Raw genomic sequence first — 143,101 nt, forward strand, 5'->3', positions numbered from 1 at the left:
TCTTTTTTTTTTTTTGAGATGGAGTTTCGCTCTTGTTACCCTGGCTGGAGGGCAATGGCTCGATCTTGGCTCACTGCAACCTCCACCACCAGGGTCGAGGCAATTCTCCTGCCTCAGCCTCCCTAGTAGCTGGGATTAAAGGCACGTGTCACTGTGCCCAGCTAACTTTTTTTTGTATTTTTTATAGAGACGAGGTTTCACCATGTTGACCAGGATGGTCTATGATCTCTTGACCTCATGATCTACCTGCTTCGGCCTCCCAACATGCTGGGATTACAGGCGTGAGCCACCGTGCCCGGCCGGCAGTTTGTTCTTCATTTGGCTCTCTTCAAGTCTGTTATTGGTGTATAGGAATGCTTGTGATCTTTTCACATGTATTTTGTATCCTGAGACTTTGCTAAAGTTGCTTATTAGTTTCAGGAGTTTTTGGGCTGAGGCGATGAGGTCTTCTAGGTATACTATCATGTCATCTGCGAATGGAGACAATTTGGCCTCCACCTTTCCTATTTGAATACCCTTTATTTCTTTTTCTTGCCTGACTGCTCTAGCTAGAACTTCCATTACTATATTGAATAGGAGTGGTGAGAGAGGGCATCCTTGTCTAGTGCCGGATTTCAAAGGGAATGTTTCCAGTTTTTGCTCATTCAGTATGATATTGGCTGTTGGTTTGTCATAAATAGCTTTTATTATTTTGAGATAGGTTTCATCAATACCAAGTTTATTAAGGATTTTTAACATAAAGGCCTCTTGAATTCTGTCAAAGTCTTCTCTGCATCAATTGGGATAATCATGTGGTGTTTGTTTTGGGTTCTGTTTATGTGGTAAATTATGTTTATAGACTTGCATATGTTGAACTGGCCTTTCATCCCCAGGATCAATCCTACTTGCTCATGATGGATAAGTTTTTTGATTTGCTATTGCAATCGGCTTGCCAATATTTTTTTAAAGATTTGTTTCATATATGTTCTTCATGGATATTGGCCTGAAGTTTTCTTTTCTTCCTGTCGGGTTTGAGTCTCTGTCGGGTTTTGGTATCAGGATGATGTTGGTCTCATAAAATGATTTGGGAAGGACTTCCTCTTTTTGGATAATTAGGAATAGTTTTAAAAGGAATGGTAACAGTTCCGCTTTGTGTGTCTGGTAGAATTTGGCTGTGAATTCATCTGGACCTGGGCATTTTTTGTGTGGTAGGCTCTTAATGGCTGTCTCAACTTCAGGCCCTGTCATTGGTCGATTCAAAGTTTTGACTTCTTTCTGGTTTATGCTTGGGGGGACAAAAGTGTGCAGGAATCTATCCATTTCTTCCAGGTTCACTAGTTTATGTGTATAGAGTTGTTTGTAATATTCCCTTATGATGGTTTGAATTTTTATGAAATCTGTAGTGATTTCCTCTTGAACGTTTTTTATTGCATCTATTTGGTTTTCTCTTTTCTTTTTTATTAATCTGGCTAGTGGTTTGTCTATTTTGTGGATCTTTTCAAAAAACCAGCTCTTGGATTTATTGATGATTTGAAGGCTTTTTTGTGCCTCTATCTTTTTTAGTTCTGCTTTGATCTTAGTTATTTTTTGTCTTCTGCTGGGTTTTGAGTTTTTTTGATCTTGCTCCTATTGTTCTTTCAATTTTGACAATAGGGTGTCAATTTTGGATCTCTCCACTTTTCCCATGTGAGCACTTATTGCTTTTTTTTTTTTTTTTTAGAGACTGCTTTAAATGTGTCCCAGAGATTCTGGTATGTTGTGTCTTCATTCTCATTGGTTTCGAATAACTTTTTTATTTCTGACTTCATTTCGTTGTTTATCTAGTCAACATTCAAGAGCCAGTTGTTCAGTTTCCATGAAGCTGTGTGGTTCTCAGTTAGTTTCTGAATTCTGAGTTCTAACTTTATGGCACTATGGTCGGAGAGACTGTTTGTTATGATTTCAGTTGTTTTGCATTTGCTGAGGAGTGCTTTACTTCCAATTATGTGGTCAATTTTAGAGTAGGTGTGATGTGGTGCTGAGAAGAATGTATATTTATTGGATTTGGGGTGGAGAGTTCTGTAAATGTCTATCAGGTTTGCTTGCTCCAGGTCTGAGTTCAAGCCCTGGATATCCTTGTTAATTTTCTATCTGGTGGATCTGTCTAATATTGACAGTGAAGTGTTAAAGTCTCCCACTATTATTGTGTGAAAGTCTAAGTCTCTTTTTAAGTAATTAAAAACTTGCCTTATATATCTGGGTGCTCCTGTATTGGGTCAATGTAAATTAAGGATCATTAGCTCTTCTTGTTGTATCGATCCTTTTACCATTAAGTAATGACTTTCTTTGTTGCTTAAAAGTCTATTTTATCAGAGACTCCTGGTTGTTTTTTTTTTTCTTCTCTCCATTTGCTTGGCAAATCTTCCTCCATCCCTTTGTTTTAGCCTTTGTGTATTCTTGCATGTGAGATGCGTTTCCTGGATACAGCACATTGATGGTGTTTGGCTTTTTATCCAATTTGTCAGTCTGTGTCTTTTGATTGCTGCATTTAGCCCATTTACATTTAGGGTTAATATTGTTTTGTGTGCATTTTATACTGCCATTTTGAAGCTAGCTGGCTGTTATGCTCATTAGTTGATGCAGATTCTTCATTTTGTTGAAGCTCTTTAGCATTTATTATGTTTTTGGAGTGGCTGGTACTGTTTTTTTTTTTTTTTCTATGTGTAGTGTCTTTTTTCGAAGCTCTTGTACAGCAGGCCTGGTGGTGACAAAACCTCTTAGTATTTGCTTGTTCGCAAAGGATTTTATTTTTTCTTCACTTATAAAGCTTAGTTTGGCTAGATATGAAATTCTGTATTGAAAGTTCTTTTCTTTAAGGATGTTGAATATTGGCCCCCACTGTCTTCTGCCTTGTAGGGTTTCTGCCAAGAGATCTGCTGTGTCTGATGGGCTTCCATTTGTGGGTCACCCAACCTTTCTCTCTGGGTGCCCTTAGCATTTTCTCCTTCATTTCAACCCTGGTGAATCTGACAATTATGTCCCTTGGGGTTGCTCTTCTTGAAGAATATCTTTGCGGTGTTCTCTGTATTTCCTGGACTTGAATATTGGGCTGCCTTGTTATGTTGGGGTTTTTTTTTTTTTTTTGGATAATATTCTGAAGAGCGTTTTCCAGATTGGATTCATCTCTTCATCATTTTCAGGTACACCTATCAAAGGTTGATTAGGACTCTTCACATAGTCCCACATTTCTTGGAAACTTTGTTCATTTTTTGTGTGTGTGTGCTTTTTTCTCTAATCTTGCCTTCTCATTTTATTTCATTGAGTTGATCTTTAACCTCTGATGTTTCTTTTTTCTGCTTGGTCAACTTGGCTTTTGAGACTTGTGCATGCTTCACAAATTTTTCGTGTTGTGTTTTTCAACTCCATTAATTCACACATATTCCTCTCTAAGTTGTCGATTATTATTATTTCCTCAAATTTTTTTCAAGGTTCTTAGTTTCTTTGCATTGAGTTAGAACATGTTCCTTTAGCTCACAGAAGCTTCTCATTACCCACCTTCTGAATTCTGATTTTGTCATTTTATCACACTCATTCTTTGTCCCACTTTGTTTCTTTCCTGGTGAGGAGTTGTGATCTCTTGTAGGAGGTGAGGTGTTTCAGTTTCGTGTGTTTTCCTCCTTTTTGCGCTGGTGTCTTCCTACCTTTGTGGATTACCCGCTTGTCATCTGTGTAGTTGCTGATTTTCAGATTGGGTCTCTGAGTGGATGTCCGTATTGTTGATGATGAAGTGATTTCTGTTTCTTAGTTTTTTTTTTCTACCAGTCTGGCCCCTCTGCTTTATGACTGCTGAGGTCCACTATAGGCCCATCTTGCCTGGGGAACACCTGTAGCAGCTGTGGAACTGTGAGGGTTGCTACCAGTTTCTTCTTCTGCTGTCTTTGTCCCAGAATGATGCCCACCAAATGTCAGTCTGATCAGTCTTTTGTGAGGTGACTCTTTGGATATACAGGGGTCAGGGTGCTGTTTGAGGAGGCAGTCTGTACTTTATAGGAGTTCACGTGTTGAGCTGTGAGCTCCATTGTTCATTCAGAGCTGCTAGGCAGGAATGTTTAAGTCTGCTGCAGTAGAACTTAGAAAACCTTAATTTTTTCCCAGGTGTTCTGTCCCGGGGAGGTAGGGCTTTATTTATGAGTATTCATTGCACTGTCCTGCCCAGAAAAGAGGTAGCTTTGTCACTGCCTGCCTACAGAGGCTTTACTGAGCTGTTTGGGGGTCCACCCTGCTGCCCAGGCTTCATGGTATTGCCATGGGCTCCACCATGCTGCCATGTGTATTTCCCTCCCCTCCTGTTTATATGGGTGTGGTTAGAACTGCCGTGGAGATGGTGGCTCACCTCTCTAATGGTGAACTCTCTCTGTTTTGGCAGGTTGTTTCAGCAATGACAGGCTGCATCAGCAATGGCAGACTACCTTTGTAGGGGTTGATTGCCTTGGTAATTGCAGACACCCCTATCCCACATATCTGCACCATTTTGGGTTCAGCTATGTTTGCCGTGGAACTCTTAACCTGGAGCCTTTCCAGTTGCAGTGGTTTTTGTTTGTTTGTGTTTGGGGGGGTGGGACCCGCTGAGCCCACTCACCTGGCTCCCTGCCTCAGAGCTTTTTTTTTTTAATAAGTTGTAGTTTGACTCTCTCCTAGCCAGTCACCCCCTGAAATGGTGCTGGGATCTCTGTGAATTTTTGTGTGGCGACCCACTGCACCAGCCAAAACAATGTCAATGCCCAGGAATCTCCTGACCTGGCTTTATGTTTCAGTCCTATTTAATAAGATGAATATGCTAATCTGCCTTCCTGGATCTCTAATTGCCAGTTTAATAGGGCAGCCAGACCAGTGCATTTTGCACAAAGAGCTGCCGTGCTGTGGCACTAGTCAAAACAGCGGCACTGGCCCAAACAGCTGTGCTGGTCAAAATAGCTGCGCTGGTGACCCGTCGGGCTCCTCCTCCTGGACTCTGTGCAGTAAAGATCCATCTGGAAATGCGTCATCCACTCACCCTCTGTGCTTTCACTGGGAGCTGCAACCCTGAGCTGGTCCTATGCTGCCATCTTCTGGTCTTGACTCTTTATTCAAATTGCCACTTTGTGTCTTTTGATTGGGGTATTAGCCTCTTAGGTTAATTTTGTTATGTCTGTATTTGATCCTGCCATTTGGATACTAGTGGGTTGTTTTGCCCATTAGTTGATGTGGTTTCTCTATTGTATCAATGGTCGTTACTATTTGGTTTGTTTTTGCACTAGTTGGTATTGGTTGTTCCTTTCCATGTTTTGTGCTTCCTTTAGGAGCTTTTCGTTGGTGACAAAATCAATTAGCAATTGCTTGTCCTTAAAGGATTTTATTTCTCCTTCACTTATAAACCTTAGTGTGCCTGATTATGAAATTCAGGGTTAAAAGTTCTTCTCTTTAAGGATTTTGAATATTGGCCCCCAATCTATTCTGACTTGTGGGGTTTCTGCCTAAAGATCTGCTGTGATGGTTTTCTCAATTGATGCAGAGAAGGCCTTTGACAAAATTCAACAGCTCTTTATGCTGAAAGCCCTCAATAAACTCGGTATTGACGGAACGTATCTCAAAATAATAAAAGCTATTTATGACAAACCAACAGCCAATATCATACTGAATGGGCAAAAACTGGAAGCATTCCCTTTGAACTCTGGCACTAGACAAGGATTCCCTCTCTCACCACTCCTATTCAATATAGTACTGGAAGTTCTAGCCAGAGCAATCATTCAAGAAAAAGAAATAAAGGGTATTCAAATATGAAAGAAGGAAGCCAAATAGTCTCTATTTGCAGACGACATGATAGTATACCTAGAAGACCCCATCATCTCAGCGCAAAAACTCCTGAAACTGATAAGCAACCTCAGCAAAGTCTCAGGATATAAAATCAATGTGCATAAATCACAAGCATTCCTATAAACCAATAGCAGACTTAAAGAGAGCCAAATCAAGAACGACCTGCCATTCACAATTGCTACAAAGAGAATAAAATACCTAGGAATACAACTAACAAGGAACGCAAGGTCCTCTTCAAGAAGAACTACAAACCCACTGCTCAACGAAATAAGGGAGGACACAAACAGATGGAGGAACATTTCTTGTTCATGGTTAGGAAAAATCAGTATTGTGAAAATGGCCATACTGCCCAAAGTAATTTACAGATTCAACGCTATCCCCATCAAGCTACCAATGACCTTCTTCACAGAACTGGAAAAACCCAACTTAAACTTCATATGGAACCAAAAGAGAGCCCACATAACCACGTCAATTCTAAGCAAAAAGAACAAATCAGGACGCATCATACTGCCAAACTCCAAACTATACTACAAGGCTACAGTAATCAAAACAGCATGGTACTGGTATCAAAATAGAGATATAGACCAATGGAAGAGAACAGAGGGAACACAACATATCTACAACCATACAACCTTGGATAAACCTGACAAAAACCAGCAATGGGGAAAGGATTCCCTGTTTAATAAATGGTGTTGGGAAAAGTGGCTAGCCATGTGCAGAAAGCAGAAACTGGACCCCTTCCTGACACATTACACTAAAATTAACTCCATATGGATTAAAGACTTAAACATAAGACCTGGCACCATAAAAACCCTAAAAGAAAATCTAGGCAAACCATCCAGGACATAGGAGTAGGCAAGGACTTCATGACCAAAAGCACTGGCAACAAAAGCCAAAATAGACAAATGGGACCTAATGGAACTCCACAGCTTCTGCAGGGCAAAAGAAACAGTCACTAAAGTGAATCGGCAACCAACAGAATGGGAAAAAATTTTTTGCAATTTACGCATCTGACAAAGGGCTGATATCCAGAATTTACAAAGAACTCAAACAGATTTACAGGAAAAAAAGCCCATTTAAAAAGTGGCATAGGATATGAACAGACACTTTACAAAAGAAGACATATATGAGGCCAACAATCATATGAAAAAATGCTCATCGTCACTGGTCATCAGAGAGACGCAAATCAAAACCACATTGAGATACCATCTCACGCCAGTTAGAATGGCGATCATTAAAAAAATCTGGAGACAACAGATGCTGGAGAGGATGTGGAGAAAAGGAACACTTTTACATTGTTGGTGGGAGTGTAAATTAGTTCAACCATTGTGGAAGACAGTGTGGCGATTCCTCAAGGCCTTAGAAATAGAAATTCCATTTGACCCAGCAATCCCAAAAGACTATAAATCGTTCTACTATAAGGACACATGCACACGTATGTTCATTGCAGCACTGTTTACAATAGCAAAGACCTGGAATCAACCCAAATGCCCATTGATAATAGACTGGATTGGGAAAATGAGGCACATATACACCATGGAATATTATGCAGCAATCAGAAATGATGAGTTCGTGTCGTTTATAGGGACATGGATGAATCTGGAGAACATCATTCTCAGCAAACTGACACAAGAACAGAAAATGAAACACCGCATATTCTCACTCATAGGCGGGTGATGAAAAATGAGAACACATGGACACAGAGAGGGGAGTACTAAACACTGGGGTCTATAGGGGGAAAAGGGGAGGGCCAGTGGGAGGGGGAGTTGGGGAGGGATTGCCAGGGGAGAAATACCAAATGTGGGTGAAGGGGAGAAAGCAAACAAAACACACTGCCCTGTGTGTACCTATGCAACTGTATTGCATGTTCTGCACATGTACCCCATAACCTAAAATGCAATTAAAAAAAAAAAGAAAATAGGGAAACAATATAATCAACAAAACCAAATTTATTATTTGAAAAGATTTACAAGAGTAACAAACCTTTAGCCAGTGTGAGGACAAATACAAATTAAAAATAATATAATAAATAATTCCCTCAGTGGCTCTCCCTTTTCTCAGAACATTTGCTTTAGAAAATTGTAATTGCTTTTCCTTTCTTTTTTTTTTTTTTTTTTTTTTTGAGATGGAGTTTTGCTCTTGTTACCCAGGCTGGAGTGCAGTAGCGCGATCTCGGCTCCCCGCAACCTCCGCCTCCTGGGTTCAGGCAATTCTCCTGCCTCAGCCTCCTGAGTAGCTGGGATTACAGGCACGCACCACCGTGCCCAGCTAATTTTTTGTATTTTTAGTAGAGACGGGGTTTCACCATGTTGACCAGGGTGGTCTCGATCTCTTGACCTCGTGATCCACCCGCCTGGGCCTCCCAAAGTGCTGGGATTACAGGCTTGAGCCACCGCGCCCGGCCTGCTCTTCCTTTCTTTAAAAGTATGTAAATCTTTCTGAAAACTAGATAAGCCTTTTGTCAGCTTTATAACTGCATTAGTCTGTTCTCACAGTGTTATAAATATACTACCTCAGATTAAGTAATTTACAAAGAAAAGGGTTTTAATTGACTCACAGTTTTGCATGACTGAGGAGGACTCAGGTAACTTACAATTATGCTGTAAGATGTAGGGGAGGCAAGGCACATCCTACATGGTGGTAGGAAAGAAGCAAAGGAAGAAATCCAAACGCTTTTAAAACTATCATCTCTCATGAGTACTACCTCAGTATCATGAGAACATCACAGGACAAACTGCCCCCATGACCGTATCACCCTCAATCTGGTCCCTCTCTCAAAACGTGGGGATTAAAATTGGAGATGATATTTTAGTGGGAACACAGAGCCAAACTATATCTCCTAATTCCTCCTATTTCTCATGTCTTTATCATATTTGAAAACCAGTAATGCCTTCCCAACAGTCACCCAAAGCCTTAACTCAGTTTGACATTGATGCAGAAGTCCAAGTGTAAAGTTTCATCTGAGAAAGGGGAAGTTCCTTTCGCCTATGAGCCTGGAAAATTAAAAGCAAGTTAGTTACTTTCAAAATACAATAGTAATACAGGCATTGGGTAAATGTTACCATTTAAAATAAAAGAAATCGGCCAAGCAAAGAGGACACAAGCCTCAGGCAAGTATGAAACGTGGCCAGGCAGTCATTAAATCATAAAGCTCCAAAACCTCATTTGACTCTATGCTTACACCCAGGGCATACTCATGATACTAAGGGTGAGCTCCCACAGATTTGGCCAACTCTGCCCCTGGGGCTTTGTAGTGAACAACCCCTGTGGCTACTTTCATAGACTGGTTTTGAGTGCCTGATAATTGGAGTACTGTGACTTATCTTGCACAATGAAAGAAACAAAAGGATTAAGAGGCTACTATACTATCTATATTATGGCCAAGTATACGCCCAACAAGTTAGATAATTTAGAATAAATGAAGAAATTCCTGATACAAACTACCAAAACTGACTTAGGAATAAATACATTATAAATTAATAATCAAAATTAAATCCTACCACCATTTAAATAACTTACCTCAATACTCAAATTTGTGCAAAAACACAGGGAAAAAGGGACACTATGTAATTAATTCTATGAAGCCAGGATTTTATTTATCCTAGACCCAGTCATCACAAGAAACTACAAACTGATATATCTTAACACAGATGCCAACATTCTAAACATAATAGTAGTACAACAAATACAGTTAACTAAATGATCGAATACCATAACCCAGTGGAATTTTTCCTGAAATAATTTGACCACCACAGCCAGTCCATTTGAGACATTTGGTTAAGTCATGATATACTGCAAAATTCAGAGGCTTAGGCAACAGATCTGGTGTCTGTACTGATATGGTTTATGGTGAGATAGAGAAGACAGAGATAGAGAAAAGTAGGCCGCGGGTGGTGGCTCATGCTATAATCCCAGCACTTTGGGAGGCCCCGGCAGATCACGAGGTCAGGAGTTCGAGACCAGCCTGGCCAATATGGTGAAAACCCATTTTGTCTACTAAATACACAAAAATTAGCCGGGCGTGGTGACCAGCGTCTGTAATCCCAGTTACTGTGGAGGCTGAGGTAAGAGAATCGCTTGAAACCAAAAGAAGGATCTTCCAGCGAACCGAGATCTGGCCACTGCACTCCAGCCTGGGCAAACAGAGCAAAACTGTCTCAAGAAAAAAAAAAAAAAAAAAAAAAAAAAAGATGGAGAAAAGTAATAATCATTCGGAACATAGGGGTCCTTGTCCTTCACCAGTCCTCCAATCTCATTGTATAAGAGCAAGGACTTGTTTTAGGAGGTTATAGGTAAATGCCACAGTAAGTTGTGAAACTGGAAGACTGTTGTTTGTTTGTTTGACACGGACACGGAGTCTTTCACTGTCACGCATAATGTAGGGCAGAGGGGCGATCTCGGTTTACGGCAAACTCCGCCTCCTGGGTTCAAGCTATTCTCCTGCCTCAGCCTCCTGAGTAGCTGGGAATACAGGCATGTGCCATCACGCCCAGGTAATTTTTTTTTTTTAATTTAGTAGAGACCGGGTTTCACTACGTTGGCTACGATGATCTCCATCTCCTGACCTCGTGATCCGCTAGCCTCGGCCTCCCAAAGTGCTGGGATTATGGCAGTGAGCCACAGCTCCAGACCCGGAAAGATGGTTGTTTTTTTTTATTATTTATTTATTTATTTTTGAGACAGCGTTTTGCTGTTTCGCCAGGCTGGAGTGCAGTGGCGCGATCTCGGCTCACTGCAACCTCTGCCTCCCAGGTTCAAGCAATTCTCCTGCCTCAGCCTCCCGAGTAGCTGGGACTACAGGCGCGCGCCACCACACCAAGATAATTTTGTATTTTTTAGTAGAGACGGAGTTTCACCATGGTCTTGATCTCTTGACCTCGTGATCCACCCGTCTAGGCCTCCCAAAGTGCTGGGATTACAGGCGTCAGCCACCGCAGCCAGCCCGAAGACGGTTTTTTTTACAAAGCGGTAGACCCCACCACCCCGCTCCTTCCGTTCCTGACTCCGCCTTCTCCATGCTGAGTCTAGTCCCGCCCCGCCCCGAGTTTTTTCGTGGACCAAACTCTTTCTTATTGACTTGATCTACTACGTCAGTCATTTGGCCACGCCTCCGACATAGAGAAGCGGTTGGGGGCGGGGGAAGTATCGTAATTAGTTTCGTCGCCTTTTGCTGGCGTCATAAAGTGCCCGTCTGAAGTGTGTTACAGAGCTCAGTAGCCAGTCTCTTCGACGCGCCCGTCTGCGACATCTTAGTTCAGGCTGCTGTGGAGTAGTAACCGCCAGAAAGGAGTCGGAAGAGGTCACACGAGGCCCTTAACACCAGCATGCCCAAGAATAAAGGTAATCCTGCAGGCCTCTGGGACTGTACCTCTGCCTGCTCTGCCATTAATCTCGACGTCTGTTCCAGGTCGCAGTGACGGTTCTTCCCGCGGGTATTGGGCGCCGCGCCCCTTCTTATGTGTTAGGGAAAGACGCTGGGAACACTCAGTTTGGTCACATTGGGGTGGGACAGCCGCCATGTTTATGAGGCCTTCGGAGGATCGTGGGCTTTTGAGACTGATTCATACCAGACTTACCGTGTATAGGAAGAGACGATTGAGGGACCTTATCCGGAAGGCCTGGCCTTCAAGTATAGGTTCCTACCAACTTCCCTGCTACTTTCCTGAAGCAGTTATTCATTTTGAAGACTATCCGGACAGTTAAAAGTGTTGTTAAGGATATTCCCTTTTTTGTGTTAAACGGTGAGGAAACCTTGAAACATGTTTAGGTTCATTTCTGGCGTTTTACTCTGCCCCAGCTCTTTAAAAAAGTTGATCATTCTTTTGCAGAAGATGTGTTACATATTTAGGCAAGTTTTCAACTTCCTTATCAAATAAATATTGTGGGAATAAAGACATAAAGGTTACCTTCATTCTGCGGCTAAATTTTCACACCAAGCTTAGACTTGAATGTAAGTTTACTTACAATTATAAAGTGGGAGGCCTAAGGAGAGGTTAGGCCTCCCACTTTTTAAGTTGTAAGTGAACTTATTTTTCAGATAGCACTGAACAACTTCAGTAGTTATCTTGTTTCCACCTTTATTTCTGTTGATGAGATTCACAGTTCTCTTAAATAAGCTATCAACTAAAGATCACAGTATCCCTTGCAAAGTGTCCAATAAATCTTTGTTGATGTTACTGTACCTGTACCTGACACCATTCCTTAAATAGTAAGGCTTGCTTTGTTCTTGTAGGGTAGAACTTTTACACTGAATGATGCCTAAGAATATTCTCATTAGAAAGAGTATCTCCAAAACACATCTAAATTGTTTAAGTAGGAGGTGTGGATTTTTTGTTCTTAGAAAGGAAGATTAAAAAAGAATATTAAACGACTTTAATTGTGGTATGTGCATGCCTAGTCTCATTCTCTTAAAAGATAGTGAATTCTATTGCACGACATTACAATAAAAGGAGAATCATAAGGGTTTGGTTAATTATGGTAGACTGAGAACAGTTTTTTTTTTTTAAATCATATGTGAGGCACTTAAAAGAAAGATATGTCTAAGAATTACAGCACAGATTCATAAAGTCCTCTGCCACCACTCGCCATTTTTTCTTCTTGAGATAATCCCCATCCTAAATGGAATGTTTTTGTTATTATGTAAAATCGGTGTTATCTGCTGGGCTTATTCGTTGAAGGATACTGCGGAAGACCCGTATTTTATTAGACTTACTAATGTAGAAATAAAACTTGCTAATTTGGTTTTCTTGTTGTTGTTGTTTTTTATCTGAAAATCCAGATGCCTGTTAATATTGTGATGAGGTTTATCCAAGTAAACATGTAAATGAGCATGGGCCATATGTAGTGTGACTTTTTCTTTGCACTCATTCAGCTGGTTTTCTTCCGAAGTCTTAGAAACCAATCCTCACATCGGGAAACGGGCAGCCTTTGGCCTACTCCTGGAGAGATAGACCAAGGTGCCTCCACCTTTGAGATTGCGATATGCAATTTAAAAGTTGCCATTCTTTTAGAACTTGAACTAATCATTATTTAGTCATTTGAAAAGCTGCCAAACTTTTGTAAAACTCAGTAAGCAAAGCAGGTATGATCCTTGTCCTGACACCGCTAAGTTCAGGCAAGATTAATGACTCAAAATATAGAATGTGTTTTTCTTTTAGAAATTTAGTTTTGGTGTGTCCTAAGAATGGATCAAAATGTAGACGAGTCACTTTGTTTTATAGTGGCACACAGTACTGTAACTGCCCCTGAGGTATTGGATGCATTCAAGAATTAGATGTCTGAGTTTACAGTGGTCAAGTATGTAAATTTTATTCTATTTGCAGTGTTATCTTTTTTATTCAGATTCTTCCATCGATCCTTTAATATTACTTGATTTGCGGTCTTTAACTCTCCTTTTGGAAACCACTGCTATTTTCATTAACATTCGGTAATGGGGACAAAATGTTACGGAAAATTACCCCAATTCCTTGGTGATTCAATAGAAAATCCTTTCGCTTATGTGTCTAGCAATAAGCGAAAATATAAAAATGGAAAGAAATGTGATGGCAGTTGAAATAGTTGATCTAAAGAGTAAGGAAGTGAATTTGTAAACTTTTAACTCAGAAATTCTACTTGTGTTCATTTATCTTATGAAGGTTGTTTGCAGACAACCTTCAATGCAGCATTGTGTAATAATAGTGAAACATTGAAGAAATCAAGATACAGCATTAATATACTTTAACAGTTAAAATGTTGGCCCAGGTCTGCAGCTATTGTAATGAAAAGATACTCAGGACTAATTATTGACTAGTGTTAAAATATGTTATAGAGGAAAATGAATAGAGTCCTGTTTTTATTTGGAAAGCATGAACAACATCTTCACAATAGTTATTTGAGTAATAAAATTTTTCTTTTATACAGTTTTACATAAGATGTACATTTATCTCAGCAGTATCCAAACAAATGTCCAAGAGGAAAGTATTGATATATACCTGGTAAAAGACTTAAAGAGAACTCTGAAAAGTCCTGTTAATTCTGTAATGTTAATGTTGTAGTGTACATTAAACCTCTTTTAATGTACATTAAACAGATAATAAATCTGTTTAAATGACACATTTTCAATTTTCCTGCAAGTGGTTTCAAAAGCAAACTTCAAAAGTCTTCTTTTGTATTATAATGTATATAATATGTAGATTTTTACAGTGAATTTTTTTATCTTCTTTTTAAATTAATTAGGTAAAGGAGGTAAAACCAGGCGCAGGGGTAAGAATGAGAAGGAATCTGAAAAAAGAGAGTTGGTGTTTAAAGAGGATGGACAAGGTAAGACTTTAAGTTAGGCTTCTTTTATTAACATGTTTCATTGTTGCCATGAGTATAATTTTCTGTCTTTTTCTTAAAGGAGTCTTAGTCATTATGCTAAGCAGTTGTACTATGTTTCCATTTTTCCTTTTGTCATTTCTCATCATCCACATTTATCTAGAATTTGTTTATTAAATAATAATTTCTAGGATATATTAAGTCTGGATATAGGATTCATTGAGAGCATTTTTGTAAACACAGTTTCATTGTTTAGCGTGGAGGAATACAATCTAACTGATTGCTGTAATCCCAGCCCTTTGGGAAGTGAAGTGTTTCGCTTGCTTAAAGCTGGGGGCAATAGGGCAGAACCCTGTTTCTACAATAATAGTAATAATAATAATGAGGCATAGTAGTACATGACTGGAGTCCGAGGTACTCCGCGGGATTAGGGGAGAGGAGGGCTTAAACCCAGGAGGTTAAGGGTGCAGGGAGCTGTGAGGGCATGACCGTATTCAGCCTGGGTGACAGACCAAGACCCTGCTCGAAGCAAAAAAAAAAAAAAAGTTTAGAGCAAATTAAGCATAGACTGTGATCATTAAATATTTCATATGTTGTTAATGCATAATGTCATACACTATTAGTAGACCATGGGAATTTTTTAGGATAAAAATCATAAAACCTTTTTGAACCCCAAGTGCTTCACTGCCACTAGTACTTAATCATAAAATGTAATACTATATATATATATATATATATATATATATATATATATATATAATTATTTTTTTAATGGTCTTGTTTTGTCACCAGGTGCCAGGCTGGAGTGCAGTGGCAGAATCTTGTCCCCCTGCAACCTCCACCTTCTGGGTTCAAGCAGTTCTCCTGCCTCCGCCTCTCAGTATTTGGCACTAGAGGTGTGAGCCACCACACCCAGCCAATTTTTGTATTTTAGTAGAGTTGGGGTTTCACTGTGTTGGCTAGGTTGGTCTTGATCTCTTGACCTCGTGATCTACCCGTCTTTGCCTCCCAAAGTGCTGGGATTACAGTGTGAGCCACCATGCCCAGCCTGTAATACAGTTTTAATAATTGACTAACCCCACTGGATTGATAAAAGGAGATACAAAAGAACAAAATAAATTCATTGGTGCATTTGCTTTTGTCTTCATTTTTTCTTTTTAAAATAATGAACATAGGAAAAATTTGAAATATTAGTACACAACAAAATTGTAAATATTCCTCACCTGAATTTACTAGTTTTTAACCTTTACATCATTTATTTCTCTCTTTGCGTTTCTGCATGTTTACACATTTTTCTGACCATTTTGATTTTCTATACAGATAACTAGTAACATGAATTTACAGGCCTCAGACCTAAATACTTCAACGTATGTCTTCTAAGATGAAGCACTTTTCTTTCTCTAACTACAGTAGAATTATTGCAACAAATTTAACTTTAATGTTATATTGTTTTTAACTTTTATACTATGCTGTTTCAAATAGGTACCACTAACTACATATAACTGTTTAGATTAGCTTACAGTTTAATAGTTCCCTAACAGGACATTTTGTGAAGAGTCCTAATCTCTTAGATAATCTATATTCAAATTTCTCTACGTTTAATTATTTTCAACATAAATACATTATTTAATATTTACGACAAAAACTATGTATGTTTCTATGTTGAATTTTTGTTAGTCTTTTATATTCTAGATAGAAGCCACTAAAAAGTTAACATGTTTTAATTATATGAAACTTATTTTCTGGCAAAAGACACCTATTTAGCTATCATCTTTCATTTCTAATAGACATTGACTGTACTTTCAGGACCAGTTTTTTAATTTCCATTTGTTCTTATTTTATTGTTATTTTTATCCATGTTGCAGAAGTGCTTAATGATAATCTGGGCTCACCAACTTCTGTAAAATGAACTCAGTTGCCACATATATAACAACCTCTCAATGTAGCTTTATAAATTTATCTCTTAAATGTAATTATGTGTTAGTCGATATTCTCTTGGATAGTTCTTTCTTTTTTTTTTTTTTTTTTTTGAGACGAAGTTCTGCTCCTTACCCTGGCTGGAGTGCAATGGCGTGATCTCAGCTCACCGCAACCTCTGCCACCTGATTCAGGCAATTCTCCTGCCTCGGCCTTCTGAGTAGCTGGGATTACAGGCATGCACCACCATGCCCAGCTAAGTTTTTGTATTTTTAGAGTAGAGACGGGGTTTCACCATGTTGTCCAGGATGGTCTCGATCTCTTGACCTCGTCATCTACCCACCTCGGTCTCCCAAAGTGCTGGGATTACAGGCGTGAGCCACCACGCCCGACCTTCTCTTGGATAGTTCTAAGAAGAAACCTTATTAGTGTGAAAATTTTGGAATTGTCTGTTTCCCTCTATTTCCTTTGTTTGTTTTTTTCTCTTTCCTGCCTCTTAGAAGAGAATGGCTGTACTGGCTAATGCTCATATTCTTATAGGAGTACTTTCTAGTAGCAGTGGAGTCAGGGCACTTTTGAAAGTATTTCCCATAAACATGTTATATTTTACTTAGGAATGTCACTCCCATTTTTCAAGAACTTAAGAATAATCACTGAGATAGTCTAAAGTAAATGGGAATTTTTAATAGTTAGGCTATAATTTGTCTCAGTCATTTCTGAGATTAAGGATGGTGAAGATTGAGTTAAGGCTCATGTGGGGAGACTGATGAAGTGTTATAGTGTATATTATGAAATGAGCCACTTCGATGTTCAAAACTAAAGTGTACAATCGTGAAAAACAACTGTTGACATATTCAGAATGGGTAGGTAATTAAAATGCCTCTACTAACGGATATAGCTTGTCATGGAAATGGCGTTTGTAACACTAAACAAGTTACTTGACTTAGGCTTTTATTTATTCTAAAAATAAAGGTGTTAAAGTAAATATGCATAGCTGGGACTCCGGTTTCCCTGCCATAATATGTGACATTTTGAAATAGGACTGTCTGAATGAATTTCTTAAACTTTTTGCTGTTTGTTTTATTCTGTTTTTCTTTGTAGTTTGATCTGATTTAGCAGTTAGTGGAGGTTTTATTAACAGATAATTTTCTTTTGTTTTTTGTTTTAGTTTTGTTTTGAGGTGGTGTTTTGCTGTTGTCACCCAGGCTGGCATACAGTGGCATAATCTCAGCCCCACTGAAACCTCTGCCTCCTGTGTTCAAGCCATTCTCCTACGTGAGCCTCCTGAGTACCTGGGATTACAGGCACCAACTACCACAGCCAACTGATTAAAGTTTAGTAGAGATGGGGTTTCCCCATGTTAGCTAAACTAGTCTTGAACTCCTGACCTCAGGAGATTCACCAGCCTTGGCTGCCCCCCAAATTGCTGGGTTTACGAGTGTGAGCCACCATGCCCAACCAAACAGCTAAATTTCACTCATTACATTTTAACAAATGTTGAATAGGATCTCACCCTTGTTTTACTCTCCTCTTCTCAGAGTATGCTCAGGTAATTAAAATGCTGGGGAATGGACGATTGGAAGCATTGTGTTTTGATGGTGTAAAGAGGTTATGCCATATCCGAGGAAAATTGAGAAAAAAGGTAGGTGTGTAGATTTCTTTTACTTCAATTTAAAAAAGTCTCTGCTTTAAATACATGGTCTAAGCAATTTGAGTTCTCAAAATAATTTATACAACCGTGACTCATGACAATAAGAATAAACAGAAAAGGTCTTTGATAACTTTTAGATTTACTTTTAAAGAATAATTCCTTTGTTTGACTTCTGTTGTATTCCTGCCAGAAGTGTTTACTCTGATGTTAGTATTGACTACATCACATGTTTTAATATATAATACAAATCGTCTTGACTCAAATGTTAATACTTTGAAACAATAAAAAATGTGGGAATTTACATTAAAAGAGACTAATTGCTGCATATTCCTTCATTAGGTTTTGTCTTGGTTGAAATAGTTGTAGGTGGTATGAGGAAAATTGGAATATGAAATGGTAGACAGCAGATTTATTACAATACCATATCAGGTAGTTTTATAAATCAAATTGATTAAAAGTCTGTGGTACTTAAATTTTATAATAAAAACTTTATTTTGGCTGAGCTCTCTACAAGTATTAGCCAGCATATACCTATAGTTCCATCTCCTCAGGAGGCTTAAGGCAGGATGATTGCTTGAACCCCGGAGCGCAAGGTTGCCATGAGCTAAGAATTCTGCTAATGCACTTCAGTTTGGGTGACAGAGTGAGATTTTCTATCTCAAAAAGAAGAAAATAGAATCTATTTGGTGTGTTAACATGCTTTCATTTCCAAATTAGTGGCACTTTTATGGGTTCTCTTAGTCCGTTTGGGCTGCCATCACAAAGTACCTTTGACTGGGTAGATTATAAACAACAGAAATTTTATTTCTCATAGCTCTGGAGAAAGAGAAATCCATTTAATATTGGTGATGACCCATTTTCTCATTCATATGTGGTGCCTTCTGCATTCTCCACATATTTTAGAAGAGATGAATGAGCTCCCTTGGGCCTCTTTTATAAGGGCAAAAATCCCATTCATCAGGGATCAGCCCTCATTACATAATCACCTCCCAAAGGCCCAACCTCCTAGTACCATGGGATTCAAATTTCGACATAAATCTGGAGGAATACAAACGTTAAGACAATAGCAGAGGCTATATTTATGTAGATTGGTTGCTTTAGAATCATTTTGTTTAGATACATCTTGTTTGTTGTTTAGATACAATTGCATGTCTGAATTTCTACCACAAAGGATTATCTGGAATTCTAAATTCTTGGTAATTGGAATAAAATTGTTATGATTTTTAACATTCTAAGAAAGAAAATTTTAACAAACTCAATTGGTACTGTAATTTTTTCCATGCCAGACCTTAACTATGTGCTACATACCACTATACTATGTATATATGTTACAGGTTTTTTTCCCAATTTTATGAGACAGGATCTCTGTGCTCTAGGCTGGAGTACAGTGGCATAGTCATCACTCAACTGCAGCCTCCACCTCAAGTAGTTCTCCCATATCAGCCTTCTAAAGTAACTGCAGGCATGTGCTACTACACCCAACTTTTTGAAATTTTTTGACTCTTTGTACAGTCTAGGCATCTCTATGTTTTCCAGTTTTGGTGTCAAACTCCTGTGCTCAGGTGATCTTCCTGCCTTAGCGTCCCAAAGTGCTGGGATTATAGGCATGAGACACCTGGCCTGGCATCAAAGTCTTAATTTTATTTTATTTTTCACATTAGGTGAATAGCGTATCCATTTTATGGGAAGATTCACTAAACATTCTCCTTCTTATTTGCTTTTATTTTTAAAATAATCTGCATAAATTTCTTACAGGTTTGGATAAATACTTCAGACATTATATTGGTTGGTCTACGAGACTATCAGGTAAAAATAACATCTAAGTATGTGTTGTGTCTTTAAAAATAGTCGTTGATGTTTAGAAGATACCAACTAGCATCTTTAACTTGTTCCAGCCCCGTATACTTTCTCAGGGTTCTGCCAGCATCATTATTTAGGGCCAGTTGTGTTTAAGACTGTAAAATTTTTCAAATTCAGAATAATTTGAACAGATAGTTAATGGTACATGTATTTTGTGGAAAGACATAATTTGTTTTAATTCTTTGATTTTATTATTAATACCGTGTGTAGTAAATATTTTCTTGCAGGTTCGGACAAGTAGACCATTCTGTCGTCATCCATTTAAACGCTAGTGGTGTTTGAGGCATTCAGCTAGGCATTTCAGACATGAAATAGTATTGAGTAGGATGAATTTCAGTGCTTTGAAGTCATATTAGAAGATATGTAGTTTTTCATGGAACACAATTTTTTGTTTTTAAATATGTTTTTAATATTTTTAAAAATGAGAATGATAGTATATAGGTAGTAATTTTTTATTAGTATCCTGATATGTCAAAGCAAAATTTAATAATTTGGGAGACTCATGTTCTTAATATTATTTTAATATTTTGAAACTTAGTTGGGAAACCGCAAGTCTAGATGATGCTGTTGAATAAGTCAGTTCTCCTCTAAGAGTTTTTTGGTTTTGTAGTATAGTTACGCATGCACACAAGTAGTTACAGTACAGACTGTTGTATATGCTTTAATTTTAAGAGGAGCAGTAGAGAACAAAGACAGGAGTAGCCATTTATCTCTAACCTTGAAACTATTTACATGTCATAGGTCTATAAAATCCATTTGATTACTGCCCATGGAACTTATTACCATTGCTTAACCACATTAAAATTACTGCTATGTCTGGATTCTTATTGTCTTGCTACTGGTTGGAGTTTCGTGTAGTCATCTGTTAAGTCTAGTTGCTTGCTAGTGTTAAAGTCTTCTGTCCACCTTTTTAGGTATCTTAATTTATTTCTTAAAAACTGAACATCTTATTTTATTTTATTTTTTTTTTCTTATTTTTTTCTTTTTTTATTGCATTTTAGGTTTGGGGGTACATGTGCAGAACATGCAATATAGTTGCATAGGTACACACATGGCAGTGTGTTCTGTTTGCTTTCACCCCTTCACCCACATTTGGCGTTTCTCCCCAGGCTATCCTTCCCCCCCTCCCCCTCCCACTGGCCCTCCCCTTTTCCCCGCAATAGACCCCAGTGTTTAGTACTCCCGTCTCTGTGTCCATGTGTTCTCATTTTTCATCACCCGCCTATGAGTGAGAATAGGCGGTGTTTCATTTTCTGTTCTTGTGTCAGTTTGCTGAGAATGATGTTCTCCAGATTCATCCATGTCCCTGCAAACGACACGAACTCATCATTTCTGATTGCTGCATAATACTCCATGGTGTATATGTGCCACATTTTCCCAATCCAGTCTCATCAATGGGCATTTGGGTTGATTCCACATCTTTGCTATTGTAAACAGTGCAGCAATACACATTCGTGTGCATGTGTCCTTATAGTAGAATGATTTATAGTCCTTTGGGTATATACCCAGTAATGGGATTGCTGGGTCAAATGAAATTTCTATTTCTAAGGCCTTGAGGAATCGCCACACTGTCTTCCACAATGGTTGAACTAATTTACACTTTCACCAACAGTGTAAAAGTGTTCATTTTTCTCCACATCCTCTCCAGCATCTGCCATCTCCGATTTTTTAATGATCGCCATTGTAACTGGCATGAGATGGTATCTCAATGTGGTTTTGATTTGCATCTCTCTGATGACCAGTGACGATGAGCATTTTTTCATATGATTGTTGGCCTCATATATGTCTTCTTTCATAAAATGTCTGTTCATATCCTTTGCCCACTTTTGAATGGGCTTGTTTGTTTTTTTCTTGTAAATCTGTTTGAGTTCTTTGTAAATTCAAAAGGATATCAGCCCTTTGTCAGATGGGTAAACTGCAAAATTTTTTTCCCATTCTGTTGGTTGCCGATTCACTCTAGTGACTGTTTCTTTTGCTATGCAGAAGCTGTGGAGTTTGATTAGGTCCCATTTGTCTATTTTGGCTTTTGTTGCCAATGCTTTTGGTGTTTTGCTCATGAGGTCCTTGCCTACTCCTATGTCCTGGATAGTTTTGCCTAGATTTCCTTCTAGGGTTTTTATCATGCCAGGTCGTATGTTTAAGTCTTTAATCCATCTGGAGTTAATTTTAGTGTAAAGTGTCAAGAAGGGGTCCAGTTTCTGCTTTCTGCACATGGCTAGCCAGTTTTCCCAACACCATTTGTTAAACAGGGAATCCTTTCCTCATTGCTTGTTTTTGTCAGGTTTATCAAAGATTGTATAGTTGTAGATATGTTGTGTTTCCTCCAGTGCCTCTGTTTTGTTCCATTGGTCTATATCTCTGTTTTGGTACCAGTACCATGCTGTTTTGATGACTGTAGCCTTGTAGTATTGTTTGAAATCCGGTAGTGTGATGCCCCCCGCTGTGTTCTATTTGCTTAGAATTGACTTGGCTCTGCGGGCTCTCTTTTGGTTCCATATGAAGTTTATGGTGGTTTTTTCCAGTTCTGTGAAGAAAGTCAATGGTAGCTTGATGGCGATAGCGTTGATTCTGTAAATTACTTTGGGCAGTATAGCCATTTTCACGATATTAATTCTTCCTAACCATGAACATGGACTGTTTCTCCATCTGTTTGTGTCCTCTCTTATTTCGTTGAGCAGTGGCTTGTAGTTCTCCTTAAAGAGGTCTCTTATGTTCCTTGTGAGTTGTATTCCAAGGTATTTTATTTTTTTTGTAGCAATTGTGAATGGCAGTTCGTTCTTGATTTGGCTTTCTTTAAGTCTGTTATTGGGGAAGACGAATGCTTGTGATTTTTGCACAGTGATTGTATATCCTGAGACTTTGCTGAAGTTGCTTATCAGTTTCAGGAGTGTTTGGGCTGAGGCGATGGGGTCTTCTAGGTATACTATCATGTCGTCTGCAAACAGAGACAATTTGGCTTCCACCTTTCCTATTTGAATACCCTTTATTTCTTTTTCTTGCCTGATTGCTCTGGCTAGAACTTCCAGTACCATATTGAATAGGAGTGGTGAGAGAGGGCATCCTTGTCTAGTGCCGGATTTCAAAGGGAATGCTTCCAGTTTCTGCCCATTCAGTATGATATTGGCTGTTGGTTTGTCATAAATAGCTTTTATTACTTTGAGATACTTTCCATCGATACCGAGTTTATTGAGGTTTTTTAGCATAAAGGGCTGTTGTATTTTGTCAAATGCCTTCTCTGCGTCAATTGAGATAATCATGTGGTTTTTGTTTTTGGTTCTGTTTATGTGGTGAATTAGGTTTATACACTTGCGTATGTTGAACCAGCCTTTCATCCCTGGGATGAATCCTACTTGATCGTGATGAATAAGTTTTTTGATTTGCTGTGGCAATCGGCTTGCCAATATTTTATTGCAGATTTTTGCATCTATGTCCATCATGAATATTGGCCTGCAGTTTTCTTTTCTTGTTGGGTTTCTGCCGGGTTTTGGTATCAGGATGATGTTTGTCTCATAAAATGATTTGGGAAGATTCTCTCTTGTTGGATTATTTGGAATAGTTTTAGAAGGAATGGTACGAGCTCCTCTTTGTGTGTCTGGTAGAATTCGGCTTTGAACCCGTCTGGACCTGTGCTTTTTTGAGCCGTAGGCTCTTAATTCCTGCCTCGACTTCTGACCTTGTTATTGGTCTATTCATAGTTTCAGCTTCCTCCTTGTTTAGGCTTGGGAGGACACAGGATTCCAGGAATTTATTTATTTCTTCCAGGTTTACTAGTTTATGTGCATAGAGTTATTTGTAATATTCTCTGATGATGGTTTGAATTTCTGTGGACTCTGTCGTGATTTCCTCTTTATCATTTTTTATTGCATCTATTTGTTTGTTCTCTGTTTTATTTTTAATCAATCTGGCTAGTGGTATGTCTATCTTGATGATCTTTTCAGAAAACCAGCTCTTGGATTTATTGATTTTTTGAGGGGTTTTTCGTGTCTCAATCTCCTTCAGTTCAGCTCTGATCTTAGTTATTTCTTGTCTTCTGCTGGGTTTAGAGTTCTTTTGATCTTGCTCCTCTAGCTCTTTCAATTTTGACGATAGGGTGTCCATTTTGGATCTCTCCATTCTCCTCATATGGGCACTTATTGCTATATACTTTCCTCTAGAGACTGCTTTAAATGTGTCCCAGAGGTTCTGGCATGTTGTGTCTTCGTTGTCATTGGTTTCGAAGAACTTCTTTATTTCTGCCTTCATTTCATTGTTTTCCCAGTCAACATTCAAGAGCCAGTTGTTCAGTTTCCGTGAAGCTGTGCGGTTCTGGGTTGGTTTCTGAATTCTGAGTTCTGACTTGATTGCACTATGGTCTGAGAGGCTGTTTGTTATGATTTGAGTTGTTTTGCATTTGCTGAGCAGTGCTTTACTTTCAATTGTGTGGTAAATTTTAGAGTAGGTGTGATGTGGTGCTCAGAAAAATGTATATTCTGTGGATTTGGGGTGGAGAGTTCCGTAAATGTCTATCAGGTTTGCTTGCTCCAGGTCTGAGTTCAAGCCCTGGATATCCTTGTTGATTTTCTGTCCGGTTGATCTGTCTAATATTGACAGTGGAGTGTTAAAGTCTCCCACTATTATTGTGTGGGAATCTAAATCTCTTTTTAAGTCATTAAGAACTTGCCTTATGTATCTGGGTTCTCTTGTATTGAGTCCATATATATTTAGGATCGATAGCTCTTGTTGTATTGATCCTTTTACCATTATGTAATGGCCTTCTCTGTCTCTTTTGATCTTTGTCGCTTTAAAGTCTATTTTATCAGAGATGAGAATTGCAACTCCTGCTTTTTTTTGCTCTTCATTTGCTAGGTCAATCTTCCTCCATCCCTTTATTTTGAGTCTTTGTGTATCCTTGCATGTGAGATGGGTTTCCTGAATAGAGCACACTGATGGGTTTTGGATTTTTATTCCAATTTTCCAGTCTGTGTCTTTTGATTGGTGCATTTTGTCCATTTACATTTAGGGTTAATATTGTTATGTGTGAATTTGATACTGCCATTTTGATATTTAGTGGCTGTTTTGCCCGTTAGTTGTTGTAGATTCTTCATTATGTTGATGCTCTTTAGCATTTAGTGTGATTTTGGTATGGCTGGTACTGGTTGTTCCTTTGTATGTGTAGTGCCTCTTTCAGGAGCTCTTGTAAAGCAGGCCCGGTGGTGACAAAATCTCTGAGTACTTCCTTGTTCGTAAACGATTTTATTTTTCCTTCACTTATGAAGCTCAGTTTGGCTGGATATGAAATTCTGGGTTGAAAGTTGTTTTCTTTAAGAATGTTGAATATTGGCCCCCACTCTCTTCTGGCTTGTAGTGTTTCCGCCGAGAGATCTGCTGTGAGTCTGATGAGCTTCCCTTTGTGGGTGACCCGACCTTTCTCTCTGGCTGCCCTTAGTATTTTCTCCTTCCTTTCAACCTTTTTTAATCTGACGATTCTGTGCCTTGGGGTTGCTCTTCTTGTGGAATATCTTTGTTGTGTTCTCTGTATTTCCAGCATTTGAATGTTCATCTGTCTTGCTAGGTGGGGGAAATTTTCCTGGATGATGTCCTGAAGAGTATTTTCCAGTTTGGATTCATTCTCTTCTTCCCCTTCTGGTACACCTATCAAACGTAGGTTAGGTCTTTTCACATAGTCCCACGTTTCTTGGAGACTTTGTTCATTCCTTTTTGCGCTTTTTTCTCTGATCTTGGTTTCTCGTTTTATTTCATTGAGTTGATCTTCGACTTCAGATATTCTTTCTTCTGCTTGGTCAATTCGGCTATTGAAACTTGTGCATGCTTCGTGAAGTTCTTGTATTGTGTTTTTCAGCTCCTTTAGTTCATTCATATTCCTCTCTAAGTTATCCATTCTTGTCATCATTTCCTCAAATCTTTTTTCAAGGTTCTTAGTTTCTTTGCATTGATTTAGAACGTGTTCTTTTAGCTCATGGAAGTTTCTCGTTATGCATGTTCTGAAGTCTAATTCCGTCATTTGATCAAAGTCATTCTCTGTTCAGCTTTGTTCCCTTGCTGGTGAGGAGTTTTAGTTCTTTCTAGGAGATGAGGTGTTCTGGTTTTGGGTGTTTTCCTCCTTTTTGCGCTGGTTTCTTCCCATCTTTGTGGATTTATCCACTTGTCGTCTGCGTAGCGGCTGACTTTTCGATTGGGTCTCTTGGTGGACACCCAGATTGTTGGTGATGAAGTATTTCTGTTACTTGGTTTTCCTTCTACCAGTCTAGCCCCTTCGCTGTACGACTGCTGAGGTCCACTGCAGGCCCTGCTTGTCTGGAGTACACCTATAGTAGCTGCGGAACTGTGTGGGATGCTACCCGTTTCTTTTTCTGCTATCCTTGTCCCAGTTGATGCCTGCCAAATGTCAGTCTTTTGGATATAGAGGGGTCAGGGAGCTGCTTGAGGAGACAGTCTGTACTTTATAGGAGCTCAGTTGCTGAGCTGTGAGCTCTGTTGTTCATTCAGGGCTGTTAGGCTGCTATGTTTGATTCTGCTGTAACAGAGTTCATTTAAAAAACCTTTTTTTCTCAAATGCTCTGTCTTGGGGCATTGGGGCTTTGTTTTTGGATGTCTGTTGAGGTGTCCTGCCCAGCTAGGAGGCAGTCTAATCACTATTTGACTCCTGAGGCTCCGCCCTGCTGTTGTGAGGCTTGCCCTGTTGCTGCAGGCTCTTGCTGTTCTGCTGCGTTCTCCACCATGGGCTACACCCTGCAGTGGAGTCTCTCTGTTGTAGTGGGTTGCCTCGGCAATGGCAGGCTGCGTCAGCAGATGGCGTGTATCTCAGTAGGGGCGGGTTGCCTGGGCAACTGCAGGCTTCATCAGCAGTGGGTGTGTGTCTCAGTCAGGGCAGGTTGCCTTGGTAAAGGTGGACACCCCTCCCCCAGGGAGCACCTCAGGGATAGTCTCCACGGTGGGAATCGCCATTTTTTCTGTCCCACTGCGCTATCCCACACGCTGTGTCCCTGCAATCCTCTGGGCTGGCCCACTGCCCATGTCACTTTCAGTCTCGAGTTCAGCCCTCTCAAGTCTCAGGTTGCCATTTCAACAGGGTGCCCGGACAAGCGCACCCTGTGGGGATCGCTGTGTAGGGCCAGCCGACGCTTCCCCGGCAGCTGGCTTTTCCAGGCAGAGCCTCTGCCTGGCTTCCCGTGTCTCCTTTATACTTGGGAATTTCCCTGTTCTGTGGGCAACAAAGATCAGTCTGAAAATGCAGCTTTGACTCACCTCTCCGCGGATTAACAGAGAGCTGAAATCCTGGGTTGTTGTCACAGCGCCATCTTGAGTTCCTCCCAAAAGCTGAACATTTTAACTACCACATAGCTGTTCTGGAACTCAGATTCCTACTTCTCAGGGCTCTTGTTACTACTCCTTGTTTGGTGACTTTTCAGAACTAATTCTTCGGCCATTGAATGGTTGGTTGGTTTAACAGGCAGTTCATGTTGAATTTAGATTTCATTAAAACCACTAAGGAATTGAGCATTCAAAGAGAAATCTTGAACATGTGGAGTAATACTTTCAACATTCAACCAGTGTCAGTCAACTGACACCTCTTCCTTAGTCTTGATCTCATGCTGTGCAGGATGTTAACTTCAGAGGGGTAAGATTAGGTCTTTCATATCTGTGTCTTTATCATGTGCATTGCCATGAACCTGTATTTGGCCTTTTAGATTTGCAGAAGTATTTTGGACTTTACACATTTCCTATGCATATCTCTTACATAGCTTTTTCTTCCAAGTTTTTGGTTAGTTTTCTTTTTTATCCAGACTGTTATTGCCACTTAAAACATGTTAAAAAGTTGCCACAGATTATTTTTTCTACAAAAGTCTTGGGAGGTAAGCATTCAAAGTGAGTAAGTTCTGAATCAGTTATGTGAAAGAAAAACTCTTAAAATGGGAGTTTCCAGGAACTGGCAGTCTGTTATCTATAGAATAGAGTTAACAAGAAACTTCAGACTTGTTCTGTGTTTTTCAGTAGCTGAGAGGCTTTTGGTGTTTATGAAACTGAGATGAGACATGGGAATGGGGAAACTTAAAAAGCCACTTTTTCTTAGTGAGATTCACCCATTTTTTTGAATAAACACTCCTTAGTGTTTATTGCTTCATTTGGTTAATTTTCAGATTACTGATTTATGGACTTTTACCAATTTTGTCAGTATTCTCATTTCTTTCATGAAGAAACAAATTTTAGTAAATCCTTGTGCTGCCATGTGTACAATTGCTGCAAGGAGGCATTTATTTTCATAGACTTAATTACACATTGATGTGTGTGTGTGTGTGTGTGCGTGTATGAATATATATTAAATATATATTTGATTGCACATTGACTATATTTTTTTTTGTGTGTGTATACATATATATAAATTGTACTGTGCTTTTAAAGTTATTTTTATGTCCATTATATTATTTGAGTCACCAGTTTAACAAAATCTTGTTTGCACATGATGGTTTGGAAAGTTTTGGTTTTACTGCCATTGTGACAGATCACTTTAGTTTTTAGATCTAGATTGCAAATTGTAAGCAATCACAATTCCTCTCCTCCCAAGTTGGATAAAATAATTTTAAATGGGGAAGTGTTTTCACATCTTAGGAGAGTGTTTTTCAATGGTTGCATTAGAAACACCCACCCAGAAGAGCTTTTAAAAATGTACATTTATGTACCACATCCTGGGCAGGTCTTCTTTCAGTCTTAAGGAAGTAGGTATCTATTCTTAAACTCTAGCTGTCTGTTTTTCAAGTTCCATAGATAATTCTGATAGATAATTCTGATACTAAGCACTACTGATTCATAGAAAACTATATTACTTTTTTAACATTATTCCTTAATGCATTTAAGTTTTAAATTGTAATCTTTGACCTAAGAGTTTTACACTGCAATTTTTTAAAATTCATCTTCCATTTTTTTTCAAAGAGACTTCTAATTAAAAGGTAATAGTATATAAAAGACCGGGCTTGCCACTTATGCTTTATTAAAATGAAATCTGTATGTATCTTTCCAAATCTATTAATTATTGTTTACCAATGAATACAAACCACTTCCTAATTATTCAGACTCAACAATTTTTTCTAGAAGGTATTCGGGTAGGCAAAGAAAAGCAGGACCACTTGTAACAAACATTATGTGGCCTTTCTTTAGATGTCTTTAATTTGAAAGTAAATTGTGAAACAACTGGTGATACTTTGGTATAAGCAGTTTTGAACATTATTTGTTTATTTCTCAGGATAGCAAAGCTGATGTAATTTTCAAGTACAATGCAGATGAAGCTAGAAGTCTGAAGGCATATGGCGAGCTTCCAGAACATGGTAATATCAAAATTATTATATCTACTTGTTCTTTCATATTAATGTTTGTGGAATTTAGGTGAAGGAATTTTAGTAGAATTCTGTTTTACATACTATTTTAGTGTATACGTACAAAATTTGTGGTAAGTAGTCTTGCCTATACTTCAGTATACTTCTAAGACTTTCGAAAAGATATTAATAAGTGGAAATCTCAAATAAAGCCAGTGTGAACTTAAAAATAGAAGCCTCTAATAAAGAGATTTTGAATTATGAAATTTCCTTTGATGATGAGTTTTTTAATTCATAAGCTCTGGATTTGTATATAATCTCTCAAAGGAATATATTTTGTATAGACTTTTTCTAAACAATTCTTAAAAGATTGGCAGTTTTCATTTAAGGAAAGGCAACAATTATAATAGTAATGTTTGAATCTTACAGAAAAAAGTATTCAGTTTCTCTTACCAAAGTTGTAACTGTGGGATTATTTTTAACAAACAATTGTGTTTTCTTTTTCTTAAAGGTAGACATCATGCATGCTTACTGCACAAAACTTGACAAGATTAAAATAAGTCCCTCATAACACCATCAAAGAGAATATGCACTGTTTTAAAGCCTACGTATTTTACTAGGCAGCTGTTTTTATTGTTTATCACATTGCAACTTATGAAAATAAGATTTTTACATAAACATGAACATCCTGATGAAATTATTGGCATTTCAGGAACTGCTGAAATAATTGGGAATTTAGCTAGCACCTCCTTTTTTCACCTTTATTGCTTAGTGATAACCATGATTACGATTTAACCAAGTATTTTTCACTGATTTGATAAATCTGTTTAATAATTGGTGAAGTAGCTGTTGTAATTTCAAGATAACTATATATTTTGAGGATAAGTTGTTAACCTGAGCTCAAATCATTTTTGAAGGCTACATGGAAATGTTTAGCTGTTTAGTTAGTATAATTAGAGTCTGCTTGCCATATTTAAAATACCTTTTGTATGTGTGCTACGTGAACATTATAATTATCTTTTTAAAATGAAAGAAAAAATACAGCACATATGTTCTTTGTTTTCTTTTTTTTAAACAGAGTCTCATTCTGTCACCCAGGATGGAGTGCAGTGGCATAATCTCAGCTCACTGCAAACCTCACCTCCCAGGTTTAAGCTATTCCCTGGCTCAGACTCCCAAGTAGCTGGTATTGCAGGTGTGCACCACCAAGCCAGGAATTTTTTTTTTTTTTTAGTAGAGATGGGATTTCACCATGTTGGCCAGGCAGGTCTCAAAACTCTTGACCTCAGGTTATCTCCCCACCTCAGCCTCCCAGAGTGCTGAGATTGCAGGCAAAATCTTGATTATATAATCAGTATATTATTTTATCTTTAGCTGAAATCAATGAAACAGACACATTTGGTCCTGGAGATGATGATGAAATCCAGTTTGTTGATGCTGAAGATGATGATGAAGACATTGACAATGTAAGTAGATAAACCTAATTGGTGTTTTATCTGTGCATTATCTGTAAACTTTGCAATCCTTTGGAATATTCTTTTCTTCAAAAATCAATTTTAGCTTTGGCAGTCGGCAATCATAATTAAAGTAGAGTTTCTAAACACATAGTTCTGAGAATATGTCCTCTCAAGAGAAATGCTTAGTCTGTTAAAAGAAGAATCTTGGCCGGGCACGGTGGCTCATGCCTGTAATCCCAGCACTTCGGGAGGCCAAGGCGGGTGGATCACGAGGTCAAGAGATCGAGACCATCCCGGTCAATATGATGAAAACCCGTCTCTACTAAAAATACAAAAAAATTAGCTGGGCATGGTGGCGCATCCCTGTAATCCCAGCTACTCGGGAGGCTGAGGCAGGAGAATTGCCTGAACCCAGGAGGTGGAGGTTGCGGTGAGCCGAGATCACACCATTGCACTCCAGCCTGGGTAACAAGCGAAACCCCGTCTCAAAAAAAAAAAGGAATCTTGTTTGAACCAGTTGGATGCAGCACTGAAATTTACAATATACTTGAAAGGCTTGTTAAAATGTTGGGCCTGTTGCCATGGTACGTAATAGAATTACGTTGTTGAACATCAGTTTGTATTGGCCAGACTTCAGATTTGGTTTGCACCTATTTTATGGAAATGATTGTTTTTCCTAGTAACAAAGCAGTAGAATTCACAAAGCAGTAAATGCCTCATCTTACTTTTTAAGTTAACTGTATTCAAATAAAATTTACTTTGATTTCTTCCCTTTATGAGAGTGACTGTGTGTGTGTGTGTGTGTGTGTGTGTTAAATATGGAATTGGTGGTGTAGCTTAACTTCATTTGGGTGTAGGCTTTTTTGATCAATATCCCTATAATAAAAATATGATTCAAAAAGTATCTGTATATGGAAACCCCAAAATTATGATTGACTGGATATTAATAAGTAGTCATCCTTAACATAACTGCGCAAATACTAGAGCTCTCAAAATTACAAAGGCCAGTTGGGCACAGTGGCTCACACCTGTAATCCCAGCTATCAGGAAGCTGAGGGAGGAGAATGGCTTGAACCTGGGAGACAGAGATCTTGCCACTGCACGCCAGCCTGGGCAACAGATTGAGACTCTGTCTCAAAAAAAAAATTACTAAGGCAAGTCTCTGGAAAGTCTAAGACAGGCACAAGTGATACTGATGCTCTCACTCCATTGGGAACCATTATTTTACATCAGGGATCTCTACAGCTTTTGTTTGACCCAAACATTCATTAAAGTTGTTTTCCAGCTGTTCAGAGGAATAGAAGGATTTTTAACTTCCTCTGTAAACATTCATATGCTCACCAACAGGATTCTACAGTTTACAGTTTTTCTTCTTCATCTATCACACCCATCCTTCTCTTCTTCTGATATTATAGCTTATATTTTGGCACATTTCCAAACTATTTAGATTACCTACACTTTGAATTAAAGAAAATAAACAGGACATAATTCTGTTGTACATATGCATTTATACATTTTTAAAATACTCTAAAATTTATAAATTTTTTTTCTTCAGGAAATATTTCTGAGTCATAAATCTGCCTTCATGTAATATAAATTTTAAGGTACAACCAAAAGGAGAAAATGAAAAAGGCTGAAAAACCTGTTGTTCTTGTGAATGAGGAAATCTTAGACAGGTGTCAGGTTAATTTAGAAACTTGATTTTTGCCAGGATTGAGGATGCACCCATGACATTCTCAGGAAGTTGTGAGGACATGCACCCAAGGTGGTCAGGCACCGCTTGGTTTTGTACATCTTAGGGAGACATGAGACGTCAGTCAATATATATGAGAAGCACATTGGTTCAGTTCAGAAAGGGAAGGTGTCTTTGTTAGCCTTTGTAAAGTAGGCGGTCAGTTATGCTTCTAACTCAGTGAGCTGAAGGACCACTTTGAATAGAATGGGAGGCAGGTTTGCCGCACTTTCCACCTTGAGTTTTTCTTAGCAATTTTGGGGGCCCAAGATATTTTCCTTTCATATTCTGATTTCTTTATATACCTCCTTTTGGGGACCCTGAGTCAGAGATGTTTTTGGAATTAAACAGAAAAGACATTTACTTCATGTTGCAGTAACCACAAGCATAAACATTGTGTTGTAGATTAACGGCAAATGTGAACATTTCCACAGCCAATGGGCTTGAAGGCGTCTGGAAAATTAAAAGAACCTACCTAGACTGCATACAGAAACACAAAGCTACATACACAGATATTAGAGTTAGGATCTAGGAATGTTAAGACTTTTCTCAGGAAGTGGGTCAGGAAAAGTACTTAGATTGATGCCAGTGTTTCCTTTGGAACTAGACCCAGTAGGGTAATCAGGAAAGGAATATAAAGACAATGGCTATGAGAGGAAGTTTAGTTTATAAGAGTTTGTTTTGCTTATCTTGAGAGAGCATTGTAGAAGATTTATAGGTGTTTTAGTTTTACTTTGACTAAATGAACTCTGAATTTGATTAGGACAATATTTGTCCCATTCTTAAAAGAATTACATTCTATTTTGTCTGTGCCCACCGTCAGAATATAAGATGTATAATCACTACCACAAAGGAAATCAAGAGATGCAAAACTTCAAAGATGTTTTGATAATATGTTACATAGTAACATTCTGAAAGACCATAAAGATTTACTGGTAACACAAAGGATATGAGAAAAATCTAGTATACAGAATACCCAGGTCAAAAGGATTTACTTCTCAGATTGCTACCCGGAGTCTTTGTATGCATTAGAATGTTGCAATTAGATATATTGATCTGATGTTCTTTTCAATTACAGATCTAAATTGAACTGAGCGATTTTACATTTGAAGTTTTCTGAGGATTGCTCTCCAGTTGGGATTTTGACTATCACCAGTTAAGAGAAATTCGTTTAGTTTATAGTTTGTTAAAGCAAACTGATCTGTCTTCATCGTTTTAAAGTATTTATTTCTGTAAAAGCTGATGACACCGAATTATCTTAAATGTTAATACTTTATTGTTTTGATGTAAACTTACAGATAAAAGATCATAATATTTGCTATAAAAACAAATAAATGCCTTTGCTACTGTGATAACTTTACTTCAAGTAATTTGATATTTTGCATAATTTTCTGCTTTGTAATCATTGTAAGTTATAATAAGTCCTACTTCCCGTTAATCTATTTACTCTACAGTCTTTGTGTATGTTTCAGCTACTCAGATATTCTCCTAAAGTTTCTGACAGAATTTAAATAAAAGCTAAATCTACATTTGGAATCAGAAAAAAGTGGACATCATTTTTATATTTAGCCATATGTATTTTTATACTAACATTGAGGCCTTATAAATTATTTTTGTCATGTGTGCCTCCTGTTAAGGGAAAAAAGAAGCATTTCCAACGTGCAGTTTTTAAATTGTAGCAACTTTGAGTAGCAATTTAAAATGTGTAACCGTTGCAGAAATTGAACCCTAGGTGGCAACCAATTGTCTTAACACTGGAAATACTGCTATGCCATTTTGTTTTCAAAAGTAATTCATTGCAACCCACAGTCTTTGTCTTCATGAACAAGAAAATTGCAATGTATAAATGAAAAACTGATTTTATAGTACATTGTATAAACAGCTTTTCTCACATTGTCCCTAAACTGCCAGAGGAGGAGGCAACAATACTGTTAGGGGAAGATAATTTCAGGCTGAGTGTGGTAGCTCACACCTGTAATCCTAGCACTGTGTAAGGCCAAGGTGGGCAGATCCCCTAAGTTCAGGTGTTCAACACCAGCCTAATCAACATGGCGAAACCCTATCTTTACTAAAAATACAAAAAGTAGTGGGTCATCTTTGTGCATGCCAGTATCCCAGCTACTCGGGAGGCTAAGGCAGCAGAATTGCTTGAACCTGGAAGGTGGAGGATGCAGTGAACCGAGATCTTGCCACTGAACTCCAACCTGGGTGACAGAGCAGGACTTCCTCTCAAAATCTGAATGGAAGAGCTACATCAATTAACGTAATAAGAAAGAGTAATGATCATTGTATTTTGACATAACTGTGGTGTTAGTGTATTTCATTGTGGGTACTGATTTTTTTTAAATACATACTAGTAAGATTTTATATTATAATTTTCCCTTTTTAAGTTTTGTTCTTAAAGCTATAAAGTGAAAATAAAGGCTGGACTAGTTAGAGTTCTCTGGGTACTGTCTTACATAACTTTAATAGAGTTGTGGAATATATTTTTTCTCGATAATTCATAAGTAATGAAAATATAAAGGGAATATGAAATCACATGGTTTCACTAATACAAATGTATATGAGAGAGTAAAACTTCATTGGTCAGGCAAGATGGCTCTCACCTGTAATCCCAGCAGTTTGGGAGGCTGAGGTGGGCTGATTCATGAGGTTGAGATTGAGACCATCCTGGCCAACATTATGAAACCCCATCTCTACTAAAATACAAAAATTAGCTGGGCATGGTGGTTCATGCCTGTAGTCCAAGCTACTCAGGTGGCTGAGGCAGGAGAATTGTTTGAACCCAGGAGGTGGAGGTTATAGTGAGCCGAGATCACACCGCTGCACTCCAGCCTGGTGACGGAGCAAGACTGTCAAAAAAAAAAAAAAGAAAAAGGTCATTTTAGTTCTTTCATGTGAAAACTCTGGAGTCAAAATTAAGGCCAGAATGTTGGTACATTATTAAATCTAAGAAATAAAAGCTTACAGTTTTGGTTTATGATTCTTATTCTGTGTCACTCGTAAACATTTACCTAGGTGAAATGTATCTGAAGACTATTTTTTAATATTTTTGAAGAGTTGACTTAACTTGTGTTCACTGATTATCAAAACTTCCTGACATTTTTAGCCTAATGTACATAAAAGTATATGGCTTAATTTATAGTACTTAATCTACTCGGCACATTTTGGTAAAAACGTTGGAACTCTGCATAAGTGATACAATTCTTAATGGGAGTAAAACCACTCAAACACTTTTTTCTTTTTCTTATCAGCTTGCTGTAACAACTGTGGCTTATTTTGTGGTACTTAATCCACTTTGCACGTTTTGGTAAAAATATTGGAACTGCATAAGTGTTACAATTTTTTTTTTTTTGAGATGGAGTTTCGCTCTTGTTACCCAGGCTGGAGTGCAATGGTGCAATCTCGGCTCACCGCAACCTCCACCTCCTGGGTTCAAGCAGTTCTGCCTCAGCCTCCTGAGTAGCTGGGACTACAGGCGCACACCCCCATGCCTAGCTAATTTTTGTGTTTTTAGTAGAGACTGGGTTTCACCTTGTTGACCAGGATGGTCTCGATTTCTTGACCTCCTGATCCACCTGCCTCGGCCTCCCCAAAGTGCTGGGATTATAGGCGTGAACCACTGCGCCCTGCCAACATTTTCATATTGAGCCTAAAAAGTTCTTCGGGAGCTTATGAATTATGAGTGATGGAAAGTCTTGCATTTTAAGAAATGCCCCCCACTCCTTTTTTTCCCATATGTTAGTACCCGTAGTTACTAATACATTTGCTTACAAAACCTGTGCTTGGTAGTTTACTCAAGCATGTAAAGTAAATACTAATTAGGTATATGCTGTCATCATTCACACATAAGTAAACACATTTTGAATAAAATGCCTGGCTAGATATATTGGTGATACTTTTATTTGTATTTTATATAGTTTTAAGCACATTTCAGCCTGGTGTGGTGGCTCATGCCTGTAATCCCAGCACTTTAGCAGGCAATGCAGGAGGGCCACTTGACTCCAGAAGTTGACTTCAGGAGTTTGAGACCAGCCTGGCCAACATAGTGAAACCTCAGCAACTCGAGAGGCTGAGTCAAGAGAATCACTTGAACCTGAGAGCTGGAGGTTGCAATGAGTCGGGATCACCACCACTGCACTCCAGCCTGGGTGACAAAGTAAACTTTGTCTCAAAAAATTTTTTTAATTATATTTAACATTGTTTGACTTGACATACAAAATATTAAAATGGAGGCTTTTTAATAAGCTTATATGACAAACATTTGATGACTTTTACCCTTCCCAAAATTGGATAAGCTTAATTTATACTGTTTTGGGTGATAGATTTGGCTGTGACCCCACAGAAATCTCATCTCGAATCTGGAAGCGACCAGGAGGTAATTGTATCATGGGGTCAGTTCTTTCCCATGCTATTTTTGTGATGGTCTCATGAGACCTGATGGATTTGTAAATGGGAGTACCCATACTTCTCTTATCTGCCCCCACGCAAGTTTTGACTCTGCTCCTCATTTGCTTTCTGCCTTCCCAGCCTTTTTCAAATGTGCATTTTGGCCAGGCATAGTGGCACACACCCGTAATCCCAGCACTTCGCGAGGCTGAGACAGGCAGATCACTTGACATGAGAAGTTTGGGACCAATTTAGACAACATGGTGAGACTCTGTTTCTACTAAAAATACAAAAGATAGCCAGCTGCGGTGCTGGTGCATGTTAGTAATTCCAGCTATTCAGGAGTCTGAGGGATGATAATCACTTGAGCCCAGCAGGTGAATGTTGTAGTGAGCCATTATTGCACCACTGTAGTCCAGCCTGGGCAACAGAATAAGATGCTTTCTCATAAAGAAAAAGTGTATCCATTTTATTCTTGTTTTTTCTTTATATTCAAGACAGGAATAAGTCTAAATTATGTTCTATTACAAATTTGACAGGACTGGAGACTATCAGGTGTGGAATAAACAGGCATTTTGAAACTTAATTGGATTTTATATGTTCCTCTGAATCCTCACCACACCGAATGCAAGCTAATGCAATAAGGAAGTATACAGCCACATGTTCTGGAGTTAAACTGCCTGCATCCAAATTCCACCTCCACCCTCTGGCACGGTGGCCATGTGTAAGCGGTCTCAACAATCTGTAAACTAGTATTGATAATGCAGACTGGTCTTGCTTTGCATGGTAGTACAAAACCACAAAAAGCACAAATTGGTACATGATTACCAAGATGACCACAAGGTAAAACTGAAGACAGCGCTAGATAATGAGAAAAATTACAGCTGCTCTATGATTGTTACAATTTCTTGTTAAAAAAAAAACATTATAAATTAATCACAATTTATAGAGAAATGAAAACAGTATTTTATATAGTACATTAACACAAAATATTAAAAGCATTGAGTATTAAATGTTTTGTTTCAAAAAATTATACTAATAGTAGGCCAAACAGTGCTTGCATTTTGCCATGCAGCTCCCAAAAGTTAATTATCTTCCTTAACTTGTCAAAATGTCACACATACTTGGCAAATATCAATGCTTCATCAGTTCACTTTTAATGTCATGAAATAAATCCAGGATTTCTACATGAGTTTTATTCCTGATATCATATTCTCTGCAATATTTCTACCTTTTTTAGGAACAGCCATTTTTTCTCGTTTATTTTAATTAAGTTTACTAAGTTTCTTTGGCTGCATATCTAGCCGGGATGTTGGGAATATTATATCCCTACAATCACTTGTTGTTTCTACAACTCCCATTTATATTTCCTTCAGATTTTACTACCTGTGTTGCACTTTAGTTTGTTTTTCTGCTATACTTGAGGCAATTAGCCAATTGCCTCTTTCAGTTATTTGTTTTTGTGAAATATCACCTGGGCTTGTCAAATGGTACAAAGGAAGAAATGAAACCATGCTCTTTGATATTTATGAAGTGAATAATAGATGTGCAATGACAATTAGTGATGGACTGAATAAAATGTGGTTGTCATTGATCATGATATACAAATGTTTGAGTTTAAAATGATTACAGCTGCAGAACTTAAAAGTATAAAAAATTTAAAAATTAAAAACTTTTAAAGTACAATCATTACAGTTAATTATTATTATTATTATTTTTTTTTTTTTGAGATGGAGTTTCGCTCTTGTTACCCAGGCTGGAGTGCAGTGGCACAATCTCGGCTCACCGCAACCTCTGCCTCCTGGGTTCATGCAATTCTCCTTCCTCAGCCTCCTGAGTATCTGGGATTACAGGCACGCTGCCACCGTGTCCCGCTAATTTTTCGTATTTTTAGTAGAGACGGGGTTTCACCATGTTGACGAGGATGGTCTTGATCTCTTGACCGCGTGATCCACCCGCCTCGGGCCCCCAAAGTGCTGGGCTTACAGTTAATTATTCTTAACTGAAATTTCAGTTATATTGTTTAGAGAGTGAAATGGACATCACTGTAATAAAGGAGTGTGCATCAATACTATCCAAAACAATAATTTAATATTTCCTCAGAAGTGTTGGAAGATCTATGTGTGTACATTCATTTACAGTGGGTAGAGTGATATCTAACACCTCATAGTGGATATCAGAGGTATGGGGTATTAGATATCTATGTATTTTATATTCTGTATTTCACATACATCTACAGTTCTTAATGCCTGTCATAGACTATGTGGACTAGACATCTGTATATTCTTATTAACAGGGTATTTAAAATAATTGTAGTCAATATCATTTAACTCCAGACAAGATAGAGTTCTATAAGTTGCTTGAACCTACTTTGCCAAAAGGAAGGATATGCCACTACTATATATTCCTACAAAAAAGTTTATAGTTTTAATATTGATACCACTGATATTTTATTCTCAAGTCCTTAATCAGGAATTTGACAATAATTTGTAACTAATTTGTACCAACTTCATATAAAATTGTGTTTGTCTTATTTGGAACAATGTAAAGGAAGTGTCTGCCTCTTCTTTATTGATCTGAATGAAGGCTGTTGGCCAAATTCTAAATATGGGATTGCATTTTTTGAGTGATGTACAGTAGTCCTGCCAAACCATGATCTAAATCATATTTGACAAATTAACATTTTAAAATATTCTATATGGAAATATATGAAATACATATTTTTACTTTTTAATAACATCATAACTCTTAAAAGGCAAACCTTGGGCTGGACAATGTGACTCACAACTGTAATCCCAGCACTTTGTGAACCCAATGCAGGTTGATCGCCTGAGTTCAGGAGTTCTAGATAAGCCAGAACAACATGGTGAAACCCCACTTCGACTGAAAATACAAAAATTAGCCAGGTGTGGTGGTGGGCATCTGTAATCCTAGCTATTCAGGAGGCCGAGGTGGAAAACCACTTAAACCTGGGACGCAGAGGTTGCAGTGAGCCCAGATCACGCCACTGCATTCAGCTTGGTGACAGAGCGAGACTCCATCTCAAAATAAATAAAGAGTAGGCTCGTCTTTTTCATTATGTGTTGTGTTCACTTCAGTTTAGTAAGTAATAAAGGATTCAAAATGTAGAACAAAATATAAAATGTCATTGCTAATTTAAGATACTCTTTTGTTAGGTATATAAAAAGATAAAGAGTATTAGTGGATATTTTATTTCAGAAGTTCACTGCCTACTCGTATAATTTGTTTTTGAAGGGATATGTTAATTTCACATACTCTTATTAGGTTTTTTAATAATTCATATCTCAAATGCATCTTTAATTTTTATGAATATTTGGGTCTTGTTTAAAAAAGTTGCTAGTAATCTGCATAAGTTACCTCATTAAAATGCTTCTACAGATCTTAAGGAACAAAACCTACCAACTTTAGAAATTTCAATAGGGCTAAAAACAAAGTTCTAGTTGCCATTGTAAGTAAAAAGGAAACCTTTCTTTAATTTGCCTTTTTCTGATTCTACAAGGTACGGCCTCAGCCAGCTAAGGGATAGTGCAGCAACCCTTATTTGCCATGTGACTTCAAATCCAACTAACCTTTTTTACTATTTTTCAATTTCCCCACCCCTCACCTATCACACTCAACCACATTTGCCATGGTCACTTATACACCCCTTTAGGTCTTGGATACAGCCATTACAAGCAAAAGTGACATCATACCTTGAACTCCCATAATGTGGAAGTTTGTGTAATTTAACAGAGTCCCTTCTAGTCAGCTGCCTTCATACGTTTTCATTCTTATTTTTCACTTTCTGATTGAGTAATTTTATGCAGCCTGTCTTCAGAGTCTTCCTTTTGCTTGTTCCAGTCTGCAGTTAAAAGTATTGTTATTTGTAAAAATTAATTTATTTAATTCAGAGTCAAATTTCATTTTTTAAATGATACCTATCTCTGTTAACTTTCTGATTAAGAAGAATTAATTTTTCTGATTGTGTTAAATGTCTCTATCTTTTAGGTCTCATTTTCTTTATTTTGAATTATTTTTTCAGTAATTTCTGTATTTTGTTTTTCCTGAGATATTTTACAGGGGAGAGTTACTGTGTTTTTTTCCTTTCAGGATGTCTGTTTTATTCTCCCCTTTAATGTAATTTGTATCCCTGCATCCATTTCTTTTCTTTTCTATTATATTTTATCATTTAAATGAGGCTGAGGTGGGCAGGTTGCTTAAAGTCAGGAGTTTGAGACCAGCCTGGCCAACATGATGAAACCCTGTCTCTACTACAAATATAAAAATTAGCCAGTCATGGTGGCAGGTGCCTGTATTTCCAGCTACTGGGGTGTCTGAGGCAGGAGTACTACGAGATGCTGCTGAAACCCGGGTGGTGGAGGTTTCAGTGAGCTGAGATCATGCCATTGCATTTCAGCCTGGGAGACAAGAGAAAAACTCCATCTTAAAAAAAAAAAAAGGAAAACGAAAAGGAATTGCTGCTATTTATATATTACATAAAAGAAACTGTAAACCACTAATAAGAAAAATAATAAACGGCATGAAGTAACGATACCATCCTAATGTATATTCACTCAATATTGAATCACCCAGATTTAGTAAACAACTACAAATTATAATAAAAGATGTCAACATCCCCAGTGAGATTCTTATACAGAAAGCAACCCTTGACCAGTTAAATCTAATTGATATCTACAGACCACTCCATCTAACAGGCACAGTACATACATTCCTCTCATTTGCACACAGCTTATATCCTAAGATTAACCACATGCTTGGTCACTAAACACACCACAATAAAATTTAAAAAACATACCAGTCACACTCATGAACCACACTGTAATAAAAATAGAAAACAACACCCACTAAACTACATGGAAATTAGCAAATTCCTCTTTAATAGAGAAGTCAAGTGTGACTTCTCTGGCCCTTTCCCGGACCATACAACTTCTCCCGGGAGCTGAATAAATTGGCTTTTCATTTTCTCGGTAATAGACCTTACGGGGTGAAAGAGGCAAAAGGGAGTTACAGGACTGAAGTAATCTATCAGCTTGCAATAAGCACAGAGATAGTTTCTCAACTTGTGACAGACTTACAATACATTATGAAACTTTGTGGCAGCATTTAAAAACACAAAAACAAAAACGGATTTTACAGGTAAGTGTCAAACAGGAATTTACAAGTATGGATAAACATTTGTTTTCCCTGTCCTCCCCCAAGCTGCCTGGGATGGCTGTAATCAAGTTTTGCTTCATTGTAGTACTTCAGGCAGCCTTGATGTGGTGCCCACATAGGACTTCAGGAATGCTGCTGCAGAGCAATCAGAATGGAGGGAATGGGTCAACCTGCATGGAGTGGGTTTTCTGAGGCAGCTTGTTCCTAACATTCCAGCCTTTTAATAGATTATAGAGGAGGAGTGCCTTTGTCATCTGTCTGCTTCTGGCTGGACAGAGGTGACTTTTGGGCAGTGACTAGATTATAGGGACTGACTTTCCTGGAACTATTCGTATTCTTGGATCAGCAACATAGCTTATATTGTTTCAAGGGCAAGTAGCTTATATTGTTTCATATTGTTTAAATATAAACAAGAGCTTATATTGTTTAATAAAGCCCTGGGTGAGGAGTTGTAAAAGGTAGGGCTCAACTGCTAGGAGAAGGATAGAAACAAGGTCTGGGCCAGGCGCCGTGGCTCACACCTGTAATCCCAGCACTTTGGGAGGCCGAGGCCGGTGGATCACGAGGTCAAGAAATCGAGACCATCCTGGCCAACATGGTGAAACCCCGTCTCTACTAAAAATACGAAAAATTACCTGGGCATGGTGGCGTGTACCTGTAATCCCAGCTACTCAGGAGGCTGAGGCAGGAGAATTGCCTGAACCCAGGAGGCGGAGGTTGCAGTGAGCCGAGATCATGCCATTGCACTCCAGCCTGGGTAAAAAGAGCAAAACTCCATCTCAAAAAAAAAAAAACACACACACAAACAAGAGGTCCAGCTATTGGGAGGAGCCAGACTGCCCCAGAGATTAGCCCAGGAGTCCTAGAAGAACTTTCTGATGTCAGAAGCTTTTTCATTTTACTGTCGTGCAGCATCTTGTACTATCTTGACTGGTTAGTACAGAAACAGGATTCTTCCACTAAAAAGGTACACAGTTCTCCTTTTTCATCAGTGAGGAGGTCTAAACCTTGATGTTTTTTGAGCGTAACTGCTGCTAGAGAATCTATTTGGCATTGAAGAGTAAGAATGGATTCTACTATATGTTGCAGATTGTCTGGGAGATCTTTGGAGAGGGTGTGAAGTAGGACAGGGAGGTGGACAGCCCTACTATTCCTATTCCTGGGCCACAGTAATTCCAAGTCCTGTTAGTAGAGTTATTAGCTGTACAGCTCAGAGCTGGCAGACTTGAGCTTTGATGGGGACTGGTAAGCTTCGGTTCCCTTGAGCAATGTCTATTTTGGGACTTAAAGTGAACAGGGTACTGAAGCCAGTCCAATTGGTGGAGAAGCAAGGTGAGTTGAGGCTTCACACATGAAAAATATGGCTTGGTTCAGCAGACAGAACTGCTTATGTGTGTTAAAAAAAACTGTGTGAGTTTACTGTTCTCATTTTCCCATGTGCCTAGGGTGCTAGCTAGGGCAGCTCTAGGAAGTGGCTAAAAAGGGGTTAGTGGGGAAGAATGAGTGGCTCTGTGTGTTTTGTTTTCTGATTGGAGAAAGAATTATTTTTTATCTACTATGATCCATTTAGAAGAGTGGTAAAATGTGGGTATAAGGAGGCATTCTTCAGGGGTGGGGGATAGGCTGCAAGGAGTCCATGGGTGTATAGTCATGCAACAAGTATGCCTCCCATTGCAAAATCCTCACTGTTTATAAGTAGAGTATTGCAAAATACTCTACTTATAAAAGCGGACAGGCCAATTAAATAGAACAGCTTGGAAGACTTGAAAGTTTTAATACTTGTGGCCTGAAACTGTAAGGTACAGTGTTATTAATGGGACAGTAGATGCCCCAGAGATAGACATGAAGACAGATTGTGTTGAAAGCAAATTAGGGCTTAGAGAGTTAAATCTGTGTTCATTGTTATGGGCCTTATATTGGTTTGTTAATATTGTCTGTATATTGGGTGAGATTAGAAATACAGAAATGCAGAAGTTGTACTGCCTGTCCTGTTAAAGTATTTTTGGTTGTTTCAGAGACGGGAAACCTGGCTAATCGTTGCCTGTTTAAGGGCTGAGAGAGGATTTTACTTTCTTATTGAGGATGATAGGTTAAGTTTGTAAAAACCCAAGTTTTTGCAGGGGTAGGAGTAGCAGTTTACATAGTAACTGTCAGGGAGAGGAATACCTAGTAGTCCTTTTCTAGGTTCGAGTTGGATTGGTTCAGCAGAGAGTGGGTTAAGCTGAGGGTTTTGTAGAGGGAGGTAGGCACGATAGGTAGCCAGGGTGCAGTGGTGCAGGGCAGCCAAGGGAGTAGGAGGGACAGATGGGAAAACAGTGAGTAAAAAGCATAAACAGCTGCATTTAATCTGGGGAAAGTCACACAGAGTGTCTTGGAAAAATAGGTCATTCATCCACTCCCAAAGAGAGTAAAGAGTGGGATCTTGGCAGAAAAACCAGCTGTCTTTACCGACAGAGTAGAGGAAGAGGGCAAAGTGGCAGGATAGTCAGGGGCAGGGCATTTAAGTTACTTTAAGGATTTGGGAAGTACTTGGGGCTTTTAAGAGGAGGGAGGAGACAGCAGTGGGTCTTCCTCAGGCATAGATGTGAGGAACAGTTTTGTTGGGCTGAAAAGAATACTGCAGAGTTGGTGGAGGATGGCAGCTGGTGGGTCACTGGGTGCTTCAGGAGCTCTGTTTAATCTGGAAAGATGATATCAAGAGATATGTCCTGAGAGTTTAACTGCAGTGGGGTTTGTGGGAACAACTTGAAAAGGACCTTCATACTTTTGTTTAAGGATTGCTGGGTTAAGAGTTTTAGGAAGACTTTTTCTCATAGTAGGAGAATCTGTTGGTGGTGCCTTCATGGGGCTTTGGGATGGCCAGTCTCCTTGTTCACAGAGGGGATGGCAGATAAGGAAAAGTGTTGAGAGGTATTCTCCTAGCTGAGAGTTAGAAGGGGGTATGTTTTGTAAGAGGAAGGGGTGGTCATACTTCACTCAAATGGACTGAGGAAGGAGGGTGCTGATTCTGATGCAAGCTAGGGCTATGGACAGAAGAGAGGTCCAGGGTTTCTGGACATCAAGCATGAATTTGGTTAACTGAGCTTTTGAAGTTTTTTTTTTTTCTTGTAGATTTATTTTAGTTTTTTGAAATTCTGGATATTAGCCCTTTGTCAGATGGATACATGGCAAAAAATTTTTCCCATTCTCTTGACTGCCAGTTCACTCTAATGATTGTTTCATTTGCTGTGCAGAAGCTCTGAAGTTTAATTAAATACCATTTGTCCATTTTGGCTTTTGTTGCCATTGTTTTGGTATTTCAGCCATGAAGTTCTTGCCTATGCCTATGTCCTGATTAGTATTATGGTATTGTCTACATTTATATATCATATATCATATATACACACACACACACACACACACACACACATAGGATCTTTTTTGGTTCCACGTGGAGCTTAAGATTTTTTTTTTCCATTTCTGCGAAAAAGGTCAACGGTAGCTTGATGGAGATATTATTGAACCTATAAATTACTTTGGGCAGTATGGCCATTTTCATAATATTGATTCTTACTAACCATGAGCATGAGATGCTTTTCCATCTGTGTCCTCTCTTATTTCCTTGAGCAGTGGTTTGTAGTTCTTCTTGAAGAGGTCCTTCATATACCTTGTTTGTTGTATTCCTAGGTATTTTATTGTCTTTGAAGCAGTTGTGAATTGGAGTTTCCTCATGATTTGGCTCTCTGTTTGTCTCATTTGTATATGGAAATGCTTGTGATTTATCTACATTGATTTTGTATCCTGACACTTTGCTGAAGTTGCTTATCAGGTTAAGGAGATTTTGGCCTAAGATGATGGGGTCTTCTAAATATCTAATTATGTCATCTGAAAATAGAGACAATTTGACTTCCTCTTTTCCTAATTGAATATGCTTTATTTCTTGTTCTTACCTTATTGCTCTGGCCAGAACTTTCAATAATATGCTGTATAGGAGTGGTGATAGAGGGCATCCTTTTCTTGTGCCTGTTTTCAAAGGGAAGGCTTCCAGTTTTTGCCTATTCAGTATGATATTGGCTCTGGGTGTGTCATAAATAGCTCTTACTACTTTGAGATGATACATCCCATCAATACCTAGTTTATTGAGAGTTTTTAGCATAAAGGCTGATGAATTTTGTTGAAGGTCTTTCATTCTGTCTATGTGATGGATTACATTTACAGAGTTGTGTATGTTGAACCACCCTTGCATCCATGGGATGTAGCCTACCTGATCATGATGGATAAGTTTTTGATGTGCTACTGGACTTGGTTTTCCAGTATTTTATTAAGGACTTTTGCATCAACATTCATCATGGATATTGGCCTGAAATCTGTTAATTTGAGGTTGAACAGTCTCATCCCAAATCCAACCCCTTTCCCATTCCCTGTCCACTGTCTGTGGAAAGCTGCCTTCCATGAAACCACCAGGAAACTAGACCTTGCTACCAAAAACATTTTGGACTGCTGCTGTAGGGGAAGCTGGACTGTGACCACAATAAAATTTTCAGATGGATGGAATCTTCATTGCAGTGATTCTTAAAAATACTTTCCCAGCAAGGCATGGTAACTCACTCCTATTACCTTGGGAGACCAAGGAGGGTGAATCATGAGGTCAGAAGTTCAAGACCAGCCTGGCCAAAATGGTGAAACCTTGTCTCTACTAAATTACAAAAATTGGCTGGGTGTAGTGGCATGAACTTGTAGTTCTGGTTGCTGGGGAGGCTGAAGTAGGAGAATGGCTTGAACCCAGGAGGCAGAGGTTCTAGTGAGCTGAGATGGTGCCACTGCACTCTAGCCTGTGTGACAGAAAACACACAAACAAAAACATTTTTCCTTGTGTACTTAAGCTCCCACTTTATTTTATTTAAGAATCTAAGCTGTAGCTCACTAAACAGTTGGTTCCCTTTAAAAATAAAATTAAAAATAAAGACATTTTGTCACTGTTGTTGTTGAGACTGAGTCTTACTATGTCACCCAGGCTAGAGAGCAATGGTGCAATCTGGGCTCACTGCAACCTTCACCTCCCAGGTTTAACCAATTCTCCTTTCTCAGCCTCCCAAGTTGCTGGGACTACAGGCATCTGCCAGGTCAAATGGGTACTTTGTGTATTTTTAGAGACAGTGTTTCCATATTCATCAGGCTGGTCTGGAACTCCTGACCTCAGGTCATGCCCTTGACTTGGCCTCCTAAGTGCTGAGATTATAGGAGTGAGCCACAAGGAGAGGTTATTGTTGCCCTCTGGAGAATAACAGAGAGAGGTGAAGAATATTTATAGGTAGAACGTGAGGTGAATGTTCTGCAGAACAAAGTTTTGTTAGGAACAGTTATCCTCATGTAAAAGATACTTAGAGAAACTCTGCAGGAAGTAAACAGGTGGAAGTATGCACCCTTCTGTAATGATACCTATCTATGATGATGATAATATCTCACTTTGAAATGAATAAAATGAGTAGACTATTACAAAGATTTTTTTTCTTTTTTTAACCTAGACAACATAGTGCAATCAGATCTTTACAAAAAGAAAATTAGTTGGGTATGGTGTTGAGTGCCTGTGGTCTCAGTTATTTGTGAGGCTAAGGCAGGAGGATCTTTAAGCCCAGGAAATTGAGGTTGCCTTCAGGGACCCATGCAAGGGTGTCACTACCCCTCTATCCTGAGTGAGTGTGAGAGTCTGCCAAACAAACCAAAAGATATCTTTTTTTAATGGTGAGACTCCATGCACTAAAATCAAATACAATCTGTCTGATGGGAACAGTCTCCTCTTTCTATTCAGCCCTCACTCCAAGCTACACCTCTGTTGTCACCTCATTCTCACAGGGCAACCCAAACTCCTGGCTTTACATCTTAATTTCCTCACACCTGTTCAAGAACTTTGCTCCAATTATCACCATCACTTTGTCTCAACTCCATCATTCCTGTAGCACCCCCAAGATACCAGGGACCTGTTATTTTAAAACAGCAAAACAAGCCACATTTTCTGCAGCAACAAGCCTTATAGGGAAGTCACTCAGAACCAAGGCTAGCCATCATCTCATTTCTTCATGCATTTGCCCAATTGTCTCATCATTTCTGAGGTTGGCCCAGTATACATACTGACGGTCATTTTTCTGTCCCCAGTACCTAGGCCTGGCCCAGTGCCTGTCAGTCACCATGAGAAAGCATCTACTCACTATCTCACTTGGCTCCACTAGCCAATAATCTGGTTTTGCTTGGTGTCCCATCTGGGAGTCATCATCTTGGCTATATAATTGGATCTCAGGGTTCTTGTTTAAGAGCTTCAGAAGCTGACTCTAGCTAGGATAAGCCCAAAGAAATAGATAAGCCAGATAGTGGGAATATGGACAAAGCCATAATTTCCAATGGCTTCCTTCCTCCTCAGAAGCCAAGGAAACAGGAACTGCCAAGAGTAGGCTGCAGCACGGGGCTCATGAAGATAACAGAGATGGTAGTGGATGGTGACCACACCTGGAAGGCTGGACTGGCTCTGAAGGCACACTCAACACTGCCTCCCAAATTTCCTTTGCCTGCTGCCAGGGACTCTTCAGAAGTGCTTGTGCTTGTCTGCAGCTCATTCCCTTTGGCATGAGCTGCTAACTGAAGAGATGACTAGTTGGCTCTGCCAGGTCACATGTCTAGCTCTCGCCACACAGTAGTGCTTAAAAAGTCTCTTTGCTTTTGAACTGTAGTTGGAGTGGAGGGAGTGAGGCTGTGCCTCATCAGGTAGGCTTTTATCTCCAAACATAGGAAGGGCTTCTAATGTTCTGAGGTTATGGAAGTGATGACAGAATGGAAATGAAGGATGCACATTTCCTTAGAAATCTAAAACTTCTTCACATCTCCTTGGTACCTTTGATGAAGCTGTGTGAGGTCTAGCCCAGGTTCACCCTTAGTAAGGTGAAGACACAGTTATCTGGAGTTGGGCCAGCTCTGGGAAGGCACTACCTCATGGTGTGCTCAGAATCCTTATGCAGCCCTGAGACTCCCGAAGTATACATGTGGAATCTTCCTGCACTCTTGATAATTCTGATACAAGGGAGGTGTCACATGGCAATGCTGCCTGTGGTGTCCTAAGAAAATATTGTGTCTTGCTTTTCTGTACACATACTCATGGCTGGTAATCCCAGTGTGTATTGCAAACTTTTTGGAAAATGTAAAGCAATAATAATGCACATGCAAAGGGAGTTTCAGAAGTTCAAGGAAATACACATTATTTAAAAGCTGTGGATTTCAAAACATTTTTTTCAGCAAAATACTTCATCCTAATTTGTTGTAACATGTTCAAATAGCATCTAGTTTGAAGCATGAGAAGTGTGAGATATCAGTTTTAATGAAGCAGAGCAACATAAATTGTTAAAACTGAAACAATAAAAAATAACAAACATGAAATTTATTGTGAAGTCTGGGAGTAAGAATGGTGAGATTATTAATGTTTTACAAAAAGTGTAAGACAACAGTGTCCCAAAGAAATCAGCAGTTTATAAATGGATGACTTGTTTTAAGAAGGAATGAGAAGATATTGAAGATAAAGACTGTAGCTGCAGGTCAATCACATTAATTCTGAGACAAAAAATCCTGTTCAGTCCCAAATTGGTGAGAATCAGTGATTAATAACAGAAATTTTAAACAAATGGGATGAAGATCCTGAGGTCTTTCTTTGAAGAACTTTAACAGGAGGCAAAAGACAGCTTTACCAAAACAATCCTGAAGGCAAAGTACAATCAAAACAATGGCTACCAAGGGGTCCAGTGAATGTGAAAGTAAAAGCAGACTTGTCAATCATGACAATGACAACAGGTGTTTTTTGTTTTCTTTTCTTTTTTTGTTTTTAACTTTTTGTAATGCTCAAAGCATTTATTATCCTTGCTGGAGGGCCAAGGAATGAAAATATCTGCTTATTATGATGAGAGTGGTTTTGAGAAAGTTGAAGTTTTAGCAGAAAAAATGCCCAGGAGAATTTGATCACAGAGTTCTTTTCCACCATGACAACATTTCTGCTCATTCATCTCATCAAACACGGGCAATTTTGCAAGTGTTTCCATGGGAAATCAGTGGGTATTCATTTTAAAGTCCTTGTTTGGGTCTTTCTGATTTCTTTCTTAATATTTAATGGGAATCTTTTTTTACTTATTTCTTTTCAGTTGAAAGTGTATAAAAGACTGCATTGATGTGGTTAAATGTGCAGAACCTTCAATTCTTTAGGGTTGGATTAAATGGCTGGTGTCATTGTTTACAAAATGTGTGGAATATGATGGCACTTATGCATAGAAATGAAGTTTCCATTTTTGATTTCCATTTTTTAATTCTAATTTGTCATAGACTTTTGGAAGTCTCCTCACAAATCTTAACTGATGGAAAGATGGGAACACAGGCAATTTTCTGGCATTAGTCAGGGTCCAAGTATTCCTTAGACTATGTCATTAATAAGGACAACATGAGAACCAAAAGGCTAAATTCGTGATCAAAGCCACACTCCCTTATCTGTCCCTAGTAGGTGTTAGGAGGCCAGGCTGTACTTTTGCTCCACAGGGGCCCTGTTTCCCCATTCATCCTGTTGCTTGTCTTCTTCGCTGCTATTTGGCATCATCAATAAGCTTAGTCACGAGCATTTGCTCTAGAAAACATATCTTTACTGAAGCTTTTCTGTGTTTAGATAAACACCATCGTGTTAACTACAATATTTGGTACAGTAACATGTGGTTCAGGTTTGCAGCCTAGGAACGATAGGCAGTACCATCTGTTTTAGGTGTGCTGCGGTCTATGCTGTCTAGATTTGTGTATGTACACTCTGTATTTACACAACATTGATATCACATAATGACATACTTCTTAGAGAGCTCATCCCTGTCATTGAGTGATGCATATAATTTCTTTGCTAGAAAGATTGTTACGAGAGCATTCAAGTCAGCCTGAGATCTCAGTCACAAGTATCTTATTTTGTTTAACTACATTCCCAAGGATGTAGATTTTGAACTTATTTTACAGCTAGCCTCAGAAAACTTTCTAGTGGCAACTAAGAGACTAAGGGCAGAGACGTCCAGAGGAGGGCTCCTCTATTCTCACATGCATGTGCATAAATAATTTCTCCAATCCTAAAGGCTCTTCAGGAAGAAGCTCTAACTGATGATGAGATCAAGATGTGGGGACTCATGCCACATCCTACTACTTTCATGGAATAACATGTCATTATTTGTGTTTTTCATTGTCTTTGCCATTACAGCAGAGACTCTCAATAGACAGGGACTCTATCTTAGTCCCCATATTCTGCCTAATGCCGCACATAATACCTGGCATGTATAGGGTGCCCAATAAACATGGTGAATTGCTCAGTACAGTTACATAAGAGCCTTGACAGCAATTGCACGCAGCACTAGTCCCTTAGACCACTCATTAAGACATGAGTACAAAGAAAGGCAGGAACAAGCACAGTTTTAAAAGAAATACATGCAGAGCTCGGGAGAACACTTGAGGTGAAAAAAGAACATGAGAGTTATATGAAAAAGAGGCAGTCAACAATTGTTGCATTTAGAGATACGTGGTTGGGAAGGACTAGGGAAGCCTGAGCTACACCAAGAGGTGACATATTGCCTTTTACCTAAAAGGCAAGTGTGGCTTACACTTGTAACTTTAGTGCTTTAGGAGGCTGAGACAGGAGGATTGCTTCAGTCTAGAAATACAAGACCTGCCTGGGCAATATATAAATACCCCATCTCTATAAAAACAAGTTTCAAACCAGCCCGATGAACCAGGATTCACCTGTAGTTCCAGCATCTTGGCACACTGACATGGAAAAAGGACTTGAACATAGGTGTTCAAGACTGCAATGAGGCAGGATTATACCAGTGCACTCCAGCCTGGGCAAGAAAGTGAGATCCTGCCTCAAAAAGAAATAACCAAAAAAGCAAGTGCAATACTGTGATGATTTTCTGACTCTCAAACATGCACCCATGCATAACCCACAATGGGCACTGAGGTGGTGGAGAGGTCCTGGCTGACAGTATGGCAGCAGCTGTGGGAGGCCTGTTGCCAGGCATAGCTGCCACTGTTAAGGAACAGCATGTGGGAGGCAGGTGGTTAGCTCATAACAAACTGCCTGGCTGCCTCCCAATGGGGCAGCAGAAGGTCTCCAGGGTTTGGGATGCCACTACATGCTCAAGGATGCAGCTCTGCAACTGCCCAACAGGTTCACCATGCCTAGACAGAGCTGATTTATCAAGACAGGGGAATTGCAATGAAGAAAGAATAATCCATGCAGAGCCAGCTGTGCAGAAGTCTTATTACTCAAGTCAGTCTCCTCTAGCATTCAGGGATCAGAGTTTAATAAGGATAATTTGGCTGATAAGGGCTCTCCCCAATGCTCACATATGTGCTTGACTAAGAATCTTCTGAATTGATCCAATCAAAAATTCCATTTTAGTCAGAAAGCAGTATTCTCCCCTGTTCTATCTGGAATGAAAGGTTTTTCATGGGGAGAGAACAATACAAAAGGAAAATGATGGGAAAGACTAGAAAAGTGAGTTGTCTGCCACCACGAAAAGAAGGACACAGCCCAATTAAGGCTAAGGGTTCTTCTAGGGCTGTCCAGGAATGGAACAGAAATTGATATAGCTCTGATGAGTGTAGGAACACCAGGGCTCTTGTTTCACATTGAATTAGATAAAACAATAGAATCCATGTGGAGTGGATTTAAAAAGTGGAGATTTTAATAGGCAAGAAATTAGGAAGAAGAAGAAGAAAGAAGAAGCTCCCTGTTAGGTCCCCCAAATATGGCAGCACTGTTGTCAAGCCATTATGAACTCTGTAACCTGCATGTACACCTCCTGATGGCTATGCGGAGCCTGAAAATCTGAAAAAATAAGATTACAAAGAGGAAGGACAACATGTTCCTGTTTTAGCTGACTGATCAATCCACTGAGTCAGCAACAACCAACCCTGAACTGTAACTTTCCACTCATTGCCCTGGCCTATAAAGCCTGCTCTGCCCTTACCACCACACTGACTCCATTTTCGGACTCAGCCCACTCACACCTTTGTTAATATACAGCCTTATTGCTCACACAAACCCTGTATGGGATGCCTCCTTCTGACCAGTCTTCAGTGCTTAACAACACTCCCCTGTACAGAGACAGAGTGATCTTCAGCACTTAACAACACGACCTTGTATAGAGGGAGGTAGTCTCCTTTTAAGTGTGCTCTGAATGAAGAGACCACCTTAACAGGCTTTGTGTGAGCAACAAGGCTGTTTAGTCACTCAGGAGTGAGCATGCTGAGTCTGAGAAGAGAGAAGAGGGTGCTGGGTTAGGAGCTGGTTTTATAGGCTGGGGATAAGTAATGGAAAATTACAGTTTATGGCAGTTTTTTGCAAGCTGGTAGGGGGTGTGTGTCACAGGGTCCAATGTGACAAGGTTGACCCATCAGCTAAGGCAGGAACAGCAGTAGAATGTCACAAGTTTGGTTAATCAGGCACTGGAGGAGGTAGTCATTCTCCTTTTGTGGTTTTTCTGTTACTCCAGACGTTCTGGCTCTGGGAGGCTATGTGGAGGTGTACTTGTGGGTCACAGGGGTCACCATGGCTTGACTATGGTACAGGTCATGATGCAGTCAGTTCAAAGAACCTTGCAGCTCCAATGCTAAGAAAGGGAACTCCAAGTTGGGAGAAAACCAGTGAGGCATATGTAGAGGCTGGAGGAGATGGTGTCTGATTTGCATAGGTCATAAGGGATTGGTTTGAACAGGTATGTAATTCATATAGCTGGTAATAAAGCTGGGCCTTCCACCCTAGCCTTTTAGTATGGAAATGCAGGGGCCTATCTTCTACAGACTGGAGATACATGGGGGTGGCCATGTTGCCAGGAACATGTGGGACAAGGGTAAGATCCATGTTTTGGTGAACCCAGTTTCTAATGGCCTGCACTGCATATCAAAGGTTGCCAGCTCAGCCCTAAGAGCCCAGGCTTTCCTTCTAGAAAGAAGCATGTCTGGAGCAGCTTTAAAATAAACAAACTTTTCTTCTCTATGTGCCTTTTTGGGGGGTGGGGGTGGGGACGGAGTCTTTCTCCGTCCCCTGGTTAGAGTACATTGGCATGATCTTGGCTCACTGCAGCCTCCACCTCCAGGTTCAAGCAATTCTCCAGTGTCAGTCTCCTGAGTAATTGGGATTATAGGTGTGCAACCTCCACACTCAGCTATTTTTTTCTTTTTTGTATTTTTAGTAGAGATGGGGTTTCACCATGTTAGTCAGGCTGGTCTTGAACTCCTGATCTTGTAATCCACCCACTTTGGCCCCGCAAAGTACTGAGATTACAGGCCTATGCCACTGTGCCCCATGTAAAATTATTTCTTAGTAACTCCTACCACAATATCAGCAACAGGATCTGAGAATTGGCAAAATGGATCTAGGAATCTCAGAACAGAAGAGACGAATACTGGTATAGTGCAAAAAATGTGGAGTTCCGATCTGTTCAGCCTATTGTATTGCCAGTTGGCACATACACCGCCTGTAGCCTCCAGTCAAGGAATTGAATGCAAAACTATAATAAGAAAATGCTTCAGGCGCCTCTTTTCGTTTACAAATAGTAAAGACAGTGGACCTTACTATGTATGTTCTATCAACAGTTATAAAAGAAAGTGGTGAGAGGTGCCTGTGGTTCCAGCACTGAGGGAAGCTGAGGGAACCACCGCACCTAGGGGGGACTCACTCAAGCCCCGGGGAAGTGGAGACTGCTGGGAGCTCAAATGGCGCTCCTGCCCTCCAGCCAGGGTGACAGAGCCAGAGCTTGCTTCATCAAAAAACACAAGTACAGAAAGAAAAGAAAAAGGAGAAGAAACGCCCAGAAAAGAACACAAGGAAATTTTTCTGAGGTGATGCATATTTATTATTTTGATTGTGATTGAGGTACCCTGAGTTTACTCCCATAAGCAAACTTGTCAAACTGTACACATTAAGGAAGTGAAGCTTCATTTGGCTTGCTGTATTTTATACAGATATTCCACCTCAATAAAGCTGTGACATCACACACACGCGCGCACACACGTCACAACTTACGTGGCCGAATTCACCCACTTAAAAGTGAGCTGTTTTGGAGGTTTTACGAAATGCACATATCTGTGCAACCATCACCAGAAGCTATTTCAAAACAAGCTATTCAACTTACAATTCATGTGCCATAAAACGTACCCTTTCAAAATTTACAATACAGAGGATTTTAACACATTCCCAAACTTGTGACATTGGCTCCAATCCAGAACAACGAATAATTTGTTTCTTAAATTATGATTTTACAATCACAGCATGTAACAGTCACAAGGAATCACATGGCTATTTCTTAACACTGGCTTTTTCCTTGCTCCTAAATCGTGTTCCTTCAGAACTTCCGTTAAATATTTTGAAAGTCGGCAAAAGATAATTTTAAGAGTGTAAATTGCATCCTTCCAGCTCAGTCGACCGGAAAGGAGGAAGCACAAAACAAGTTCCGCGGCATAACTGACACCTGTGAATCAGTATTTAAAAAATTCAGTTCCGTGCTGTGACCTCTGCATCAGAAGAATAACACCTGATTACTTACTAGAGGCGGAATCCGGAACTAAAGTTCTCCCTCTACCTACTTCCCGCGAGTTATGACCACAGAGTACGGGTGCACCGGAAAAGGAGAGGATCTCTTCCGGCAGGATTTCGCCACGATAATATGGCTGCGTCCTAGCTTCGGAGGTATATGCCTCTCTCCTTTGAAAAAGGGCTGTTCCAGCTTGGCTATCTTTCTCTTTCTGGGCACTCCTAACTTGACAGGTGGGAATACTGCTAGTGCTGCTTTAGGAAACCCGATTAGTAGAGCAGAAGTCTAAGAGTGTAGCTAGGGGATTCTGGGCTGGCCCTCGTTGTGCTCAGCTAGGGGGTCGTTGGAGCTGGCGCGTTGTGTACTTCCTTGACTACGCAGCCCAGTACTGGTTTTTTAATCCAGATAAGCTTATTTCTGCATCTTGAAGCTGTCTCAGATTCGTTTTGAGAGCACTGTGGATGCTCTCTTGAAGAAAGCTAGGGACACCCGCGACGTTTTCAAAGGTCTGTGAATTTTGCCGGTGTCTGTTCTGGGATCTGGCAGGTAGTAGTATTTCCTCAAAACTGGGCGTGAGTAAATAGTCTGGACGATCATTTTCCTTGGATCAGGAATTACAGATGAAGATTAGCAGTTCTTACAGATGAGGATTAGGACATTTTACTGTCAACTGGGACGAATTTCTCTGAAAAATTTTGGTGCCCTTTTCAGGCCCGGAGCCCCAAGAAGCACTTGAAGTGTGTTGCAACGCCGAAGCACTGGATGCACGATAAACTAATGGGTGTATTTGTGAGTATGACTTTATGTTCTTTGAAGTCAAGAGTACATGCTTGTATATCTGTGACTTGGTATTTCGTGGGAGCACTGTTTGCTTGTGGGATTTTCATTGGTGAAGACATGCTGCACACAGAACTTGACCTTGCAATCTTCTGAAAAGGAACTTGAAAAAAAAGTTATAACATGCTGTTTGGAAACTACGGGTAGAAGGGCGCTTCTCCCTCAACTTTGAGCACTGGTGTAATCTATAATGTCGCCGAGAACTTGGGCATGCCATTTTTATTAATTAATGAGAGCATAATACGCACAGGTGTTGTTATACGGGCCCACTCGTGGGGATATGTCCCGATAAAATGTGGTTATAGGCAACAAAATCTATCCCTCTCTCCTATTGAAGCCTACATCCTATTGGGAGGAGAGGGAAGTTTACAGTATGCTCACAGGTGCTAAAAGCTGGGGGTAAAAAGAGTAGGGCCGTTGGAACGGGGAATTGGGTATTGGAGTGGCTAGTTTTGAAGAGGGTGAAATGACAAAGCCTCCTCCAGAAGATAAGAAAGATGTAAGGGAATGGACTGTTGGAAATGTTCAGGGTTCATTTTAATTTTAATTTCATTAATTAATTTAATTTATTTTCTCAGACAAAATCTTGCTCTGTTGCCAGCCTGGAGTTCAGTGGCCCGATCTTGGTTCACCACAACCTCTGCTTCCTGAGTTGAGGTGATTCTCCTGCCTCAGCCTCCCTAGTAGCTGGGATTACAGACATGCACCACCACCATGCCAGCTAATTTTTGTGTTTTTAGTACAGACAGGGTTTCGTCATGTTAGCCAGGGTGGTCTCGATCTCCTGACCTTGTGATCCACCTGCCTCGCCCTCCCAAAATTCTGGGATTACAGGCATTAGACACAATGCTAGGCAGAGGGGTTAATATTTTCAAAAGAGCTGTTAGGCTACTGTGTTGTGATTCATTCAAATTATGTTTTATCACAAACACGTTTCTTAAAGCTTGTGCTCTTATATACATACAGGGTTAAAAATGCCAACAACAAGGCCGGGTGTGGTGGCTCACGCCTGTAATCCCAGCACTGTGGGAGGCCGAGGCGGGTGGATCACGGGGTCAAGAGATCGAGACCATCCTGGTCAACATGGTGAAACTCTGTCTCTACTAAAAATACAAAAAATTAGCTGGGCATGGTGGCACATGCCTGTAATCCCAGCTACTCAGGAGGCTGAGGCAGGAGAATCACCTGAACCCAGGAGGCGGAGGTTGCGGTGAGCCGAGATTGCACCGTTGCACTCCAGCCTGGGTAACAAGAATGAAACTCCGTCTCAAAAAAAAAAAAAAAATGCCAACAACATCAAAACACCAGGATGTCACATCCTGGTGGTCTCCTTTACAATTTGAGTTCCCCTCTTCAGAGGGCACTTCCTGAGCCCAGAACGGTGGGGATTAATGAATGTACTGAATTGTACATAAGAAAGGACTTCAATGACAGTGCACTGAGTCACCAATAATAGCCAAGTGCATTTAATTTGAAGTTACCCTTTGTTTTAGAGGGTAGAATAGCTGCTTTTTACCTTGAGCCTAAGATACTAGTTTAGTAGTAAAGGCTACAGAAGCCTATGAAACAAGGGCAAGAAATTGTGTGAGAAATGCTGGAGTCTCTTGAACTGAACCTTGAAGACCTGGCAGGATGAGGACAGTATATCCAGAGGCACAGGAAGCAAGCATCTGACAAGAAGGAGACTAGGCAGTGCCTTCCTGGCATATTTCCACTTTGGTGGTGTGGTGACACTGGGTGAGAGTGGTAAGAAAGTCTTGGTCTTCTGAGACAGAGAGGGAGCCAGTGTGAAGAAGACAGAAGTGAGGTGCTTAAGTTGCCAAAGATTCTTTTGAGCAGGGATAAACATGGGGCAATCCTGAGGGTCCACATCCATATAGGAGAAGCTTGGTAACTAATTTGATAATTTATATAGACTCTTCTTGGGACAGTTTGAACTCTGACTACTGAGTAGTAGAAATTTGTCTTCCTTGTCCTGGTATTTTGAGAGCAAACATGGGCTGTGTGTTGGCTGGGGACCTGGGTTTGGAACCAGTCAGTTTCTGCTTCCAAGTGCTACCTTTGCTGTTGCCACCTAGTATCTGACTCCCTGGATGTGCCACTGTTTTCTCTGTTGTTAAGTGGATGAGCAAGGCACTCATTCTGAAGACTTGCTAGGAACTTGGTCCTCAGTCTTGTATGCTCCAACCCTTATCCCCATGGTTTTGTGTGGTTAGTAATCGTTAGTCCATTTTAAGAGGGACAAAACTAAAGAGAGATCTGTAGAAACAGCTTTGGGAACAATCTCCATTAGAAAGGATTCCTGTGTGGTCTGAGCTTAAGAAATCATTGAGGAGTGGAGTTCAAGAACAGCCCTAGACCTTCAGACGTTTGTAGATACAGGGAGCAAATAGCCACAGGGCAGGATGGTGTAACATCAAAACTGCAAGATTATAGGTTACAGGATTTGTTGCAGTGTGAATTTGATGACACTTGAACTGGCAAGCAGCCAGCAAAGGAATAATGCACAGGGGGTTACAGGGTGGTTACAGGGTGGTCCAGCATCGTTGACAGGGCTTGTGTGGGACTTAGAACCCTGGAATGGTGAGAGAGTAGTAGAATATGTCACGTAGTAAGTTGTGACTAAATCATAAAGTACACCTGAGGTACATGGGATGTAGTGTGTTCAAGGAAGGTTTAAGTAGGCAGTACCAGTGGCTATGGTGCTTGGGGCAGGGCAAAATGGGAAGATAGTTGTGAGGCTACATTTGGAGAAGGAAGGGGGCACAAAATGGGATTTCCATATTTGGGGGTATGACCTTCATAACACAGACGTCTCAAATTGATGAATTAATTGCCCTCTTGTATTCCTTTTACCTACAAGTTAAGTTCAGCTAATGCTGAACTAAGGCAAGTAATCTGCTCAATCAGGCTACATAAGCAGTGGATCTTGAGAGATCAGGTTGCCTTTCCTTGTCTTCTACAGGCACCTGTTCCATTGACAGGTCCCCACAAGCTAAGGGAATGTCTTCCTCTGATTGTCTTTCTCAGGAATAGCCTCAAATATGCATTGACTGGACATGAGGTAAAGAAGATATGTATGCCCATCTTCATTAACGCTTCATTAAAATTGATGGCAGGGTTGGAGTGGATATCACATACCCTGCTGGATTCATGGGTAAGGAAAGAGTTCTTTGTTTTGAAGAAGGAACAGATTGAGAGAAAGTTCCCACCGATAAACAGAACTGGACACTGAACTTTGATTTATGCAGAAGTTAGTGCTGGTCCTTTCAGAAGGAGAAAGAGGGATAGGGAGAGAGTGGCAAGGCTCAAGTGAAAAGCTCTAAAGGGGTTGGTCACTGTAAATAAGATGAGGCCAGCAGTGGCTGCTAGCTGACAGTTATCAACGTTTGGCTCCTACCCCTTCCCCATTAGAGACTGGGAGACAGACAGAGGAGCAGTCCTCAAATGTTGGCTGGAACAAATAGTAAATTCTTTTGGCAGCCTTGACTTTTCTCAGGCAGACACTTTGAGGGGACTGGGTAATCTTGATCTTTTAGAAGCCATTTTAGTGTTCAGATCTTTGTAGGCCACAGGTGAAGCTCAGTGAAGAAGAGGGCTCAGGAATCTGGCAAACGATTGGCCAAGGAGAGGATCTTTGTCAGTGAACAGGGTTTGGTTCTGTCTTCCCACTTTGCCTATTGGTGACTTAACCATACTGGGTCTCCAAGGATGTATTTGTAGCATGGTGGGAGAGGATGGTAGAAGAGGGAGGCAAGGTCACGCTTCTCTAGGGAAAATGGGTACTGAGAGAGATAGTAGAGATAAGGACTGAGGAATTGTGACCTAGTCCTTTTTTCACTCTTTGTTTTCATGGTGATAGGTTCAGTACATTGTGTGTGTGTGTGTGTGTATGTGATGAAGTCTCAGCTCTGTTGTCAGGGTGGAGTGCATTAGCGAAATCTTGGCTTAATGCAACATCCAACTCTTGGGTTCAAGTGATTCTCCTGCCTCAGCTTTACCAGTAGCCAGATATACAGGCACACACCACCAGGCCCAGATAATTTTTAAATCTTTAGTAGAGATGAGCTTTCACCATGTTAGACAGGATGGTCTCAATCTTTTGACATTGTGATCCACCCACCTCAGACTTCCAAAGTGTTGAAATTACAGGGGTGAGCCTGGATGCTCAGTACTTTTAACAGCCATTTAGTCTATTATTGTCTAGAAAACTGGGTAATATTTGGTTTATCAGGTGGTGTGTAGAAGCTACAGAACTGATTGGGTTCCAGACTAGACTTTCCTGAGATGCATCCACTGAGTTAGGAAAACCAGACCATCGTTTCTACTTGCTTTCCTTTTTGTATTTTTTTTTTTTCTTTGTCATTTTTCTTTTTTCTCGAAACCCCAAATCTCAAGTGAGGCAGTATTCCTGGTAGGGGAAGTCATAGAAGGAGTAGAGGGGACCAAGCCATTGGCTGGGCAGTATGCTGAGCCTTGAGACTTGGTTCCTTAAATGTGAGGAGTGCTCACTGATTTAGTTTCCTGGTGTGTATGGGTGTGCTCATGTGTGTTTTCTCCTCAGCATCTTGAGTGCATTTAATCCAGAACACAATCTCAAGCAGCCATTGCACAAGAACATACAAATTGGTAGACTATGGATAAATATAGTTACTTCCTTTTGTTGAATGACATTTATTGGGATAGAACCAGGTTTAGTTGGTTTTATTCAAGCACCCCAATTAAGCGTTGGGGATCCCCAGGCTGCTAAAACATTCTCACATTCAACCTAGCATAGAGTGCTCCTGCTGTGCGGACCAAAGAAAGTTTGCATTAATTATGTTCCTTATACTTGTTTGTGATAGATGTCATCAGCATCGAGAAGACAGATGTGCATTTCTGCCTGGTTTATGACGCCAAGGGTTGTTTTTTCGCTCACCACATCACAATGGAAAAGGCAAAAGTATGTTGCCAAGACAAGCTTTGTAATTTCCAGACAGATAGGTCTGTTGTTAAAATTGTCAGAGCACATTTGGGCCAGATTCTGGAAATATTTTCTACCTCTGTTTGTTTGTCTGGTTAATTCAGGCGCTTAGGTACAACAAGACTGATACAAAGTAATGGATTTTCTACATGAGGCTATTTTAGAAGCATACAGATTAAGCAGTCCTCTGAGGGTCAAGATGTTTCTGTACAGGAAAAGTTAGGAGAAGTGTGTGGTATTGGAACCAGGAAGACCTGGGTAAAAATCCAGACTCTGTCATTCATTATTATGTAACCACAGACAACAGTATGTAGAACCTTTTGAGCCTTTGTTTTCTCTGTAAATGGTGATATGCTTTCTTGCCAGATTTCTGTGACTGTGTGAGCAGTGGTGCTGCCTCGCACTTACTAGACATAGAAGATTGTTGACTTCCTTATGTCTGCCTCAGCCTTTAATCCTCCACCCTCTTGAAATTTAATGGCCAAAGTCAGTACCTTCAGGGAGTTTCTGGGTGGGGAACACCTCTTTGGAAAACAAGATCACCCCTTAGTCATCCATTTCTCTTTTCCTTCGATTTAAGGTCATGAGTGACTTCTTCATTATTTCTCACATCACCCAATCACCTTTACAGGATCAGATGTCATGTAAATAAGAAACATATTCTTAGATAAATCTCAACATGTTTCATCAGTCATTGTTTCCAATTTGTTTAACCAGCTTGCCTTTTTCTCAGTTATTTCTTTGGGGGAAACACTGAAATCCCTAAAAGGATTCACAAGTATTCTTTTCATGTCTTAGTAGTTACTTAATTGACTAGTTGTTTGATTGTTTTTAAATTCTTTAGTAATATCCCTTGATGCAGTGTCTCTTATGTTTTTGTGATTTGTTCCCACAATGCGCTTTGTTTTAGGTGGTAGGAACTAAATCTAGCATCCCGCAGGGTGTGTTCTTAAAGGGTGTTTGATCGCCCAGGATATTGGGTTCTCTTATCCCTAAAAACTAAAAAGCACAGGAGAAATCTCAAATTTAATTACTGGTTTTGTAAGGAATTAGGATATCAAAAAACAATGCAGATTGGTAGTCCCTGTGAATTTTTTTTTTTTTTTGAGTGTCGCTCTTGTCTTCCAGGCTGGAGTGCAGTGGTGGAATCCTGGCCCACTGCAACATCCATATACTGGGTTCAAGTGATTCTTCCACCTCAACCTCCCAAGTAGGTGGGACTACACATGCACTCCACCACACCTGCCTCATTTTTGTTATATTAGTAAAGTCGGGGTTTCACCATACTAGCCAGGCTAAACTCAGACTCCTGACCTCATGATCTGACTGCCTCAGCCTCCCAGTGTGCTGGGAATACAGACATAAGCCACCGTGCTCAGCTGTCCCTGTGAAATTTTAAGTGTGAGGAGAAGATACTGGAGTGTTGTTAATACGTAGTACTAGCCCAACTCAGTTGGCCAGCCACCATGTAAGAAACTTGTGTCCAGGAGAGTATCACATAGTAGCAGGAAGTGCCAAATGGCTACCCTGGGTTAGGGTAGGGACCTTATCCTTGTGCAAGAGGTGAGACATTTAGGGAGGTTTTGGTTGAACTTGTTTGCTTGTTGTTTCTTTGGGCAGCTGGGAAGGGAGCATTCTCTGGGTCACACCCTACCATCTCAGCTTGGCTTCAGCAACAGGTTGAAGGGCACAGTGATTTTAAAGTGGAGAATCACAGGCTCATGAGACTTCATTGGTGTCAGGGAAACACCAGGGAGCCTTTTCATACAAGTTATTAATCCACCAGGTAGCATAAGTTAGTGAAGAGACAGAACATCCAAATGGCCCTCCACCCTGGAAAATAACAGTGGAAAAGGGGTATTTTGTGAGTCTTCAGAAAACAATGTGGTGGATTTCCGACATAATTTTCCCCCTAATGACTTAGTATTAGTTGAAGACCAAGTAGAAGTCACTGGATTTAAGAATTGGAGATTAGATCTTGTGTGTGTGTGTGTGTGTGTGTGTGTGTCTGTGTGTGTGTGTGTGTGTGTTTGCTACTGCACTTTGGATGGGGGAAAAGGTATGATTTTGGGAGAGCCCATCATAAGCCTGGACAAGAGTAATTGGAACTAAGACAGTGCCTGTTCCCATTGGGGGTGGGGGCAGAGGAGCACAAGTATCACCTGGAGAAGACAAGGGGTTTAGAGTATACATCCTCTGCTGTGATGGGGGGAAGCACACGTGGGACACAGTGATTGAATATTTGGTAGTATGGTAAGGAGATGGCAACTCAGATCTTAATAAAGTGGATGCTTGAGAGAGTTCTGGAAGCACAGTACCCTAATGTTTGTGTTCAGCTTGTGATGAAACTTGCAAGTAGATGGTAAGAATATAAAACCTAGATAGCTATTTAAACACTCTGTGTACATTTGGTTTGTCACAAGTGGAGAACTTTGTTTCAAATGTGATTAACTTCAGGTGTGTTCCTGAGGTGAAGGGCTGAAGTTGTTCAGATAACCCTAAACTAGTGATGAGGAAAAGATAATGTCTGCAGATTTGTTTCTCTTGCCTAAACCCCAGGCTCTGACTCCTGACAGGTTTCACACCCAAGTGCTAATATCTGATGTGCTAAGAAAGTAAAATATTTTGCCCTACTTGTTTTAATAGAAATTTCTAGATATGCAGAAACAGTGAAAGACTAGGACAGGGACAAAAAAAATGGCAACGCTTTTTTCCTACCTTCAATGACCTTGCACTTTGTTCCTGTTTCCTGTTGCTTATGTGCCCTATGTGTTTACCTGCCTGTGTCACTCCCATTCTCCCCACTTGGACCCTGATTTAAGACCCAGCTAATGTACTCAGTTGCCTGCTGTTTAAAGAACCCTGGCTGGCTGTCTTGAATTTAGTATTCACAGGCTGGGATTTTCTGATTTTTGTTTGGTCACTGTAACCTTGCACCTGTGCTGCCTGCACTCCTGGTATTTACTTTTGACAAGGAAATTTTAGGCAAGAATGGTTGGCTGTGAAAGTTGAAAGGCCTTCCCATTAGGGGAAAACATTGAAAGAGGTGATATGAAGCTGGATGTGTCATCATTCTTTTGTTGCATAAACTTGTTGTTTGATATCAGTATGACCACAATAGAGATAACCACACATCAGGCACCACCCAGTAGTAACAGTGTACAGTACTGTTCAGGAAATATTCTTGTGTAAGAATCAAGACAAACTTGGATAAAGAAAGAAAAGAAAGCATGTGTATATTGGAAGACATTTAAGACACCTAGCAATCATTTGCAGTGCTCTTAGCGTTTTGATAGGCTTGCAAAAATATTTCAGGTTCAAATGCTTTGGTATTGGTCATTTGTTTCTAAGTGTTCTAGTACAGGACTGCATACTAAGGCTGGCCATGAGTTTAAAAATGTTTGGAAGCTGGAGAGTGGATAGGTAGGAGGATATTATGCTTGTCTCTCAACGTTTAAATATCTAAGAGAATAATTTTTAAAATTGACGTGGACTTTCTGACTTCCATTAAGTGTAATGTTTATTGTTTGTTTACTAAATCAAATTTCCTGATAAAATTCACCAGATTTTTTTTCTCCCCCACCTAACATTATTTGAAATATGTATCCCTTTGTTGTACACAGAAATGCTTGGTATTATTTTGCTTATTACCTGCTTATGAGTTTACTTAGTTTACTTCTTCTACTTTACATGAAATAATCTCAGAATTCAAAGTCGATATTCTGGTAAAAAGAAACTCACTGAGTGAGGGCAAATATTTCTTTGTAATTCTTGGTTTGTTAGGTTTTAAATGCTTAAATAATTTTTAATTGTGGTTTTATAAAAAAAAGAAGATATATCATAAATTTACCATCTTAAACATTTTTAATTATATGGTTCATTAGTGTTGTTAATTATATTTACATGTGTTGTGTGGCAGATCTCCAGAACACCTTCATCTTCTAACACTGAAACTATGCCCATTAAACAAAATTGCCACTTGCTTCTCCCCACATCTTCTGACAGTTGCCATTCCACTCTTTGCTTCTATGAATTTGGCTTATTTGGGTGTGTCTTAATGAGTGGAAATTGTAGTATTTGTCCTTTTTTGATGAGTTTACTTTGCTTGGCGTAATGTCCTCAAGGTTTATCCATGTTGTGACAGTATTTCCTTTTTCTGACATACAATAATACTGGATTGCATGTAATTGTGTGTATACCACATTTTGTTTATCCATTCCTCTGTGGTTGGATATTTTGGTTGCTTTCACCTCTTTGACTATTCTAAATAATACTGCTAGAGACACAACTGTGCAGATAACTCTCCCAGATCCTGTTGGATGGTTTTGTGTACATACTCAGAAGTGGGATTGCTGTATGATACGTGATCATTGTATAATTTTTAAGTTACCTTTGTGCTGCTTTTCATAGCAGTCTCACTGTTTTCAATTCTCACCAATAGTGCCCAAGGGTTTCAATTTCTTCACATTCCTGCCTACGCTTTGCTCTTGTTTGCTATGTATACACACACACACACACACACACACACACATGTTTTCCTCCTGACAATTCTTATAGGCATAAGGGCATATCTCATTAGTTTTTATTTTGTTTTTTTAGTTTGGATTTTGAACATCTTTTTGCATGCTTGTATTGAGATAGTGAGCATCTTTTTGTGTGCTTGTATGTCTTTGGAGAAAGGTCTCATTCAAGTCCACTGCTCAGTATTTAGCTAAATTGTTTATTGGTATTATTGAGTTTTAGTAGTTCTTTAGCTATTATCAGATGTAAGATTTGCAGGTATTTTCTCCCAGCCCTTAAATTGTCTCTTCATTCTTACTGATTGTTTCTTTTGTTTGCTTGGCATTTTTGAATTTGTCTATTTTTTTTTTTTTTGGTGTTATATCGAAGAAATCAGGTATGTAATATCATGAAGCTTTTGGTTCTCTGTTTTAGTCTGTGGAGTTTTACCTTTGAGGCCTTATGTTTAATCCATTTAGAGCTGATTTTTATATATGGTATAAGGTAAGATCTTACTGATACTGTTCTTTTACATGGGAACCTAGTTTTACCAACACCATTTGTTGAAGTGACTGGTCCTTTCTCCATTGCGGGGTCTGGGCCCGGTTGTTGAAGATCACTTGGCCATATATGCTTAGGTTAATTCCTGGGCTCTATTTTCTTCCTTTTGTTGTTTTCATTTATGCTAATAGCACACTGTTGGATTACTGTCATTTTCTATTGTGTGTCTAATCAGGAAGTGTGAGTTAACCAACATTGTATTTATTTTTTTCTTCCTTTTTTTTTTTGTTTGTTTTGAGACATGGAGTCTTGTTGTGTCTCCCAGGCTGGAGTGCCAGTGACACAATTGTGACTCTCTGCAACCTCTGCCTTCTGGATTCAAACTGCTCTCCTGACTCAGCTTCCCAAGTAGCTGGGACCACAAACTTCAGCCACCACTCCTGGCTGGTTTTTGTATTTTTAGTAGAGATGGGGTTTCACCATGTTGGCCAGGCTGGTCTCAAACACCTGACTTCAGGTGATATTCCCACCTCAGCCTTTCAAAGTGCTGGGATTATAGGTATGAGCCACCTCATCTAGCCGGTGTTTATTTTTCAAAATTGTTTTTGCTATCTTTGGTGCTCAGAGAATAGAAGTGTTTGTGTTTCTTAGTTTCCATGTGAATTTTAGGGTGGATTTTCTTTTTCCACACACAAAAAATTGCAATTGGTATTTTGATGGGGATTGCAGTGAATCTATCTATAGGTTGCTTTTGGTTTTATGGACATCTGAATGGTACTAATTCATCAGTTCCTGAACACCAGATGCCTTGTCTTTAATTTTTTTTAGTGATGTTTGCGGTTTTCATTATATAGCTCTCCCTTAGAACACCTGGGGGATTGAATGTTATTATACTTGGTGGCCTTTTGTTTATAAACCTTTTCTTGTGTAAATGCCCTGGCCAGGGCTTCCAGTCATGTGTTGAATAGAAATGGTGATAGAGTAGGAAACCTTGCCATGTTCCTGATCTTAGAGGAAAGGATTTCATTCCTTCACCCATGAGTATACTGTTAGCTGTCGACTTCTTATATACTATATAGCCTTTCTTACGTTTGGGCCACTTCTTGTGTTCCTAGTTTGTTGATTGCTTTTATTAGTGAAGGGTGTTGAATCATGTCTAATGCAGTTTCTGAATCAGTGGAGATGACTACATTGTTTTTTGTCTTTAATTCTGTTAATGTAAATAACACTGATGTTCCATCTTTCGTTATTTTTTATGTTCCAAGAGTAAGTACTTTTTGACTGTGGTGTATGATCCTTTTAGTGGTCTATTAATTTCATTGGCCAAGATTTTGGTCAGGATTTTGCACCATATTTATTAGGGATAGTAGCATGCAGTTTTCATTCCTGGTAATGTCTTTGTCTTGGTTTTATATCTGGATGATGCTGGCCTCACAGAATGAACTTGAAATGTTTCCTCCTCTCCAGCTTTCAAGAGGATTAGTGGTAATTATTTTCTTAATGTTCTTACGTTCTGTACTTTTATTTGTAGGCTTTTTGGTCAGTGATTTGAACTCCACGTCTGTTTGGAATTTTTTTTTTTTCTTCACAAGTCAATCTTGTTCCATTTTATGTCTTTCAGGAATTTATCAATGTCTTCTAGGTTCTGCAATTTGTTGGCATATACTTGTTCATATTATTCTTTTTTTAAATTTTTTATTGCGTTTTAGGTTTTGGGGTACATGTGCAGAGCATGCAATACAGTTGCATAGGTACACACCTGGCAGTGTGTTCTGTTTGCTTTCACCCCTTCACCCACATTTGGCGTTTCTCCCCAGGCTATCCCTCCCCAACTCCCCCTCCCACTGGTCCTCCCCTTTTCCCCTCAACAGACCCCAGTGTTTAGTACTACCCTACCTGTGTTCATCTGTTCAAATTTTTCATCACCTGCCTATGAGTGAGAATATGTGGTATTTCATTTTCTGTTCTAGTGCCAGTTTGCTGAGAATGATGTTCTCCAGATTCATCCATGTCCCTACAAATGACACAAACTCATCATTTCTGATTGCTGCACAATATTCCATGGTGTATACGTGCCACATTTTCCCAATCCAGTCTGTAATCAGTGGGCATTTGGGTAGATTCCAGGTCTTTGCTATTGTAAACAGTGCCACAGTGAACATTCGTATGCATGTGTCCTTATAGTAGAACGATTTATAGTCCTTTGGATATATACCCAGTATTGGGATTGCTGGGTCAAATGGAATTTCTATTTCTAAGGCCTTGAGGAATCGCCACACTGTCTTCCACAATGGTTGAACTAATTTACATTCCCACCAGCAGTGTAAAAATGTTCCTTTTTCTCCACATCCTCTCCAGCATCTGTTGTCTCCAGATTTTTTAATGATTCCAGTCTAACTGGCGTGAGATGGTATCTCAATGTGGTTTTGATGTGCATCTCTCTGATGACCAGTGACGATGAGCATTTTTTCATATGATTGTTGGCCTCATATATGTCTTCTTTTGTAAAGTTTCTGTTCATATCCTTTGCCCAATTTTGAATGGGCTTGTTTGTTTTCTTCCTGTAAATCTGTTTGAGTTCTTTGTAAATTCTGGGTATCAGCCCTATGTCAGATGGGTAAACTGCAAAAATTTTTTCCCATTCTGTTGGTTGCCGATTCACTCTAGTGACTGTTTCTTTTGCCGGGCAGAAGCTGTGAAGTTAGATTAGGTCCCATTTGTCTATTTTGGCTTTTGTTGCCAATGCTTTTGGTGTTTTTTTCATGAAGTCCTTGCCTACTCTAATGTCCTGGGTAGTTTTGCCTAGATTTCCTTCTTTGGTTTTTATTGTGCCAGGTCTTATGTGTAAGTTTTTAATCCATCTGGAGTTAATTTAGTGTAAGGTGTCAGGAAGGGGTCCAGTTTCTGCTTTCTGCACAGGCTAGCCAGTTTTACCAACACCATTTGTTAAACAGGGAATCCTTTCCCCATTGCTTGTTTTTGTCAGGTTTATCAAAGATTGTATGGTTGTAGATATGTTGTGTTGCCTCCGATGCCTCTGTTCTGTTCCATTGGTCTATGTCTCCGTTTTGTTACCAGTACCATGCTGTTTTGGTTACTGTAGCCTTGTATTATAGTTTGAAATTCGGTAGTGTGATGCCCCCCGCTGTGTTCTTTTTGCTTAGAATTGAGTTGGCTATGTGGGCTCTCTTTTGTTTCCATATGAAGTTCATGGAGGTTTTTTCCAGTTCTGTGAAGAAAGTCAATGGTAGCTTGATGGGGATAGCGTTGATTCTGTAAATTACTTTGGGCCATATAGATATTTTCATAATATTAATTCCTCCTACCCATTAACATGGAATGTTGCTCCGTCTGTTTGTGTCCTCTCTTATTTCGTTGAGCAGTGGTTTGTAGTTTTTTTTGAAGAGGTCCCTTACGTTCATTATGAATTGTATTTCTAGGTATTTTATTCTTTTTGTAGCAATTGTGAATGGCAGTTCATTCTTGATTTGGCTATCTTTAAGTCTGTTATTGGTGTATAGGAGTGCTTGTGATTTTTGCACATTGATTTTATATCCTGAGACTTTGCTGAAGTTGCTTATCAGTTTCAGGAGTTTTTGGGCTGAGGCTATGGGGTTTTCTAGGTATAATATTATGTCTGCAAATAGAGACAATTTGGCTTCCACTTTTCCTATTTGAATACCCTTTATTTCTTTTTCGTGCCTGATTGCTCTGGCTAGAACTTCCAGTACTATATTGAATAGGAGTGGTGAATGAGGGCATCCTTGTCTAGTGCCGGATTTCAAAGGGAATGCTTCCAGTTTTTACCCATTCAGTATGATATTGGCTGTTGGTTTGTCATAAATAGCTTTTATTACTTTGATATACATTCCATCAATACCGAGTTTATTGAGGGTTTTTAGCATAAAGGGCTGTTGAATTTTGTCGAATGCCTTCTCTGTGTCGATTGAGATAATCATGTGGTTTTTGTTTTTGGTTCTGTTTATGTGGTGAATTACATTTATAGACTTGCGTATGTTAAATCAGATTTACATCCCCGGGATGAATCCTACTTGATCATGATGGATAAGTTTTTTGAATTGCTGTTGCAATCGGCTTGCCAATATTTTATTGAAGATTTTTGTGACTATGTTCATCATGGATATTGCCCTGAAGTTTTCTTTTGTTGTTGGGTCTCTGCCGGGTTTCGTTATCAGGATGATATTGGTCTTACAAAATGATTTGGAAAGGATTCCCTCTTTTTGGATTATTTGGAATATTTTCAGAAGGAATGGTACCAGTTTCTCATCATGTGTCTGGTAGAATTCGGCTGTGAACCCATCTGTACCTGGGCTTTTTTTTTATGTAGTAGGCTCTTAATTGCTGCCTCGACTTCTGACATTTTTATTGGTCTATTCAGAGTTTCAGCTTGCTTCGGGTTTAGGCTTGGGAGGACACAGGAGTCCAGGAGTTTAACTATCATTTCCAGGTTTACTAGTTTATGTAGATAGAGTTGTTTGTAATATTCTCTGATGGTGGTTTGTATTTCTGTGGAATCTGTGGTGATTTCCCCTTTATCATTTTTTATTGCATCTATTTGGTTGTTCTCATTTTTCTTTTTAATCAATCTGGCTAGTGGTCTGTCTATTGTGTTGATCTTTTCAAAAAACCAGCCCTTGAATTTATTAATTTTTGAAGGGTTTTTCCTGTCTCAATCTCCTTCATTTCAGCTCTGATCTTAGTTATTTCTTGTCTTCTGCTGGGTTTTGAGTTTTTTTGATCTTGCTCCTCTAGCTCTTTCAATTTTGACGATAGTGTGTCAGTTTTGGATCTCTCCATTCTCCTCATATGGGCACTTATTGCTATATATTTTCCTCTAGAGACTACTTTAAATGTGTCCCAGAGATTCTGGCACGTTTTGTCTTCATTCTCATTGGTTTTGAAGAACTTCTTTATTTCTGCCTTCATTTTATTGTTTATCCCATCAACATTCAAGAGCCAGTTGTTCCGTTTCCATGAAGTTGTGCGGTTCTGGTGGGTTTCTGAATTCTGAGTTCTAACTTGATTGCACTATGGTCTGAGAGACAGTTTGTTATGATTTCAGTTGTTTTGCATTTGCTGAGGAGTGCTTTACTTCCAATTATGTGGTCATTTTTAGCGTAGGTGTGATGTGGTGCTGAAAAGAATGTGTATTCTGTGGATTTGGGGTGGAGAGTTCTGTAAATGTCTATCAGGTTTGCTTGCTCCAGGTCTGAGTTCAAGCCCTAGATATCCTTGTTGATTTTCTGTCTTGTTGATCTGTCTAATATTGACAGTGGAGGGTTAAAGTCTCCCAATATTATTGTGTGGGAGTCTAAGTTTTTTGTAAGTGATTAAGAACTTGCCTTATATATCTGGGTGCTCCTGTATTGGGCCCATATGTGTTTAGGATTGTTAGCTCTTCTTGTATCAATTTTTTAACCATTATGTAATGGCCTTCTTTGTCTCTTATAATCTTCGTTGCTTTAAATTCTGTTTTATCAGAGACGAGAATTGCAACTCCTGCTTTTTTTTTTTTTTCTCTCAATTTGCGTGGTAAATTTTTTTCCATTTCTTTATTTTGAGCCTTTGTGTATCCTTGCATGTTAGATGGGTTTCCTGGATACAGCACACTGATGGGTTTTGGATTTTTATCCAATTTGCCGGTCTGTGTCTTTTGATTGGTGCATTTAGTCCATTTACATTTAGGGTGAATATTGTTATGTGTGAATTTGATACTGCCATTTTGATGCTAGCTGGCTGTTTTGCCTGTTAGTTGTTGTAGAATCTTCATGTTGATGCTCTTTAGCATTTAGTGTGATTTTGGAATGGCTGGTACTGGTTGTTCCTTTCTATGTGTAGTGCCTCTTTCAGCAGCTCTTGTAAAGAAGGCCTGGTGGTGACAAAATCTCTGAGTACTTGCTTGTTCACAAACGATTTTATTTTTCCTTCACTTCTGAAGCACAGTTAGGCTGGAGATGAAATTCTGGGTTGAAAGTTCTTTTCTTTAAGGATGTTGAATATTGGTTCCCACTCTTTTGGCTTATAGTGTTTCTGTTGAGAGATCTGCTGTGAATCTGATGGGCCTCCCTTTGTGGGTGACCCGACCTTTCTCTCTGGCTGCCCTTAGTATTTTCTCCTTCATTTCGACCTTGTTAAATCTGGCGATTATGTGCCTTGAAGTTGCTCTTCTTGCGGAATATCTTTGTGGTGTTCTCTGTATTTCCTGCATTTGAGTGTTTACCTGTCTCGCTAGGTGGGGGAAATTTTTCTGGATAATGTCCTGAAGAGTATTTTCCAGCTTGGATTCATTTTCGTCGTCACATTCTGGTACACCTATCAAATTTAGGTGAGGTCTCTTCACATAGTCCCACATTTCTTGGAGACTTTGTTCATTCCTTTTTGCTCTTTGTTTCTCTGATCTTGGTTTCTCATTTTATTTCATTGAGTTGATCTTCGACTTCTGATATTCTTTCTTTTGCTTGGTCTATTTGGCTGTTGAAACTTGTGAATGCTTAGCGAAGTTGTTGTATTGGGTTATTCAGCTTGTTTAATTGATTCATAGTCCTCTCTAAGGTATCCATTCTTGTTATCATTTCCTCGAATCTTTTTTTAAATATTTTTTCAAGGTTCTTAGTTTCTTTGCATTGATTTAAAACATGTTCTTTTAGATCACAAGTTTCTCATTATCCACCTTCTGAAGTCTAATTTCGTCATTTCCTCACAGTCATTCTCCATCCAGCTTTGTTCTCTTGCTGGTGAGTAGTTTTGGTTGTTTTTAGGAGGCGAGGTGTTCTGATTTCTGGTGTTTTCCTCCTTTTTGCACTGGTTTCTTCCCATCTTATGGATTTATCCACCTGTCATCTGTGTAGTTGCTGACTTTTCGATTGGGTCTCTGAGTGGACACCCGGATTGTTGATGATGAAGTATTTCTGTTACTTCATTTTTCTTCCACCAGTCTAGCCCCTCGACTGTATGACTGCTGAGGTCCACTTCAGGCCCTGCTTGCAGGGGTGCACCTATAGCAGCTGCGAAACAGTGAGCAGTGCTACCAGTTTCTTTGTCTGCTATCTTTGTCCCAGGATGATGCCTGCCAAATGTCAGTCTTCTGGATATAGAGGGGTCAGGAAGCTGCCTGAGGAGACAGTCTATACTTATAGGAGCTCAAGTGCTGAGATGTGGCTCTGTTGTTCATTCAGAGCTGTTAGGCTGCTACGTTTAATTCTGCTGCAACAGAACTCATTAAGAAACCAATTTTTTCTCAGTTGCTCTTTCTCAGGGGGGAGTTGGTGCTTTCTTTGTGAGTGTCCGTTGTGCTGTCCTGCCCAGCTAGGAGGCAGCCTAGTCACTATTTGCCTGCCGAGGCTCTGCACTGTTGGTGTGAGGTTCACCCTGTTGCTGCAGGCTCTGCCATTTTTCTGCGGTCTCTGGCCTGCTTCCATGGGCTACGCCCAGCGGCGGAGTCTTTCTGTTGTGACGGGTTGCCTCGGTAATGGCAGGCTGTGTTAGCAATGGGTGTGTACCTCAGTAGGGGCGGATTCCCTCAGTAATGGCCGAGGCCTTTCCCCAACGGAGCTGCACCGTACTTGGTTCAGCTGTGCCCTAAGGAAACCTCTCCACCAGGAGCGTTTGGAATCACCGTTTTGTTTGTCCCACTGCACTACCCCAAACGCTGTTTCCCTGGAATGTCCTGGGCTGGCTCACTGTTCAAGTCTTTTTCAGTCTCAAGTTCAGCGCTCTCAAGTCTCAGATTGCCAGTTCAACAGGGCACCTGGACCAGTGCGCAATCTGCAGAGCGCTGTGCAGCACCACTGCGCTATAGCACTGGCCAAAACTTCTGCCTGGGATCCCACGTCTCTTTTATGCCTGGGAATTTCCCCGTTCTGTGAGCAACAAAGATCCATCTGGAAAAGTGGCCCTGACCACCCTCTTTGTGCATTCAACGAGAACTTCAATCCTGGATTGTTCTCACTGCACCGTCTTGAGTCCTCTCACATGGAATAATTGTTTCGAGACTCCTTCATTTTGTTGTATGTATCAGTAGTTTATCACTTTTTATTGCCTAGTATTTGCATATCCCTATACAACATTTTGCGTATCCATTCACCTGTGGATAGACATTTGGGTTGTTCCCAGTTTTTAGCTATTATAAATAAAGCAGCTATGAACATTCATGTACATGTCTTTTTAGGGACATGTGCCTCAATTTTTCTTGGGTAAATATCAAGGAGTGGAACTATGGAATCATAAGATTAATGTATGTTAAACTTTTTTTGATAACAGCCAAACTGTTTTCCGCAGAGGTTGGTGCCATTTTACATTTCGAGTAGAAAAGCGTGAAAGCTCAGACTTTCTCATATCCGAGCCAACAGTTGGTGTTGTCAATCTTTGAAATTTTCATTATTCTAATTGTTGTGCAATCATAGCTCATTGCAGTCTTTAATTTGCATAATCACGAAAGATATTGAACATAATCTTATGTGCTTCTTAACCAATTATATATCTTTTTTTTTTGTTTTGGAAGTTATGGATATGTTTATTATCTTTTTCTTTGCATTTTAGGTTTTAGGGTACATGTGCAGAACATGCAAGATAGTTGCATAGGTACACACGTGACAGTGTGATTTGATGCCTTCCTCCCCTTCACCCACATTCTGGCATTTCACCCCATGCTATCTCTCCCCAGCTCCCGCTGCTTTTTTTTGTTTCCCCCAGTAGACCCCAGTGTGTAACGCTCCCCTCCCTGTGTCCATGTGTTCTCATTGTTCATCACCCGGCTATGAGTGATAATATGCGGTATTTCACTTTCTGTTCTTATGTCTATTTGCTGACAATAATGTTCTCCAGATTCATCCATGTCCCTACAAAGGACAGGAACTCATCGTTTTTGATGGCTGCATAATATTCCATGGTGTATATATGCCACATTTTTCCAATCCAGTTTATCATCGTTGGGCATTTGGGTTGGTTCCAGGTCTCTGCTATTGTAAACAGTGCTGCAGTGAACATTCGTGTGCATGTGTCCTTATAGTAGAACGATTTATAGTCCATTGGATATATACCCAGTAATGGGATTGCTGGGTCAAATGGAATTTCTATTTCTAGGTCCTTGAGCAATCGCCACACTGTCTTTCACAATGGTTGAACTAATTTACACTCCCACCAGAAGTGTAAAAGTGCTCCTGTTTCTCTACATCCTCTCCAGAATCTGTTGTCTCCAGATTTTTTAATGATCGCCGTTCTAACTGGCATGAGATGGTATCTCAATGTGGTTTTGATTTGCATTTCTGTAATGACCAGTGATGAACAGCATTTTTTAATATGTTTGTTGGCCTCCTGTATGTCTTCTTTTATAAATTGTCTGTTCATATCCCTTGTCCATTTTGGAATGGGCTTATTTGTTTTTTTCTTCTGAATCTGTTTGATTTCTTTGTAAATTGTGGATATCAGCCCTTTGTTAGATGGCTGCACTACAAAATATTTTCCCATTCTGTTGGTTGCCGATTCACTTTACTGACTGTTTATTTTGCTGTGCAGAAGCTGTGGAGTTTGATTAGGTCCCATTTGTCTATTTTGGCTTTTGTAGCCAATGCTTTTGTTGTTTTCTTCATGAAGTCCTTGCCTACTCCTATGACCTGAATGGTTTTGCCTGGATTTTCTTTTAGGGCTTTTGTGGTGCCAGGTCTTATGTTTAAGTCTTTAATTCATCTGGAGTTACTTTTAATTTAAGGTGTCAGGGAGGGGTCCAGTTTCTGCCTTCTACACATGGCTAGGCAGTTTTCCTAACACCATTTATTAAACAGAAAATCCTTTCTCCATTGCTTGTTTTGTTCAGATTTATCAAAGATTGTATGGTTGTAGATATGTTGTTTTGCCTCCGATGCCTCTGTTTTTTTCCATTGGTCTATATCTCTGTTTTGGTAACAGTGCCATGCTGTTTTGACTACTGTAGCCTTGTATTATAGTTTGAAATTCGGTAGTTTAATGCCCCCCGCTCTGTTCTTTTTTCTTAGAATTGACTTGTCTATTCGGGCTCTTTTTTTGTTCCCTATGAAGTTCATGGTGATTTTTTTTCCAGTTCTGTGAAGAAAATCAATGGTAGCTTGATGGGGATAGCATTGATTCTGTAAATTACTTTGGGCAGTAGAGCCATTTTCAAGATATTCTTCCTAACCATGTACATGGAGTATTTCTCCATCTGTTTGTGTCCTCTCTTATTTCGTTGAACAGTGGTTTGCAGTTTTTCTTGAAGAGGTCTCTTATTTTTTCTGTAAGTTGTATTCCTAGGTGTTTTATTATCTTTGTAGCAATGATCAATGGCAGTTTGTTCTTGATTTGGCTCTTTTTAAGTCTGTTATTGGTGTAGAGGAATGCTGTGATTTTTGCCCATTGATTTTTATATTCTGAGACTTTCCTGAAGTTGCTTATCAGTTTCAGGAGTGTTTGGGCTGAGGCGATGGGGTCTTCTAGGTATACTATCATGTCATCTACAAATGTTGACAATTTAGCTTCTACCTTTCCTATTTGAACACCCTGTATTTCTTTTCTTCCCTGATTGCTCTGGCTAGAACTTCCAGTACTATATTGAATAGGAGTGGTGAGAGAGGGCATCCTTGTCTAGTGCCAGATTTCAAAGGGAATGCTTCCAGTTTTTGCCTATTCAGTATGATATCGGCTGCTGGTTTGCCGTAAATAGCTTTTATTACTTTGAGATACATTCCAGCACACTTTTATTTCACACCATGGCTAACTCATGTCTTGAAATCAGTCCTTAGGTAATTAGAAATCAACTAATCATTCAAAAAGGGTAAATCTGTTTGCCATGATGATGGTGGTCTGTTTTAATTTTATTGGAAAAGGAATTAGGAACAAAAATTAAGATGATAAAATGAAAAGACCTTTGGTATTACCAAAACCCGGCAGAGACTGTACAAGGAAACAAAACTTCATTTTTTATGGTCATTTTTTATGATCAACATAGACGCAAACATCTTCAATAAAATACTGACAAGCCGATTGCAACAGCACATCAAAAGACTTATCCATCAAGACTAAGTAGGATTCATCCCAGGGATGCAAGGCTGGTTCAACATACGCAAATCTATAAACATAATTCACCACATAAACAGAACCAAAATTAAAAACCACATGATTATCTCAAGTGATGCAGAAGGCCTTTGTCAAAATTTATTAACCCATTATGCTAAAAACCCTTATTAAACTCGGTATTGAAGGAACATATCTCAAAATATTAAAAGCTATTTATGACAAACCAACAGCCGATATCATACTGAATGGGCAAAAACTGGAAGCATTCCCTTTGAAATCTGGCACTAGACAAGGATGCCCTCTGTCACCACTCCTATTCAATATAGGAAGTTCTAGCCAGAGCAGTTAGGCAAGACATAAAAATAAAAGGTATTCAAATATGAAAGGCAGAAGCCAAATTGTCTCTATTTGCAGATAACATGATAGTATATCTAGAAGACCCCATCGTCTCAGTCCAAAACCTCCTGAAACTGATAACAAATTTCAGCAAAGACTCAAGATATGAAACCAATGTGCAAAAATTACAGTCATTCCTATACACCAATAACAGACTTAAAGAGAGCCAAATCAAGAACTAACTGCCATTCACAATTGCTACAAAGAGAATAAAATACCTAGGAATACAACTTACCACAAACATAAGGGGCTTTTTCACGGAAAACTACAAACCACTTCTCAACAAAATAAGAGAGGACACAAACAGACAGAGAAACATTCCCTGTTCATGGTTAGGAAGAATCAATATCATAAAAATGGCCATACTGCCCAACGTAATTTACACACACAATGGTATCCCCATCAAGCTACCATTGACTTTCTTCGCAGAACTAAAATAAACCACTGTGAACTTCGTATGAAACCAAAAGAGGGCCCACATTGCCATGTCAATTCTAAGCGAAAACACAACAGGAGGCATCACACTATTGAACGTCAAACTATACTACAAGGCTACGGTAATAAAAATAGCATGGTACTCATGCAGAAACAGATATAGACCAAGGGAACAGATTAGATGCATCGGAGGCAACACAACATATATACAACCACACAATCTTTGATAAACCTGACAAAAACAATGGGGAAAGGATTTTCTGTTTAATCAATGGTGTTGGGAAAACTGGCTAGCCATCTTCAGAAAGCAGAAACTAGACCCCTTCCTGACACCTTACACTAAAATTTACTCCAGATGGATTAAAGAGTTAAACATAAGACCTGGCACCATAAAAACCCTAGAAGAAAATCTAGACAAAACCATTAAGCATATAGGATTACACATGGACCTCATGACCAAAACTCTAAAATCATTGGCAACAAAAGCCAAAATAGACAAATGGGACCTAATCAAACTCCACACCTTCTACACGGCAAAAGAGACAGCCACTAGAGTTAATCAGCAACCAACAGAAGGGGAAAAAATTTTCAGTTTACGTATCTGACAAAGGGCTGATATCCAGAGTTTATGAAGAACTCAAACAGATTTACAAGAAAAAAACAAGCTCATTCAAAAATGGGCAAAGGATATGAACAGACATTTTTCAAAAGAAGACGTACATGAGGCCAACAACCATATGAAGAAATGTTCATTATCAGTTGTCATTAGAGATGCAATTCAAAACCGCATTGAGATAACATCTCACGCCTGTTAGAATGGCGATCATTAAAAAATCTGGAGACAACAGATGCTGGAGAGGATGTGGAGAAATAGGAACACTTTTACACTGTTGGTGGGAGTGTAAATTAGTTCAAGCATTGTGGAAGACAGTGTGGCAATGCCTCAAGGACCTAGAAATAGAAATTCTATTTGACCCAGCAATTTCATTACTGGGTATATATCCAGAGGATTATAAATTGTTCTACTATAAGGACACATGCACACGAATGTTCATTGCAGCACTGTTTACAATAGCAAAGACCTGGAATCAACCCAAATGCCCATCGATGATAGGCTGGATTGGGAAAATGTGGCACATATACACTATGGAATATTATGCAGCAATCAAAAACAATGAGTTCCTTTTCTTTGTAGGGGCATGGAGGAATCTGGAGAACATCATTGTTAGCAAACTGACACAAGAACAGAAAATATAATACATATTTTTACTCATACGTGGGTGATGAACAATGAGAACACATGGAAACAGGGAAGGAAGCACTACCCACTGGGGTCAATTGGGGGGAATAGGGGAGAGACAGGGGGTGAGATCAGGGGGATAGCATTGGGAGAAATGCCAAATGTGGTTGAAAGCGAGGAAGGCAGAAAAACACACTGCCACGTCTGTACCTAGGCTACTGTCTTTCATGTTTTGCACATGTATTCCAAAGCCTTAAATACAATTAAAAGGAAAGACAATTAATCGCAGACTCAACACCTACAATTCTTACTTGAAAAAAAACAATTCTGAGACTCGCTCCTGCAAATGTCAATAAGGACCCCTATTCAGTTTCATCCAATGAGTTTCTACAAGAAATATAGAAATCCAGGCTGACTCCAGCACACGAATTGCAACTGATCTTTAAACGAGAATCCTAAGTAGAGAAAAGACACATAAGTTTAAGGACACAACTGCAATCCTTCAAGGGTCCTGAGGACGGGACAGCTAGGGTTTCTCCAGCCTAAGATTTGCCACAATACCAAGGGCTCCTGGAGGAAATTGATTGTATCTATGTTGCACACGTCTTGTTTTTCCAGGAGTTAGCCTCTGGATGAGCAGGTGATTATGACACCTGCAGGTGGGAGCAGACCTTACTACACTGCGGCTTTGGAAAGCACCAGGAATACAAAGAATGCAGGGAACTGCCATGCCCTTTATGAACCAAACACTGGCAGCAGAAGGTAGGTGGACTACAGAGAAACCACGCTGGAGTGCACTGACCACACTCAACTGCAGCATGCCCCATTCACACACACGCACACACTCGTTGACACACTCAAAAAAATATATGCATACACACACTTAACATACACACGGAAAGACTCATGGAGAAATCCAAGAGTCGCACGGAAACACACCCTGACAGGCATACCCTTAGGCTGCGGGGTTCTGTTTTCTGCTGGGAATCCCCTTAGGGACAGAGCAGCCCCACCACAGGCAGTCCAGCTGTACCTGGAAATACCAGTCGGGGGCTTTCAATGAGAGGCGCCTTCACACTGTCTTGGATGGCCTGAAGCGTCATGGGGATACTTGTGGAACACCATAGCCATCCCTGAAGCCCAGCCAGATCATTTCTCGGCCTGGGTTGTCCTGCCAGATTCCTAAAATTGCAGGAGTTGGCCATGATCGTGGGGAGTAAGGGTTCGTTGTGCAACTGTACGTCACAGCCACGGAGGGCACCTGCTTGGCTAAGCCACTAAGATTATTCTCCAGGCAACCGTGGCTGTCACTGTGACGTGAGCCAACACTCAGCATAGGGGCTGGAAACAGGTGACATGCACAGGCGCTTTCCCATGCACAGCTGGGGAGCTGAAATGTTGGCTCTGTCCAGCTGCTTCTGCCCAGGTTCAACGTGGATTCGTTTGCAGGGGAGGCCCTGGAATGAGGGTGCGTTTCCATAACCAGTGCTGGCTCCTGACAGTCTTGACTTCAGTACCTCCTTTGTCCGACTCTTCTGGTCTTGTGAAGAATGAGGGCGTTTCCGACATGGAAGCATTTACTCTGGGGGTCACCAGTACATTTTCCAGCCCCATGAGCTGCAATATTTTGACATGGGCAGCCCACCAAGAGGCCCTGCCTTGATTTCCAAGCCCAGGGATTCCTACTTCGCAGCACTACCGTCTGGATATGAAGGGAACAATTACAAAAAGGCAAGGCCAGTGTGCGCTAGAGGCGGCGACACCTGGTCACCTGTACTTCTGATCGGCTTTCCATGGCAGCCGATCAGGGGTAGAGCATGTCTCCAGAGTTCTGTGTGCTGAATCCAAAGATTGAGACAGACATCCAGGCATGCTGCTGAGAACTCCCGAGAAAGCCAAGCACAAGATCAGATTTGCAATCTGAAGAGGGCCTGTGCCCGTCCAAGCCTTTTTTAGGATTTATTTCCAGAGAAGTCAGGAGACACCGGCAAAAGATCAAAGCACCCAAAGCCCCTCACCAGGATTACTATTAGCCACCTGGCATGCACCCAGCAAACCGCAGTGTCCTTAGCTCTATGAAATTTCTGGCATACAGGTTCAATGTTGATATGATCTGTAGGTCCTACAGCAAAAAAGATTTCAATCAAACTTATCTCTCTCTCTCTCACACACACACACACACGTACACACACACACACACACACACACAAATTGGTAATTGGGATAAATACGAATAGGTTTAGTCCTACAGAAAAAGGACTTCAGTCAATCTGGTAATTCATGGAAAATTAGGAAGACAGAACAGATACTAATGTATTATTTAATAATTAATAAAAGTCTCACCAGATCTCTATGTTTGTAATTGCTGTTTTTAATTTAACCTCAACTGCATCTTCAACCTCCCCAAAATATTTTTGAATTAAATTCTTTTTCATTATAAAAGATTGTTATTGTCTTTTGTTTTGTTATTTTTCTTGTCATTTACACTATTTTTTTAGACTCACGTTTGGGATGTCATTTTTTCCATATTGCAAAAGATACACTGCCTTTGGAATTATTCGTGTGGATCTTTTCAGTATGGAACTACTCAGTTTATTATTTTATATTCTTGGAAACTTAACCTTCAGGATAGCCCCCAAATATTCTACATGAACTACCTCAAACATATTAGTTAATTATTTTTAACTTTTTTAGATTGTTTGAAGGATATTCTGGTTCCCTACTATTATTTTTACTCGACTTTTCTCACTTGTGGTATAAAATCTCATAAAATTTAAGACTTCATGCCATTCTTTGAGAAATTAAGACAAGTGACATTCTCAATAATGAAAAGAGATGACATAATTTGGAATTAAATATTAAAAAACATAAGTAATATATTTGTTTTACAAAAATATGTTTATTATTTTGAAATCAATATAAAATTTATGAGGTAGAAATTTAATTTTTGAAGTAAATATTCAAAGAAAAATGACCACACGAATATTTTTGTTTTATCAGTGTTTATTTCAGAAAGATTTAATATGTATGTTCTCAATAAATTTGACAGATTTACCAGAAGACAATTTTTTAAAGAAATTAGAGGAGGGGACTCAAGATGGCGCTGTGAGAACAACCCAGGATTGGAGCCCGCGTTGAATTCGCAAACGGTGAGTCAGTGCTGCATTTCCAGACTGATCTTTGTTGCCCACAGAATGGGGAAACTCCCAAGTATAAAAAGACACGGGACGCCAGGCAGTAGGTCTGCCTGGCGAAGCCGGCAGCCGGGGCGGCGGCGGCCGGCCCTAACCAGCAATCCCCACAGGGCGCGCTTGTCCAGGTGACTTGTTGAACCGGCAACCTGAGACTTGAGAGGGCTGGACTTGAGACTGAACGAGACTTGCACAGTAGCCCAGCCCAGGGGATTGCAGGGACAGATCGTTTGGGATACCCAGTGGGACGAACAAAACCGAGATTTCAAACTATTCCGGGCAGACGGTCCGAGACGCTCTGTGGGGGAGGGGCGTCCAACACTACGGAGGCAACCTGCCCCAACTGATATACACGCCCACTGCTGAGGCAGCCAGCCGTTGCCGAGGCAACCCGCCCCAACTGAGATACACGCCCACTGCTGACGCAGCCAGCCGTTGCCGAGGCAACCCGTCCCTACTGAGATACACGCCCACTGCTGACGCAGCCTGCCGTTGCTGAGGCAACACGCTACAAAGAAGAGACTCCGCCGCAGGGCGTGGCAGAGACCACAGCAGAGCCGGCAGGAACAGCGTGAATCACACAACAGCAGGGCGGAGCCTCGGCAGCCAAACAGTGGCTAGTCTGCCTTTGAGCTGGGCAGGACACCTGATCGGACATCCAAAAATAAAGCCCAAACCCCTCAACACAGAGCATTTGAGAAAAAAAAGGGTTGTTTAATGAGCTGTGTTGCAGCAGAATCAAACATAGCAGCCTAACAGCCCTGAATGAACAACAGAGTGCACAGCTCAGCAATTAAACCCCTATAAAGTACAAACTGTCTCCTCAAGCAGCTCCCTGACCCCTCTATATCCAAAGGACTGTCATTAGGCAGGCATCATCCTGGGACAAAGAGAGCAGAAAAAGAAACTGGTAGCATCCCTCGCTGTGCCACGGCTACTAGAGGTGCACCCAAGACAAGCAGGGTCTGGAGCGGACCTCAACAGTCATACAGCGAAGGGGCTAGACGGGTAGAAGGAAAACCAAGCAACAGAAATACTTCATCATCAACATTCTGGGTGTCCACTCAGAGACCCAAACGAAAAGTCAGCCACTACGCAGACGACCAGCGGACAAATCCACAAAGATGGGAAGAAACCAGCGCAAAAAGGAGGAAAACACCCGATACCAGAACACCACCTCCTAGAAAGGACCAAGACTCCTCACCAGCAAGGGAACAAAGCTGGACAGAGAATGACTGTGACGAAATGACGGAATTAGACTTCAGAAGATGGATAATGAGAAACTTTTGTGAGCTAAATATCATGTATTAAATCAATGCAAAGAAACTAAGAACCTTGAAAAAAGATTTGAAAAAAGATTCGCGGAAATGATAACAAGAATGGATACCTTAGAGAGGAATATGAATGAATTAAAGGAGCTGAAAAACACAATACGAGAACTTCGCGAAGCAAACGCAAGTTTCAATAGCCGAATTGACCAAGCAGCAGAAAGAATATCTGAAGTCGAAGACCAACTCAATGAAATAAAATGAGAAACCAAGATCAGAGAAAAAAGCGCAAAAAAAAATGAACAAAGTCTCCAAGAAATGTGGGACTATGTAAAAAGACCTAACCTACGTTTGATAGGTGTACCAGAAGGGGACGAAGAGAATGAATCCCAGCTGGAAAATACTCTTCAGGACATCATCCAGGAAAATTTCCCCCACCTAGCAAGACAAGCCAACACTCAATTGCAGGAAATACAGAGAACACCACAAAGATATTCCGCAAGAAGAGCAACCCCAAGGCACATAATCGTCAGATTCAACAGGGTTGAAATAAAGGAGAGAATACTAAGGGCAGCCAGAGAGAAAGGTCAGGTCACCCACAAAGGGAAGCCCATCAGACTCACAGCAGATCTCTCGGCAGAAACACTACAAGCCAGAAGAGAGTGGGGGCCAATATTCAACATTCTTAAAGAAAAGAACTTTCAACCCAGAATTTCATATCCAGCCAAACTGAGCTTCAGAAGTGAAGGAAGAATAAAATCCTTTGCGAACAAGCAAGTACTCAGAGATTTTGTCACCACCAGGCCTGCTTTACAAGAGCTCCTAAAAGAGGCGCTACACATAAAAAGGATCAATCAGTACCAGCCATTCCAAAATCACACTGAATGCTAAAGAGCTTCAACATAATGAAGAATCTACAACAACTAACAGGCAAAACAGCCACTTAGCATCAAAATGGCAGTATCAAATTCACACATAACAATATTAACCCTAAATGTAAATGGACTAAATGCACCAATCAAAAGACACAGACTGGCAAATTGGATAAAAATCCAAAACCCATCAGTGTGCTGTATCCAGGAAACCCATCTCACATGCAAGGATACACAAAGGCTCAAAATAAAGGGATGGAGGAAGATTTACCAAGCTAATGGAAAGCAAAAAAAAGCAGGAGTTGCAATTCTCATCTCTGATAAAATAGACTTTAAAGCAACAAAGATCAAAAGAGACAAAGAAGACCATTACATAATGGTAAAAGGATCGATACAACAAGAAGAGCTAACGATCCTAAACATATATGGACCCAACACAGGAGCACCCAGATACATAAGGCAAGTTCTTAATGACTTACAGAAGGACTTAGACTCCCACACAATAATAGTGGGAGACTTTAACACTCCACTGTCAATACTAGACAGATCAACCAGACAGAAAATCAACAAGGATACCCAGGGCTTGAACTCAGACCTGGAGCAAGCAAACCTGGTGGACATTTACAGAACTCTCCACCCCAAATCCACAGAATACACATTCTTCTCAGCACCACATCACACCTACTCGAAAATTGACCACATAATTGGAAGTAAAGCACTGCTCAACAAATGCAAAACAACTGAAATCATAACAAACAGCCTCTCAGACCATAGTGCAATCAAGTTAGAACTCAGAATTCAGAAACTGACCCAGAACCGCACAGCTTCATGGAAACTGAACAACTGGCTCTTGAATGTTGACTGGGTAAACAACGAAATGAAGGCAGAAATAAAGAAGTTCTTCGAAACCAATGAGAATGAAGACACAACGTGCCAGAACCTCTGGGACACATTTAAAGCAGTCTCTAGAGGAAAGTATATAGCAATAAGTGCCCATATGAGGAGAATTGAGAGATCCAAAATTGACGCCCTATCGTCAAAATTGAAAGAGCTAGAGGAGCAAGATCAAAAAAACTCAAAACCCAGCAGAAGACAAGAAATTACTAAGATCAGAGCTGAGCTGAAGGAGATTGAGACACGAAAAACCCTTCAAAAAATCAATAAATCCAAGAGCTGGTTTTTTGAAAAGATCAACAAAATAGACCACTAGCCAGATTGATTAAAAAGAAAAGAGAGAACAACCAAATAGATGCAATAAAAAATTATAAAGGGGAAATCACCACAGATTCCACAGAAATTCAAACCATCATCAGAGAATATTACAAACATCTCTATGCACATAAACTAGTAAACCTGGAAGAAATGGATAAATTCCTGGACTCCTGTGTCCTCCCAAGCCTAAACCAGGAGGAAGCTGAAACTATGAATAGACCAATAACAAGGTCTGAAGTTGAGGCAGCAATTAAGAGCCTACCTCAAAAAAAAAGCCCAGGTCCAGATGGGTTCACAGCCGAATTCTACCAGACACACAAGGAGGAGCTGGTACCATTCCTTCTAAAACTATTTCAAACAATCCAAAAAGAGGGAATCCTTCCCAAATCATTTTATGAGACCAACATCATCCTGATACCAAAACCCGGCAGAGACCCAACGAGAAAAGAAAACTTCAGGCCAATATCCATGATGAACATAGATGCAAAAATCTTCAATAAAATATTGGCAAGCTGATTGCAACAGCAAATCAAAAAACTTATTCATCATGATCAAGTAGCATTCATCCCAGGGATGCAAGGCTGGTTCAACATACGCAAGTCTATCAACGTAATTCACCACATAAACAGAACCAAAAACAAAAACCACATGATTATCTCAATTGACGCAGAGAAGGCATTTGACAAAATTCAACAGCCCTTTATGCTAAAAACCCTCAATAAACTCGGTATCGATGGAACGTATCTCAAAGTAATAAAAGCTCTTTATGACAAACCAACAGCCAATATCATACTGAATGGGGAAAAACTGGAAACATTTTTTTTGAAATCTGGTACTAGACAAGGATGCCCTCTCTCACCACTCCTATTCAATATAGTACTGGAAGTTCTAGCCAGAGCAATCAGGCAAGAAAAAGAAATAAAGGGTATTCAAATAGGAAAGGTGGAAGCCAAATTGTCTCTATTTGCAGACGACATGATAGTATACCTAGAAGACCCCATCGCCTCAGCCCAAAAACTCCTGAAACTGATAAACAACTTCAGCAAAGTCTCAGGATATAAAATCAATGTGCAAAAATCACAAGCATTCGTCTACACCAATAACAGACTTAAAGCCAAATCAAGAGCGAACTGCCATTCGCAATTGCTACAAAAAGAATAAAATACCTTGGAGTACAACTCACAAGGAACGTAATGGACCTCTTCAAGGAGAACTACAAACCACTGCTCAACGAAATCAGAGAGGACACAAACAGATGGAGAAACATTCCATGTTCATGGTTAGGAAGAATTAATATAGTGAAAATGGCTATACTGCCCAAAGTAATTTACAGAATCAACGCTATCCCCATCAAGCTACCATTGACTTTCTTCACAGAACTGGAAAAAACCACCATGAACTTCATATGGAACCAAAAGAGAGCCCGCATAGCCAAGTCAATTCTAAGCAAAAAGAACACAGCGGGGGGCATCACACTACCGGATTTCAAACTATACTACAAGGCTACAGTAATCAAAACGGCATGGTACTGGTACCAAAACAGAGATATAGACCAATGGAACAAAACAGAGGCACCGGAGGCAACACAACATACATACAACTATACAATCTTTGATAAACCTGACAAAAACAAGCAATGGGGCAAGGATTCCATGTTTAACAAATGGTGTTGGGAAAACTGGCTAGCCATGTGCAGAAAGCAGAAACTGGACCCCTTCCTGACACCTTACACTAAAATTAACTCCAGATGGATTAAAGACTTAAACATAAGACCTGGCACCATAAAAACCCTAGAAGGAAATCTAGGCAAAACTATCCAGGACATAGGAGTAGGCAAGGACTTCATGAACAAAACACCAAGAGCATTGGCAACAAAAGCCAAAATAGACAAATGGGACCTAATGAAACTCCACAGCTTCTGCACGGCAAAAGAAACAGTCACTAGAGTGGATCGGCAACCAACAGAATGGGAAAAAATTTTCGCAGTCTACCCATCTGACAAAGGGCTGATATCCAGAATTTACAAACAACTCAAGCAGATTTACAGGAAAAAAACAAACAAGCCCATTCAAAAGTGGGCAAAGGATATGAACAGATACTTTAAGAAAGAAGACATATATGAGGCCAACAATCATATGAAAAAATGCTCATCGTCACTGGTCATCAGAGAGATGCAAATCAAAACCACATTGAGATACCATCTCACGCCAGTTAGAATGGCGATCATTAAAAAATCTGGAGACAACAGATGTTGGAGAGGATGTGGAGAAAAAGGAACACTTTTACACTGTTGGTGGGAGTGTAAATTAGTTCAAACATTGTGGAAGACAGTGTGGCGATTCCACAAGGCCTTAGAAATAGAAATTCCATTTGACCCAGCAATCCCATTACTGGGTATATATCCAAAAGACTATAAATCGTTCTACTATAAGGACGCATGTACACGAATGTTCATTGCAGCACTGTTTACAATAGCAAAGACCTGGAATCAACCCAAATGCCCATTGATAATAGACTGGATTGGAAAAATGTGGCATATATACACCATGGAATATTATGCAGCAATCAGAAATTATGAGTTCGTGTCGTTTGTAGGGACATGGATGAATCTGGAAAACATCATTCTCAGCAAACTGACACAAGAACAGAAAATGAAACATCGCATATTCTCACTCATAGGTGGGTGATGAAAAATGAGAACACATGGTCACAGAAAGGGGGGTACTAAACACTGGGGTCTATTGGGGGGAAAAGGGGAGGGCCAGTGGGAGGGGGAGGTGGGGAGGGATAGCCTGAGGAGAAATGCCAAATGTGGGTGAAGGGGAGAAAAACGCAAAGCACACTGCCATGTGTGTACCTACGCAACTGTCTTGCATGCTCTGCTCATGTACCCCAAAACCTATAATCCAATAAAAAATTAAAAAAAAAAAGAAATTAGAATTAGTTTTCTTACAAAATCCCTGTAACAAATGCAAGACCCTCTGTGCCACTGTCCTTTCAGAGTCTGATGCGTCTTTTAAATTAGCTTTTTGTTCACCCATTCACTTGCCAAGCACACCGAGAGCATAGATGAGTTTCTCCGAGACTGTTGGGAAGAGCGTGTGTACTGCATCAGCTAAGGTTCCTGAATAGCTTTAGGAGTGATTAAAAGATAAAAGTACCAGGGGAAGCAAAGAAAGGAAAACAGAACAAAAACTAAAATCTTTTTGGGCCATCTTTTCACCTTTATTTCACGAGAGAGAACATTTAACTTAAATTTCAAAATTCACAATAGGCTGAGGGAGCTTACAAACATTATTTTCTTGATATAGAACATTATAATCTTAGTACAAAGTGCTTACATCAAATTGATTTTTTGACCTCTAAAGGGAGACGGTTGTCATCATCAGAATAAAGCAATTCCGTGTCAGATTATCTCTCTTATTTACACCTACATCCAGAGTTTAATCATGTGTGGAATCTTAATAATTGGATGAAATCTGTTTCCAGTAAGATATTTTAAGAATGGTCTTATTTTGCTATTATTTTTACATGTTTTTCTGAGATGAGAAAATAATTAGAATGGACACTTAATCCCTAAAGACAAGGTTTTCGCATCCAACTTACCTGACAAGATTTTCCATGTCTCCAAAATCCCTTGCAAAGTCGCATATTTATTTATTCAATTTTCAGCCATGGGCTTCCTTTGCAACACAGACTATTTTTGTCTTCTCTCTCTTGGAGGTCTTTCTGTACACACAAAAAATAATGGAATGAAATAAAACCAATCAAAACCTGCATACGAGGTAAACAAATTTAGGCAAAAAATTTTTCAAACTTAACACTGTGTAAAGTGCTTCAGTTATTCCAACCACATATTTTCTTCCTCAGGAGAGAAGCAATACTTTCCTCCGCTTGTTCTCTGAAGAAGAAATAGATATATACCTATTCTTTAATTAATATCAAAATTAAATTTACTCTGTTTAGCATTATTGCTTAAGTTAGGTTCTTGAAAAGTTTGCTCTTTTTTATTAACACAGTATAGGACCACACTGTTTTGTTAACATTTATGTAAAAGCAAGTGAAAAGTTACCAATATACTTTATAGAACTTTACATGTAAATAAACATCTAACTGAAGGAAGACATGAACTCTGAAATATTATTTTAAAACCACTATTTTTTTATTGTCTCTAATTATGACTTACTCAGAGCATTTCAGGTTTTATAACTTATTACATATGACTTTTACATCTGAAATGCTCAACCTTGGAGCAACTACACACATTTTTCCACATGCATGTATGGGTTTTCATGTTTATAAAAACAAATAATTTTTTGGCAATTTAGAAGCACTAAAGGAAAAGATCTCATGCAGCCTAAGTCCTAGGAATGTAAAACCAACTAAAGTGTCTTATAAAAGTCCATTTAAAACTAATTTTTTAAAAAAACTCACATTCTTCATTTCAGAATGCATTTACCATTTAAAAGATCTTATAGATATGAATCATGGAGCTGAAAGTAAAAGAGTATTAGCAGCTAATATAGAAAGCCCCACCAATCAGAGCACACCCTCTGCAAAGATTTTGTAGTACCCATATGCAGACCTCTGTTCATTAGAGAGTTGAAGAAAAAGGAGGTTCTGCTTTCAAAAATTACTCAGCTGAAATTTTGGAGCATTTTCAGGCTAGACTAGATACAAAATAATTCTAAACAGAATTATACTCTAAACATTATTTTTTTTACATTACTGACACTTCATTTCTTTATAATGCCAAGCACACTGTTATATCATACTATGACTAACTCATGTCCTGTAATCTATCCTTCGATAAGCAGGAGTCAACTAAATCATTCAAAAACGGTAATTCTGTTTCCATTGATGGCATTGTTTTAATTTTATTCGGAAAGCAATTAAGCACAATTAAGATGATAAAAAGAAAAGAATTTTAATTGCATACTTAACAACTATAATTCTTACTTCAAAAGAAAAATTCTGAGAATTTCTCCTCTAAATGTCAATCAGGACCCCTATTCAGTGGCATCCAATGAGAGACTAGAAGAAATAAAAATCTGGGGGGGGACTGCCATGATGGCACGGTAGGAGCAAATCAGGATTGCAGCTCTCAGTGAAGAAGCAGAGGGTGAGTTCAATCTGCATTTCCAGATGGATCTTTGTTGCCCACAGAACAGGGAAATTCCCAGGTGTAGGAGAGACATGGGACACCAGCACAGCTGTTAGGGCTCACGTGGCCTTTTTCAGCCAGTCCCGCAGCACAGTGGAAGTTTACACAGAATGAACTGGTCTGGATGCCCTGTTAAACTGGCAATCTGAGATTTGGGAAGGCGGATTAGCATATCCATCTGATGAAACGGGACTTTGACAGTGAGCCACACCAGGAGATTACTGGGAAGAGAGGTTTGAGTCAGCGCAATGTGTAGCTGCACAGAAAATCACACATCCCAGTGCTGTATCAGCAGCTGACTGAAACACCTGGGAGAGAGTCTACCATTAAACTTTCAAAAAAAAAAAAAAGACTGAGGCAGAAAGCCAGGTAATTAGGCTTGGTGGGTCCCGCCCCCACAGGGACAAACAAAATGGCAATTCGAAATGCTCACAGTTGAGGGTTTCAATGCAGGTACAGCTTAACCCGGGATGGTGCAGCTCCGTGGGAAAGGGTGGTTCGCCATTACCAAGGCATTCCACCCCTACTGAGGTACACTCCCATTGCTGACACAGCCTGCCATTGCTGAGGCAATTGGCCATAACAGTGAGACTCTGCCAACAGGGCAGAGCTCATGGCAGCAGGGCGGAGCCTTGACAGGCAAATAGTGACTAGACTGCCTCCCAGCTGTGCAGGAAGGTGCTATGGATACTCACAAAGAAAGCTCTAACTCCCCCGAGACACAGCATCTGAGGAAAAAGTGTTTTGAGTTTTGCAGCAGACTTAAACATACTGGCCTAACTGCCCTGAATGATAAATGTACCTCATAGCTCAGCACTTGAGCTCCTATAAAGTACAGACCGCCTCCTCAAGCAGCTCCCTGACCCCTGTATATCCAAAGAGTCACCTCAGAAAGGACTGATCAGACTGATATTTGGTGGTCATCATTTTGTGACAAAGATAGCAGAAGAAACTGGTAGCACCGCTTACTGTTCCACAGCTGCTACAGATGTACCCAAGACAGCACCTAGAGTAGACCTCAGCAGTTCTACAGCAGAGGGGCTAGACTGTTAGAAGAAAAACTAACAGAAATACTTCATAATCAATAATCCGGGCGCTCACTCAGAGACCCAATCAAAAAGTCAGCAAATTCTCAAATGACAGGTGGGTAAACCCACAAAGATGGGAAGAAACAAGCGCAAAAAGGAGGAAAACACCCGAATCCAGAAAACCTCGCCTTCTACAAAGGACCAAAACTCCTCACCAGCAAGGGAACAAAGCTGGATAGAGAATGAGTGTGATGAAATGACAGAATCAGACTTCAGAAGGTGGATAATGAGAAATTTTAGTGAGCTAAATTAATGGAAAACTAAGAACCTTGAAAAAGAATTTGAGGAAATTATAACAAGAATGGACAACTTAGGAATATAAATGAATTGAAGGAGCTGAGAAACCCACCACGAGAACTTTGCAAAGCATGCACAAGTTTCAACAGCCAAATGGACCAAAAGAATATCAGAAATCGAAGATCAACTCAATGAAATAAAACACGAAACCAAGAAGAGAGAAAAAAGCGCAAAAAGGAATAAACAAAGTCTCCAAAAAATGTGGGACTATGTGAAGAGACGTAACCTACGCTTGATAGGTGTAATAGAATGTGATGAAAGTGAATCCAAGCTGGAAAATACTCTTCAGGATATTATCCAGGAAAATTTCCCCAACCTAGCAAGGCGGACAAACAGTCAAGTCCAGGAAGTAGAGAGAACACCGCAAAGATATTCTGCAAGAAGAGCAACCCCAAGGCACATAATCGTCAGATTCACCAGGGTTGAAATGAAGGAGAAAATACTAAGGGCAGCCAGAAAGGTCGGGTTACCCAAAAGGGAAGACCATCAGATTCACAGCCGATCTCTTGGCAGAAATGCTACAAACCAGAAGAGAGTGGGGGCCAATATTCAACATCCTTAAGGAAAAGAACTTTCATCCCAGAATTTAATATCCAGCCAAACTGAGCTTCATAAGTGAAGGAAAAATAAAATCCTTTGCAAACAAGCAAGTATTCAAAGATTATGTCACCACCAGGCCTGCTTTACAAGAACTCCTGACAGAGGCACTACATATAGAAACTAACAATCAGTACCAGCCATTTCAAAAGTATACCAAATTCTAAAGAGCATCAACAAAATAAATAACCAGCATCAACTAACAGGCACAAAAGCCAGCTAGCATCAAAAATGGCAGTAAAATTCACAAATAACAATAGTAACCCTAAATGTAAATGGGCTAAATGCACCAATCAAAAGACACAGACTGGCAAACTGGATAAAAAACCAAGACCGATCAGTGTGCTGTATCCAGGTAACCCACCTCTCAGGCAAGGATACACAAAGGCTCAAAATAACGGGATGGAGGAAGATTTACTAAGCAAATGGACAGCAAAAAACAGCAGGAGTTCCAGTTCTCATCTCTGACAAAATTGACATTAACACTCCACAAAGATCAAAAGAGACAATATCATTACATAATAGTAAACGGATAAAACAAGAGGAGCTAACGATTCTAAATATATATTGATCCAATACAGGAGCACCCAGATATATATGGCAAGTTCTTAATGACTTAAAAAAGATTAGACTCTCACACAATAATAGTGGGAGACTTTAACACTTCACTGTCAATATTAGAGCAACCAGACAGAAAATTAACAAGGATATCCAGGGCTTGAACTCAGACCAGCAACAAGCAAACCTGATACACATTTTCAGAACTCCCCACCCCAAATCCACAGAATATACATACTTCTGAGTGCCACATCACACGTGCTCTAAAATTGACCACATAATAGGAAGTAAAGCATTCCTCAGCAAATGCAAAACAACTGAAATCAAAAGAAACATTCAGATTATAGTGCAATCAAGCTAGAACTCAGAATTCAGAAACTGACAGAATCGCACAGCTTCATGGAAACTGAACAACTGGCTCTTGAGTGTTGAAAGGATAAACAATGAAATGAAGGCAGAAATAAAGAAGTTCTTCAAAACCAACGAGAATAAAGACAAAACATGCCATAATCTCTGGGACACATTTAAAGCAGTCTCCAGAGAAAAATACATAACAATAAGTGCCCGTATGAGAAGAGTGGAGAGATTTAAAATTGATACACTATTGTCAAAATTGAAAGAGCTAGAGGAGCGAGATCAAAAAAAACTCAAAACCTAGCAGAAGATGAAAAAACTAAGATCAGAGCTGAACTGAAGGAGATACAGACATAAAAAACCCGTTAAAAAAAATAAATAAATCCAAGAGCTGTTTTTTCAAAAGGTCAACAAAACAGACCACTAGCCAGAATGACAAAAAAGAAAAGACACAACCAAATAGCTGTAATAATAATAGATAAAGGGGAAATCACCACAGATTCCACAGAAATTCAAACCATCATCAGAGAATACTACAAACAACTCTATGCACATAAACTAGGAAACCTGGAAGAAATGGATAAATTCCTGGACACCTGTGTCCTCCCAATACTAAACCAGGAGGAAGCTGAAACTATGAATAGACCAATAACAAAGTCTGAAGTTGAGGCAGCAATTAAGAGCCTACCACACAAAAAAAGCCTATGTCGAGATGGGTTTACAGCTGAATTCTAGCAGACGCACAAAGAAGTGTGTCTGGTACCATTCCTTCTAAAACTATTCCAAATAATCCGAAAAGAGGGATTCCTTCCGAAATCATTTTATGAGACCAACATTATTCTGATGCCAAACCCGGTTGAGACCCAACAAGAAAAGAAAACTTCAGGCCAATATCCATGATGAACATAAATGCAAAAATCTTCAATAAAATACTTACAAACACATTTTGATGTGCAACACCAAATCAAAAACGTATCCATCATGATCAAGTAGGATTCGTCCCGGGGATGCAAGGCTGGTTCAACATATGCAAGTCTATACACGAAATTCACCACATAAACAGAACCAAAATCAGAAACCACATGATTATCTCAATTGATGCAGAGAAGGCATTTGACAAAATTCCACAGCCGTTTATGCTCAATAAACACTCAATAAACTCGGTATTGACGGAACGTATCTCAAAGTAATAAAAGCTATTTTCGACAAACCAACAGCCAATATTATAGATAATGGGCCAAATCTGGAAGCATTCCTTTTGTAATCCAGCACTAGACAAGGATGCCGTCTTTCATCACTGCAATTCAATATAGTACTGGATGTTCTAGACACAGCAATCAGGCAAGAAAAAGAAATAAAGGATATTCAAATAGGAAAGGTGGAAGCCAAATTGTCTCTATTTGCAGAAGAGATGATAGTATACCTAGAAGGCCTTACCATCGCAGCCCAATGGCTCCTGAAACTGATAAGCAACTTCAGCAAAGTCTCAGGATATAAAATCAATGTACAAAAATTATAAGCATTTTTATACATCAATAACAGAATTAAAGAGAGCCAAATCCAGGACAAACTGCCATTCACAATTGCTACAAAAAAATTAAAATTCCTAGGAATATAACTTACAAGGAACGTAAGGGACCTCTTCAAGGAAAACTACAAACAACTGCTCAACAAAATAAGAGAGGACACAAACAGATGGAGAAACATTCCATGTTCATGGTTAGGAAGAGTCAATATTGTGAAAACGGCTATACTTCCCAAAGTAATTTACAGAATCAACACTACCCCATCAAGCTACCAATGACCTTTACTAAATTGGAAGAAACCACCATGAACTTTATATGGAACCAAAAGAGCCTGCATAGCCTAGTCTATTCTAAGCAAATAGAACACAGTGGGTGACATCACACTACCACACTTCAAACTATACTACAAGGCTACAGTAATCAAAACAGCATGGTACTCATACCAAAACAGAGATACAGACCAATGGAACAGAACAGAGGCATCGGAGGCAGCACAACATATCTACAACCATACAGTCTTTGATAAACCTGACAAAAACAAGCAATGGGGGAAAGAATTACCTGTTTAATAAATGGTTTTGGGAAAACTGGCTAGCAATGTGCAGAAAGCAGAAACTTGGCCGCTTCCTGACACCTTACAGTAAAATTAACTCCCGATGGATTAAAAACTTAAACATAAGACCTGACACCATAAAAACCCTAGAAGAAAATCTAGGCAAAACCATTCAGGATATAGGAGTAGGCAAGGACTTCATGACCAAAACACAGAAAGCATTGGCAACAAAAGCCCAAATAGACAAATGGGACCTAATCAAACTCCACAGCTTCTGCACGGCAAAAGAAACAGTCACTAGAGTGAATTGGCAACCAATTGAATGGGAAAAAATTTTTGCTGTTTAGCCATCTGACAAAGGGCTGATATCCAGAATTTACAAGGATTTACAGGAAAAAAGCCCATTTAAAAATAGGCAAAGGATATGAATAGGCACTTCACAAAAAAAGACATACATGAGGCTAACAGACATATGAAAAAAGTTTCATCATCACTGGTCATTAGATGCAAATCAAAACCACATTGAGATACTGTCTCACGCCAGTTAGAATGGCGATCATTAAAAAATCTTAGGACAACAGATGCCGGAGGGATGTGGAGAAATAGGAACACTTTTACACTGATGGTGGGAGTGTAAATTAATTCAACCATTGTGGAGGACAGTGTGGAGATTCCTCAAGGACCTAGAAATAGAAATTCCATTAAATCCACCAATCCCATTACTGGGTATATATCCAAAGGAGTATAATTCCGTCTACTATAAGGAAACATGCACACGAATGTTTATTGCGGCACTGTTTACAATAGCAAAGACCTGGAACCAACCGAAATGCTTATTGATGATTTGGAGTGGGATAATGTGGCACATGTACACTATGGAATATTATGCAGCAATGAAAATCAATGAGTTCGTGTTTTTTGTAGGGACATGGATGATTCTGAAGAACATTCTCAGCAAACTGACAAGAACAGAAAATGAAATACGGCATATTCTCACTCATAGGTGGGTGATGAAAAATGAGAACCCATGAACACAGGGAGGGGAGTACTACACTCTGGAGTCTATTGGGGGGAATAGGTGAGGGACAGCTAGCGGGGTCAGCTGGGGAGGGATAACCTGGGGAGAAATTCCAAATGTGTATGAAGGGAAGGAAGGCAGAAGAACACACTGCCATGTGTGTGCCTATGCAACTATCTTGCATGTACTGCTCATGTACCCCAAAACCTAAAATGTATTAAAAAAAAAAAAGAAATGCGAACATTTAGGCTCTCAGCAACACGAATTAGAGTTGATTTTTAAACAAGAATCTTAAATAGAGGAAAGACATAAGTTTAAGGACACAACTGGAGCCCTTCAAGGGTCCTGAGGAGGGCACAGCTTGGGTTCCTCTAGCCCTAGATGTGGCACAGTACCAACGGCTCCTGGAGGAATTTTATTGTATTTGTGTTTGGCCAGTCTTGTTTACCCAGGAGTTACCCACCTTTTTATGAGCAGGTGATAATGACACCTGCAGGTCTTAACCAGACCCTACTGACCTGAGGCTTTGGAAAGCACCAGGAAAACAGTGCAGAGAGCTGCATTTCCAAAACTGAGCCAAACGCTGACGGACAGCAGAAAGACTACAGAGAAACCAGGCTGGAGTCCACTGGCCACAATTGTTTCAGCATGTCCCACCCACACACACGGGCACACATTCGTTGACACACTCTGAAATAAATATGAATACACACACACACAAAAGACACACGGAGACATCCAATTGTAACACAAAAACACCCCCTGCCAGGCAGCTCCTGAGGCTGGGAGGTTGTGTTTTCTGCCTCGATACCCTTCGGGGACAGAGAAGCCAAGTCACAGACCGGCCTTACCTGGAAATCACAGCCATGAGGGCTTTCAATGAGAAGCGCCTTCACGGTGTCTGGGTCGGCCTGAAGCATGGTGGGGATACTTGTGGATGGCCGTGGATGTCTCTGAAGCTCCGCCAGATTGTTTCATGGCCTGCGGGATTCCTGAAATTGAAGGACTCGGTGATGATCATGGGGAGAAAGGGTGTTACCCAGCCATGATGCACTGCCATGGAGGGCACCTTCGTGGCTAAGCCGCTGAGATTGTTCACCAGGCAACCGTGGATGTCAGTGTGAAGCGAGCCCCGGCTCAGCGCTAGGGCTTTTGACAGGTGGCCTCACATGCGTTTTCACATGTCCACATGCGAAGCTACTATATCGGCATTGTCCAGCTACTGCAGCGCAGGTTCAAGGTGGATTCATTTCTAGGGGTGTCACTGGAAGACTGTGTGCCACAAGCAGTGTAGGACCCTGACAGTTCTGACGTTAGTATCTCTAGGATCCCATTTTCTGTTCTGGTCTTGTGGAGAATGAAAGGGCTTTGTCATGGAAGCCAGCACTCTGGGGTCACCATTACGTTACTTAGCCCCATGAGCAGACTGCCACATTTCGACCTGGGCATCCCACCAAGCCCAGGGATTCCTGCTTTGCAGCACTACTGTTTGGACATGAAGGGAACCAACCACAAAGAGGCAAGGCCAGTGAGCTCCAGAGGTGGCGACACCTGGAACTGGCTTTCCATTGCAGCAGCTCAGGTGTAGAGGACGTCTCCAAAGTTTTGTGTGGTCAATTCAAAATCGAGACAGATGTTTATGCATTCCGCTGAGAATCCCCCAAAAAGCCAAGCAGAAGATCACATTTGCAATCTGAAGAGTGCCTGTGCCAGAGTTTAAGTGTCCTGCATGAATTTTTGCCAGAGTTGTCCGGAGGAGCCTGAACAAGAGCAAACCACCTCAAGCCCCTCACCGGGATTACTACCCTCCACCTGGCATGCACCTGGCCAACCGCAGTGTCCTTAGGTCCGTGAAATCCCTTGCATTAAACAGGTTTAATATTGATATTACTGTATGTCCTACAGCAAAAAGATCTCAATCAAATTCTTAGACACACACACACACACACACACACACGTCTTGATAGATACCAATAGGTTTAATCCTACAACAGAAATACCTTAGCCAAGCTGGTATTTCATGGACTATTAGGAAGACACAGCAGGTACTCATGTGGTTTAATAATAAAAGAATCACCAGTTGACTGTGTTTGTAAATATTGTTTTTAATTAATTATACGCATCCAAAACCGCACCAAAATATTCTTGAATTAAATTCTTCATTACAGAAGATCGTTATTGTGTTTTGTTATTTTCCTTGTGTCCTTTACACTGTTGTATTAGATTCAGAATTGGGGTGTCATTTTTTCCATACTTCAAAGGCTATACTGCCATTTGAATTATTGGTATGTATCTCTTGAACATGAAACTACTCAGTACATTACTCTAAATTTTTGGGAACTTAACCTTCAGTATAGCTCCAAAGACATTTTATATAACTACCTCAAACTTATTTGCCAAGTACTTTCAGATTTTTTAGATTCGTGTAAGGACATTCTCGATCACCACTATTAATTTTACTCTGTTTCTCACTGGTGGGATGTCAACTCATAAAATGATGGAGTTTTGCTCTTGTTACCCAGGCTGGAGTGCAATGGCGTGATCTCGGCTCACCGCAACCTTTGACCCCTGGGTTCAGGAAATTCTCCTGCCTCAGCCTCCTGAGTAGCTGGGATAACAGGCAAACGCCATCATGCTTAGCTAATTTGTTTTTTGTATTTTTAGTAGAGACGGGGTTTCACCATGTTGACCAGGATGGCCTCGATCTCTTGACCTTGTGATCCACTTGCCTTGGCCTCCCAAAGTGCTGGGATTACAGGCTTGAGCCACCGCGCCTGGCCTAAATAAATATTTAAAAACCTGACCACGCTAATATTTTTTGTCAATATTTTTTATTATTTCAGAAATATGTGAAACCAACTAAAATGTTTTATTAAAGACCATTTACAACTAATTCATTTAAAGTTTACATCCTTCATTTCAGAATATATTTACCATTTAAAAAATTATATAGAAATGTCTCATTGAACTGAAAGTACATGAGTATTAGCAGTCAGTGTGATTGAAAGCTCCACTAATCACATCACATTCTCTGCAATAATTTTTTAGTACCCATATTCAGACCACAGTTTAAAGAGTGGAAAAAAAAGGAGGCCCTGCTTTCAAAAATTACTCAGCTGAAATTTTGGAGCATTTTTAAGACAGACTAGATACCAAATAATTCTAAACAGAATTACATTATACTGTAAACATAAATTTTTCCTTACATGACTGAAACTTCATTTCTTTATGATGCCAAGCACACTGTTATCTCATACCATGGCTAACTCATGTCTTGCAATCTGGCCTTAGGCAACCAGGAGTCAACTAAATTAATCATTCAAAAGGGGTAAATCTGTTTCTCTTGATGACAGTGTTTTAATTATATTAGAAAATTAGGAAGAAAAAGAAGGGGGGCTCTGAGGCAGGGAATCGGGTGATCAGGCTTGGCGTGTCACACCCCCACAAATGCAAAAAGAATAGCAATTGAAAGTGCTCGGGTTTAAGAGTTTCAGGGCAAGCACAGCTGAACCCAGTACAGTGCAGCCCAGTGTGGGAGGGGCATCCACCAGTAACAAGGCACCCGACTTTTATAGAGGGACTCTGCCATTTCTGAGGCAGCCTGTCTTTGCCAAGGCAACCCACCATAACAGAGAGAGTCTGTCACTACAGAGGGGAACCACCATCACCACTGCAGTTCTAACCACACCCATATAAGCAGGACTACAGGCAATTACACATGGAAACAATGCGGAGCCCATGGCAGCAGGGCAGAACCCATGGCAACAGGGTAGATGCCAAAACAGGGTGGAGCCCACAGCAGCTCATCAACTAGACTCCCTCCTCTCTGGGCAGGAAAGTGCAATGGACACTCATAAAGCCCTAATTCCCCGGGAAAGATCACGTGAGGAAAAAAAAAGGTTGGGGGGCTTTATGAGTTCTGCTCCAGCAGATTTAGACGTACCTGCCTAGCAGCCCTGAATGGACAACAGAGCTTACAGCTTAGCACTAGAGCTCCTATAATGTACAGACTGTCTCCTCAAGCAGCTCCCTTACCCCTGTATATCCAAAGAGTCACCTCACAAAAGGACTGATCAGAGTGACATTTGGCGGGCATCATTTAGGGACAAAGATGGCAGAAGAAGAATCTGGTAGCAACCCTCATGGTTTTGCAGCTGCTACAGGATTTCCCCAGGCCAGTAGGGTTTGTGGTGGACCTCAGCAGTCCTACAGCTGTGGGGCCAGACTCTAAGAAAAAAACTAAGAAACAGAATGACTTCATCATCAACAGTCTGGACGTCCACTCACATCCAATTGGAAAATCAGCAACCACTCAGATGACAGGTGGATAAATCCACAAAGATGGAAAGAAACCAGCACAAAAAGGAGGAAAATACCCAAAACCAGAACACCTCACCTTCTACAGAGGACCAAAACTCCTCACCAGCAAGGGAACAAAGCTGGAGAATGAGTGTGATGAAATGACGGAATTAGACTTCAGAAGGTGGGTATTGAGAGTTTTGTTAGCAAAAAGAACATGTTCTAAATCAATGCAAAGAAACTAAGAACCTTGAAAAAAGATTTCAAAAGGTGGGGAGGACTCAAGATGGCGCTGAGAACAACCCAGGATTGGAGCTCTCTTTGAGTCCATGGAGAGGTGAGTCGGAGCGCATTTTCAGACTAATCTTTGTTTCCCATAGAACAGGGAGATTCCCAAGTATAGGGTAGACGCTGGACGCCTGGCACTGCCTCTGCCTGGTGAAGCTGGCAACCAGGGTGGTGGCAGCCTGCTCTGCCCATCGCTTTCCACAGGGCGTGCTTGTCTGGGTGCACTGTTGAGCCGGCAACCTGAGACTTGAGAGGGCTGGACTTGAGACTGAGCGAGACTTGGACAGTGGGCCCGGCCAGGAGATTGCAGGGACAGAGCGTTTGGGCTAGCCCAGTGGGATGAACAAGACCGCGATTTCAAGCGATCCCCATGCAGTCCATCTGAGACGCTCTGTGAGGGAGGGACATCCACCATTACCGAGGCAAACCGCTCCAACTGAGATACACGCCCACTGCTGATGCAGCCTGCCATTGCCGAGGCAACCCGCTACAACGGAGAGACCGCCTCAGGGTGTGGCAGAGACCACAGCAGAACAGCAGAGCCTGCCCTAACAGGGCGAGCCTCACAAGAGCAGGGCGGAGCCTCGGCAGGAAAACAGTGGCTACTCTGCCTCCTAGCTGGGCAGGACACCTCAATGAACATCCAAAAATAAAGCCCAACCACCCAACAAAGAGCATATGAGAAAAAAGGGTTTTTTTAATGAGCTCTGTTGCACCAGAATTAAACATAGCAGCCCAACAGCCCTGAATGAACAACAGAGATCACTGCTCAGCAATTGAGCTCCTAGAAAGTACAGACTGTCTCCTCAAGCAGCTCCCTGACCCTGCAATATCCAAAAGACTGACATTTGGCAGGCATCATTCTGTGACAAAGATAGCAGAAAAAGAAACTGTTAGCATCCCTCACTGTGCCACAGCTGCTAGAGGTGCACCCCAGAAAAGCAGGGCCAGGAGTGGACCTCAGCAGTCATACAGCAAAGGGGCTAGACTGGTAGAAGGAAAAACAAGTAACAGAAATACTTCATCATCAACAATCTGGGTGTCCACTCAGAGACCCAATCGAAAAGTCAGCAACTACGCAGATGACAAGCCGATAAATCCACAAAGATGGGAAGAAACGAGTGCAAAAAGGAGGAAAACACCCGAAACCAGAACACCGCACCTCCTAGAAAGGACCAAAGCTCCTTACCAGCAAGGGAACAAAGCTGGACGGAGAATGACTGTGACAAAATGACAGAATAAGACTTCAGAAAATGGATAGTGAGAAACTTTTGTGAGCTAAAAGAACATGTATTAAATCAATGCAAATAAACTAAGGAACTTGAAAAAGATATGAAAAAATGATAACAAGAATGGATAACTTAGAGAGGAATATGAATAAAATAAAGAGCTGAAAAACACAATACGGGAACTTCACGAAGCATGCACAAGTTTCAATAGCCGAATTGACCAAGCAGAAGAAAGAATATCTGAAGTCGAAGATCAACTCAATGAAATAAAATGAGAAACCAAGATTAGAGAAAAAAGCACAAAAAGGAATGAACGAAGTCTCCAAGAAATGTGGGACTATGTGAAAAGACCTAACCTACGTTTGATAGCTGTACCAGAAGAGAACGAAGAGAATGAATGCAAGCTGGAAAATACTCTTCAGGACATCATCCAGGAAAATTTGCCCCACCTGGAAAGACAGGCCAACACTCAAATACAGGAAATACAGAGAACACCATAAATATTCCGCAAGAAGAGCAACCCCAAGGCACAAAATCTTCAGATTCAAGAAGGTTGAAATAAAGAAGAAAATACTAAAGGCAGCCAGAGAGAAAGGTCGGGTCACCCACAAAGGGAAGCCCATCAGATTCACAACAGATCTCTCGGCAGAAACACCAAAAGCCTGAAGAGAGTGGGGACCAATATTCAACATTCTTAAAGAAAACAACTTTCAACCCAGAATTTCATATCCAGCACAACTGAGCTTCAGAAGTGAAGGAAAATTAAAATTCTTTGCGAACAAGCAAGTACTCAGAGATTTTGTCACCACCAGGCCTGCTTTACAATAGCTCCTAAAAGAGGCACTACACATAGAAAGGAACAACCAGTACCAGCCATTCCAAAATCACACGAAATGCTAAAGAGCATCAACATAATGAAGAATCTACAACAACTAACAGGCAAAACAGCCACTTAGCATCAAAATGGCAGTATCAAATTCACACTTAACAATATGAACCCTAAATATAAATGGACTAAACGCACCAATCAAAAGACACAGACTGGCAAATTGGATAAATATCCAAAACCCATCAGTGTGCTGTATCCAGGAAAGCCATCTCACATGCAAGGATACACAAAGGCTCAAAATAAAGGGATGGAGGAAGATTTACCAAGCAAATAGAGAGCAAAAGAAAGCAGGAGTTGCAATTCTCATCTCTGATAAAATAGACTTTAAAGCAAAAAAGATCAAAAGACACAAAGAAGTCCATTGCATAATTGTAAAAGGATCAATACAACAAGAAGAGCTAACGATCCTGAACATATATGGACCAAATGCAGGAGCACCCAGATACATAAGGCAAGTTCTTAATGACCTACAAAGAGACTTAGACTCCCACACAATAATCGTGGGAGACTTTAACACTCCACTGTCAATATTAGACAGATCATCAAGACAGAAAATCAACAAGGATATCCAGGGCTTGAACTCAGACCTGCAGCAAGCAAACCTGGTAGAAATTTACAGAACTCTCCACCCCAAATCCACAGAATACACATTCTTCTCAGCACCACATCACACCTACTCTAAATTTGACCACAGAATTGGAAGTAAAGCACGGCTCAGCAAATGCAAAACAACTGAAATCGTAGCTAACAACCTCTCAGACCATAGTGCAATCAAGCTAGTACTCAGAATACAGAAACCAACACAGAACCGCACAGCTTCATGGAAACTGAACAACTGGCTCTTGAATGTTGACTGGGTAAACAATGAAATGAAGACAGAAATAAAGAGGTTCTTCAAAACCAATGAGAATGAAGACACAACATGCCAGAACTTCTGGGACTCATTTAAAGCAGTCTCTAGCAGAAAGTATAGAGCAATAAGTGCCCATATGAGGAGAACGGAGAGATCCAAAATTGACACCCTATCGTCAAAATAGAAAGAGCTAGAGGAGCAAGATCAAAAAAAACTCAAAACCAAGCAGAAGACAAGAATTAACTAAGATCAGAGCTGAACTGAAGGAGAATGAGACACGAAAAACCCTTTAAAATATCAATAAATTCAAGAGCTGGTTTTTTGAAAAGATCAACAAAATAGACAGATCACAAGCAAGATTGATTAAAAATAAAAGAGAGAACAACCAAATAGATGCAATAAAAAATGATAAAGGGGAAATCACGACAGACTCCACAGAAATTGAAACCATCATCAGAGAATATTACAAACAACTCTATGCACATAAACTAGTAAACCTGGAAGAAATGGATAAATTCCTGGACACCTGTGTCCTCCCAATCCTAAACCAGGAGGAAGCTGAAACTATGAATAGACCAATAAGAAGGTCAGAAGTCGAGGCAGCAATTAGGAGCCTACCACTCAAACAAAGCCCAGGTCCAGACGGACTCACAGCCGAATTCTACCAGACACACAAAGAGGAGCTGGTACCATTCTTTCCAAAACTATTTCAAACAATCCAAAAAAGGGAAGCCTTCCCAAATCATTTTATAAGACCAACATCGTCTTGATACCAAAACCCGGCAGAGACCCAAGAAGAAAACAAAACTTCAGGCCAATATCCATGATAAACATAGATGCAAAAATCTTCAATAAAATATTGGCAAGCCGACTGCAACAGCAAATCAAAAAACTTATTCATCACGATCAAGTAGGATTCATCCTGGGGATACAAGTCTGGTTCAACATACGCAAGTCTATCAACGTAATTCACCACATAAACAGAACCAAAAACAAAAACCACATGGTTATCTCAATTGACGCAAAGAAGGCATTTGACAAAATTCAACAGCCCTTTATGCTAAAAACCCTCAATAAACTCATATCGATAGAACGTATCTCAAAGTAATAAAAGCTATTTATGACAAACCAACAGCCAAAATCATACTGAATGGGAAAAAACTGGAAGCATTCCCTTTGAAATCTGGCACTAGACAAGGATGCCCTCTTTCATCACTCTTATTCAATATAGTACTGGAAGTTCTAGCCACAGCAATCAGGCAAGAAAAAGAAATAAAGGGTATTCAAATAGGAAAGGTGGAAGCCAAATTGTATCTAGTTACTGACGACATGATAGTATACCTAAAAGACCCAATCGCCTCAGTCCAAACACTCCTGAAACTGATAAGCAACTTCAGCAAAGTCTCAGGATATAAAATCAATGTGCAAAAATTACAAGCATTTCTATACCCCAATAACAGACTTAAAGCCCAATCAAGAACGAACTGCCATTCACAATTGCTACAAAAAGAATAAAATACCTTGGAATACAATTCATAAGGAACGTAAGGGACCCCTTCAAGGAGAACTACAAACCACTGCTCAACGAAATCAGAGAGGACACAAACAGATGGAGAAACATTCCATATTCATGGTTAGGAAATATTAATATCGTAAAAATGGCTATACTGTCTAAAGTAATTTACAGAATCAACGCTATCCCCATCAAGCTACCATTGACTTTCTTCACAGAACTGGAAGAAACCACCATGAACTTCATATGGAACCAAAAGAGAGCCCGCATAGCCAAGTCAATTCTAAGCAAAAAGAACACAGCGGGGGGCATTACACTACCAGATTTTAAACTATACTACAAGGCTACAGTAATCAAAACAGCATGGTACTGGTACCAAAACAGAGATATAGACCAACGGAACGAAACAGAGGCACCGGAGGCAACACAACATATCTACAACTATACTATATTTAATAAACCTGACAAAAACAAACAATGGGGAAAGGATTCCCTGTTTAACACATGGTGTTAATAAAACTGGCTAGCCATGTGCAGAAAGCAAAAACTGGACCCCTTCCTGACACCTTACACTAAAATTAATTCCAGATGGATTAAAGACTTAAACGCAAAACCTGGCATGATAAAAACCCTAAGGGAAATCTAGGCAAAACTATCCAGGACATAGGAGTAAACAAGGACTTCATGAACAAAACACCAAAAGTATTGGCAACAAAAGCCAAAATAGAGAAATGGGACCTAATAAAACTCTACAGCTTCTGCACAGCAAAAGAAACAGTTACTAGAATGAATCGGCAACCAACAGAATGGGAAAACCTTTTTGCAATTTACCCATCTGACAAAGGGCTGATATCCAGAATTTTCAAAGAACACAAACGGATTTACAGGAAAAAAACAAACAAGCCCATTCAAAAGTGGGCAAAGGATACGAGCAGAAACTTTATGAAAGAAGACATATATGAGGCAAACAATCATATGAAAAAATGCTCATCATCACTGGTCATCAGAGAGATGCAAATCAAAACCACACTGAGATACCATCTCACGCCAGTTAGAATGGTGATCATTAAAAAATATGGAGACAACAGATGCTGGAGAGGATGTGGAGAAAAAGGAACACTTTTACACTGTTGGTGGGAGTGTAAATTAGTTCAACCATTGTGGAAGACGGTGTGGCGATTCCTCAAGTCCTTAGAAATAGAAATTCCATTTGACCCAGCAATCCCATTACTGGGTATATATCCAAAAGACTATAAATCGTTCTACTATAAGGACACATGCATACGAATGTTCATTGCAGCACTGTTCACAATAGCAAAGACCTGGAATCAACCCAAATGCCCATTGATAATAGACTGGGTTGGAAAAATGTGGCACATATACACCATGGAATATTATACAGCAATGAGAAATGATGAGTTTGTGTCGTTTGTAGGGACATGGATGAATCTGGAGAACATCATCCTCAGCAAACTGACACAAGAACAGAAAATGAAACACCGCATATTGTCACTCATAGGTGGGTGATGAAAAATGAGAACACATGGACACAGAAAGGGGAGTACTAAACACTGGGGTCTATTGGGGGGAAAGGGGAGGGCCAGTGGGAGGGGGAGGTGTGGAGGGATAGCCTGGCTAGAAATGCCAAATGTGGGTGAAGGGGAGAAGAAAAGCAAAGCACACTGCCATGTGCGTACCTACGCAACTGTCTCGCATGCTCTGCTCATGTACCCCAAAACCTAAAATCCAATAAAAAATTAATAAAAAAAAGAAATATTGCCACCAAAAAAAAATATTTCAAAAAAGATTTGAGAAAATGATAACAAAATGGACAACTTAGGAATATGAATGAATTGAAACAGCTGATCAGAAGTCGAAAATCAACTCAGTGAAATAAAACGAGAAACCAGGATTGGAGAAAAAAGTGCAAAAAGGAATGGACAAAGTCTCCAAGAAATGTGGGATTATGTGAAGAGATCTAATTTATGGTTGATAGGTTTACCAGAATGTGATGAAGAGAAGAATTCAAGCTGGAAAATACTCTTCAGGATATTAACTAGGAAAATTTCTTTAACCTAGCAATCCAGGCCAATACTCAAGTCCAGGAAATACAGAGAACACCACAAAGATATTCCACAGGAAGTGCAACCCCAAGGCAGATAATCTTCAGATTCAACAAGGTTGAAATGAAGGAGAAAATACTAAGGGCAGCCAGAGAAAAAGGTCGGGTTACCCACAAAGGGAAGCCCATCAAACTCACAGCAGAAACTCTACAAGACTGGAGAGAGTGGGACCCATATTCAACATTCTTAAAGAATAGAACTTTCAACCCAGAATTTCACATCCAGCCAAACTGAGCTTAATAAGTGAAGGAAAAATAAAATCCTTTGCAAAAAAGCAAGTACTCGGAGATTTTTGTCACCACCAGGCCTGCTTTACAAGAGCTTTTGAAAGAGGCCCCACACAGAAAGAAACAACCAGTACTAGCCATTTCAAAAACATACCAAATGCTAAAGAGCATCAAACAAAAATAATAATAATCTGCACTAACTAATGGGCAAAACAGCCAGCTAGCATCAAAATGGCAGTATCAAATTCACACATAACAATATAAACTCTAAATGTAAATGGGCTAAATGCACCAATCAAAAGTCACAGACTGGCAAATTGGATAAAAAGCCAAAACCCATCGCTGTGCTTTACCCAGGAAACTCATCTCACATGCAAGGTTACACAAAGGCTCAAAATAAAGGGATGGAGGAAGATCTACCAAGCAAATGGAGGGCAAAAGAAAAAAAAAAAAGGAGGTGCAATTCTCGTCTCTGATAACATAGACTTTAAAGCAACAAAGATCAAGAGACAAAGAAGGTTATTACATAATGGTCAAAGGATCAACACAACAAGGAGAGCTAACCTAAATATATATGGATTCAATACAGGAGAATTCAGATATGTAAGGCAAGTTTTTAACGATCTACAAAGATACTTAGACTTTCACACACTAATAATGGGACACTTTAACACCCCACTGTCAATATTAGACAGATCTACCAGACAGAAAATTAACAAGGAAATCCAGAACTTCAACTCAGACCTGGAACAAGGAAACCTGATAGACATTTACATTACTCTCCATCCCAAATTCACAGAATATTCATTCTTCTCAGCACCGCATCACACCTACTTTAAAATTGACCACATAATTGGAAGTAAAGCACTCCTCAGCCAATTCAAAGCAACTGAAATCATAACAAACAGTCTCTCAGACCATAGTGCAATCAAGTTAGAACTCAGAATTCAGAAACTAATTCAGAACCGCACAGCTTTATGGAAACTGAACAATTGGCTCTTGAATATTGAATGGATAAAGAATGATATGAAGGGAGAAATAAAGAAGTTCTTCAAAACAAATAAGAACGAAGACACAACATGCCAGAATCTCTGGGACACATTTAAAGCAGTCTCCAGAGGAAAATATATAGCAATAAGTTCCCACATGAGAAGAGTGGAGAGATCCAAAATTGAAACCCTATTGTCAAAATTGAAAGAACAATAGGAGCAAGATCAAAAAAACTCAAAACCTAGCAGAAGACAAGAAATAACTAAGATCGGAGCAGAACTGAAGGAGATAGAGACATAAAAAACCCTTCAAAAAATCAATAAATCCAAGAGATGGTTTTTTGTAAAGATCAACAAAATAGGTCACTAGCCAGACTGATAAAAAAGAAAAGAGAGAACAACCAAATAGATGCAATATAAAATGATAAAGGGGAAATCACCACAGATTCCACAGAAATTCAAACCATCATCACAGAATATTACAAACAGCTCTATGCACATAAACTAATAAACCTGGAAGAAATGGATAAATTCCTTGACACCTGTGTCCTCCCAAGCCTAAACCAGGTGTAAGCTGAATCTCTGAATAGACCAATAACAAGGTCTTATGTCGAGACAGTAATTAAGAGCCTACCAGACACAAAAAAGCCCAACTTCAGAGGTGTTCAAAGCCGAATTCCACCAGGCACACAATGAGGTGCTGGTACCATTTTTTCTTAAGCTAGTCCAAATAGTCCAAAAAGAGGGAATCCTTTTCAAATTATTATATGAGACCAACATCATACTGATACCAAAAATTGGTAGAGAGTCAACAAGGAAAGAAAAGTTCAGGCCAATATTCATGATGAACACATATGCAAAAATCTTCAATAAAATACTAGCAAGCCAATTGCAACAGCACATCAAAAAGCTTATCCATCATTATCAAGTAGAATTTATCCCGGGGATTCAAGGCTGGTTCAACATATGCCAGTCTGTGAACATAATTCACCATATAAGCCGAAACAAAAACAAACACCATATGATTATCTCAATTGATGCAGAGGTTTTTGACAAAATTCAACAGCGCTTTATGCAATAAACTTTTAATAAACTCGGTATTGATGGAACATATCTCAATATTGTAAAAGCTACTTGCGACAAACCAACAGCCAATATCTTACTGAATGGGCAAAAAACTGGAAGCATTCTTTTTGAAATCTGGCAGTAGACATCGATACTCTCTCTCACCATTCCTACTTAATATGGTACTGGAAGTTGTAGACAGAGAAATCAGGCAAAAAATGAAATAAAGATATTCAATAGGAAAGGAGGTAACCAGAATGTTTTTATTTGCAGACAACATCATAGTATATCTAAAAGACCCCATCGTCTCAGCCCCAAAATTTCTGAATCTGATAAGCATCTTCAGCAAAATCTCAGGATATAAAATCAGTGTGCAAAAATTATAGAAGCATTTCTATACACCAATAAAAGACTTCAAGGTAGCCAAATCAAGAATGAACTGCCATTAACAGTTGCTACAAAGAGAATAAAATACCTAGGAATACAACTTACAAGGAACATAAGGTACTTCAAGGAAACTACAAACCACTTTTCAACGAAATAAGAGAGGACACAAACTAATGTAGAATCATTCCATGTTCATGGTTAGGAAATATCAATATCGTTAAAATGGCCGTACAGCCCAAAGTATTTTACAGACTCAATGTTATCCCCATCAAGCTACCATTGACTTTCTTCACAGAACTGGAAAAAACCACCTTGAACTTCATATGGAACCAAAAGAGAGCGCACATAGCCAAGTCAATTCTAAGCAAAAAGAATGCAGCAGGAGGCATCACACTATTGGACTTCAAACTATATTACAAGGCTACAGTAATCAAAACAGCATGGTACTGGTACTAAAACAGATATGGACCAATAGAACAGAACAGAGGTATTGGAGGCAACACAACATATCTAAAACCATACAATGTTTGATAAACCTCACAAAAAGAAGCAATAGAAAAAGGACTCCCTGTTTAATCAATTTTTGGGGGGAAAACTGGCTAGCCATGTGCAGAAAGCAGAAACTGGACACCTTCCTGACACCTTACAATAAAATTAACTTCAGATTGATCAAAGACTTAAACATAAGGCCTGGCACCATAAAAACCTTAGAAGAAAATTTAGGGAAAACCATTCAGGACATAGGAGTAGGCAAGGACTTCATGACCAAAACACCAACAGCATTGGCATCAAAAGCCAAAATAGACAAATGGGACCTAATCAAACTTCAAAGCTTCTACACAGTGAAAGAAACAGTCACTAGAATGAATGGCAGCCAACAGAATGGGGAAAAATTTTTGCAGTTTATCCATCTGACAAAGGGCTGTTATCCAGAATTTACAAAGAACTCAAAGAGATTTACAAGAAAAAAACAATCTCATTCAAAAATGGGCAAAGGATAGGAACAGACACTTTACAAAAGAAGACATACATGAGGACAAAAAACATGCAAAAATGCTCACTATCACTGTTCATTAAAGAGATGCAAATCAAAACCACATTGAGATACCATCCCATACCTTATAGAATGGCGATTATAAAAAAATCTAAAGACAACAGATACTGGAGAGGATGTGGAGAAATAGGAACACTTTTACACTGCAGATGGGAATGTAAATTAGTACAACAATTGTTGAAGAAAGATTAGGATTTCTCAAGGACCTAGAAGTAGAAATTCCATTTGACCCAGCAATCCCATTACTGGGTATATATCCAATGGAGTATAAATCGGTCTACTATACAAACACGTTCACATGAATGTTTATTTCAGCACTGTTTACAATAGTAAAGACCTGGAACCAACCCAAATGCCCATCGATGATAGAGTGCACTGGGAAAATGTGGCACATATACACCATGGAATATTATGCAGCAATCAAAAGTGACGAGTTCGTGTTTTTTGCAGGGACATGGATGAATCTGGAGAACATCATTCTCAGCAAAGTGACACAAGAATAGAAAATGAAATACCGCATATTCTAACTCATAGGCGGGCAATGAACAATGAGAACACATGGACTCAGGGAAGGGAGCACTATGCACTGGGGTTTATCGGGGGGAATAGAGGAAGGACAGTGGGGGTAGGAACTAAGAAATAGCATGGTGAGAAATGCCTAATGTGTGTGAAGGGGAGGAAGGCAGCAAAACACACTGTCATGTATGTACCTAGGCAACTATCTTGCAAGTTCTGTACATGTACCCCAAAACATAAAGTGCAACAAAAAAAGAAAAGACTTTTAACCAAAAATTTATCACGTACAATTCTTACTTCAATAAAACAATTCTGAGACTTGCTCCTTTAAATGTCAATCAGAACCCGTATTCACTGGCATTCAATGAGTGCCTACAAAAAATACAGATATTATGGCTTACTGCAACACACCAATTACAATCAATCTTTAACCAACAATTCTTAGTAGAGGAAAGACACACAAGTTTAAGGACACAACTGGAGCCCTTCAAGGGTCCTCAGGATGGGATAGCTAGGGTTCCTCCAGGCCTAGATAATCCAAAATACAAAGGGCTTCTGGAGAAAATTGTATCTGTGGTGCTCCCATGTTGTTGTTTTTTTTTTTTTCAGGAGTTTCCCACCTCCAGATGAGCAGGTGTTTATGACACCTGCAGGTGGGAGCCACACCCAACTACACTGAGGCTTTGGAAAGCACCAGGAAAACAATGCGGGGAGCTGCAGCCCCCAGACTGAGCCAAACCTTGACCGGCAGCAGATTGTAGGCAGACTACAGAGAAACCGCACTGGAGTGCACTCTCCACACTCGTTTCAGCATGTCCCACTCGCACATATGCGCACACACTTGTCGATACACTTGGAAATATATATGCATACACACACTCACATACACACAGAAAGACACACGGAGACATCCAACAGTCACATGGAAACACACCCTGACAGGCAGCTCCTGAGGCTGCAGGGTTCTGTTCTCTGCTGGAAAGCCAGTAAAAGAGCATACCCGCCAAAGCCAGGTCGCTCATACCTGCAAATCCCAGTTGCGAGGGCTTTCAATGAGAGGCGCATTCACGCTGTCTGGACCGGCATAAATCATCATGGGAATACTTGCGGATCTCCGTGGACGTCCCTGAAGTGCCGCCAGATCGTTTCTCGGCCAGGTTCGGACTGTCAGATACCTAAAATTGCAAGACTCAGTGATGATCGTGGGGAGCAAGGGTCCGTTGCCCAACACTGAGGCAATGCCACAGAGGGCCCCTGCGTGGCTAAGCTGCTGAGATCGTTCTGCAGGCGACCGTGGCTGTCAGTGTGATGCGAACCAAGTCTCAACGATACGGCTTGTGACTGGCGGCTTCTGCATGCGCTTTTCAGTGCCCAACTGGGGAGCCGCAATATCGGCGCAGTCCTGCTTCTGCCACACAGGTTCAAGGTGTATTCGGTTGCAGCGGCGGCCCCGGAAGGAGGCTGCCTGACAGAAGCAGCATAGGACAGTGACAGTGCTGACTTCAGCACTTCCTTGGGTCCATTACTCTGTTTTTGTCTTGTAGAGAATGAGGGTGCTTTTGACCTGGAAGCGGGTTCTCTGGGGGGTCACCATTACGTTCCCCATCCCCATGAGCTGACTGCCACTTTTCGACCTGGGCAACTCACTAAGAGGCCCTGCCTTGATCTCCAAGCCCAGGGATTCCTGCTTCGCAGTCCTGCCTGGACATGAAGAGAACAACCACAAAGAAGCAAGGACAGTGTGCCCCCAAGGTGGTGACACCTGGAACTGGCTTTTCTTGGTGGCTGATCAGGTGTAGAGGACGACTCCAAAGTTCTGTGTGGTGAATCCAAAATCGAGACAGATGTCCAGGCAAGCCATGGAGAACCCCCAAGAAAGCCAATCACAAGAAGATCACATTTGCAATCCGAAGAGTGCCTGTGTTAGAGTCCAAGCCTTCTTCAGGAATTCCTGCCAGGGTATTTGGGAGGAGCCCGCAAAAGAACAATCATCCCCTAGCCCCTCAACGGTATCACTACCCACCACCTGTCATGCACCCAGCCAACTGCAGTCTTTTTAGCTCCGTGAAATATGTGGCATTAAAGAGGTTCAATGTTGATATGACCTGTAGGTCCTACAGCAAAAAAGACCTCAATCAAACTCATACCAAACACACACACACATACTCACAAATTATTCTGAATAAATACAAGTTTAGTCCTACAGCAAAAAGACCTCAGTCTATCTGGTATTTCATGGACAAGTAGGAAGACACAGCAGATACTCATGTATGTTTTAATAATTAATAAAAGCATCACTAGCTCTCTAGGTTTGTAATTACTGTTTCCAAATAATCGTCCTCAACTGCATCCTCAATCTCCCCAAAAGATTGTTGAATTAAATTCTTCTTCATTATAGAAGATTGCTGTTGTCTTTTTATTTTCGTTGTATCGTTTACACCATTGTATTCCACTCACGATTGCGGTATCATTTTCTCCATACAACAAAAGATATACTCCCATCCAAATTATTCATGTGTATCTCTTGAACATGGAACTACTCAGTAAGTTACTGTATATTTTTGGAAACTTAACCTTCAGCATAGCCCCCAAGACATTCTACATAAATGCCATATACATATTATGCAAGAACTTTCAAATTTCTTAGATTTGTTGAAGGATATTGTCTATCCCTATTATTATTTTTACTCGATCTTTCTCACTGGTGGTATGAAAACTCTCATAAAGTTTAAGATTTCATGCCATTTTTTGGAAAATAAAGACAAGTGACATTCTCAATAATGGAAACATGACATGATTTGGAAGTAAATATTTAAAAACATAGCAAGAAGTGATATATTTGTGTTACCAACATGTTTATTCATTTTAAAATCAATATAAAATTCTGGAGGTAAAAATTTAATTTTTAAGTAAATATTTAAAAACCTGACCACACTAACATTTTTGTTTTATCAGTATGTTATTTCAGAAATAATTAATATTTGTGTTTTCAAAAAATTTTACAGGGATTTACTGGAAAACCATGTTTTTAAAGAAATCAGAACGAGTTCCTTTACAAAATCTCTGTAACAAATGCAAAACCCTTTGTGCCACTGTCCTTTCAAAGTCTCATGCCTCTTTTAAATTAGATTTTTGTTCACCCATTCACTTGCCCTGTGCACCCAGAGTTTTGATCACTTTCTTCGAGTGTTGGAAAGAGCCTGCGTGCTACATCAGCAAAGATTCCTGATTAGAGTTAGGACTGATTAAAAGAAAAACTACCAGAGAAAGCAAAGAAGGGAAAACAGTACAAAAACTTAAATCTTTTTAAAAATCTTTTCACGTTTTTTATTTCACCAGAGAGAAGCATTTAACCCAAATTTCAACATTTATAATAGTCAAAGAAAGCTTAGAAACTTTACTGTTTTGACATAAAACATCATAACCTTAGTACAAAGTGTTTAGATCAAATTGCTTTTTTGACCTCTAAAGAGAGGCTGTTGTCAACATCTCTTGTCCAGAAAAAAGCCATTCCCTGTGTAAAATTATCACTCTGATTTACATCTACATTCAGAATATAACCATGTGTGAGAGCTTAATAATTGGATGAAATTTGTTTCTGAAATACTGTTTCCACTAACAAATATTTTATGAAAGGTCTTATTTTGCTATTATTTTTACATGTTTTTTTGGGGGGGTGAGAAAATAACCATGGACAGTTAATCCATAAGGACAAGGTTTTAGCATCCAACTTACCTGACAAGGTTTTCCTTGTCTTCAAGTTTCGTGCAAAGTTGCATATTCAGTTCTTCAATTTTCAAACTTAGGCTTTTTTGCAACACAGAATGTCCTTGTCTTCTCTCTTGGAGGTCTTTCCGGATACACAAGAGATAACTGAATGAAACAAAACCAATAAAAAGCTGCATATGAAGTAAACAAATTTAGGCAAAAAATTTCTCAAACTTAAAACTGTGTTAAGTGCTTATGTTATTCTAACCTCATGTTTTCTTTCTCAGAAGAGAAGCGATGTTTCCCACTGGTGGTTTTCTGAAGAAAAAACAGACATATACCTAGTCTTTAATTACTGATAAAATTAAATTTTCTCCTTCAGTATTGTTGATAAAGTTAGGTCCTTGAAATTTAGCTCTGTGTAATTAATAAAAAATTGGACCACAATGTTTTGTTAACATTTATGCAAAAGGAACCAATTCAATATATTATTTTGTAGTTTACCTGTAAATGAACATATAACTGATGGAATACATGAACTCTGGAAAATTATTTTAAAGCCTATTTCACTATTTCTTCATTGTTCCTAATTGTAATTTACTCAGAGCTTCTCATGTTTCATAACCTATGCGAAATGACTTCTACATCTGAAATGCCGATTCTGTCGCAACTACACCCAACATTTTCTCACATGCGTGTATGGGTATTTATATTTATGGAAACATAATTTCTAGGCAACTGAGAAGTGATAAAAAAAACGTTCTCATGTAGCCAAAGTTTTTGAGAATGTAAAACCAACTAAAATGTCTTATAAATTACCATATAAATTAATTCATTTAAAATTCACATCCTTCATTTGAGAATAAATTTACCATTTAAAAGATTATATAGAAATTTGTCATAGAAATCAAAGTACATGAGTATTAGCAGCCAATGTGATAGAAAGCTTCACCAGTCACAGCACATTCTCTGCAAAGATTTTGTAGTACCCGTATGCAGACAGCTGTTCCTTAGAGACTGGAAAAGAAAGGAGGCCTGCTTTCAAAAATTACTCAGACAAGTGAAATTTTTGTGCATTTTCAAGCTAGACTAGATACCAAATGATTCTAAACAGAATAACATTATACTCTACACATATTAATTTTTCTTACATGACTGACACTCCATTTCTTTATGATACCAAGAACACTGTTTTTTCATACCATAGCAATTTTATATCTTGTCATCTGTCCTTAGGTAATGAGAAGTCAACTAAATTAATCATTCAAAAACAGTAAATCTGTTTCCCTTGATGATGGCAGTGTGTTTTAATTTTATTAGGAAAGTAATTAGGATGAAAAATTAAGATGACAAAAAGAAAAGACTTTTAATTGCAGATTCAACACCTACAATTCTTACTACAAAAAACAATTTTGAGACGTGCTTCTCCAAATGTCAATCACGACTTATATTCAGTGGCATCCAATGAGAGCCTACAAAAAATACAGAAATCATGACACACTCCAACACACGAATTACAATCGATCTTTAAACAAGAATTCTAAGTAGAGGAAAGACACATAAGTTTAAGGTCACAACTAAAGCTTTTCAAGGGTCCTGAGGATGGGACAGCTAGGGTCACTCCAGTTCTATATATTCCACAGGCTCCTGGAAAAAATTCATTGGATCGCCATTGCTCCCGTCTTGTTTTCCCAAGAGTTACCCGCCTCCGGATGAGCAGGTGATTATGGCACCTGCACGTGGGAGCCAGACCCCACAACACTGAGGCTTTGAAAAGCACCAGGAAAACAAAGAATGCGGGGAGCTGCAGCCCCCGAACTGAGGCAAACCCTGACTGGCAGCAGAATGTAGGTGGACAACAGAGAAACCGCGCTGGAGTGCACTGATGACACTCGTGTCAGCATGTGCCACCCACACACACGTGCACACACTGGTCGACACTCAGAAATATACATGCATACACACACTGACATACACACAGAAAGACACACGGAGACATCCAATAGTTGCACGGAAACACCCTGATAGGCAGCTCCTGAGGCTGCGGGGTTTTGTTCTCTACTGGGAAGCCCCTCCGGGACACAACAGCCCCGCCACAGGCAGGCCAGTCTTACCTGGAAATCCCAGTCATGAGGGCTTTCAATGAGAGGAAGCTTCACGCTGTCGGGGCCAGCCGTAGCATAGTGGGGATAGTTGTGGATCGGCACGGACGTCCCCGAAGCCCCATCACATTGTTTCTCAGCCTGGTTTGGCCTGCCGGATTCTTAAAATCACAGGACTTGGCGATGATTTCGGGGAGAAAGTGTTCATTGCCCAACGCTGAGGCACTGCCACACAGGGACCCTGCGTGGCTAAGCTGCTCAGATCGTTCCCCAGGAAAATGTGGCTGTCACTGTGACCCGAGCCCCAGCTCAGCGCTAGAGCTTGTGACAGGCAGCTTGTGCATGAGCTTTCTTGTGCCCAGCTGGAAAGCTGAAATATCAGTGCCGTCCAGCTGCCGCTGCCCAGGTTCAAGGTGGAGTGGGCTCAAGGGGCAGCCCCAGAAGTAGGCTGCATGCCACAAGCAGCATAGAACACTGACAGTCGTGACTTCAGTACCTTTTGGGGCCTACTCTTCTGTTCTGCTCTTGTGGAGAATAAGGGCGCTTCCGACCTGGAAGTGGGCACTCTGGTGACACCATTACATTCCCCAGCCCCATGAGCTGACTGCCAAATTTTGACCTGGGAAACCCACCAAGTGGCCCTGCCTTGATCTCCAAGCCCAAGTATTTTTACTTCGCAGCACTACTGTTTGGACATGAAGGGAACAACCTCAAAGATACAAGGCCAGTGTGCCCCAAAGGTGGCGACACCTGGAACTGTCTTCCCATGGTGGCCTATCAGGTGTAGAGTACATCTCCACAGTTCTGTGTGGTGAATCCAAAATCAAGACAGATGTCCAGATATGCTGATGAGAACCCCCTAGAGAGCTAAGCACAAGAACATCACATTTGCGATCTGAAGAGGGCCTGTGCCAGAGTTCAAGCCTCCTTGAAAAATTTCTGCCACAGAAGACGGGAAGAGTGCCCAAAAAGGCAAACCACCCCAAGCCCCTCTCCGGGATCACTACCCGCCACCTGGCATGCACCTAGCCAACCACAGTCTCCTTAGCTCTGTGAAATCACTGGCATTAAACAGGTTCAATTTTGATATGACCTGTAGTTTCTACAGCAAAATACCACAAACTCATATCAAATGCGGGTGCGCACACACACACACACACACACACACACACAAATTAGTTTGTATAAATACTAAAAGAGTTAGTTCTACAGCAAAAAGACCTCAACCAATCTGGTATTTTATGGACAATTAGGAAGACACAACAAATTCTCATGTATGTTTTAATAATTAATAAAAGCATCACCAGCTCTCTATGTTTGTAATTACTGTTTTCAATTAACCATCCTCAACTGCAATCTCAACCTTACCAAAATATTGTTGAATTAAATTCTTCTTCATTATAGAAGATTGTTGTTGTTTTTTTGTTATTTTTGTTGTATCATTTACACTATTCTATTACACTCACGATTGGGGTGTTATTTTTTTATACTGCAAAAGATATACTGCCATTCTAATTATTTGTGTGTATCTCTTGAGCATGGAACTACTCAGTACGTTACTTTATATTTTTGGAAACTTAACCTTCAGAATAGCCCAGAAGACATTCTACATAAACTACCTCAAACATATTAGCCAAGAACTTTCAACTTTTTTAGATTTGTTGAAGCACATTCTCGTTCCCTATTATTTTTACTCGATCTTTCTCACTGGTGGTATGAAAACTTTCATATAATTTAAGATTTCATGCCATTCTTTGAGAAATTAAGACAAGTGACATTCTCAACCATGAAAACAGATGATAATGATTTGGAAGTAAATATTTGAAAACCTAGCAAGAACTAATATATTTGTTTTACCAAAATATGTTTATTCTTTTTGAAATGAAGATAAAACTTTGGAAGAATAATTTTAATTTTTAAGTAAATATTCAAGAACCAGACCATACTAATACTTGTGTTTTATAAATATGTTTATTTCAGAAATATTTAATATGTGTGTCCTCAAGAAATTCGACAGAAATTTACCAGAAGGCAATTTTTTAAAAATATCAGAACGAGTTCCTTTACAAAATATCTGTAACAAATGCAAGAACCTTTGTGCCACTGTCCTTTCAGAGTCTGATGCCTCTTTTAAATTAGCTTTTTGTTCACCCATTCTCTTGCCCAGCGCACCCAGAATTTTGATTACTTTCTTCAAAACTGTTGGGAAGAGCCTGTGTGCTGCATCAGCTATGATTCCTAATTAGCGTCAAGACCGATTAAAAGAAAAAATGTACCAGAGGAAGCAAAGAAATTAAAACAACATAATCTAAAATCTTCCTGGGCCATGTTTTCACCTTTCTTTTTCTCACCAGAGAGAAGCATTTCACTCAAATTTCAACATTTACAATCGGCTAAGGGAGCTTAGAAACTAATTTTTTTTGACATAAAACATTATGACCTTAGTACAAAGTTCTTAGATGAAATTGCGTTACTGACCTCTAAAGAGAGACTGTTGTCAAAACGTCTTCTCTAGAAAAAGGCAATTCCCTGTTTCAGATTATCACCGTTATTTACATCTACATCTAGAGTGTAACCAAGTGTGGGAGTTTAATATTTGGATGAAATCTGTTTTTGAAATATTGTTTCAACTAACGAATATTTTAAGAAAGGTCTTATACTGCTATTATTTTTACAGGTATTTCTGCAATGAGAAAATAATAAGCATGGACACTTAATCCCTAAGGACAAGGTTTTAGCATTCAACTTACCTGACAAGATTTTCCTTGTCTCCAGGTTTCTTACACATTTGCATATTGTGTTCTTCAATTTTCAGCCCTGGGCTTTCTTAGCAACACAGACTCTTCTTTTCTTCTCTCTCGGAGGTCTTTCTGGACACACAGGAAATAATGGAATGGAACAAAATCAATTAAAACCTGCATGCAATGTAATCAATTTTAGTCCAGAAATTTCTCAAACTTAACAAAGCATAAAGTTATTTCCACCAAATGTTTTCTTCCTCAGGAAAGAAGCAATGTTTTCCTCCGATGGTTCTCTGAAGAACAAATATAAATATGTTTAGTCTTTAATTAATGATGAAATTAAATTTTTTTCTGCTTAGCATTATTGCTTAAGTTAGGTCATCGAAATTTATTTCTTTGTAATTAATATGTATATAGGACCACAAAGTTTTGTCAACATTTATGCAAAAGAAATAGAAAAGTAACCAATTAAATATACTTTTTAGCAGTTTACCTGTAAATGAACACATAACTTATGGATGATATAAAGTCGGGAAAATTATTTTAAAAGAGTATCTCAATATTTCTTCATTGTTTCTAATTATGATATACTCAGAGTGTTTCAGGTTTCATAACGTCACAAATAACTTCTACATCTGAAAGTCTCAACCTGGGCGAAACTACACACATTTTCCCACATGCATGTGTGTGGGAAAACAAATAATTTCTAGGCAACTGAGAAGCACTGAAGGAAAATTACTCACACAGTCGAAGTCCTGGAGAATGTAAAACAAACTAAAATGTCTTATAAAAAACTATTTAAATCTAATTCATTTAAAATTCACATCCTTCATTTCAGAATACATTTACCATTTAAAAGATCATATAGAAATGTGTCATAGAAATGAAAGTGCTATTGAAAACCAATATGATAGAATTGAAAGCCAATGTGATAGAAAGCTTCACCAACCACAGAAATTCTCTGCGAAGATTTTGTAGTACCCATATGCAGACTGCTATTCCTTAGAGAGTGGCAGAAAAAGGAGAAAGTGCTTTCAAAAATTACTCAGCTGAAATTTTGGAGCATTTCTATACTAGACTAGATTCCAAATAATTCTAAACAGAATTACAATCTACTGTAAACATATTAACTTTTTCTTATATGACTGACACTTTATTTTTTTGATACCAACCACACTGTTATTTCATACCATGGCTAACTACTGTTTTGTAATCTGTCCTTTGTTAACCAGGAGTCAGCTAAATTAATCATTCAAAAATGGTAAATCTTGATGATGGCAGAGTGTTTAAATTTTATTAGGAAGGTAATTCGGAAGAATAATTAAGATGACAAAAAGAAAAGGCTTTTAATTGCAGACTCAACACCTACAAATCGTATTTCAAAAAAATTTTTTTGAGGCTTGGTCTTCCAAATGTCAATCAGAAACCCTATTCAGTGGCATCCAATGAGTGCCTATAAGAAATACAGAAATCCAGGCTGACTCCAACACATGAATTTCAATCGATCTTTAAACAAGAATCCTAAGTAGAGAAAAGACACCTAAGTTTAAGGACACAACTGGAGCCCTTCAAGAGTCCTGAGGATGGGACAGCTAGGGTCCCTCCAGCACTAGATGTGCCACAATACCAAAGGCTCCTGGAGGAAATTGATTGTACCTGTGTTGTTCCTGTCTTGTTTTTTCAGGAGTTACTCACCTCCAGATGATCAGATAATTATAACACCTGAAGGTGGGAGCCAGACCCCACTACACTGAGGCTTTAATAAGCACCAGGAGAACAAACAATGTGGAGAGCTGCAACATTTATACTGAGGCAAACTCTGACTGGCAGCAGAAGGTAGGCACTGGCCCTATTCATGTCAGCAAGTCCCACCCCACACATGCACACACACTCGTTCACACACTCAAAAGTATACATTCATACACTCACATACACACAGAAAAACACACAGAGAAATTCGAGGGTCTCACGGAATCACACGCTGCCAGGCAGCTGCTAAGGCTGCGGGATTCTGTTCTCTACTGGGAAGCCCCTCGGGGACAGAGCAGCCCCGCCACAGGCAGGCCCACCATACCTGGAAATGCCAGCAGCGAGGGCATTCAATGAGAGGCACCTTCATGCTGTCTGCGCCAGCCTGAAACATCGTGGGGATACTGATGGATCGCCGTGGACGTTTCTGAATCCTTGCCAGATCGTTTCTCAGCCTGCTTCAGCCTATCGGATTCATAAAATCCCAGGGCTCTGCATTGATTGAGGTGAGCAAGGGTCCATTGCCCGACCCTAAGGCACTGCAACCGAGGGCACTTGCTTGGCTAAGCCCCTGAGATCGTTCCCAAGGAAACCGTGGCTGTCACTATTACGTGAGCCCCAGCTCAGCGATAGGGCTTGTGATAGGCAACCTGTGCATGCGCTTTCGCGTGCCCATCTGGGGAGCCGCAATATCAGCGCTGTCCAGCTGCTGCCACCCAGGTTCCACGTGGATTCGATTGAAGGTATGGCCCCAGAAGAAGGATGCCTGCCATAACCAGCGTAGGACTTTGACAGTCCTGATCTAAGTACCTCCTTGGTCCCACATTTCCGTTCTGGTCTTGTGGAGAATGAAGGCGCTTCCAACCTGCAAGCAGGAACTCTAGAGGCCACCAGTACGTTCCCCAGCCCCATCAGCTTACTGCCACATTTTGACCTGGGCAACCCACCAAGTGGCCCTGCCTTTATCTCCAAGCCCAGGAATTCCTGCTTCGCAGCACTACTGTCTGGACATGCAGGGAACAACCACAAGGAGGCAAGGCCAGTGTGCCCCAGAGGTGGTGACACCTAAAACTGGCTTTCCGTGGTGGGTGATCAGGTATAGAGGACGTCTCCTAAGTCCTGTGTGGTGAATCCAAAATCGAGACAGATGTCAAGGCATGCCGCTGAAAACTCCCAAGAAAGCCAAGCACGGGAACATCACATTTGCGATCTGAAGATGACCTGTGCCAGAGTCCAAGCTTCCTTTTGGAATTCCTGCCAAAGGAGTTGGGAGGAGCCTGCAAAAGGGTAAACTTTCCCAAGCCCCTTTACGGGATCACTACCTCCCACCTGGCATGCACTCAACCTACCGCAGCCTTTTTAGTTCCGTGAAATCTCTTGCAATAAACAGATTACATGTTGATTTGACCTGTAGGTCCTACAGCAAAAAGGCCTCAATTAAACTCATATCAACCCCCGCCACACACACACACACACACACACACACACACACACACACACACACATACACAAACGAATTAGTCTGCATAAATACTAATAGTTTTTGTCCCACAGAATAAAAACATCAGTCTATCTGATATTTCATGGACAATTAGGAAGATACAGCAGATACTCGTGTATGTTTTAATTATTAATAAAAGCACCACCAGCTCTCTATGTTTGTAATTACTGTTTCCAATTAATCATCCTCAACTGCATTCTCAACCTCCTGAAAATATTCTTAAATTTAATTCTTCCTCTTATAGAAGATTGTTATTGCTTTTTGTCATTTTTGTGGTGTCATTTACACTATTGTATTAGAATCCCGATTTGGGTGTCATTTTTTCCCATACTATAAAAGATATACTTCCATTCAAATTATTGGTGTCTATCTCTTGAACATGAATGTACTCAGTATGTAACTCTATATTTTTGGAAACGTAATCTTTAGGATAGCCCCAAGACATTCTACATAAACTATCTCAAACATATTAGCCAAGTACTTTCAACTTTCTTAGATTTGTTGAAGGACATTCTCTTTCCCTACATTTATTTTTACTTGATCTTTTTCACTGATGGTATGAAAACTCTCATAAAATCTAAGATTTCATGTTATTCTTTGAAAAATTAGGACAAGTGATATTCTCGATAATAAAAACAGATGACATAATTTAGAAATAAATATTTAAAAACATAATAGGAAGTAATATATTAGTTTTACCAAAATATGTTTATTCTTCTTGAAAGCAATATAAAATTTTGGATGTAAATATTTAATTTTTGAAGTAAATATTCAAAAACCGACCACTCTAGTATTTTTGTTTTATCAGTATGTTTATTATTTCAGAAATATTTAATGTGTGTGTCCTTACGTGTGGGATTCGCTCCCGCAAATGGCCCTTGACAGGACCCCCGCCATCTTGAGCTTGAGCCCATACACATTTCTCCTTTTCTGGAGGCTCTTGAGCTAAGGGAAAACAGGAAGTCTGGTTGCACTGATTTTATAAACATTAATCTTTGTCTCTGACATTTGCAACAGGATGGCTGAGCTCAGCCTTTGTTGTCCAATGAGACATTGTGTGGTTAGACATTGTGTGCTTCCTAATTCCTTCTCTGCACAATAACTCTATGACTTAGTTTACCTCTGCTAACTCAATTATATTGTTTGCACATGATCCTATATGAATAGGCAAGGTTAGAATGACATTTGGAAAGGTCTAGCTATATCTTGTTAACAATCTTACTTGCTTGCTTAACTGATTTTAGAAAAACACGTTTAGATTTATGATCCCCTTTTGCAAATTGTATTGTCCTTTTACTGTACACCCTATGATTAAGAGTCATACTTTCTGTACCCCTTTTCTTGTAATTCTTGTTCTTGATTTTATTTTAAGATACAATGAAATGTACATCATTCCTTAAACACTGAAAGGTATATAACCTGTAGTTTGCACAAATAAACTTGCTGTCTTGGCACTTGCTGCTCCGGCATTGCCTGACAGTCCTTGAGATCCCACTCTCTATCTATCTTTTCTTCCGCTCACTCCCTCTTCCAGGTTGAGAACATTTGAGTGGAGCTGAGGCTCTCCGCTTGTCGGAAGCCCCCCGACAGATGTGCCAGAACCCCACACTAAAATTGTTTGACAGGAATTTATCAGAAGACAATTTTTTAAAGAAATCAGTACAAGTTTTCTTAAAAATCCATGTAACAAATGCGAAATTTTTTGTGCCACTGTCCTTTCAGAGTCTGATACCTCTTTTAAATTAGCTGTTTGTTCACCCATTCACTTGCACATCGCACCCAGATTTTGAACAGTTTCTTCAAGACTGTTGTGAAGAGCCTGTGTGCTGCAACCGTTATGAATCCTGATGAGCGTTAGGACTGATTAAAAAAAAATGTACCAGAGGAAGTAGGAAAAAGAAAACAGAACAAAAACTAATATAATTACGGGCCATTTTTTTCATCTTTCTTTATTTCACCAGAGAAGCATTTAACCCAAATTTCAACATTGACAATAGGCTAAGGGAGCTTAGAAACTTTATTTTTTTGACATAAAACATCATAACCTTAGTACAAAGTGCTCAGATCAAATTGCTCTTTTGACCTTTGAAGAAAAACTGTTGTCGACATCTCTTCTCCGGAAGTAAGCAATTCCCCGTGTCAGATTATCACTCTTTTTTACACCTACATCCAGAGTAAAACCATGTGTGGGAGCTTAATAATTGGATAAAATCTGTTTCTAAAATACTGTTTTCACTACTGGATATTCTAAGAAAGGTCTTATCCTGCTATTATTTTTACATGTTCTTCTGTAATGAGAAAATAATAAGCATGGACACTTAATCCCTAACAATAAGGTTTCGGCATCCAACTTAACTGACAAGATTTTCTTTGTCTCCAAGTTTTATGCAAAGTTGCTGATTCAGTTCTTCAGTTTTCAGCCTTGGGCTTCTTTTGCAAGAAGAGTGTCATTGTCTTCTCTCTCGGAGATCTTTTCAGATACACAAGTGATAATAGAATGAAACAATACCAATCAAAAACTGCAGACAATGTAATAAATTTTAGGCAAAAATGTTCTCAAACTTAACACTGTGTAAAGTGCTTAGGTTATTCCAACCACAAGTTTTCTATCTTAGAAGAGTAACAATGATTTCCTCTGCTTGTTCTCTGAAGAACAAATAGACATAAACGTATTCTTTAATTAATGATAAAATTAAAATTCCTCTGTTCAGCATTACTGCTAAAGTTAGGTCCTTGAAAATTTAGCTCTTTGAAATTAATACAGTACTGGACCACAAAATTTTGTTCATATTAATCCAAAAGGAATTGATATGTAACCAATACAGTATACTTTATAGTACTTTAACTGTAAATCAACATATAACTGATGAAAGACATGAACTCTAAAAATTTATTCTATGATTATCTCAATATTTCTCCATTGTTCCTAATTATGATTTACTCAGAGCGTTTCAGGTTTTATAACTTATCACAAATGGCTTCTACATCTAAAATGCTCAACCTGGGAGCAAGTACACAGAACATTTTCTCAAATGCATTTATGGGTATCCATACATGTTTATAAAACCAAATAACTGCTTGGCCACTGAGAAGAGCTAAAATAAAAGTTTCCAAATAGTCGAAGTCTAGAGAATGTCAAACCAACTAAAATGTATCATAAAAGATCATGTAAAACTAATTCATTCAAAATTCACACCCTTCATTTTAGAATACATTTACCATTTAAAAGATCATATAGAAATGTGTCATAGAACTCAAAGTACATGAGTGTTAGCAGCCAATGTGATATAAAGCTTCATCAACCACAGCACATTCTTTGCAAAGATTTTGTATTACCCATATGCAGACCACTGTTCCTTAGAGCATGGAAGAAATAGGAGGCCACTCTTTCATAAATTACTCAGACAGCTGAAATGTTTGAGCATTTTCAAACTACACAGGATACCAAATAATTCTAAATAGAATTACCTTTAACTGTAAACATATTAATTTTACCTTACATGACTGACACTTCATTCCTTTATGATACCAAGCATACTGTTATTTCATACCATGGCTAACTCACTTCTTGTAATCTGTCCCTAGGTAACCAGGGGTCAACTATATTAATCATTCAGAAATGGTAATTCTGTTTTTCTTGATGATGGCAGTGTGTTCTAATTTAATTATGAAAGTAATTAGAAAGAAAAATTAAAATGAAAATAAGAAAGACTTTTAGTATCACTGAGATACAGCAGAGACTCAACAAGAACAGAAAACTTCAGGCCAATATCCATAATGAACAAAGACGCAAAAATCTTCAATAAAATACTGGCAAGCCAATTGCAACAGCACATCAAAAATCTTTTTTTTTTAATTTTTTATTGCATTTTAGGTTTGGGGGTACATGTGCAGAACATGCAAGACAGTTGCATAGGTACACACATGGCAGTGTGTTTTGCTTCTTTCCCCTTCACCCACATTTGGCATTTCTTCCCGGGCTATCCCTCCCCACTTCCCCTCCCACTGGCCCTCCCCTTTCCCCTCAATAGACCCCAGTCTTTAGTACTCTTCTCTCTGTGTCCATGTGTTCCCATTTTTAATCACCCACCTATGAGTGAGAATATGCGGTGTTTTGTTTTCTGTTCTTGTGTCAGTTTGCTGAGGATGATGTTCTCCAGATTCATCCATGTCCCTACAAATGACACAAACTCATCATTTCTGATTGCTGCATAATATTCCCTGGTGTATATGTGCCACATTTTTCTAATCCAGTCTATCATCAATGGGCATTTGGGTTGATTCCAAGTCTTTGCTATTGTAAACAGTGCTGCAATGAACATTCGTGTACATGTGTCCTTACAGTAGAACAACTTATAGTCTTTTGGATATATACCCAGTAATGGGATTGCTGGGTCAAATGGAATTTCTATTTCTAAGGCCTTGAGGAATCGCCACACCGTCTTCCACAGTGGTTGAACTAATTTATACTCCCACCAACAGTGTAAAAGTGTTCCTTTTTCTCCACATCCTCTCCAGCATCTGTTGTCTCCAGATTTTTTAATGATCGCCATTCTAACTGGCGTGAGATGGTATCTCAATGTGGTTTTGATTTGCATCTCTCTGATGACCAGTGACGATGAGCATTTTTTCATATGATTGTTGACCTTATATATGTCTTCTTTCGTAAAGTGTCTCTTCATATCCTTTGCCCACTTTTGAATGGGCTTGTTTGTTTTTTTCCTGTAAATCCGTTTGAGTTCTTTGTAAATTCTGGATATCATCCCTTTGTCAGATGGGTAAACTGCAAAAATTTTTTCCCATTCTGTTGGTTGCCGATTCACTCTAGTGACTGTTTCTTTTGCCATGCAGAAGCTGTGGAGTTTGATTATGTCCCATTTGTCTATTTTGGCTTTTGTTGCCAACGTTTTTGGTGTTTTGTTCATGAAGTCCTTGCCTACTCCTATGTCCTGGATAGTTTTGCCTAGATTTCTTCTAGCGTTTTTATTGTGCCTGGTCTTATGTTTAAGTCTTTAATCCATCTGGAGTTAATTTTAGTGAAAGGTGTCAGGAAAAAGTCCAGTTTTGCTTTCTACACATGGCTAGCCAGTTTTCCCTACACCATTTGTTAAATAGGGAATCCTTTCCCCATTGCTTGTTTTTGTCAGGTTTATTAAAGATTGTATAGTTTAGCTATGTTGTGTTGCCACTGTTGCATCTGTTCTGTTCCATTCGTCTATATATCTATTTTGGTACCAGTACCATGCTGTTTTGATTACTGTAGCCTTGTAGTATAGATTGATATCTGGTAGTGTGATGCCCCCGCTGTGATCTTTTTGCTTAGAATTGACTTGGCTATGCGGGCTCTCTTTTGTTCCATATGAAGTTCATGGTGGTTTTCTCCAGTTCTGTGAAGAAAGTCAATGGTAGCTTGATGGGTATAGCATTGATTCCGTAAATTACTTTGGGCAGTATAGCCATTTTTACGATATTAATTCTTCCTAACCATGAACATGGAATGTTTCTCCATCTCTTTGTGACCTCTCTGATTTTGTTGTGCAGTGTTTTGTAGTTTTCCTTGAAGAGGTCCCTTACATTTTTTGTGAGTTGTATTCCAAGGTATTTTATTCTTTTTGTAGCAATTGCGGATGGCAGTTCGTTCTTGATTTGGCTTTCTTTAAATCTGTTATTGGTGTAGAAGAAGGCTTGTGATTTTTGCACATTGATTTCATATCCTGAGACTTTACTGAAGTTGCTTATCAGTTTCAGAAGTTTTGGGGCTGAAGCGATGGGGTCTTCTAGGTATACTATCATGTCGTCTGCAAATAGAGACATCTTGGCTTCCTCCTTTTCTACTTGAATACCCTTATTTCTTTTTCTTGCCTGATTGCTATGGCTAGAACTTCCAGTACTATATTGAATAGGAGTGGTGAGTGAGGGCATCCTTGTTTAGTACCGGATTTCAAAGGAAATGCTTCAAGTTTTTGCCCATTCAGTATGATATTGGCTGTTGGTTTGTCATAAATAGCTTTTATTACTTTGAGATACTTTCAATTGATACCAAGTTTATTGAGGGTTTTTAGCATAAAGGGCTGTTGAATTTTGTCTAATGCCTTCTGTGCGTCAATTGAGATAATCATGTGGTTTTTGTTTATGGCTCTGTTTATGTGGTGAATTACGTTTATAGACTTGCGAATGTTGAACCAGCCTTTTATCCTTGAAATGAATCTTACTTGATCATGATGAATAAGGTTTTTGATTTGCTGTTGCAATCGGCTTGCCAATATTTTATTGAAGATTTTTGCATCTATGTTCATCATGGAAATTGCCCTGAAGTTTTCTTTTCTTGTTGGGTCTCTGCCGGGTTTTGGTATCAGGATGATATTGATCTCATAGAATGATTGGGAAGGATTCCTTCTTTTTGGATTATTTGGAATAGTTTCAGAAGAAATGGTACCAGCTTCTCTTTGTGTGTCTGGTAGAATTCGGCTGTGAACCCGTCTGGACCTGGGCTTTTTTTGTGTGGTAGGCTCTTAATTGCTGCCTTGACTTCTGATCTTGTTATTTGTCTATTCATAATTTCAGCTTCCTCCTGGTTTAGGCTTGGGAGGACACAGGAGTCCAGGAATTTATCTATTTCTTCCAGGTTTACTCGATTATGTGCATAGAGTTGTTTGTAATATTCTCTGATGATGGTTTGAATTTCTGTGAAATCTGTGGTGATTTCCCCTTTATCATTTTTTATTGCATCTATTTGGTTGTTCTCTATTTTGTTTTTAATCCATCTTGCTAGTGGCATGTCTATTTTGTTGATCTTTTCAAAAAACCAGCTCTTGGATTTATTGATTTTTTGAAGGGTTTTTCGTGTCTCAATCTCCTTCAGTTCAGCTCTGATCTTAGTAATTTCTTGTCTTCTGCTGGATTTTGAGTTTTTTTGATCTTGATCCTCTAGCTCTTTCAATTTTGACGATAGGGTGTCAATTTTGGATCTCTCCATTCTCCTCATATTTGCACTTATTGCTATATACTTTCCTCTAGAGACTGCTTTAAATGTGTCTCAGAATTCATTACTTTGAGATACATTCCATCGATACCGAGTTTATTGAGGGTTTTTGGCATAAAGACCTGTTAAATTTTGTCAAATGCCTTCTCTGCGTCAATTGACATAATCATGTAGTTTTCGTTTTTGTGTCTGTTTATGTGATTCGCTCATGAAGAAAGCATAGGCAGGTCCCTTGTTTTCAAAGAATGGCACCAGTTTACAGCCAACCCAAGACACCCTGACCAGTTTACATCATAGACTCTTGGTTATACTTACTTTACCCCACACCCCATAATAATTTATGGGTTAAGAAGCAGCAGTGATAGCAAATGAACAGGCCGTTAGGAAAGTATTTTGCTTTACCAGCCAAGGGATACAGGCTCCTAAGATATTGGCAGACTCAGCACCAGAAGACTCCCTCCAATATTACCATCTTTTTTTTGAGAAGCATGGCCCCTAGCTCCAAAGCCAGAAATCTCAATGCCTTCACAAGTTCTGAACATTCCTAGACTACCCAGCAAAATGAAAAGAAATTGTGGCCTCCGTTGGCATCCCTTTTATAGAAGCCCACTTCTCAGGGGGATCCTCTCCCCTGGTTGCTTGTTTGTGGCCAAGGCTGGAATGACAATGCCCCTGACAGAGCAGTAAATGAGAACAGGCATATTGTGGAAAACTGTTTCTTCACATAGATATATTTACTTTATCTCTTTTTAAAATCCGAAAGACTAAAATCCCATCCTACACTGAGTACACAAACTTCAGGTGGCTTTATTCCAACTGTCATCCTAACTCACAATCCCTTTTGGGCTGATTGTCACTGGTTGTTCACGTATTCTTTTAGTAGAGGTGAGATGTGTAGTGTGCTACAACAGGAGTCTAAATGGCTAGAAAAGCATGTTCCAGTTGATTTTCAGAAGCCTCAAGAATATGTGAGGGCCCAGTTACTGAAAACTGACCCCAGTGAAATCCAAATACCACTGAAAGCATGGAGAGGCTGACTGGATACAGAGAAGTCTTACTTGAGGAATAAGAAAAAAAGAAGAGAATGTTGCAAATATACACAAGATTACCCAAATTATGCAGGGCAAAGATGAAGGTCCAGCACAGTTTTATGAAAGATTATATTAGCCTGAGCACCTAGAGAATCATCACATGGTAAACCTGATTAATTAATCAGAGAACCAATAACATCAAGAAAAGTTACAGAAATAGATTGGGTTTGCAGACATGACTTGGGTTGGCATTACTATGCAGCTGCTGAAAATAGCTCATCAAGTATTTGTAAAGAGAGATACAATAAGCTGCTGAGAGAAGGAGTGACACAACTGGTGAGGTGCTAATCTGTTAATCACAGCTATCAGAAGAACCTTTTCAAAGAAGCAGGGCAAAGAAAATCCTGGAAATAAATACCCAGTATGACTGAACATGCCTACAGCACAACCAATGGGCTTACTGTAAAGCAGTGGGGCACTGGAACAATACGTGTCCACACTTGACAAGGAACCAAGGTAAACCCAAGCAGAAAGAATCAGGCAAAGATGGAGCTGCCCTCTTTAGTCTGTCACAATGAACAATAAACTGAAGGGGACAGAGCTCTGATTTCCACAAAGAGCCCGTGGTAAGAATGAAGGTGGAGAGCAAGAAGATTAATTTTTTAATCAACACCAGGGTGGAGGATATGTTGGTAACTCAATCTGTTACCCCTTTGTACAGAAAGGTGGTAAACCTACTTAAGGCAGCTGGAGTTTCAGAAACACAAGATTTCTGCCTACTATTGACCTGCTCTGTGGAAGCTTATATTATTATGGTCAGTTCTTGTACATGCCAGATTTCTCCTACTCCTCTTAGGTAGAGACTTATAGAGAAAACTGAGAGCTACTATCATGTTCGCTGAAAAAAGTTCCCTGCAGCTCAATTACTGCCTAAGGCGGCTATTATTATGGCTCTCAGAAGAGGAAGAGTGAAGACTCTTTCAAACTGAATCAGAATGAGAACCAGCCACTGCACTAGCAAAGTGATGGCCAGTCGTCTGGGCAGAAGACAACACCCCAGGGTTGGCTGTAAACCAATATAGGTGGTCATCAAAGTAAAGCAAGAGCACAACCACTTTAAGAGAGGCAGAAGCCAGTACCAAGGGACCCTCTTGTCGGTGTCCAGGCCAGTACCAAGGGATGTTCTTCGAGGCATCTGGGTCCATCTCAGACACCTGAATATTTATGTCATTGTAGCTCCTTGCCAGTCTCCAGGGAACACACCTCTCTTGCCTTTCTCCATGCCAGGAACCAAGGACTATAGTTTGGTGGAGAATATCTGCTAGGTCAAAAAGGAAACTGTGACCTTGCAATCTATATGTTGCTAGAACTGTTGCCAGCTAACATGAGCTGCTTTACTGGCTTAAACTGAAAACATGCTTCCTTCAGTATCAGGTTAGCCCCTGAAAGCCAATAGCTGAATTCCAGTGGGAGGATCCAGAATCATGTGTAACCACACAGCACCCCTGGACTTGCCTTCCACAGGGGTTCAGAAACTCTCCAACCATCTACAGAGAATTATTGTCCCAAGACCTGAAGAGGTCCTGTGTTAAGGGCCTTAAGTTGTCTGCTACTTCAGCATGTGAATGAACTTTTGCTGGGACACCCAGTGGCAGCTGAGTGTGCCAGAAAAATTGACTTGTTACTTGTATACCTGGAGACTTGTATATAGAAAGTCTCCAAAAAGAGGCCCACATTTTCCAACAACAGTCTTACTATCTAGAATTTACTATCTAGTGGGACAATGAAGCGTAGTAATAGAAAAAAGCAGGTTGACAGTACCCTGCTGGTACCTAAGAATTCAACGCAGCTATGGGGAATGAAAGGCATTTGAGTGGAGCTCAGAGTGGCAGGGAGTCTTCTCATAATTAAAAGAAAATCAGATGTCTGCCCTGAAACTGGGGCTGCTGGACTTAGAAAAATCTTTTATGCTTTATGTGTCTGAGGGAGATAAAATATCAGAGTGAGTCCTGACTCAGAGCATGTTAATAGTAGGCAAAAATCCTGTTCTTCTGAAATTCCAGTTTCCCTAAGTCTGTCTACTGTCTTTCTGTGTAAAGCTGTCTGTGAAGGTTAGTGGGATCTGACTCTGTCTTTCTGGGAGGAAAATGACCCTGGCAGGGGCACTCCCTCATGATTGTGTAATTACTCCTGGATGCTAAAGGACAGAGTTTTAGTTTTAGTCATTGATTTTTTCTGTTTCAATTTAGTTCCACTCTTTTTCATTTTGTCTGTTGTGTTTTAACTCAACAACGGGTATGTCGTCATCGTGACCCTCCTCACCTCTTCAATGTATGCTGATAAAATTTTTCTCTAGGCTTTTAGATGTCTACAAGTGTGCCTCACAAAAGATAGACTCAGGAGTCTGTGAACTGGAATGGCCACATTTCAGAACCAGATGGCCAGCAGGTAGAGGGCAGAAGCCAGGGCAAGAGAAAGTAATGCCAAAAGGAGCCACACTTACTTCTCTTTATACATGGGGTATTCTAGAAATGTGCAGACCTTGTGAAGGCATTAACATCTCTGGCTATGGAGCTATTGGCCATGACTCTGGGAAAGGAGAGGGTAATATTGGAGGGAGTCTTCTGTTTTTTAGTCAGCCAGAATCTTAGGAGCCTGCAGATCCTGGCTGGTGGAGTAAAATCTTTTCCAAACTGCCTGTTCGTTTGCTCGCTTCGGTGAGTCAAGTTGCTTTTAATTCTGCCCGGGCTATGTCACTCAGAGTTCTGCGTCTTTTGTCATGCAATAATCTTCACTAAATGTTTCTTGAATTTCATTTGTGTGGTTCACAGTGGAGTGGATTTACTTTGGGTCTTACCTATCTAGCTCTGTTAGGATAAAAACAGCCTCTGAAAAAGGAAGATGAGCTGCTCACTGACCCTGCCCAACGTTACAATTTGACAATCTGCACTCCACACTCAGTCCCCAGCTTTTTATTGTGCAACACACTCTCTCTGCACTTTTGCTTCAGACCGATAGGACTTCCCCTGTTTCAGAAGCTTCTTGGCATCGGAGAGTTTGTTATTTTCTCAACATTTTCTTGATTGTGGGGACACCTTGTTAGTCTTATTCAGATTGCCCCTGGTCTTTCCTGGCTACTCGATTTGCTCGGCAAAATGGGTCCACTGTAATGGACTTACAGTTCCCACATGTTACGACCAGTGGCATGTCATAGTTGATCATGTCAGGCTTCCACACAAATAGAGGGCAAGTCAATCTTCCCAGAATTAATGCTAATATGTTTCTGACATCTGGACTACAAGCAATGGTTCCTTCTCAGTGTTCATTGATTGAGCAAATCTGCTGTGGAATTCTGCCTGGCTGTGCTCTGCTGACGAATCACACCTTGGCTAATGCTTACATAAAAGTGCTCTTTCGGTCTGTGTCACCGAAGCAGACTGGAATCCCCTGTGGGGATGCTTTCTCTCTATGATTAATAAACTGATACTTAATACCAACAATGAGAAGACAAAATTGTTTTGGTTTTCTTAATATACGAAGGGAGAGCTATGCTGTTTTGACACATTCTTTGAGTTATGCACACAATGTGAAATCAGAGAATTGGCAGACATGAAGTGTTGTACAGAAGCCTGCAGTGTTTGTACAAACACAGAAATTCAGGCCAGACTTGCAGCCAAAGAGGTATATTTATTGAAGTTTGTTGTAGATTACTGATTTTTTGAAGTGCTGGCACAGTTTTGTTTTCTTTTTATTGGTAACAGTTTTTCGGAGGGGGACTCAAGATGGCGCTGTGAGAACAACCCAGGATTGGAGCCCGCGTTGAATTCGCAAACGGTGAGTCAGTGCTGCATTTCCAGACTGATCTTTGTTGCCCACAGAACGGGGAAACTACCAAGTATAAAAAAACACGGGACGCCAGGCAGTAGGTCTGCCTGGCGAAGCCGGCAGCCGGGGCGGTGGCGGCCGGCCCTACCCAGCAATCCCCACAGGGCGCGCTTGTCCGGGTGCCTTGTTGAACTGGCAACCTGAGACTTGAGAGGGCTGGACTCGAGACTGAACGAGACTTGCACAGTAGCCCAGCCCAGGGGATTGCAGGGACAGATCGCTTGGGATACCCAGTGGGATGAACAAAACCGCGATTTCAAACAATCCCGGGCAGACGGTCCGAGACGCTATGTGGGGGAGGGGCGTCCACGACTACGGAGGCAACCTGCCCCAACTGATATACATGCCCACTGCTGAGGCAGCCAGCCATTGCCGAGGCAACCCGCCCCAACTGAGATACACGCCCACTGCTGACGCAGCCTGCCATTGCCGAGGCAACTCGTCCCTACTGAGATACACGCCCACTGCGGACGCAGCCTGCCGTTGCTGAGGCAACACGCTACAATGAAGAGACTCCACCGCAGGGCGTGGCGGAGACCACAGCAGAGCCGGCAGGAACAGCGCGAATGACACAACAGCAGGGCGGAGCCTCGGCAGCCAAACAGTGGCTAGTCTGCCTTTGAGCTGGGCAGGACACGTGATCGGACATCCAAAAATAAAGCCCAAACCCCTCAACACAGAGCATTTGAGAAAAAAAAGGGTTGTTTAATGAGCTGTGTTGCAGCAGAATCAAACATAGCAGCCTAACAGCCCTGAATGAACAACAGAGTGCACAGCTCAGCAATTAAACCCCAATAAAGTACAAACTGTCTCCTCAAGCAGCTCCCTGACCCCTCTATATCCAAAAGACTGTCATTAGGCAGGCATCATCCTGGGACAAAGAGAGCAGAAAAAGAAACTGGTACCATCCCTCGCTGTGCCACGGCTACTAGAGGTGCACCCCAGACAAGCAGGGTCTGGAGTGGACCTCAAACATCGTACAGCGAAGGGGCTAGACTGGTAGAAAAAAACCCAAGCAACAGAAATACTTCATCATCAACATTCTGGGTGTCCACTCAGAGACCCAAATGAAAAGTCAGCAACTACGCAGACGACCAGCGGACAAATCCACAAAGATGGGAAGAAACCAGCGCAAAAAGGAGGAAAACACCCGAAACCAGAACACATCGCCTCCTAGAAAGGACCAAAACTCCTCACCAGCAAGGGAACAAAGCTGGACGGAGAATGACTGTGACGAAATGACGGAATTAGACTTCAGAAGATGGATAATGAGAAACTTTTGTGAGCTAAAAGATCATGTATTAAATCAATGCAAAGAAACTAAGAACCTTGAAAAAAGATTTGAAAAAAGATTCGAGGAAATGATAACAAGAATGGATACCTTAGAGAGGAATATGAATGAATTAAAGGAGCTGAAAAACACAATACGAGAACTTCGCGAAGCAAACGCAAGTTTCCATAGCTGAATTGACCAAGCAGAAGAAAGAATATCTGAAGTCGAAGACCAACTCAATGAAATAAAACGAAAAACCAAGATCAGAGAAAAAAGCGCAAAAAGGAATGAACAAAGTCTCCAAGAAATGTGGGACTATGTGAAAAGACCTAACCTACGTTTGACAGGTGTACCAGAAGGGGATGAAGAGAATGAATCCAAGCTGGAAAATACTCTTCAGGACATCATCCAGGAAAATTTCCCCCACCTAGCAAGACAAGCCAACACTCAATAGCAGGAAATACAGAGAACACCACAAAGATATTCCGCAAGAAGAGCAACCCCAAGGCACATAATCGTCAGATTCAACAGGGTTGAAATAAAGGAGAGAATACTAAGGGCAGCCAGAGAGAAAGGTCGGGTCACCCACAAAGGGAAGCCCATCAGACTCACAGCAGATCTCTCGGCAGAAACACTACAAGCCAGAAGAGAGTGGGGGCCAATATTCAACATTCTTAAAGAAAAGAACTTTCAACCCAGAATTTCATATCCAGCCAAACTGAGCTTCAGAAGTGAAGGAAGAATAAAATCCTTTGCGAACAAGCAAGTACTCAGAGATTTTGTCACCACCAGGCCTGCTTTACAAGAGCTCCTAAAAGAGGCACTACACAGAGAAAGGATCAATCAGTACCAGCCATTCCAAAATCACACTGAATGCTAAAGAGCTTCAACATAATGAAGAATCTACAACAACTAACAGGCAAAACAGCCACTTAGCATCAAAATGGCAGTATCAAATTCACACATAACAATATTAACCCTAAATGTAAATGGACTAAATGCACCAATCAAAAGACACAGACTGGCAAATTGGATAAAAATCCAAAACCCAGCAGTGTGCTGTATCCAGGAAACCCACCTCACATGCAAGGATACACAAAGGCTCAAAATAAAGGGATGGAGGAAGATTTACCAAGCTAATGGAAAGCAAAAAAGAGCAGGAGTTGCAATTCTCATCTCTGATAAAATAGACTTTAAAGCAACAAAGATCAAAAGAGACAAAGAAGGCCATTACATAATGGTAAAAGGATCGATACAACAAGAAGAGCTAACGATCCTAAACATATATGGACCCAACACAGGAGCACCCAGATACATAAGGCAAGTTCTTAATGACTTACAGAAGGACTTAGACTGCCACGCAATAAAAGTTGGAGACTATAACACTCCACTGTCAATACTAGACAGATCAACCAGACAGAAAATCAACAAGGATACCCAGGGCTTGAACTCAGACCTGGAGCAAGCAAACCTGGTGGACATTTACAGAACTCTCCACCCCAAATCCACAGAATACACATTCTTCTCAGCACCACATCACACCTACTCTAAAATTGACCACATAATTGGAAGTAAAGCACTGCTCAACAAATGCAAAACAACTGAAATCATAACAAACAGCCTCTCAGACCATAGTGCAATCAAGTTAGAACTCAGAATTCAGAAACAGACCCAGAACCGCACAGCTTCATGGAAACTGAACAACTGGCTCTTGAATGTTGACTGGGTAAACAACGAAATGAAGGCAGAAATAAAGAAGTTCTTCGAAACCAATGGGAACGAAGACACAACGTGCCAGAACCTCTGGGACACATTTAAAGCAGTCTCTAGAGCAAAGTATATAGCAATAAGTGCCCATATAAGGAGAATGGAGAGATCCAAAATTGACACCCTATCGTCAAAATTGAAAGAGCTAGAGGACCAAGATCAAAAAAACTCAAAACCCAGCAGAAGACAAGAAACAACTAAGATCAGAGCTGAGCTGAAAGAGATTGAGACACGAAAAACCCTTCAAAAAATCAATAAATCCAAGAGCTGGTTTTTTGAAAAGATCAACAAAATAGACAGACCACTAGCCAGATTGATTAAAAATAAAAGAGAGAACAACCAAATAGATGCAATAAAAAATGATAAAGGGGAAATCACGACAGACTCCACAGAAATACAAACCATCATCAGAGAATATTACAAACAACTCTATGCACATAAACTAGTAAACCTGGAAGAAATGAATAAATTCCTGGACTCCTGTGTCCTCCCAAGCCTAAACCAGGAGGAAGCTGAAACTATGAATAGACCAATAACAAGGTCTGAAGTTGAGGCAGCAAGTAAGAGCCTACCTCACAAAAAAAGCCCAGGTCCAGACGGGTTCACAGCCGAATTCTACCAGACACACAAGGAGGAGCTGGTACCATTCCTTCTAAAACTATTTCAAACAATCCAAAAAGAGGGAATCCTTCCCAAATCATTTTATGAGACAAACATCATCCTGATACCAAAACCCGGCAGAGACCCAACGAGAAAAGAAAACTTCAGGCCAATATCCATGATGAACATAGATGCAAAAATCTTCAATAAAATATTGGCAAGCCGACTGCAGCAGCAAATCAAAAACTTATTCTTCATGATCAAGTAGGATTCATCCCATGGATGCAAGGCTGGTTCAACATACGTAAGTCTATCAACGTAATTCACCACATAAACAGAACCAAAAACAAAAACCACATGATTATCTCAATTGACGCAGAGAAGGCATTTGACAAAATTCAACAGCCCTTTAAGCTAAAAACCCTCAATAAACTCGGTATCGATGGAACGTATCTCAAAGTAATAAAAGCTATTTATGACAAACCATCAGCGAATATCATACTGAATGGGCAAAAACTGGAAGCATTCCCTTTGAAATCTGGTACTAGACAAGGATGCCCTTTCTCACCACTCCTATTCAATATAGTACTCAAGTTCTAGCCAGAGCAATCAGGCAAGAAAAAGAAATAAAGGGTATTCAAATAGGAAAGTTGGAAGCCAAATTTTCTCTATTTGCAGACGACATGATAGTATACCTAGAAGACCCCATCGCCTCAGCCCAAAAACTCCTGAAACTGCTAAGCAACTTCAGCAAAGTCTCAGGATATACAATCAATGTGCAAAAATCACAAGCATTCGTCTACACCAATAACAGACTTAAAGAAAGCCAAATCAAGAGAGAACTGCCATTCGCAATTGCTACAAAAAGAATAAAATACCTTGGAATACAACTCACAAGGAATGTAAGGGACCTCTTCAAGGAGAACTACAAACCACTGCTCAACGAAATCAGAGAGGACACAAACAGATGGAGAAACATTCCATGTTCATGGTTAGGAAGAATTAATACTGTGAAAATGGCTACACTGCCCAAAGTAATTTACAGAATCAATGCTATCCCCATCAAGCTACCATTGACTTTCTTCACAGAACTGGAAAAAACCACCATGAACTTCATATGGAACCAAAAGAGAGCCCGCATAGCCAAGTCAATTCTAAGCAAAAAGAACACAGCGGGGGGCATCACACTACCGGATTTCAAACTATACTACAAGGCTACAGTAATCAAAACAGCATGGTACTGGTACCAAAACAGAGATATAGACCAATGGAACAGAACAGAGGCACCGGAGGCAACACAAAATACATACAACTATACAATCTTTGATAAACCTGACAAAAACAAGCAATGGGGCAAGGATTCCATGTTTAACAAATGGTGTTGGGAAAACTGGCTAGCCATGTGCAGAAAGCAGAAACTGGACCCCTTCCTGACACCTTACACTAAAATTAACTCCAGATGGATTAAAGACTTAAACATAAGACCTGGCAGCATAAAAACCCTATAGGGAAATCTAGGCAAAACTATCCAGGACATAGGAGTAGGCAAGGACTTCATGAACAAAACACCAAAAGCATTGGTAACAAAAGCCAAAATAGACAAATGGGACCTAATCAAGCTCCACAGCTTATGCCTGGCAAAAGGAAGAGTAACTAGAGTGGATCGGCAACCAACACAATGGGAATAAATTTTCGCAGTCTACCCATCTGACAAAAAACTGATATCCAGAATTTACAAACAACTCAAGCAGATTTACAGGAAAAAATCTAACAAGCCCATTCAAAAGTGGGCAAAGGATATGAACAGATACTTTACGAAAGAAAACATATATGAGGCCAACAATCATATGAAAAAATGCTCATCGTCACTGGTCATCAGAGAGATGCAAATCAAAACCACATTGAGATACCATCTCACGCCCGTTAGAATGGCGATCATTAAAAAATCTGGAGACAACAGATGCTGGAGAGGATGTGGAGAAAAAGGAACACTTTTACATTGTTGGTGGGAGTGTAAATTACTTCAACCATTGTGGAAGACAGTGTGGCGATTCCTCAAGGCCTTAGAAATAGAAATTCCATTTGACCCAGCCATCCCATTACTGCGTATATATCCAAAAGACTATAAATCGTTCTACTATAAGGACACATGTACACGAATGTTCATTGCAGCACTGTTTACAATAGCAAAGACCTGGAGTCAACCCAAATGCCGATTGATAATAGACTGGATTGGAAAAATGTGGCACATATACACCATGGAATATTATGCAGCAATCAGAAATGATGAGTTCGTGTCGTTTGTAGGGACATGGATGAATCTGGAAAACATCATCCTCAGCAAACTGACACAAGAACAGAAAATGAAACACCGCATATTCTCACTCATAGGTGGGTGATGAAAAATGAGAACACATGGACACAGAAAGGGGAGTACTAAACACTGGGGTCTATTGGGGGGAAAAGGGGAGGGCCAGTGGGAGGGGGAGGTGGGGAGGGATAGCCTGGGGATAAATGCCAAATGTGGGTGAAGGGGAGAAGAAAAGCAAAGCACACTGCCATGTGTGTACCTACGCAACTGTCTTGCATGCTCTGCTCATGTACCCCAAAACCTATAATCCAATAAAAAATTTAAAAAAATGTAAATAAATGTTGTGTGCTAATTTATTCCATTTTACTATTTTGTTTTATGTATTTACTTTTTGCCAGTCTTTTAGGAGACTCGTGAAACAAATAAAACACATTTATTTCGGCTTTGCCTAATTATGAACTCACTGTTGGTTGCAAATGTCTGAAATTGGTTATAAATATTACCTTCCTCGAAACAAAAAATACGGTTATTTCACAAAATAGAAAAAATATGAATAGGAACAAAAGATAAAGAGACCTTTATTTGCAAAAATCTGAATATTTAAAGGCAGTTTAATATACTGAAAGATTTAGACACTTATGCACATGCTTATGACAGAAAAACTTCTCTAAAAATATGTAAATCCATATATGATAATTCTCAAGTTTATCTGTAGCTCTACTATGAGAATAAATTGAAAGTCAAGAAAAAAATTACAAACAAATCCCCTTGAGAGTTAGAGACTTGTAATTTATATCCACTACTAAAAAGTGATAGTTTTATTATTATTACCATTATTATTGTAATTATCATTATTATTATTATTCATGCTCTACATGCTGGGTCACAGGTTTAGAAAGTTTACATTTCTTATGAGGTTGTACCCTTGCCATTGTGGTTTGCTTCACATTAACTCATCAAGTACGTTAGATATTTTTTATAATGCTATTTTTCTTTCCCCTTTCGGCCCCGACAGGACCGAGTTGCTGATGTTTTTCTTTCTTTGTCCATGTGTTCTCAGTATTCAACTGTCACTAATGACTGAGAACAGGCAGTGCTTATTTTTCTTTTCATCCGTTAGTTTTCTGAGAATAATGGTTTACACGTTTACCCATGTTCTTGTGTTGATTTACTTTGTTAATATACCAGTGAAAATAAGGCAAAACTCTTCAACCAGAATATAGTCAGTGATAGCCACATCAAG

The 143,101-nt window shown here is 39.9% G+C and overlaps 1 protein-coding gene and 1 long non-coding RNA gene across 4 annotated transcripts; both read left to right on the top strand.

Moving 5' to 3' along the window:
- Window positions 1-10,986: 10,986 nt before the first annotated feature.
- LOC128930726 (eukaryotic translation initiation factor 1A, Y-chromosomal-like) lies at window positions 10,987-33,475 on the top strand. The gene is made up of 7 exons (XM_078364510.1): window positions 10,987-11,151; window positions 14,026-14,109; window positions 17,562-17,665; window positions 19,430-19,480; window positions 28,773-28,854; window positions 30,217-30,308; window positions 33,110-33,475. Exons 1-7 carry the CDS (start codon window positions 11,136-11,138, stop codon window positions 33,113-33,115), a joined length of 435 nt encoding a protein of 144 aa, XP_078220636.1. The 5' UTR covers window positions 10,987-11,135; the 3' UTR covers window positions 33,116-33,475.
- A 21,788-nt stretch (window positions 33,476-55,263) lies between these two features.
- Window positions 55,264-114,688, top strand: LOC144581325 (uncharacterized). Of its 3 annotated transcripts, none has more exons than XR_013531938.1 (5): window positions 55,264-55,393; window positions 55,872-55,949; window positions 79,697-79,840; window positions 82,128-82,227; window positions 112,818-114,688. It is a non-coding gene; the product is annotated as an uncharacterized LOC144581325 (long non-coding RNA). The 3 variants fall into 3 exon arrangements; XR_013531939.1 differs by lacking the exon at window positions 112,818-114,688 and adding an exon at window positions 96,683-99,460; XR_013531940.1 differs by lacking the exon at window positions 112,818-114,688 and adding an exon at window positions 96,683-99,460 and having other exon boundaries at window positions 55,264-55,315.
- Window positions 114,689-143,101: the final 28,413 nt, after the last annotated feature.

This window comes from Callithrix jacchus, chromosome Y, assembly GCF_049354715.1.
Source record: "Callithrix jacchus isolate 240 chromosome Y, calJac240_pri, whole genome shotgun sequence".
Taxonomy (NCBI): Eukaryota; Metazoa; Chordata; class Mammalia; order Primates; family Cebidae; genus Callithrix; species Callithrix jacchus.

Bases quoted from the DNA above. Each gene is read 5' to 3' on its own strand.
- LOC128930726 (XM_078364510.1), top strand. The intron at 14,110-17,561 runs GTAAGACTTTAA...TCCTCTTCTCAG, and splicing joins GTTTAAAGAGGATGGACAAG to AGTATGCTCAGGTAATTAAA. The intron at 17,666-19,429 runs GTAGGTGTGTAG...AATTTCTTACAG, and splicing joins GAGGAAAATTGAGAAAAAAG to GTTTGGATAAATACTTCAGA.